The sequence below is a fragment of the Carettochelys insculpta genome, chromosome 16 (genome assembly GCF_033958435.1).
Source record: "Carettochelys insculpta isolate YL-2023 chromosome 16, ASM3395843v1, whole genome shotgun sequence".
Lineage (NCBI taxonomy): Eukaryota > Metazoa > Chordata > Testudines > Carettochelyidae > Carettochelys > Carettochelys insculpta.
In genome coordinates, this window is record NC_134152.1 from 11,606,686 (window position 1) to 11,713,486 (window position 106,801).

The following is a 106,801-nucleotide window of genomic DNA, read 5'->3' on the forward strand; positions in this document are numbered from 1 at the left end:
TGGTGCAGCAACCAGAGAGTGCCGAGCCATCGACTCCAGCTTACCTTGCTGCTAACAGGGTGGTGGAGAGACATGGGCAAGGCTGGGCCTGATGGATCCTGGGTGGTTGCAGAGTCAATGCGATGTCAGTGATGGGCAAGCGGTTTGGGGGAGTCTGGTATGGCTGTGAGGATGGCAGCGCCCACAGAGGCTGCTTGCGACGTGCTGGTCCAGATTGCATGGCTTCCAGGCCCAGTCCTGCGCTCCTTGCATGCACGCGCCGCACCAGATCTGTGGGGCTCCAGGGACAGCCGTAGCCAGATGAAGAGTTGGTAGCTTTGGGTGGGACCCAGGGTGCGGCTGGGCTGCGAGATCGGCGCCTTCCTGGATGACATGGCGCTGCAGCAGCGTGTGGCCAGGTGCGGAGAGGCCAGGGGAAGGGGGACCTGGGGGCAATGAGAACTGATAGGGGGCAGTGTGGTGCAGTCGGGAGTCATGGGAGTGGATGGGGGAAAAGGGGACAGGGAGGGAGGATCTGGGGGGTGATGGTAGCCGATGAGAGGCAGAGGGTGGGGAGGAGGGTCCTGGGGAGGCGAGGTGGTCGTCACGGGGAGCTTTGGGGACATGTGGTGCCAGGGAGGTGCAAGAGGTAGTGGGACCTTACCCACGTTCTCCATGCCCCACTGCCTTGTGGGTTATCCTGGAAAGGAGCAAGGCTAAGGGAGTAAACCCTGACAGAAAATCCAGAGGGGAGTCCTAAGGCGGTTCTGTGCCAACTTCTGGCATTGACCCGACAACTGCTGCAGCTGAGCTGGTACCAGACGTAGAGGTTATCCTCTCCTTTGGGCTATATCAGTAAAGCCGAGAGGGGAACACTGGCGTCTGGGCAGCCCAGGGTCCCAATAATTGCCCAAGCTCGCACCTGGAGAGGTACTACAGCATCGCTAACAGCGTTGAACCAACACGGGAGGTAACAGATACCGGTTATAAGCTCTTGCTTGACTGGCGTAGAGAATGAGCGCCAGGGGTTGCCTCTGACGGTGGGAGAGATCGTTGCATCTCACTGGACAGTCACCACCTGCCTCAAGCTCGGCAGCCCCCAGCCAGTAGGGTACTGTCCCGCCACAGTTCACCTGCCTCACTGGGTGCATAAGACTTAAGGTTCCCAAACCTGACAAGTGACCTGAAAGCTGAGCACCAGGCAAACCAATAAGGAAATTAACAAGAAAAGGAAACCATCAAAGTTGTAAGCTTGCTTGCTGGAATGTGCAGATCATGCTGACAGGTCTGACTGAGGATCTTCAGGACATCAGCGACACCCAAAAGACGGCTGTCATCAATGAGGAACTGAAGAGGCTCCAAGTTGACATTGCTGCTCTGCAAGAGACACGTCTCGCAAATTCGGGATCTCTAAAAGGAAAAGGACTACACCTTTTTCTGGCAGGGTAAAGCCCGAGAAGAACCCAGGGAGCATGGTGTTGGCTTTGCCATCAGAAACACCCTTCTACAATTGGTTGATTTAGTCATGGGTGGATCAGAAAGACTCCTTCAGGTCATACTTCAAACTCGCGCCGGTCCTGTCCACCTGATCAGCACTTACGCCCCAACCCTGTACACCGCACCGGAAGTAAAAGACAAGTTTTATGACATGCTTAGTGCTGCCATAGCGCAAATACCTGCTTGAACAACTGTACATTCTGAGTGACTTCAATGTGAGAGTTGGAGCCAATTGTGAATCGTGGCCTTCCTGCTTAGGCCACTTTGGTGTGGGAAAAATGAATGAAAATGGTCAGCATCTTCTCGAACTCTGCGCGTACCACAATCTGTGCATCACAAACACATTTTTCCAAACCAAGCCACAGCACAGTGTCATGGAGACACCCACACTCAAAACACTGGCATCAACTAGACGTGGTCATCGCTAGACATGATAACCTCAAAAACGTCCTTCTGACACGCAGCTATCATAGTGCTGACTGCGATACAGATCGCTCGTTAGTTTGCTCCAAACTCAAGGTGATTCCCAAGAAGCTGCACCGCTCTAAACCAACTGGAAGGCCCCGTATCGATGCCAGGAAGACGGCTAACTCAGAGAGAGCTGAAAAGTTCAGAGCGACCCTTGAGGAGAATCTGTGCAGCAATCCTGGGGGTGCCGATGTGACATCCAGTTGGCAGCATCTGAGGGATACAATTTACAACACGGCCTTGTCAGTGTTTGGAAGAAGAGCTAGAAACACAAGTGACTGGTTCAAAGCTAACTCCGATGAGATGATTCCAGCCATCGAAAAAAAAGCGTGCTGCGCTCCTGGAGTACAAACATTCACCAAGCCAGAATACCCTGCAACCACTCAGAGCAGCCAGAAAAACAGTACAGCAGACAGTCAGGCTCTGCGCCAACAACTACTGGCTCGAGCTATGCAGCAGCATCCAGACCAGTGCTGACTTTGGTAACCTCAGGGGAATGTACGAGAGCATCAAGAAGGCATTAGGACCCACCCAGAACAAGATGGCACCTCTGAAATCCAAATCTGGTGTAGTCATCACTGACAAAGCCAAACAGATGGAGCGCTGGGTCGAGTACTACTCCGAGCTGTACTCACGCAAGAACATTGTGGTCGACTCAGCCCTCGATGCCGTCGAACTCCTACCAGTAATGGACGAACTGGACCAGGAACCAGCTGTGGATGAACTGAAGAAAGCCATCGACCACATTGCGGTAGGAAAGGCCCCGGGCCAGGATGGTAATCAAGTGTGCCACAGACACTCTCCTGGAACCCCCACATGAGCTACTGTGCCTGTGCTGGAGAGAGGGAGAGGTTCCACAGGACATGCGCGACGCTAACATCATAACCTTGTATAAGAACAAAGGAGACAGAAGCGACTGCAACAATTACCATGGAATCTCCCTCCTAAGCATCACTGGTAAACTGTTCGCTCGCGTCATCCTCGGCAGACTCCAGAAGATTGCTGAGAGGGTGTATCCTGAATCACAGTGCGAATTCCATGCAGAGAGATCTACCGTCAACCTGGTCTATTCTCTGAGACAGCTGCAGGTGAAATGCAGGGAGCAGAGGAAGCCACTCTATATTGCCTTCATCGACCTAACCAAGGCCTTCAATTTGGTCAGCAGGGATGGACTGTTCAAACTGCTCCACAAGATAGGATGTCTGCCACAGTTACTCAAGATGATCCAGTCTTTCCACGAAGACATGAGAGGACCCGTCCAATACGAAGACACATTATCGGATGCTTTCAGCATCAGGAGTGGTGTCAAACAAGGATGCGTCCTTGCTCCGACACTGTTTGGGATCTTCTTCGCACTCCTCCTTAAACACGCCTTTGGATCTTCAACAGAGGGCATCTTTTTGCACACAAGATCTGATGGGAAACTGTTTAATCTTGCAAGGCTGAAAGCTAAATCTAAGGTGTGGGAAGTCCTCATCAGAGACATGCTGTTCGCAGATGACGCTGCTGTCGTGTCACACACAGAAGATCAACTTCAGAAGCTGCTGGATCAGTTCTCCAAAGCATGCAAGGACTTTGGGCTCTCCATCAGCCTAAAGACGACAAATGTACTTGCTCAGGATGTTGCTGTTTCTCCATCAATCAGCATTGACAACTATACGCTGGAGGTCGTCCACGAGTTCGTTTAACTCAGGTCCACCATCACTGACACCCTGTCCTTGGAGACTGAGCTAAATAGGAGGATCGGTAAAGCAGCCACAACTCTGTCCAGACTCAGCAAGTGTGCAACAACAACGAGCTGTACACTCACACCAAAATGCAAGTCTACAGAGCCTGCATCCTCAGCACCCTCCTTTACGGCAGCGAGACTTGGACCCTGTGCGCCTGCCAGGAAAAGAGGCTGAACGTCTTCCACTTGCGCTGCCTCAGGCACATCCTTGGAATATCGTGGAAGGACAGAGTGTCCAACGCTACTGTCCTTGAGCAAGCTGGAATCCCAACTACGCACACCCTCCTCAAGCAGCAGCGGCTCCGCTGGCTTGGCCACATCCACAGGATGAATGATGGAAGGATCCCAAAAGACATCCTGCATGGCGAGCTACCCTCTGGCAAAAGACCTCCCGGACACCCCCAGCTGCGCTACAAAGATGTTTGCAAGAGAGACCTCAGGGAAGCAGACATCAAGCCAGACAGCTGGGAGGAGCTGGCAGACGATTGCAGCAGATGGAGGCAGGAACTATACAAGGGCCTTCAGAAGGGCGAGTTGAGGATCAGACAGCTAGCAAAGGAGAAGCGAGCCCACAGAAAGCACAGCAAGGACCTGCCAGACACCCATTACATATGCAACAGATGCAGCAAGGACTGTCACTCTCATGTGGGTCTTCACAGTCACAACCGACGCTGCAAATGAGGATGCCAAACGGAACTACGAAGGGTGCGATCCATAGTCTACGTAGACTGAAGGATGCTACTACTACTACTACTGCAGAGACCACTTTGGCCAAAGTAGTGCTTGGTGCCAGGCATGACCCTCTCAGTGCCGGGTCCGTTGATGGGGCGTGGGACAAGGTCGAGGTCACCAGTGCCACACTCTGGTCCAGGGTGGCAACATGGTGCTTCTTTGCCCCTGCAGCCAGGGCACCCAGCTCCTTGCTCTCCAACCAGTGCTGCCTCCACTCATGATCCTTCCCTGAGGCCGGTGCTGGCAGGAAAGATGGGGACAACTCGATAAGATCCTTTGCTGCCTCAAAAGTCTTCAGTGTTGAAAGCGCCAGGAAGTCTCCCACTGGGCTGGAGTCCCTGACAGAGCTTCGTCTCTTGCCTGACTCAAGACACGTGGGCTTGGCGCCTCATGGTGCCACGTTCCCCAATTGAGGGGGCACAGAGAGCCTGCCCTGCTAGACCTCCTCTTCTTCTGGGGCACTGGGGACTGAGGCGGTGCTGAGATTTGCCTGGTACCGGGGAGGCACGCAGGAGTCTGAACACTCTGTGTCACCAGTGCTGGGTCCTGAGACGCGACTCCACTTGCACTTGGCCTGGGATTTAAAGGCCTTGTAGATCTTGCAGGCCTTGGACAGGTGAGCCGCGTGCAGGCACTTAAGGCAAGCAGAGTGTGGGTCACCACAGGGCACGTGCTTCTGGCAGCTCCTACAGGCTGGGGACCAGGCACGTCCTGCCGCATGCACAAGCACACGGCTCAAGGACCATACTGGGTCTTCAACTAAACTACTCACGCTGATCAGGCACTTAACCGCTAAAGACAACTGAACACTCGGGGGTGGGGGGCAGAAGGAACTACGGGTGGAGAGCCAGCCGGGCCAATACACTAGCACCACGCTAGGGGGCTCCCCGATGGCTCAATGGACACTGCTAAGAGAAAAGTTTCTGAGGACATGGAATGGACACGGGTAAGGCTGACGTGGAATGGACACAGGTAAGCATGCAGAAAAAGGGTGCTGCAGTCAGGGCTCCTGCTAATTTTTACGTCCATGTGTGGAACAAATTTTGTTATGTGCACCTCGATGGCGCTGTGTGACATCACCTCCATATTCATTCTGCACATGGCCGACCTGTGGTGGGGGAGTGGAGAGAGTCGGAGCGTGAGAGGGGCTCAGGGTTAGAGGGATGAGGGCTCCAGCTGGGAGGTGCAGGTGAGCATGAGGCATCTGGAATGCAGGAGGGGCTCCAGGGCTTGGAATGTGGGCGTGAGCTCAGGGCAGGAGGCTGGGGCAGGCGTAGGGGCCTGACCAGATGTAAGGGCACAGGAAGGGGCTCAGGTTGGGATGTGGGTCCAGGAGGGAGCTAGGATGGTGGAGGGGGCTCTGGGTTGGGTGAACGGATGGGGGTGTGGGGTGCTTACCTGGGGCAGCTGTTTGGGGGGGGCGGGTCGAGGGACATGTGACTCCAGCTGCCCTATGCTTACATGCAGACACCACCCCTGCAGCTCCCATTGGCCATGATTCTCAGCCAATGGCAGCTGCAAGACCCAGCTCCTCAGTGCTCACTGTGGTGTGGCTCCAGCCATGGGGGGAAGAAGGGTTGGCCTGGAACATAAGGCCTTTCCAGCTGCAGTTCTGGGCCCCGGACTAAGCATCGGGGCCTCAGCATCCCTTAGCTGAGCATCAGGGGCTGCAGGCCCTACAGCTCCTGTCTTCATCAGGTCCTGTTGGGGCTGGAGGAGTGTGCCTGTCCCCTGCTGCAGCAGCTCCAAGACCCTCTACATTGGCCCCTGGCTAACTGGTCACTGCAGCCTCAATCCTGACTGAAGTCCAAAGAAGCCCCAAGCTGTGCTACCAAGCGCCGCTCCTCCTGCGAAGGGGCTGCCGCTCCACTCCAGCGCACTGTGACAGATCCCAGCCACGAGCCCCCCATGGCTGCAGAGAAACTCCTTCCCTGGTTACACAGGTTACCAGCCAGGACCAAAAAAGCACCTCAGAACACCAGACCTCCCCCGGCATCGAGTTCTTCCAGCCCCTAGGGCTGAACTCCTCCATGTGGGAGCTGAGGGGTGCGTGCTCTGGGGCCAGGAGCAGAGAAGGGTGGGGGAGATGGGTACATGCCACTAGACATGCAGAGATTCACACTAAAATTAATGTTGAACGTAAGTACTGAAGTGAGGGCTTCTGTGGGCAACCGTCAGCCCCTCACACAGGGAGTGAAACAACAGAGCCACCGGGCCCCTACAGAATCTCAAAAGGTGCCTGAGTTTTCAGAGCCTTCCCTTCCCAGGGCAGCAAGGTGCAGACAGGGGGAGGGGAATGTGGCCTACGACTTCACCAATGAACTGGAACCAGCTCCCTCCTGGAAACACTGATCCTTGTGTTCCAGAAGAGGTGAATTAGTGCTGCTTGACATCCACAATAAGGAACGTAGTTCTACCATTTTCTTAAAACCAGAGTAGTGCATATCAACACTGAACCACTAGAATGGTACCATTGTAACTATTCATACGCGATCAGAGAGCCAGTAAAGGACCACTAGGACATACTGATACCTATGCGGGGCTGAAATTGACATGCAGGATTACAAAAACACAGCAAGCAGCATGTGTATAATCCCCAGTGTGGCTGTGCACAACATAGGCCGATTACGTATGTTTTTGTGGGCTGGATCTTAAACATGTTATACTACCCTAGTAATAGTCAGCAGACATCAAAAGTCTTTATTGGCTGTGATTACGTCGCTCATAAGCAAACAAGATTTGTGAAAATCAAGTAAACACCTGGAAAAAATAGATTTTACTTGAAACTTAAAGTCTAATAAAAGAGGCCAGTTAATGTACACAACTACTAGAATTAACTAATATTCTCACCAGCCAGGAGACTATAGAGGTACTCATTGTCCAACATCCATAATGTGACGGTACACAGAAGTGATCTTTGCAAACAACTTCCTCGCTTGCACACCTCTACTTTTAACTAATAGCAATCTTACATACAGACTAGGCAGTGAATGAGTACGCTCAACAAAACTGTCAAAGTTCAGAAATAAACTTTTATTGCAAAAGAAGCAGGGTATATTAACCTACAAGCTAGAGAGTATTAAACCCACAACTAATACAGGTTATAAACTTACAAGCTATTTAATCTGATTCAAAGGAAAACAAAACCTCATGAATTATTAACCTGCAGATAGATTAATTAAAAGTAAAGAAAAACATAACAGTAATTATTGACCTTCACATTTCTGTTTTTACTCACTCTAGATAGGAACTGCTGGGGACATTTCACCTTCTTCTGTGAAACAGCATTGTCATGTTTTCCACAACAGCACGAGTACTGATTATAATGAACAGGCAAACTCCACGTAACTAAGAGAAGCGAGTGTCATTCCAGCCTTTTCATTTCTGATCACTCTGTGGGGGACAGTGCTTAATTTGGGAAAAACTTATGGAGGACAAGCAGTATCAAAGCCAGTGCAAAAACACAGTTGCAGTAGTTTGTCTGCCTCATACCTCTAGAAGCAGAGAAGAGACTCTAGGTCAGGCATGTCCAACCCGCAGCCCGTGGGCCACATGCAGCCTTGGACAGCTAGTAATGCAGCCCCACAAGATCGTAAACTTTTAACATTATTATGTGATTTATATACATTAACTATATTATATATTTTATATGCAGCCCAAGACCATTCCTCTTCACTCAATGTGGCTCAGGCAAGCCAAAAGGTTGGACACCCATGCTCTAGGTGGTGGTGTGAGCACAAAGCAGCACTGAGAAAGTTTTGCAGGAAAACGACTGCAGAATTCACTACAAGCCTTTCATAACAAGCTGCAAAATAACATGCGCAGTGTTTTATACACAGTGGCCAAGCCTGCATTTTCACAAGTGAAGTGATTAAATGCTAATGAAATGTGGCAGGCACTAACTGCTCTCTCCAACATGAATATATAAAAAAAAAATCAAGGCAGTTTAAAGGTGGCCCTGGGCCACTCCCACCTCTGCTGCTTTCTGTCAATGTAAAGCAGCCTACTTGTGTAGCCCAGGCCTATAAATCGGTTGCTAATCACCCATCAAGGCACACAAAGTAAATTCACAAACAAGACACGTTTAATACAGCGAACAGTGCCACACTCCTGCACATAGCTAACTGGCAACCTGGCAGGTCCCCAGAAGGGACCGTCAAATCCCATAATTTAGATTAAGCCGTTTCAGAGAGCGCTTGCTCTTAGCTTGGGAAGAAAACAAATTATGCAACAAAGCTCCAGAGCGCTATTTTCGCTCTCTCTGAAGTACTTTTCCTTGGCCTTGTTAGCAGTAAGCCTGAGCCGCATGCACATTTACGGCAGTTACCTCAAGGCAAAGCCATGTTACAGATAGATATTAATCTCTAAGCTAGGTCCCTTAGTGCTGCTATTTGGAGAGAACTGCTATCACACTGACCTGTTTTAAAGTTCCCAACTCGTTTGGGCATCTGCTCTCCCTCAGGCCACAAAAGCAGACAAGTCTGGCTACTTTTTGTTTGTTTAATAAATAAACTCCTTTAAGCTATTGTTCCCCATAGAGTTGATACAAGGTTTTTAAGAATTGTGCCTATAGTAAAAATGGTCATTTGGCCAATGCCAATCTTAGTAATTTCTCCCACACAATATGCAAAATAGTCATTTGTCGATCTCACATGAAAGTCAGCTGCTGAGCGTCTTCAGTTGTGCAGCTCCACGCTGGATACCTTACGAGCTAATGACATGGCCTGACCAGGTCTCGTGTTTTGTTCCAGGAGCTAGATGGGTAATGACCACGTCTACAGCCTGTAGCTTCTCGTTCTTGGGTGGAATCGAGCACACCTTGTAGGTGACTTCATCGCCGGCCACTGGAACATATTCTCCTTCAATGCTGTGAAGAGGAGAAAGAGATGAGGAGGACAGCTGGCAATGGAGGAATAAGCAGTTGCACTGCCTCCCCTATTGCTCTGCAGTGTTGTCCACTCATCACGCAGCAGCAGCAGCCTGCACTTTTCTTTCATGCTAAACACCTACCTATGGATGCCCAGGGCACAGCAGGCCCCTAGAACATAAGGGCCACACTAGGACAGACCAAAGGTCCATCCAGCCCAGTATCCTGTCTTCTGACACTGGCCAACATCCGATGCCCCAGAGCAGGGGTCTGCAACCAAAACAGCGAGGAGCCATTTTTTCAAATAGGGTTAAAAATCAACACGCCAAGAGCCGCAATGCATGCGAATGAGACAGCCCTTAATATGTAATGTCACACTGTACTGTCATAACCCATGCTTTAAGGACAGCGCACGCACACTGACTTGTACCAGTCAGTTATTTTGAAGTTACTTTCACCCCTGGACTAGAGAGCAAATGAAAAGGAAGAAAATTACAACTACCCCCAGCTCCCCTGCTGCTCTAAGCTGATTGTCCCCTCTCCCCTCTTCCAGAGCCAGGCACCCCCAGGTCACGCCCCCCTCCCGCTTTAAGCCAATGCCCCTCCTCTCCCTCCTGCTATATTCCAATGCCGGGACTCCCCGGAGCTACCACCACCATTGCCACAAGCTTCTGCCTCGAAGGGCTGGGGTGGAGGCGTGACCTGGGGGGGTGCACCGCGCTCCCATGGCTCCCAGCACTTTATTGCTCAGAGTTGTGTGCGGCTCAGATGCACCTACCCTGCTGCCCGCCCCCCAACTTGTTTCATGTCCCAGGGTCGCCAACCTGCTGCTGAAGCAGGGAGCCCGCTTGAGGCATCTCTGTGGCCAAGTGCTACCCGGGGGCTCTGGCCAGGGGGTGCAGTAGATAGCCACAGAGGAGTGAGCATCTGGCGCTGCAAATGACTCCTTAAAAAGCTGCAGGTTGACAATCACAACCCCAGAGGGAGTGAACAGAACAGGGAGTCACTGAGTGATCCCTCCTCTTTCACCTGTTCTCAGCCTCTGGCAAACAGATGCTGGGACGCCACTGATGGGCCTAACCTATGTGAATTTATCTAGCTCTTTTCTGAACCCTGTTAAAACCTTGGTCTTCACAGCCTCCGCTGGCCGACTGTGCGCTGGGTGAAGAAGAACCTCCTTGTTTGACTTAAACGTCCCACCCTTCATTTCATTTCACTGGGTGACCCCTAGTGCTTTTGTTAAGAGAACAAGTACGCTCATCCCTCGCTCTACGAGCACACCTGCTTCCCCACTTTGTGCTCACAGGCAAAAACTCGTAAGAGGGACACTAAATTCCCATTAAAATATACGTAAAAGTCTCTGACTGGTTCCAAGAGCTGGGCAAAGGAGCGGCCACAGGTGGCGCTGCTTTTGAAAGGTAAGTGAACCTTGGGTTGGGGGTTGGAGGGTTAAAGGCTGGGGACAGTTTGGGGCCATGATTGGGAGGGAGGGTTAAAACCTGGTGGCCGGTTGGGTCTGTGGGATGGGTGGAGGGGGTTCAGACTGCCGAAGGCTGGGTGTGTGGTCCGGCGGTGTCGGGCGGGTGTGCGTGTGTGCACGTGTGAGAGGCTGGCAGGGAGGGGAGGTGGGGGTCAGGCTGCCGCTGAGCGGGGGGAGGGCAGGTGGATCGGGCTGCCACAGAGGGGCATGGGTCAAACTGCTGTGGGTTGGGGCCGCATGGCTGGCGGGGGGGTCAGACTAGGGCAGGCTGGAGCCGGGGGAGAAGATTAACGAGGGAATTCACTTGTGGAGTGAACACAGGTAAGTACATGTCCCTCGTGTACTCGTTAGTACTCGTTTAACGAGGGAGGAGCGTAAATAACTTTTCCATGTTAACCTGCTGCTGTTTACGCTCTTTCTGGCAGTGCTCTGCTGCACCCCGCTCAAACTGGGGCTCCAGCTTCAGGACTCCATTTCCTGCTGTGCTTCTGCCAGGGGGCCCACAGGAGTCGATGCCCCTTGGCGACTGGCTCCTCTTGGGGAGCCACACAAGCAGCAGATGTTTTGCCACCTCACAGGGTGTCCAGCTCACAGCAGGGCAGCACTTATTCGTCAGCTGGAACGCAGGACAGGGGGCTCTTCAGCGTCAAGGGGGAAAGCAGGGCTTACACTGAGGTCCATGTTAGCACCCCGTACTCATGGGGCCTCGTCGGCACTGGGCAGCCAGGTTCTCAGTGCAGTGAGCTGGCCGGCCCTCCCTTTCCTGGGTTCAAACTGCAGTCGTGCTGGTCAGCGGCTGCTCATTGAAAGTTAATAGCTGGTCGCTGGCCTCCACTGTAGCCCCAAGAGCTATACTGACAAGTTGTGAACATTCACACCAATATTACAGCGACCTACCGCCTATGTGATTCACTGCCCTGCCCCAGGAAAGAAATTAACCCTACCAAGGTGAGAAACTGAGTCACAGCTGTCTGTCCACAAATACAGCTACTTCCCTCCACCTTCTCCCCACCTCAGCTTCCAAGGCACCATTTTTTGCAGAGGTGCCAGTCAGAGGGTCATGAGATCCTGAGAGGAAAGACATACGAAAGGTCTAATCCCAAACCAGATGAATCAATGCCTCCGTCATAATTGGACAGTCAGTCCATGACATCCCTAGAAGCTGCAATTAAAGGTTGCCTAACTCAAACGTGTACTTCTTACCTTAACTTGTGTGGCTTGTTTTAAGCACCATCTCAACTCCTGGATCTAGGGAGAATTCCCACATCCCTGTGATGATACTTACAACCGTAATGCCCATTTTGTCTGTGGAATAGACTGAACGCTGGCAGGAGTGCACAGGAAAGACTCGACTCTTCAGAGTGCTTTCTGCAACAGCCTCGAGTTTTGCAAAAAAAATTCTAAAGCTGAGCCCCGTGGGGCAATCAATCTTCAATGGCCACTAACACAACACCTGCCCTTTACCTTCGAGCTCTGAAGAACAGTCGTGTTAAGCTGAGCACACAGGCTCTCAGAGCACATGCATGCCAGCTGCACAGCCAGCTCATCAACTGGTGTATGCAACTGTAACAGTATAACCAATATGGTTTCTATAGCCGAGAGCTTGTCTGCAGCCAGACTGAAGAGCAGCAGCCATCCACTGTGAAGCTACAAGTCGCATATTCACATTCCATCTACATTCCAGCACAATAGTAGCAATATCAGGCTTTTAAGACGACGACCACATCCTAGTGCCACCCACTGTGAAACAGCTCACAAGATGGGTAAAGAAAACTTAACAGCATTTCATCTGGCAGGCAACGACTTATCAATGGCTGAGGTGGCACCACCATTCTCTGATGATTGTCTTCACTTTTCTACTGTTTTCTGTATATTCTCTGGCTGATTTGTAATTGCCCCTGTCTGCTGTATAATTAATTTTGTTAGATGTAAATCAGTTAAGCTGGTGGGTTATGATTGGTGAGGTAATTCTGTTATCATGGGCTATTATCGGTTAGTAAAACTGTGCTAAAATAATTGGTCAAAGTATAGCCAAGCAGGACTCAAGTTTCACTCCCTAAAAACTGGGGTCCAACAAGAAAAAGAGGGAGGAACAGAATATCAAAGGGGAGAAGGAGGAAGAGAATATCAAGGAGAGAAGAACAGAGCATCCAACAGGTGGGCAGAAGGAATACCTAAAGGACTCAGCCCCTAGGCCCCCCTAGGCCCTGAGGTGCAGCAACCAGCATCCAGAGAGTGACTTTGTCTGTCCCAACAGTGGAAGTCTGCCTGCCTGCCTTATCAGGACAGGTGAGCATGATACTGTGGGCTTAGCATGTGTTCTGCTTTGTTGGTAATTGTAAATAAATAGAGAATAAGAATATTACTGTGTAAGGCTTTTCAGTGGCACAGATCCTGCCTACCCGCAGGGAATTATACCCTGAGCCCTAGGAATTGGGTAAGGGTGGGAGTTTAAATTAACGGGGTCACGCCTTGAGCCCTATGGATTGGGTAAAGGTGTGTATGTCCCCGAATGTGGAAGGGATAAGGAATTTGTGCAGGTAACACAACCCAAGCCAAACCCCCCTGAAAAGAATGCATCTCCCACGTGCTCTGATGGCCCAGTATCAGGGCCAGGCCTACAGAGTGGTAAAGATGGAACGTGGAGATCTCTCTCGCTCACAGAACTCGAGATCACTGAGCCCAGGTCCTGCTGTGAGTGCAGGAGACTCTCTCCATCCCTCACTGATTTTTTTCTTTCTAATCTATTTGCCCCAGATCCCTCAGGGGCTCCCTTGAGGGCTGAACTCACAGCCCTGGGTTTACCAGGCCAGTGCTCAAACCACCGAGCTACCCCTCCCTGCTAGGTGACTGACCCTCCTCACTTTCACTGACTGCTCTAACTGTTGTGGGACCATCTCTCTCCTGTCCCCCCGAGCTGCCTGCCACTAACAATGCCAGCCTAGCAGGCAGCTGGGCTTTGCCCTTTGAAGGCTGTGAGGGCCAGGCGATGAATGTTTTCACAGCCAACTCTCAGCCGCACCTTTTCCAAACGTGTCTGTTGAAAACCAACAGCCACCGAGCAGCACGTCTTTCCCACAGGATCCCACTGCAGCCGGAGCAGCCGCAGCAGAGTCCAGCAGCGAGCAATGGGAACGGACCCTGAAGGCAGAAAAAGCTTTCCCAGGGGATCTCAGTAAATGCTTCCACAGTGATGTAATACCAGCTCCATTGCATTCACCCCCTCCCCCAACGTACACACACACGCTGAGCTAACGCCCCCACCCCCTCCACGGTTCCAGCCTGCTCCATCAGCTCCCCGCTGCATCAGGCTCTGGAGCAGAGCCGCAGTGCCCCGGCCCAGGGACCCTGGCCAATCTGGGGGCCCCACAGCAGCACGGGAACCTGGAGAGAAGTGGGGAAGCCACTAATGCTAGAAATGGGGTGCTGCCCCCTGCTCCTCCTTCCCTTGCCCCCACTCCCCAGGTCAGAAGCAGGAGCTGAGCCTTGGTAAGGGCGGCCCATGGAGCCTGAGGGAGCCCTGGATACTCCACCTGCCCTTGATGGGGGAGGACCCAAAGAGGAGCCCCCTCCCCAGCAGCCCATGTCCCCACCTTCCCCACAGCACGCCAGCCAGGGCAGGCGGAGAGCCCCTGTGTGGCTCTAGGGCTGGCCTGAGCAGTGAGCCACCTAAGCAACCTCCCCAGGACCAGGGAGGACCGGGGAGGGGGAGGGAGGGATAAGGTGCCTCCATGAGGCAGTACAGAGCGGGCTGGCAGGAGAGTGGCGCAATGTCACGGGTGTGACAGGTTTCAGGTGGGCTGCAGGTTTTTCCCTCAGGAGGGGACAATGGTGATGTGACCCCAGGGGGACAGGCAGCAATGCCAGGTCAGGCTCCCGAGGTGGGCCCAAGGGAAGAGGGCAGGGGATGTGGCGCAGCCCGAAGTAAGGGTAACAATACACCAGGGCTGCTACTCAGTTCTCAGCTGCTGCCTTCAAAGTAAGGCAGTTGCGACGCTCCAGGGGCCCAGCCAGTGCTTAGGTTGTGCCAGGGCAGGAAGCCTGAGGAGGGCCACTGGAGATTGGGAGTGGGGAGTCTGTGAGCACCCACAAGGACAGGAGAGGTGCCATGCCCACAAGGATCGGGAGTGCCAAAAGAGAAGTTACTCACCGTAGTAACGGTGGTTCTTCGAGATGTGTCCCCGTGGGTGCTCCACAATAGGTGACGGGCTTGCCCAGCGCCGCAGATCGGATCTTCCAAGCAGTTTCTGCCGGACGGCGCATGCGCCGGCGCGCGCCGCTCCCTTGCGCGCTCCTGGCCATGTGCGCGATCCGGTCCCCGCCAGTTCCTCGACCAACCGCCTCGGGTGCCCCTGCAAAACACTAACAGAGATCCGAAGCGGGGAGGATGGGCGGGAAGTGGAGCACCCACGGGGACACATCTCGAAGAACCACCGTTACTACGGTGAGTAACTTCTCTTTCTTCTTCGAGTGTCCCCGTGGGTGCTCCACAATAGGTGACTACCCAGCAGTAACCCAAGATAGGAGGTGGGTAATCGGATTATGTGCAGCTTGTCCCCGAGAGGACCGCTGCAGAGAGACGGGTATCCTCTTGGAATACCCTGTAAAGGGCGTAATGTTTGGCGAAGGTGTCGTAGGATGACCAGGTCGCCGCTCTGCAAATGTCTTTTAACGCAACGCCCTTGAAAAAGGCTGTTGATGCTGCCACCGCCCTGGTGGAATGAGCCCTGGGAGTGGCCGATAAAGGAGTCTTTCTGAGCTCGTAGCACATTTTTATGCAGGATACAATGTGCTTTGAGATTCTCTGCGATGAGAGACCTTCTCCTTTCGATTTGGGAGCGAGGGAGACTAGGAGTCTATCCGTTTTCCGGAAGGACTTGGTCCTGTCTACGTAGAAGGCTAGCGCCCTCCTCACGTCCAGGTGGTGTAGGTGCGCCTCTTCGTTGGAGTTATGAGGCTTTGGATAAAATGAGGGTAGAACAATAGGTTCGTTGATGTGAAACTCGGAGGAAACTTTGGGAACAAAGGCTGGATGCAGCCGTATGGTTACCGCCTCCTTGGAAAAAACAGTGCAGGGTGGCGTTGCCATGACTGCCGCGAGCTCGCTCACCCTACGAGCTGACGTAATTGCAAGAAGAAAGGTCGTCTTTATTGTAAGGAGGCGGAGGGGAACCGTGGCCAAGGGCTCGAACGGTGGTCCCGTGAGTGTGGTAAGCACCAGGTCCAAGTTCCACAAAGGTGGAATCGGTTTCCGAGGGGGGTAGAGGTTTACCAACCCTTTGAGGAACCTGGTAACCATAGGGTGGGCGAACACCGTGTGCCCTTCCTCCTCATGTCTGAACGCCGAGATGGCGGCGAGGTGGACCTTTAACGAGGATAGCGAGAGTCCTCCTCTCTTGAGGTCCAGTAAATACTGTAGAATGGTAGGTATAGGCACCGAAAGGGGGGCCAGTTGTTTGGTAGAACACCAGGCCGTAAAGCGAGTCCATTTTTGTTTGTAGGCCTTCCTAGTGGAAGTCCTCCTGCTACTTTCTAGGACTTGCTGTACTTCCACTGTGCATATGCTCTCTAGGGAGCTGAGCCATGGATTAGCCACGCTTGCAGTCGCAGGCTTTGGGGGTGCGGATGCACTATGGACCCCTGGGCTTGCGTGAGCAGATCCGGCGCCACCGGAAGAGGCATCGGTGGACGGTCCGACATGCGCAGGAGTAGGGGGAACCATTGTTGGCGATCCCACGTTGGGACTATCAGGATCATCCGGGCCCTTTCCCTCCTGGCTTTTTGCAAAACTTTGTGGATCAGCACTGTGGGAGGAAACGCGTAAAGCAGGGGGCCCCCCCACTGGATCGCGAACGCGTCCCCCAGGGACCCCCAGCCCAGTCCTGCTCTGGAGCAGAACCGTGGGCACTGCTTGTTGTGCTGAGTGGCAAACAGATCCATTTGGGGAAACCCCCATACGTGGAAAATCGGCCGTAGCAGATCGGGACGGATCTGCCACTCGTGTGTGAGCGCAAAACGCCTGCTCAGCTGGTCTGCCTTCACGTTGTGCGCACCTGGCAAGTATGAGGCTTTCAAGAGTATATCGTGGGCGATGCACCAGTTCCATAAGCGGATTGCTTCCGCGCATAAGGCACGGGATCGAGCTCCTCCTTGCCTGTTTATATAAAACATGGTGGAGGTATTGTCTGTACTGATCCCGACAACTTTGCCTTGTATGTGGTCTCGAAAGTGTTTGCAGGCGTTGAACACTGCTCTGAGCTCCAGTACATTGATGTGTAGTGACTGTTCCGTGGGTGACCACAGTCCTTGAGTCACCTCTTCGCCCATGTGCGCTCCCCACCCTATGAGGGAGGCATCTGTGGTGAGGAAAACCGAGATTTGCGGCTGATGGAAGGGTACCCCTGTTAGCAGGTTCCTGGGGTTTACCCACCATTGCAGGGATTTGCGCACCCCGGGTGTGCGCGACACCACCCTGTGAACGGTGTGTACTGCCGGTTTGTATACACTGGCCAGCCAGTGCTGCATGCTGCGCATGTGCAACCTGGCGTTTTGTACCACAAACGTCGCCGCTGCCATGTGGCCCAGCAGCTGCAAGCACGTCAAGACCGGCACCGTAGGGCTGAAGGTGATGACTTGCACGAGGGAACCGATGGCTCGAAAGCGAGCCTCTGGTAGGTATACTCTGGCCGTGATCGAGTTTATGCGAGCCCCTATGAACTCTATGTCCTGTGTGGGGTCTATTTTTGATTTTGCCAGATTGATAACCAGGCCAAGTGAGGAGAACGTGTCTGCTGTGACGCGTATCATGCGGAGAACCTCCCCCTTCGAGGCCCCTTTGAGCAGGCAGTCGTCCAGATACGGGAAAAATAAATACCCCCTGTCTGTGCAGGTAGGCTGACACCACTGCCAAGGTCTTGGTGAAGACTCTGGGGGCCGAGGAGAGGCCAAACGGTAGGACTTTGTATTGGAAGTGTTCGTTGCCTACCATGAAACGGAGAAATCGCCGGTGAGCCGGATGGATGGTTATGTGGAAGTACGCGTCTTGCAAATCGAGGGCTGCAAACCAATCTCCATCGTCCAGTGCTGTAAGGATGGAGGCAATCGTGATCATCCGAAAACGTTGTTTGCGCAGATACCTGTTGAGGCCGCGAAGGTGTAAGATGGGCCTCCAGCCTCCTGTCTTTTTCTCCGTTAGGAAATACCGGGAGTAAAACCCTTTTCCTTGCAGTTGCTCCGGCACCCTTTCCACCGCCCCTATGAGCACGAGATGGGGGCCACCTCCTGCCTGAGCCTGGCTACATGGGAGGCCTCCTGGAGGTGGGGCTTGGGCGGAGGTCGCGATGGTGGGAGCGACTGGAAGGGGATGGCGTACCCCATGGCTATGATCTCCAGCACCCATTTGTCTGTGGTGATCCTTTGCCACTGGTCGTAGAATGGTCGGAGGCGATGGTGAAATAGCCGCTTCGGATGACCTTGTGCGATGGTAGTGATGGCGCAGCCCTGGATCTGTATGTCAAACTTGTGGCCTGTGGCCCCGCCCCGAGGACGCACGGCCCTGTTGTGAGCGTCGCCTGGGAGTTCTGTACTGCTAGTGCTGCTGATGCCGCCCTTGCTCGTAACCCCTGTGATACTGGGGGCGCTGTTGCTGGTACTGGTACCGCCTTTGCTGAGGGTAGTACCTTTTCTTTGTGTATGGAGGGGTGTAAATCCCCAGGGTCCTGAGTGTGGCTCTTGAATCTTTACTGGAATGAAGGACCGAGTCAGTTGATTCAGCAAACAGCTTCTGCGAGTCGAAGGGAAGGTCAACTATCTGCCTGCAGATCTCTCGGTATACCCGAGGTCTGGAGCCAGGACTCTCGTCGCATCACCACTGCAGTTGCTGTGGAACGTGCTGCTGTGTCCGCAACGTCCAAAGCAATCTGAACTCCCATCCTCGCAGCCGCACAGCCTTCTTGCACTATGGCCTTGAGGACCGGCTATTTGTCCTCTGGAAGCGAGTCCATGAGGGAGGTTAACCTAGAATAGTTGTCAAAATTATGGTTCGCCAAGTGCGCTGCGTAATTTGCCATTCGCAACGTTAAAGTAGAGGAGGAGTAGACCTTTCTGCCGAACAGCTCTAGCTTCTTGGCATCTTTGTCCGTTCCCCCTGTTTTAAATTGAGATGTTTTTGATCTTTGTTGCGAGGACTCCACCACCAAGGAGTTTGGCTGTGGGTGGCTAAACAGGAACTCCATGCCTTTCGCCGGCACGAAGTATTTCTTATCCGCTCTCTTTTGGACCGGCGGAATAGTTGCAGGGGTCTGCCATATGGTAGTGGTCGACTCTAAGATCGCTTCATCAAGCGGTATTGCTACTCTGGAGGAGGCCGGAGGTCTCAAATTTTTGAGGAGCTTATGGTGTTTCTCTTGCACCTCTGCTGTCTGGATGCCTTGCGTGAAGGCCACCCTCTTAAACAGCTCCTGAAACTGTTTGAGATCGTCCGTAGGATGGACGTCCCCCAGGGCCATGGCCTCGTCCGGGGAGGAGAGTCAGGAACCGCTGGGGTACGTCTCTCTGGACCCTTCCGGTTCCTGCTGGTGCTGGTACACCCTCTCGCTGGAGGTTTGCGAGGGAAAAATCTCGGGGTTCCATGACCAGTCCCCCCTGAGATGCTTGAGTCTCTGTCCCCGATCGCGATTGCCCTCGGGGGTACGAGGTAGTGTGTGGGGATCTTTCCCTAGTAGATTGCCGATGGTGTCCGTGCCCCGCGTGGTAGGGACGACCATGGCAGTATAGGCACTGTTCCTGGGAAGGTGACCTCGACCATTCCCTTGGTGCGTACCCTCTGCGTCTGGGGGAGGGAGATCGTCGAGACACTGGAGAGAGCGATTTAGCATAATAGTCCAGCGGTTCAAATCCCAGGAAGGGTGAAGGAGGTGCCAGCCATGGTGAGGCTGGCTGTAAAAATGGAGAAGGCGGCTCCGGGTAGGCTAGGGGGGACCCCTGCCTTCTGGTTGGAGTCTGCAACATAAGCGGAGGGCTGTGAGAAAGCAGCTCCACAGCCCTGTCCGGAGAGGGGCTGCAGTGCCTCCTCTTGTGAGCAGCCTTCCCCCTCCCTGGAGGAGGTAACTCCGCCCCCTGATGGGCAGGGGATCCCGGCCCCGTCGGCACCGTGCTAGGCACGCTCGAAGGCGGTGCCGCACATGCGGTGTCCTTCTGCGCCTGCAGGCTACGTGCCTGCGCGCCCTGCACCGCCGGTTCCCTGGGGGTTGGTGCCGCTGTCTGCGGTGCCGCCAGTACCGGCGTTTGCTTAGCCGCCGCCCTGCCTGCGGTGCAGGGCGGCTGGCTGATTATCGGAGGCTGAGCCGTTTCCACGTGGCTCTCCGTGCCGCCGCCGATCAGCTGTTGCTGCGGCTGGGGGCTGCTTGCTCCTCCCGTCCCGCTCACTGTTGCTGCCGGCAGGGATCGGGCTGGGGAGACTTTCCTCCGTTTTTGCGCTGATGGAGTGAGGGAGGCAGCTTTCCTTTTATGGGCCCCGGAGGGTCCCTCCTGCTGCAGCCGCTCCGGCACGTCTGGCTGGAGGGCCTTGTCAAGAAGCAGCATTTTGATCCGCATCTCCCTGTCCCTCCGTGCTCTGGTTGTTAATTTAGCGCAGAAGGCGCATTTCTGTGCCACATGGGACTCCCCCAGGCACCTTATGCATAGACTGTGCCCATCGGACACTGGCATCGCCTCTCGGCAGGACTCACATTTTTTAAAGCCTGAAGAGGACATTGTTGGTGAGTCTTTGAGTTTTTAAGTGGGTACTTAGCACCTTCTTTGTGCTGTTTTCACCCGTCCGAAGGCCTGCCTCAGCAGGGGGGCTGATGGCCGTAGCTCCTGGCCTCCGGCGCTTGTTACTGGGACTGGGCTGAGCTGTCCCTCTCGTAGCTTGTTTGTTGTTGGTTTTTTTTTTTACAAAATAACAACCGGCTAACTTATAGTAGCCTAAGTAACTGAAAAACTTCAAAGAAAAAAACAGATAAAGTCGATGAATACGCTATTTGGCCTTAGCCTAGTCGGATTCCGTCTGCAGCCGACGGCGGTTAAGAGGAACTGGCGGGGACCGGATCGCGCACATGGCCAGGAGCGCGCAAGGGAGCGGCGCGCGCCGGCGCATGCGCGGTCCGGCAGAAACTGCTTGGAAGATCCGATCTGCGGCGCCAGGCAAGCCCGTCACCTATTGTGGAGCACCCACGGGGACACTCGAAGAAGAAATACAAGTTCTCCCGGCATGGCACTTTCCCAGCCAGTGCTTCCCATGGCCCTTCCCAGCTCTGGCCTGGGCCCCCGGCCCCAGTAAATCTTAATTTGGCCCTGCTCGCACTAACCTTCTGACCATCAGACTTCACTTTACCCAGCTCCTGCCTCAGGGCGCTTGCAGTAGCCACCCCTTTTCCTGCCTGAGACTCAACCCCAGCCCAGCCAAGCAGCCACCACACCCTCTGCCAAGCTGTATATGCCCAGACCGTAAGGAGAAAGCCCCTCCATCAGTCACTAAGCACAGATGCCTGCTGGCTGGTGCCCCAGCATCGTCGGCACTTGTGGGCAGGGAGCTAAGTCAGCCCTTCTGGCTGGCAGGTACCTACGGGCACGTCTTCACACCAGGGCCAATCATCACCGCTGGGGCTGATCTTTCAGTGTTTGATTTACCTTGGCTGGGAGGGATGCGCTAAACTGAATGCACAAGGCACCCGTCGGCGCCAGCAGGGGAAGGGATGTCGACAGGGGCGCTGGCAGAGGAGAGGGCACAGCGGCTCATGCTAAGGTTCAGTGAGTCCAACTACATAATTAACATACTTGGAGCTGCTTATTTTACTTCAGACTGCCCCTTTAGTAACCACCTGGCCTAAGGCTGTGGCAATCAGCCAAATGTCAAGTGCGCCTGTACGTGCAGCGGCCTGAACACGTGTGTGAGCAGCCAGAAAAACCACACGGGAAAATGGAGAAAGTATTTGCAAAAACCCCACGTTACCTGCCCTCGGGCAGCACAGCACGTCACTGACCAGCTGCCTGTTCAGCCCTCCCTAAGCGCCAGGCACCACCAACTACTCTGCTAAGTCAGCCAGGAGGCAAAAGATGAACCTGAGGCAGTGCCCGGGCTAGTTCTACCAGCAGCAACAGTGACTCACCCTTGTGACCCCAGCCGGAGAGGATGGGTACAAGCAGCTGCCTGAAAGCCAAGCCCAGCGAGCCCTGGGTGGAAGGACTGGAAGTCCAGAAGAAATGGCTCCCGTCCAGTCTGCCATGCAGTGTTACCTCCCAAAGGCTTCCAGTGTGCTGGCTAAGACATGCTTACTGGGTACGTGGCAGCGTGCGCCCTCCTGGGAGCTCAGATACACGAGGTGGCCTGTCAACGCAGCACCACAGCACGACCACACTGCTAACTGGCACGAGGAAGCCACGATCCCAGCATGGAAGGGTTAACCTAAGCGTTGTGGGAAGAGGAAGAGCCGTCAGATGAGCTGATGCACTTTTGTGGCTACTCTTTGCCTAGGGGTATATCCAGAGCCCTCCTGTCCAGAGGATGAGGTAATCCCCGGCCATCCTTGTTGGGGTGGAGGCCCAATGACTAGCCTGTAGGCTGGACACAATGAAGAATGCCAGTTGCTTATGCGATGTAACAAAATCAGCAGCTGTGTGGTAACCCTACTGATAGGGTAGGGTATTATAACACTGTCTTGTGCATGTGCATGAAGAACACTCCTGAGGCCCATCAGCTCCAAAAAACCCACAGGATCCTTCTACCTCTGCTAACAGAGACTCCGCATTAGCTATTACTGACAACAAAACTCACTCTCTTTTTGCCCCTCCAGTGTCTGCCTAGAGATGTGCCAGAGCAGATCAAATGCCTTTCAGCGACTGGCCCTGGTGCACAGCCCCTAAACATACCCAACCCTCAGAATAAAACCAAACAGTGACCAGGAAGGCTCCACCACCTGCACACAGAACATAAAAGCAAGCAAGCTACAGCTATGCGCTCGTGGGAGCAACGGAGCAAGGAACAGCGATTCATTCTGTTCCACAGGGCTTCACACACACCCTGCCACAAGCAGGTTTTTTTAAAGGCAACAGCTAGAAAGAGCACACAGCCCAGACCACCTCCTTCACACTGACACACAACAGGAGTTGAGAGCATCTGTCGCCACTGCTTTACAAGCGCCAAGCCACACAGCTGCCACCCCCAAGCAGTGACGTCAGTTTGGCTGAGGAAGCTGCTACACAAATAGGTGTCAAATTCTGAGTTTAAAGATGTCTCCCGAATGCAGGTGACGTGGATTGTGCACGATGAGGTACCGAAAGGGGATGCTGGAAACTGCCTACGGCTGAAAGGCAGTGGGATTTATACGGTCTCCTGCTGTGCTGTGAACCCTGAACACAACAGTGACGTGCTTCATACACAAGCAGCAAAGCAAGCAGTCGAGCCTCTTGTGTTCTTGTCCAAGCAGAGTATAAACTAAACTAGAGCAACCTCAATGGTTTATTATACGTTGTACAGCGTTTGACTGGCTGTACAACCGAACCATAAGTACAGTTGCAGGTATGGAAATTAACAAGCAATCATGTAGCACCTTAGAGATTAACAAATGCATTAGGTCATGAGCTTTCATGGGTAAGACCCACTTCTTCAGATGACTGAGTAGGAAAAAAAAATAGAATCCAGGGTTTATACAGCAGAAAAGGAAGGGGGTTAAAAAAGGGGGTTACTGTCCCTAATTGGACCAGCTGATGAGGCAAAAAGTAGGGTTGCCCCATTCCCGTGACTATCAAAGGTGGAGACACTGCACTTGTAATGCATAAGACAGTGGAAACCCCTGTCAAGGCCAAGGTTAAAGGTGTCACATTTGCCAATGAATTCCAATTCAGATGTCTCCCTCTGTAATCTTGCGGTAAAATTCTCGTGTAGAAGAATGGCTATTTTTAAATCCATTATTGACTGTCCAGGCAGAATAAAGTGTTCCCCTGCAGGCTTGTGTGTGTTCCCAGTTCCTGATGTCAGATTTATGTCCATTCATCCTTTGGCACAGAGGCTGTCTGGTTCGTCCAACGCACATGGCAGAGGGGCACGTCTGGCACATGTGATATATGTGGGAAGATATAAGGGCAATTTCTCTACCTTTGACATTCACAGCAATGGGACACATTAACGTGCTTCACTCACTGGTTCTGCTAGTGACAGGCAGCCCTTTCTTATTCTCTCATCTCTTCCTTCCCTGCTATATACACCCTGGATTCAATTTTTCCCCCCCATTCCAGTCATGTGAAGAAGTGCATCTTACCTATGAAAGCTCACAACCAACTCAGTCTGTTAGTCTCTAAGGTGCTACATGTTGTTTGTGAAGCTACAGAAGAACACAGCTACCTCTGAGACCATACAGGTAAATAGCTGTTGAGATGACAAGAAAAAACAGGTGCACATTAGCAGGAACACCATGGCTTTTCATCATCATCCAGAACGCTATCTGCACCAACATGCGGCTAACATCAGAACTGCTCTTGACAGGGCTATGTCTACACTACAAAATAAATTCGGATGTATTAAAATCAATTTTATAACGCTGGTTTTTCTAAATTCCATTTTGAGTATCCTCACTTCCCACAGGCTCCCAACAAATTCGACACATTGCTTCCACACCGAAATCACCAAACACTGACTGTTGCAGCAGTGCCTTGTGGGAACCTATCCCACAGTTCCCTCAGCCTCGCATTCTGAGCCAGGAGCAGCAGCTCTGTCAGTTTCCCAGGTCCAGAAGCTTCTGGGGGACCAGGGAAACTGACAGCACAGCAGCCCTGGTCAATTTCCCAGCTGCCGCAGTACAGTAAACCCTCCATTTACTAGACTAATAGGGCTGTTGGTTCTTCCCCATAGTCCCTCAAATGTGAGAGTTTACTCCTCCTACCCACAGGCTCCCAAGCCCCAGTCTTACCCCAACTTCCCCCCAAAAAACCCTCCTGAAAACACCCTCCCCGCAAAAAAAACACTCCTGCCCCCAAAAAGGCCCTCTTAAAAAAATACCCCTGCAACTCAACGGCTCCAGTGGAAAAGCTGGTGGAGCCCGCTGGCTGGGGTGCCTGGCCGCAACTGGCCTATGGCTCCTGCAGGGTGGGTGCCTGCCACAGGTGTTTGACCCCACACGCGGCTCAAGCAGGCTGGTGGTGGGGTGCCTGGCCCCCACCACAGGAGTGCAGCAGCCTGGTCAGTTTTCCAGAGCTGGGAGCCAGGTGCAGTACGCACAGCTTTGTGGGACAGATAGGGGACACCTGTGGAGGCTAATAAATTCGATTTTAGGACATGGCGCTTCCACACTAGCCTTTAACCGAACTTCTAAATTCGAGCTTGATGCTGTACCTGTCAGGTAACTGCGGTTTTATAATCTCAAGATCAGTGCTCCTTAAAAATCAAGCCAATGATATTTTCCGTGAAGACAGTCACCTGGTAATATCATGCTAACTGCCTTAAACTGGAACTTCTCATAGTGTAGATGCAGCAGCCTATGTCTCACACATAGGCAATGAGTTATAGGGGCTCCAGGTGCTTGGGCACCATGAATATTCAAGCCTGGGGGCTCAGCTTCAGCAAGGTTACCTGCAACACAGCCTGCACATTGCAGGGATGAATTTGGGAGCAGCACAGTATTTGTGGTAGGGCAATTAAAAAAAAAAAGAAAAAAGAAAAGGCTTGTCATTAAAGCGAACTGAGTTGTTAGACTACCCCACAGCATTGTTGTGCACACCAGTCAAAAGTTAAGCAGTTTTGTGTTGGAGTTCACAGGCAGAGTTTGAGGGGCATCACAGAAACTGGGTGGAATGAGGATAATCACTGGGGTACAGTGATAGCAGGATACAAAATACACTGGAAGGACAGAACAGGTCCTGCTGGTTGGAAGAGCGGCACTGTGTGTGAAAGAGAGCATGGAATCAAGTGAAGTAAAAATCTTAAATGAACCAAACTGTACCACAGAATCTCTCTGAATAATAATGCCATGCTCTAATAATGACAGCATTGCCGTAGGCATGTATTAGGGACCACAGGACAAGGGCGGTAATATTGACTATGAAATCCAATGCCATGGAAGGGTGTACACCGTTCAGGAAGAACAGGGAGGGGAGAAAAGGAGGAGGAGTTGTGGTCTATGTGAGAGAGCAATATGATTGCTCAGAGCTCCAATATATGGAGGAAGAAAAGCCAGCTGAGTGTGTTTGCATTCAGTTTAGAAGGGAGATTTTAATCACCTGGACATTTCTTGGGAGACCAACAGAGAAGCACAGAGACAATCCAGGAACTTTTTGAAGAATGTTGGTGATAACACACTGTGGCCAATGGCTCAATGTATGGTTGGCAGTTGGTTTCAAGTGGAGTGCCTCACGGATCGATTTGAGGGCCAGTACTGTTCAACATCTTCCTTAATGACCTGTATGAGGGGATGGATTGCACCCTCAGCAAATTTGCAGATGATGCTAAGGTAGATGGTCAAGTAGATACATTGGAGGGTAGGGATACAGTCCAGAGTGACCTAGACGAACGGGAGGATTTGGGCAAACGACATCTGACAAGGACAAGTGCAAAGTCCTGCACTTGGGAGAGAAGAATCCCAAGCACTGTTACAGGCTGGGGACTGACTGGCTAAGTAGCAGCACAGCAAAAAAAGACCAGGGTATTAGCATGGATGAGAGGCTGGATATGAGTCAACAGTATGCCCTTGTAGGCAAGGCGGGGAACGGCATATTGGGGTGCATTAGAAGAATTATGTCCAGCAAATTTAGAGAAGTTATTATTCCCCTCTGCTCAGCCCTGGTGAACCCACATCTGGAATACTGCGTCCAGTTGTGGGGCCCCAAGTATAGAAAGGATGTGGATGCATTACATAGGGTTCAGCAGAGGGCAATGAAAACGATTAGGAGGATGGAGCACATGACCTATGAGAAGAGGCTGAGAGATTTGGGGTTTATTTAGTTTGTAGAAGAGAAGAATGAGGGGCGATTTGACAGCGGTCTTCAGCTTTCTGAAAGGGGACTCTGAGGAGGATGGAGAGAGGCTGTTCTCAATGGTGACAGACGGCAGAACAAGGAGCAGTGGCCTGAAATTACAGAGGGAGAGGTGTAGGTTGGATATTAGGAAAAACTGTTTCACCAGAAGAGTGGTGAAGGACTGGAATGCATCATCAAGAGAGAGGTGGTGGAATCTCCATCCCTAGAGGTTTTTAGGTCCCGGCTTGACATAGTCACAGCAGGGATAATTTAGTTGGGGTTGATCCTACTTTAGGCAGGGGGCTGGACTAGAAGATCTCCTGAGTTCCCTTTCAGCCCTAGAATTCTATGATTCTAAGAATTCCTGGTACAAGTGCTGAAGGAACCAACCAGGGACTGTGTGCACCTTGACCTACTGCTCACAAACAGGGAAGAACTAGCAGAAGAAACAGGAGTGGGTGGCAACCTAGGCTGCAGCAATCGTGAGATGGTAGATTTCAGGATTCTGACAAAAGGAAGAAAGGTGAGCAGTAAAATACAGAGCCTGGATTTCAGAAGAGCAGACTTCGACTCCCTGAGAGAATTGATGGGCAGGAGCCCCTGGAAGCTAATATGAAGGGGAAAGGAGTTCAGGAGAACTGGTAGTATTTTAAAGAACTCTTTTGGAAGGCACAGAACAAACCATCCTGATGCACAGTAAAAAAAAAAAAAAAAAAAAAAAAAAAAAAAAATATGGTAGGCAACCAGCTTGTCTTACAAAGGAAATCCTTGGTGAGCTTAAACTCAAAAAGGATGCATATAAGAAGTGGAAACTTAGATAGAGGACTTCTTGGCAGTCACTCAATGAGTAGGATGTCTTCATGTCACCCAATTCTGGAAACACACACCTTATCACAAAAGAGGAAAGAAGGTGTTAGCAGCTGTTGAGGGTTGGGAGCATTTTTTATGCTCTTTTCTTCTTCTCCACCTGTCTTCATCTGCACTGAGGCAGGACCTCTCAAATTACACCACCCTCACAGATTACTGTTCTCCACTGGGGACGGTCCTGGGCATGGTTCTCCCAAGTGTCGACACTGATGCTGCACTTTTTCACGTGTGTCTTCAGCATGTGCTTATATAGCTTCCGCTGGCCCCAAATGCTCCTCTGTCCCTTCTTCAACTCAGAAAACAGAGTCTGTTTTGGCAGGCGCTGATCAGACATCTGAACAATGTGACCAGTTGTAGATGAATGATAATGGCTTCAATGCTGGCCATACTCAACTCTTCCAGGATGCTAGTGTTCCTGCACCTATCCTCCCAACAGATATTTAGGATTCTCCTGAGGCAGTGTTGATGATATTGTTCAAGTGTCTTCCTACAGCAGCATTGGAACAACCACTCCTCAGTATACAAGGAGCTTTGTCGTGGGATAGTTGCTCCAGTTCTTGAAAACCGTTTGTCTGAGGTGGGCAAAGGCAGATCTTGCATGTCTCCAATGATGCCAGATTTCTACATCAATGTCAACTTTAGGAGATTGTGAAACTTTCCTGATGATTGGAAAAAGGCAAATGCAGCGGCCATCTTTAAAACAGGAAAGAAGGACAATCCAGGGAACTATACACCAGTCAGTCTTACCTCAGTCGCCAGAAACCTCATGAAGGGGATCCTCAAGGAATCCATTTTGAAGCACTTGAAAAAGGGGAAAGTGATCAAGAGCAGTCAACATGGATTCACCAAGGACAAGTCATGCCTGACCAACCTGATTAGCTTCTGTGATGAGGTAACTAGCTCTGTGGACATGGGGAAGACAATGGATGTGATATACCTTGACTTTAGCAAAGCTTTTGATACACTCTCCCACAACATTCTTGTCCATAAGTTAAGGAAATATGTATTGGATACACGGACTGTAAGATGGATAGAAAGCTAGCTAGATGGTCTGGCCTAGTGGGTAGTGATCAATGGCTCAATGTCTGGCTGGTGGTCAGTTTCAGGTGGGGGTACCCTAAGGATCAGTTCTAGGGCTGGCATTGTTCAACATATTTATTAATGACCTGGATGAGGGGATGGATTGCACTCTCAGCGAATTTGCAGATGACAGTAAGCTAGGGGGACAGACAGATAAATTGGAAGGTAGGGATAGGGTCCAGAGAGACCCAGGTAAATTGGAGGATTGGGCTAAAAGAAACCTGATGAAGTTCAACAAGGACAAGTGCAGAGTCCTGCACTTGGGAGAGAAGAATCCCAAGCATTGTTAGAGGCTGGGTGCTGACTGGCTAAGCAGCAGTGTAGCAGAAAAGGACCTGGGCATTATGGTGGATGAGAGGCTGGCTATGAGTCAACAGTGTGCCCTAGTAGGCAAGGCGGCGAACGGCATACTGGGGTACATTAGCAGAAGCATTTCCAGCAGCTCTAGAGAAGTTATTACTCCCCTGTATTTGGCACTGGCGAGGCCTCATCCGGAGTAGTATGTCCAGTTCTGCACCACCCCTGTACAGAAAGGATGTGGATGCATTGGAGGGGGTCCAACAGAGGGCAATGGAAATTATTAGAGGGCTGGAGCACATAACCTATGAGGAAAAACTGAGGGACTTGGGCTTATTTAGTTTGCAGAAGAGAAGAATGAGGGGTAATTTGGGAGCAGCCTACAGCTTTCTGAAAGGGGCTCTAAAGAGGACAGAGAAGCTGTTCTCAGTGGTAAAGGAAGGCAGAACAAGGAGCAATGGCCTGAAGTTACAGCAGGAGACGCGTAGGTTGGTTATTAGGAAAGGCTGTTTCACCAGAAGAGTGGTGAAGGATTGGAATGTATTACTTAGAGAGGTGGTAGAATCTCCATCCCTAGAGGTTTTTAAGTCCTGGCTTGACAAAATCCTGGCTGCGATGATTTATTTAGGGTTGATTGCATTCAGGCAGGTGGCTGGACTAGACAACCTTCCATCCCTAGGATTCTATACTAAGGTAGATTAGAGAGAGACTATAAACATTAAAAAAAACCCTCAATAATAATTGGAGACGTCAACTATCCTATAGTGACTGGTATATGTGTAACCTCAGGATGGGATGAAGTTTCTTGACACCTTAAGTGTCTGTTTCTTGGAGCAGCTGGTTCTAGAATCCACAAAAGGAGAGAGAATTCCTGATTTAGTCCTAAGTGGAGCACAGGATCTGGTCCAGGAAGTCAATATGGCTGGACCTCTTGGAATTAATTAATCAATCAAATTTAACAATTCTGTGGTAAAACACTGGAGCAGCCCAACACTACAGCTTTTAATTTCAGAAACTATTATAAAATGAGCAGGTTAGTTAAACAAAAATTAGAAGGTAAAGTGTCAAAAGTGAAATCCCTGCAAGCTGCATGGAAACTTTTCAAAACACACCATAAGAGGCTCCCCTTAAATGTATGTCCCAAATTTAAGATACATAGCAAAAGAACCAAAAAAACTGCCACTATGGCTTAACAACCAATTAAAAGAACCAGTGATAAGCGAAAAAAAAAAAAGAAGCAATGTTTAAAAAAAACAAACAGAAGTAAGGAAAAAATAATGGAGCATAATCTCCGTCAAATGATGTGTAAAAGTATAATTGGAAAGGCCAAAAACAATGTGAAGAACAGCTAGCCAAAAACTAACAGCCCTGGTCTGAGGGAGAAGAGTGAATAGGATTGGTACAGAGGTTGAACACTATTCTTCCCTTTACCACGTTATCTTTTCCATCCATCGCTAGGTCCCACACAGCTATTTGCCTTCTGTGTGCCCACACAGAGAACAAAAAGCTGGAATCATTCTAACCCATAAACCGTCAGTGTAATAAACCTGACTTGCTCTGACCCAAGCTCTTTCAAGCTAATTAACCCAATGAGCAAGGCGTTCAGTTGCTTTCTCTTTCCATGATTTTAGAATCAATTCATATTTTACCCATGAAATCCAAAGAACTAATTCTGCTCAGAACTGCCTTGGCACACTGGCTCCAGGGAAAATTCACTCGCCCTCAGACCATATTCCAAAGTGGAGATGCCTACAAACATTCCAACCAGTCTCCAGCCCATGTGATGAGCATTTCACAGTGAGTTGTTCTCAGACCTCTGGAACTATTGTTCAGTTGCAGAGAAACAGGAAATGTTCGATGATTATGTTGGCTGCATCAATTCTGTGCTTGTCTTCTAACCTTACACATAAGGAGCCTGAAGTTTATGAGAAAAACCTCACTCCACCCTAGAAAGGCTTTAAGTGCTTCCTCCCCCTCAGACTTCTCTGCCTCACATCTTCCTGTTGACATAAAACTACTTGATCAAACACAGGACAGCCCTTTCACACCAGTAAGAACAGCCAGGGCTGAGACAGACTTCATTTCTCACACACCAATTGAAACCTTTGCATTTGGCTTCCTATGGAATGGAGATTTTTCCCCTGCGTCCTCCTGCTGGGCGTCTTGGTGGATATGGCAATGTTAACTCTGTGTCTACAGTCCACAAAATGCTGCACAAAGAATTGCTCCTGCTTTGTGACATGGTTAAATGATATGTAGCTGTTAAAGATAAGTAACATCTAAACTGGATTAGGCTCTTCAGTGGTGAAAATACACACACACACACACACACACACACCCCATGGGAAAGAGGACATACCAGCAGTAGAGATGGGGAGGAAAAATGCACTGTGTGATGGCATCAAAGAGGAAGGATTAATTCAGAGGTTGTAGTGAAACCCCTCTGAGTTAGAGGAGAAAGCGACTAGCTTAGTTTTAGAAATCAAGAGAAATTTGAAGAGAGCAGATAAACTATACAAGGAAAATCAAAGTAATAGTTATTTTCTTTTTGCCAACACTTGCATTAAATGCAATGCAGACTACACACACACAATCTCGTGGCAGATCAGCTAGGAGGATAAAATGTATAGACCTCTTGTTCTTATGGCCTGATGAATATTTGAAAATAAGAATTTGTCAAAGCTACTTAAGAGATCTGAACACCAACTGCCTAATTTTAAGCTGAATTCTGTATCTAAATCTTGAGTGGGGGAGTTGCAAATCTCAGCCAAAAATACTAAAATTGAAAATGTTGTTCCTGAGTCAGGGCAGAACTGAGAGCACGTGTATTAAGTTTTATATTATTCAGCAACTCATTTCCCATCACAGTACCAATGTGATGATTCTGAGTATTGAGGAATGTCAGCACATATGAATCAAATGCGGGGCTCCGATTAGAAATTGTCTAAATATGGAATGTCTCTCTGTTGCTATTCTTATCAACAAGAACTAGTTAACTCTCCAGCGACAAAGACAAGGCCCTTTTAGGATAAGCACTCTCACTGTGATCGAAATATGTCAAAAGGAACAATCCCACATGGCAGACTTGCCCTATATTACTAGTTTCCATACTTCTATGATCTCTGTAGCCTGCATACTCTGTAACACTCATTTCATACTGCCACAACACTCATTTTTATTGAGTAGCAAGACATGACAGACCAGAAGAGTGATTCTGGTCAACCCCGATCAACCCCAAATGCCTTCATACAACTTCAGTCCCAAGGAAAAAAGCTCCAACCCTACAATCCACCAAAAAAAGGGATGACCTTAAAGGATCTATAAGCCAAGAAAAAAAAAGAGTTGCCCAATTTACCTTCCTTAATGGAGTTTGAGCCAATCACAGAAACAGAAACCTGGGGACTTTCAAGGGATTTCTGCCCTACCACCTAAGAAGCAGGCCCTGTACTTGGGGAAGAACAGAGCCCTCTGCTAAATTCTGTGAGCTACATTTCCAAAAAACCTACAACCAATACCACTGAATAAAGCCACAAACCCTGGAGAAGATCCACATAATACAAAGTGAAGCATTCTCCACAGACTTCTCTCACCCTCATGCCCAACTCTTGGTACTGCATCTCTAGTGAACAGAGTATCCATGTACTAATATTCAGCACCTACTAAGAGACTGGCCCTAGCTACCAAAGAGAACGCCTGTTCTGTGCCACCTTTGTTACAGTACCATTGAACTAGAAGCTGGAAACTGATTACCAATAGCAGAAAACTCATGAGAAGGACAGAACTTCCACAAGATTAACACCTAGACATTAGAATAAACTCTCTGCAAAACAAGATCCAGGCAGTCACGTTCTTAAGCAGCACACCAAGCAGGAAGATGATACCTGTACTCATCCATTTACACTGGCCACCTTCTAACTTCAAGGTGCAGTTTAAGCTGTCAGTTTTGGCCTATGAAAGCGCCAATGGTTTGCAGCCTGTCTGAGCAGAGTAGGCCTGTTAACCATTATGAGATACTGTTGGTGTTATTCTGTTCTTCCTCTCCATCGCTCACTGTCTGGCAACAATGGAAAGGTTCAAGCCCCCTTCAGTGGGAGGGGTTGCAACTGCTTTGGAGGATAGCCTCAGAATTCAACACAATCAACAAACTGGAGAATGGTCTGAGATAAATAGGATGAAGTTTAATACAGACAAATGCAAAGTACTCCACTTAGGAAGGAATGATCCATTTCACAAGCATAGAATAGGAAGCATCTGTCTAGGACTGAGTACTTCAGAAAGGGATCTAGAGGTCACAGTGCACCAAAAACTAAATATGAGTCAACAGTGTGATGCTGTTGCAAAAAAAGCAAACATGATTCTGGGATGCATTAACAGGAATGTCGTGAGCAATACATGAGAAGTCATTTTTCTGCTCTCCTCTACATTGATTAGGCCTCAGTTGAAGTACTGTGTCCAGTTCTGGGCACCATATTTCAAGAAAGATGTGGAAAACTGAAGAAGGTCCACAGAAAAGCAACTAGAATGATTAAAGGTCTAGAGAACATGAGCTATGAGGGAAGACTGAAAGAACTGGGCTTGTTTAGTTTAGAAAAAAGATGACAGGGGACATGACAGTGGTTTTCACATACCTAAAAGAGGGTTACAAACAGGAGGGAGAAAAATTCTTCTCTTTGACAAAGGACAGGTGAGAGAGGAGAAAGTAGGATACACCTACTTGTGGAAGGGAAAATCTTTGAATGAACTTGGACTGCATGGAGTGTGCTTTTCTATAAGGATCAGGCTGCTAAGGTGCATCAGTTGGCATCAGTGAGAGGCTCACGACACTCCAACAGGCTCACTAGAAACCAGTCAAATATTGTGAGCACCTATGCACCAACACTGGACACCAATGAGGATGTAAAGGAAGATTTCTACTTTCAACTGGAAACCATTTAATCAATCAGAGACCCCTAAAGATCAGATCATCCTTCTGGGGAATTTCAATGAACATGTTGGACAAGTCTCAGACCTGTGGAAAGGAACAATCAAGAAAGGAGGAGTTGGCAAAAGTAACAAATGGAATTCTGCTCTTGATCAAGTGTGCTGAACATGGAGTTATCACGAACAATCTTTTCCAACAAAAGGACAAGTTCAAAACATCTTGGAGACACCTGAAGTCAAAACACTGGCATCTTCTAGACTATATCATGGTTTGTGCCAGAGATAGCAGTGATCTACTTCTCACAAGAGCACTGACAAGTGCTGACGACTGCTAGACTGATCATCACCTCATTCAATCCACAGTGAAAATTAAGATCACCCCCCAAATGAGGCTGCAAAAAAGCCAGGTCAGGTACAAGCTGAAGGACCAAGATCTGAAGGACCCCATTAAGCGTGACCACATCCAAGCAATCTTAGAAGAAAAGCTTCCATCAGAGTTTCCGAAAGAAAGTGAGGCATACTGGAGCTACTTGAAAGCAGTACTTATCAGTGCCTGTAAGGAAACCATAAGTGACCAAACTAGAAAACATCAGGACTGGTTTGACAAGAATTATGCTGCATCAAGCAGCTCATCAATGAGAAGAAAATGGCATTCTGAGCTTGGCAGAACGATTTACTGTAACAAATAGAGAAGCCCATACCTATGTCAGGGCAGAAGTCCAATGTAAAACCAGAGAACTCAAAAACAAACTCTGGACTGGTAAAGTGTAAGAATGCCAAGCATTATACACTGTTTCTTCAGTATCATTAAGGCTGTCTATGGGACAGCTTGTTATGCCATGAATCCCCTTTGCTCTAAAGATGGAATCACACTTCTGAATGACAACAAAGCCATCCATTTTCACTGAAAGAATATTTTGAAGATCTACTTAACCAGAAATCTGTAGTTACAGATGAAGTCCTCGAGTGAATCCCCCCAGAATGAATCATTCAAGGTACAAACAGAAGTCAAATGGCGCTGCGTCATCGCCCCCAACCAAGGGTGCAGTTTTTATTGCCATCATTCTTTACCTAATTGCTGGGAAGATCCCAGCTAGCACTGCAACTGTTTATAGAATGGATGGAAAGCTGCTCAGGCTTTACTCAGGCTGAAAGCAAAGAGCAAGATTTTTCACTACATTTAGCATGGAACTTCAGTACACTCATCCCTCATTTAACAAGTCCTTTACCTATGAGTACTCGCTAAAACAAGGGACATACATACCTCCCTTTGTTCACAAAAGGACTGAACTTCCCCTGCTTACATGAGCTAGCCGCGGGGTCCCTGGCCAGCGGGGCGAGGAAACCCACAGCCCCAGCCCGGCCTGCTCCCAAGACCCACCCCAGCCCACTGCACTCCCTACCACGTACCTCTGGTGCAGCCCAGAGGAACAAGTTGCCACCTCCTCCACCAGAGCCACCACCAGGTTTAACCCTCCCTCCCACTCATGGCCCCAAACTGCCCCCAGACTTTAACACTCTCCAACCCCCCTCCGCCCCCGACCAAGGTTCACTCACCTTTCAAAAGCAGTGCCACATGCTTCACCAAGTTAGGAGCCCTAGGAACCAATCAGAGACTCCAACGTGTATTTAATGGTAATTTAGTGTCCTTACGAGCTTTCGCCTACGAACAGAACATAGGGAACCAATTGTGCTCGTGTAATGAGGGATGAGTGTATCTTGATGACAACACAATTTTTGCCCACTCCGAGAAAGATCTTCAAACTATCCTGACCATGTTTTCTGATGCTTACACGTCTTAATCTCACACTCAGCGTCATGAAGACCAAAATGCTCCATCAGCCCTCGCCAAATGAGATACCTCATTCTCTGTCTATTAAAATCAATGGAGAAGTACTGGAGAAGGTCCACCATTTCCTCTACCTTAGAAGTCATCTCTCATCATTGATGCAGAAATCCAACACCACCTGAGCTGTGCTGGTGCAGCCTTTGCTTGCTTATGGCATAGGATTTTTGAAGAGTACCTCGTTTGAACGCACAAGTTTCTTGTCTATCAAGCCATTGTTCTCCCAATGCTGTTGTAAAGATCCGGAACTTGCACAAAGAGAAGTTACTCACCGTAGTAACGGTGGTTCTTCGAGATGTGTCCCCGTGGGTGCTCCACATTAGGTGTCGGGCTCGCCCCGGCACCGCAGGTCGGATCTTCCAAGCAGCTTCTGCTGGACCGCGCATGCGCCAGTGCGCGCCGCTCCCTTGCGCACTCCCGGCCACGTGCGCGATCCAGTCCCTGCCAGTTCCTTGACCAACCGACACGGATGCTCCTGAAAAACACTCAACAGGGATCCTAAGCGGGGAGGATGGGCAGGAGGTGGAGCACCCACGGGGACACATCTCGAAGAACCACCGTTACTACGGTGAGTAACTTCTCTTTCTTCTTCGAGTGTCCCTGTGGGTGCTCCACGTTAGGTGAATAACCAGCAGTAACCCAAAATAGGAGGTGGGTAATCGGATCATGTGCAGCTTGTCCCCGAGAGGACCGCTGTCGAGAGACGGGTATCCTCTTGGAATACCCTGTGTAGGGCATAATGCTTGGCGAAGGTGTCATAGGATGACCATGTCGCCGCTCTGCAGATGTCTTTTAGCGCAATGCCCTTGAAAAAGGCTGTTGATGCCGCCACCGCCCTAGTGGAGTGAACCCTGGGCGTGGCCAGTAAAGGAGTCTTTTTGAGTTTGTAGCACATTTTTATGCAGGATACGATGTGCTTCGAGATTCTCTGCGAAGAGAGACCTTCTTCTTTTGATTTGGGAGCGAGACTAGGAGTCTATCCGTTTTCCGGAAGGACTTAGTCCTGTCTATATAGAAAGCCAGCGCCCTCCTCACATCCAGGAGGTGTAGGCGTGCCTCTTTGTTGGAGTTATGAGGCTTTGGATAACGAGGGTAAAACTATAGGTTCGTTAATACGAAACTCTGAAGAAACTTTGGGAACAAAGGCTGGATGCAGCCGTAAGGTTACCGCCTCCTTGGAAATTACTGTGCAGGGTGGCGTTGCCATGACTGCCGCAAGCTCGCTCACCCTGCAAGCTGACGTGATTGCAAGAAGGAAGGTCGTCTTTATCGTAAGGAGATGGAGGGAAACCGTGGCTAAGGGTTCAAACGGTGGTCCCGTTAGCGCATTAAGCGCCAGGTCCAAGCTCCACGAAGGTGGAAGCGGTTTCCGAGGGGGATACAGGTTGACCAGCCCTTTGAGGAACCTGGTAACTATGGGATGGGCAAACACCGTGTGCCCTTCCTCTTCATGTCTGAAAGCCGATATAGCGGCAAGGTGGACCCTTCAACGAGGATAGGGAGAGTCTGCCTCTCTTGAGGTCCAGTAAATACTCTAGTATTACAGGTATATGCGCAGCAAGGGGGGCTAATTGCGTGGTAGAACACCATGCAGTGAATCAAGTCCATTTTTGCTTATAGGGCTTCCTGGTGGAAGTCCTCCTGCTACTTTCTAGGACTTGTTGCACTCCCTCCGTACGCGTACTCTCTAGGGAGCTGAGCCATGGATTAACCATGCTTGCAGTCGCAGGCCTCGGGGGGTGCGGATGCACTATGGACCCCTGGGCTGCGTGACCAGATCCGGCACCACCGGGAGAGGCATCGGTGGACGGTCCGACATGCGCAGGAGTAAGGGGAACCATTGCTGTCGATCCCACGTTGGGACTACTAGGATCATTCGGGCTCTCTCTCTCCTGGCTTTCTGCAAGACTTTGTGGATAAGCACTGTGGGAGTAAAGGCGTAGAGCAGGCGGCCCCCCCACGAGATAACGAATGCGTCCCCCAGGGACCCCCCGTCCCAGTCCTGCCCTGGAGCCGTATTGTGGGCACTTTTTGTTGTGTTGAGTGGCAAACAGGTCTACCTGGGGAAAACCCCATGCGTGAAAAATCGGTCGTAGCAGATCGGAACGGATCTGCCACTCGTGTGAGAGTGTGAAGCGCCTGCTCAGCTGGTCTGCCTTCACATTGTGAGCGCCTGGTAAATACAAGGCTTTCAAGGTTATATTGTTGGCGATGCACCAGTTCCACAACCGGACTGCTTCCGCACATAAGGCACGGGACCGAGCTCCTCCTTGTCGGTTTATATAAAACATGGTGGAGGTATTGTCTGTACTGATCCCGACTACTTGCCTTGTATATGGTCTCGAAAGTGTTTGCAGGCGTTGAACACTGCTCTGAGCTCCAGTATATTTATGTGCAGTGACTGTTCCGTGGAGGACCACAGTCTTTGCGTCACCTTTTCGCCCATGTGTGCTCCCCACCCTATGTGGGAGGCATCGGTAGTGAGAAAAACAGATATTTGTGGTTGGTGAAAGGGCACCCCTGTTAGCATGTTCTTGGGGTTCACCCACCATTGCAGGGATCTGCGCACCTCTGTCGTGGGCAACACCACCCTGTGGACAGTGTGTGCTGCCGGTTTGTAGACGCTCGCCAGCCAGTGCTGCATGCTGCGCCTATGCAATCAGGCATTCTGTACCACAAACGTTGCTGCTGCCATGTGGCCCAGCAGCTGTAAGCACGTCAGAACCAGCACCGTAGGGCTGAAGGTGATGACTTGCACAAGGGAACCAATGGTGCGAAAGCGGGCATCTGGTAGATAAACCCTTGCTGTGATGGAATTTATACGTGCCCCTATGAACTCTATGTCCTGTGCGGGGTCTATTTTTGATTTTGCCAGATTGATGACCAGGCCCAGCAAAGAGAACGTGTCTGCTGTGACGCGTATCATGCGAAGTACCTCCTCCCTCGAGGCCCCTTTCAGTAGGCAGTCCGTTTTTTTTTTTTCTCCCAGATATGGGAATATAAACACCCCCTGTCTGTGCAGGTAGGCTGACACCACTGCCAAGGTCTTGGTGAAGACTCTAGGGGCCGAGGAGAGGCTGAACGACAGAACCTTGTACTGAAAATGTTCTTTGCCTACCATAACCCGGAGAAAACGCCTGTGAGCCGGGTGAATAGTTATGTGGAAATACGCGTCTTGTAAGTCGAGGGCTGTGAACCAATCTCCATCATCCAGTGCCGTAAGTATAGAGGTGACTGTGATCATCCGAAAGTGTTGCTTGTGCAAGTACCGGTTGAGGCCTCGAAGATCTAGGATGGGCCTCCAGCCTCCTGTCTTTTTCTCTGTGAGGAAGTATCTTGAGTAGAACCCTTTCCCTCGGAGTTGCTCCGGCACTCTTTCCACTGCCTTTATAAGCATAAGATGGCCTACCTCCTGCTTGAGTCTCGCTTCGTGGGGGGCGTCCTTTAGGTGGGGTCTGGGTGGAGGTCGTGGCGGTGGGTGTGACTGGAAGGGAATCGCGTAACCCGTGGCCATAATCTCCAGTACGCATTTGTCTGTGGTGATCTTTTGCCACTGGTCGTAGAATGGTCGGAGGCGATGGTGGAACAGTAGCTTCGGATGACATTGCGCGATGGTAGCGATAGTGCAGCCCTCGATCTGTGTGTCAAACTTGTGGCTTTTGGCCCTGCCCCGAGGACGCACAGCTCTGTTGAGAACGTCGCCTGGGAGTTCTGTACTGTTGGTGCTGTTGATGTCGCCCTTGCTTGTAGCCCCTGTGGTTGATACTGCAAACAGCTTCTGCGTGTCAAAGGGGAGATCAACGATCTTCGCCTGCATATCCCTCAGGATACCCGATGTCTGGAGCCAGGACTCCCTGCTCATGACCACTGCTGTAGCTGTTGAGCGTGCTGCTGTATCCGCTACGACTAGGGCGATCTGAACTCCCGTCCTCGAGGCCGCGTAGCCTTATTGCACGATAGCCTTGAGCACCGGCTTCTTGTCCTCTGGAAGCGAGTCCATGAGGGAGGTTAAGCTAGAGTAGTTGTCAAAATTCTGGTTCACTAGATGCGTTGCGTAATTCACCACTCTCAACAGTAGGGTGGAGGAGGAGTAGACCTTTCTGCCGAACAGCTCTAGTTTCTTGGCATCTTTGTTCGTTCCCCCTGTTTTGAACTGAGACGTTTTTGATCTCTGTTGAGACGATTCTACCACCAGAGAATTTGGTTGCGGGTGGCTGAATAGGAACTCCATGCCCTTCGCTGGCACGAAGTATTTCTTGTCTGCTCTCTTGTGGACAGGCAGAGTAGTTGCAGGGGTCTGCCATATCGTGGTGGCGGACTCCAAGATTGCTTCGTCAAGCGGTATGGCTATTTTAGAGGAAGCTGGAGGTCTCAGATTTTTAAGGAGCTTATGGTGCTTCTCTTGCACCTCTGCTGTTTGGATGAAGGTGAAGGCCACCCTTTTAAACAGCTCTTGGAACTGTTTGAGATCGTCCAGAGGATGGACGTCCCCCGGGGCTGTAGCCTCATCTGGGGAGGACAACGAGGAACCGCTAGGGTACACCTCTCTGGACCCCTCCGGGTCCTGTTGACGGTGGTACATCCGCTCGCTAGAAGCTTGCGAGGGAAAATCCCGGGGTTCCAGAACCAACTCCCCCTGAGATATATGAGTCTCTGTCCCCATTCACGATTGCCCTCGGGGATACGGAACTGTCTGTGGGGATCTGTCCCTGGTAGTATGCCTATGGTGTCTATGCCCTGCATGATAGGGGCAACCATGGCAACAAGGGCACTGCTCCTGGGATGGTGACCTGGACCACTCCCTTGGTGCATACCCCCTATGTCTGGAGGAGCGAGATCTTCTGGAGACCTGGGACGCTGGAGAGACCGATTTGTGATAGTACTCAAGTGGCTCGAAGCCCAAGAAGGGTGAAGGTGGTCCAAGCCATGGGGAGGCTGGCTGTAGAAATGGAGATGGGGGCTCCAGATAGGCTAGGGGTGACCTCTGCCTTCTCATTGGAGTCCGCAGCACGAGCGGAGGGCTCAGAGAAAGCAGCTCTGCAGCCCTGTATGGAGAGGGACTGCGGTGCCGTGTTTTCTGTGCTGCCTTTCCCCTCCCCTGCGGGGGTGGCTCCACCCCCTGACGCGTCAGGGATCTCGGCCCCATAGTCTGCACCGCGCTCGGCACGCTCCTCAGCGGTGCCGCATGGACAGTCTCCCCTGGTGCCTGCAGGCCGCGTGCCTGTGCGCTCTGCGCCGCCGGTTCCCCAGGGGTCGGTGCGGCTGTTTGCGGTGCCGCCGGTTCCAGCGCTTGCTTGGCCGCCGCCCTGCCCTCGGTGCGGGGCGGCTGTTTGATCATCGGAGGCTGAACCTCTGCCACGTGTGTCTCCGTGCCGCCACTGATCAGCTGTAGCTGCGGCTGGGGGCTGTGCGCTCCACCCGTCCCGCTCACTGTTGCTGCCGGCAGGGATCGGGTTGGGGAGATTTTCCTCCGTTTTTGCGCTGATGGGGTTAGGGACGCAGCTTTCCTTTTATGGGCCCCGGAGGGTCCCTCCTGCTGCGGCCGCTCCGGCACGTCTGGCTGGAGGGCCTTGTCGAACAGCAGCATTTTCAGCCACATTTCCCTGTCCTTCCTTGCTCTGGCTGTTAACTTGGCGCAGAAGGAACATTTCTGAGTGACATGGGATTCCCCCAAGCACCTTATGCACTGACTGTGCCCATCAGACGCTGGCTTTGCGGCACGACTCACACTTCTTGAATCCTGAAGAGGACATTGTGGTGAGTCTTTGAGTTGTTAATAGGGTACTTAGCACCTTCTCTGTGCTTGTTCCCCTCTCAGATAACGCCTACCGTGGCAGGAGGGCTAATGGCCCTAGGCTCCTGGCCTCCGGTGCTCCGCTTGTTACTAGGATTGGAAGCTTTGAATTCCTTTCCTTTCTTTGTTTTTTTTTTTTTTTTTTTTTTCTGAAAACAACAGCCGACTAACTTAATCTAAGACTGAAGAAACTTTAAAACAATTAAAAACGTTAAATACGCTAACTCTGGCCGTAGCCGGAGCGGATTCTGTCTTCAGCCGATGGCGGTTAAAGAGGAACTGGCGGGGACTGGATCGCGCACGTGGCCGGGAGCACGCAAGGGAGTGGTGCGCACCAGCGCATGTGCAGTCCAGCAGAAACTGCTTGGAAGATCCGACCTGCGGCGCCGGGGCGAGCCCGACACCTAACGTGGAGCACCCACGGGGACACTCGAAGAAGAACCTACAGATATCGCCTGAAAGCCTTTGAGACACATCACCAATGCAGCCTCTGCAAGATCTTGAAGATCAAACAAGAACACAGAAGCACCAACATTAGTGTTCTGGAAGAGACAAAGGCAGTATCGCGGAAATGATCAAGCATCAGCTACTCCACTGGACTGGTCGTGTTGTCCAGACCATCTCCTCCAAAACAGGTCCTGTTATCTCAGCTGAAAGAAGGATACCGCAATGTAGCGGTACGGAAGGAAGCGTTATGACTTACTGATGGATAAATTAAAGATGTGCTCTGAACGTTTCAGTTTACCAGTAGAAGTAACTCACCTGATCAGCATGTTGGAAACAGACGACCCTGGAGCCCTGGGCTAGACAAAGCCACAGCCTGCCTGTGGTACTTTAGAACTAGTAATGGACTCAAATCAGAACAATGCAATCTACATTTTCCATATGCCAAGATTCATGTGGGCTAGCAGTTCACATAACAAGAGGTCAGAATGGGGACTACTGATCAGAGCTATCTCCTTTTAAAATGCTACATGGGCAGGGCGGTGCAGAAAAGCCCTCTGTTTCCTTTTGCCACTTGAAGTTACTTGAGATATTCAAATTACAAAATCCAACCTATGACTCAGCTAAAGCATTTCATTGAGCAGAGAAACAGGAATGAGAGACAGGAGTCCAGAACAGGTTATGAAAATCTAAAGGTATGTTTGGTCCTTTTCTGGGTATGTTCAGACAGCACAGCAACTCCATAGCTGAACATGAACAGATTTCATTAGTAGTTCACAGCAATAGACCATACATAGCCATTCACAGCACTTGTTTTGTATAAAGCATCGCTTCAATTCACTGCTGAGCCCTCCTTAGTTGCTTCCATGGTAGTTCTGAGTGCTCAAGCATTCTTGGGGAATCAAGACAAACTCCTGGTAATATAAATGTTTCAAACTTGAAAAGCAGTGAGAAGGACCAAGGCCAGGCTAGGTGCTGTAGGAGGAACCACACCACTGTTTAAGCCTGGTACGTCTATCAGTTAAGGAATAAGGTCAAACTGACCTAGTCTAGATTTTAAACTGGCAGATTCCGATGAGCAACAACATACTGCATTTCAAGGCAATTCCAGAGCGGTGAGTTTTCCTTGGTGCTGAACCTTAGATTCTTTTGCAGAAATATTTACTTTCAATTCCATCCCTCAGCTCAGAACTAGACACCTTCCATTACTACTTCTCATGTCTCCAATGCACAATTTTATATCTCACTCCACAGGTACAAGAGTGGCCCAAAGAGTGTTAAGACAAGATGCTGGCCTTGAAACTCACCTGACAGCAAGTCAGAGGCAGCAAAGTTTGACAAGGAGGATCCCTATATTCCTGCCAAACAGCCTGGAAGGGGAACAAAGGCCATGTCTAATTTCCTTCATCCAACCGGAGTGTGGCATAGGCATGTCTAGGCATAAAAGGAAGATGTGACCCAACATAAATCTCTTGCCTCTCAGTAATCTCTGTCACACACGCACAAGTACGTGGCCTGAAATGGAAATGGCGTCCAGGGCATCCCCATTTACAAACTGATTCTGGTTAATCAAGCAGCCTTAGTTACTGACATAACAAACCTAGTTCTTCCAGAATTCGTGTCCCAATACGCTAGGAAACTACAGCAAACCAGAGATCTCTGCAAGGTCTGTTCATGAGGCAGAGGGATGGTGTGGATTAGAGGGATACAGTGGGGAGTGCAAACAGGGGACCAGTTCTGAGAACTAGGCTCACTGACATTGCAGTTAGTATGTTCCAGCTTAAGGGACAGCGTGACGGTCTCTACAATGTAATGTTTCTCCTTAGAGCCAAGGTCTAAAACTGCGAAAAGCCAATAAGCAGGGCCCATCACTCTCTCATTCCATGAAATCAGCTGCTCCAACAATGGTGTTCTCTGAAGCAGGTATTGGTTTATTCACTTCCTAAGGCTCTCGGCTCAGTTAGCCTCCAGTCACATCTCTGTAGTCCGGTGAGCATAGGGCGAAGCCTGTTCTGCACTGAACAGGGCTGGGGAATAAACAAGCCTTCACTGAAGGCCCCTTACCAAATGCACTGAGAAACCAGAAGGGCAGGATGCCTGCCTACAGCTCACTAGAGCACTAGTAACCATCACTATGGGCATATGCTGCAGTGTTTGCCTCAGACTACCCAGTCTCTCATCTTGTCCTCTTCCACGCACCTCCCTGGCTATTATGTTCTGCACCAGCAGGTTGATTTGGGAAAATGCTTGACAGCTCTGCAGGGATCTCGTCTACTACTACCGACTACCACCCAGAAGTGTCAAAGCCTACAGACCGTCATCCATCAGGAACTGCACCCAGTATTTCTGGGATGGAGAGGTGGAAAATAAAGAATAAATTGGTCATAGGAGGAGTCACGTTTCAATAACAGCCAAGAAGCTTCCATTAAATTCCTGGCTATGAAACCAGAACCAAGGAAATGGGATATTCCCAAGGACAAAACACTTCCTGTAATCACTGCTGCTATAACAACACCGTTACCATGGTGATAGTGGTTCATTTTCAAAAACTGCTTTGTGGTTAAGAAAAGAGAAGGAATTAGAAAAACCTGCCAGGGAAGCTTCATACCCACCAGCAAGTAGTTTTTTCAAGGCCAACTCTAAAGGACAAAGTGCAGGAAAACCACACAGCGGGCCATAATGTCTTCCTGTACATAAAGTATAAAGTCTTTGTTTAATTATTTTTCATATGATAACAAAAAGCATTTCCACTATCTCCAGAAAGCTCTTCAATGCATACACCTTTTCTTATGCAGAAGGCCAGAAATAGTAGAAACTGCAGTTTTGTGGATCAGCCTTCAGTTTGGTTACACATTAACCAATGCCGAGAGTCAGAATTTGAGAAACACTTCCAAATGGAAATTCTCCCCCACTCCCACCTGCCGTGCACATCCACTACTACAAAGTTCCCCCAGGGCCTGAATAATACCTGCCCCAGCTGAACAGATTGCAGGATCAGGGCCTGACTGCCTATGCAGGAGAAAGAGTGTAACTGAATGTACATGTGCTATCAAAGCAAAAACAAACTGAACCATGGAACTCCTCCCCTCTGATTTCTTTCACCTCCAGAGAACTTAGGCCTTACTTGTTACAATGGTAGTTAAAACAGAAAGAAGAATAGTTATGAGTCATATTTACACTGAAGTGTAACTGGGCTTTTCCTACAGCTGTGGGAGTAAATAAAAGATCAGACAATCTTCCTCAAGTTACTCAAAACAAAACCCCAACCATTACACAGCATTTCTTTACATTAAAATCAGGGCTTCTAGTTTGACATTTGAAGTAATGTTCATCTGTCATGCGAGGAAGTCACGTTAACACTTGGGCTGTGGCCTTTCAGAGGGGCTATGGTAATGTAGCAATTCGGGATATGCTAATGAGGTGCTGCTATGAATATGCAGCACCTCATTAGCATAATGGCAGCTACATGCGCTTCAAAACTGCTAGTTTTGAAATACAGCCGACCACGTAGCCGGTGGCCTTTCAAAATGACCCCTGATTTCCAAAGCCCCTTATTACCATCTGGTTTTTGGAATAAGGGGATTTCAAAATCAGGGGTCCCTTTTGAAAGGCCCCCTGGCTACTTCAGGGGGTGCATTTCAAAACGTGCGAAGCTGTTATTATGCTAATGAGTGCTGCATATTCACGGCAGCGCACCATCAGCATATCCTGAAGCGCCACATTACCATAGCGCCTCTGAAAAGAAGGGCTATTGTGGCCACAGCCTCATTGTTTGGAGCTTCCCTGTTACAGGCATGAGCTAAATCCAATGGTATCCCTTGCTGGTGAGTGCAAACACAGCAAGTCAGTTTCGTTCCAAAATGTCTGCGATGCAAACCTGGCCACCCCACCCCTACTCAAAGAATGAGCCTCTATAAACACAGGTCATAGATTAAAGTAATACTACATAATCGAGTCCTACCGAGCCATTATGGATTACACAATATTCCCAAAATGAGCAATTCCCATTAACAAAGAATGGAGTTTCTAATTCTCAAGGCAAGATGCTGAAAAGCAAAGCCTTATTAAATCATCATTCAACTGGTGTCAGAAGCAAGAGACTGTGATACTTCCATTCACTTTCAACCACAAAAGCTACTTCCACCTACCCAAGCCACTCTTTAGGATATTAAAGAACACAGAGTTGGCTGAAATCTTCAGCACTTTGATAATTGCTCATATTAACAGGGAGGGAAATGTCAACTACTTTAAAAACCGCACATCTGAAACTCAGTATTTAAACTAAAGGCCCAATTCTGTTATTAATATCAATGGAATAACTCCCACCGACTTCACTGAGAGAAGAGTTGGGCTCTACACATATACAGCCTTCCAGCCCTACTCAAACCTGTTAACCTGCTTATGAGACTGTACGTGGAAGGAAAATAAGGTGATTCTGCGTTCGGCTATGATGCATGCAGAACAGCTGGACACTAGTAATAACTGGCTCAACAAACAAAAAAAGAGCCAATTCTGGCATTATGCGGTACCACAGTAATGAGAGGCAGTGCGATTCAACAGATAAAACACTAGTCTATGATTCACAAGACCCATGTTCAATCCAGCATTGCCAATGGCTTGCCTGTTTCCCTCCCACTCTCAGTCTGACTTGCCTATTTAGGCTGCAAGCTTTTCAGGCTCATCCCTTCCAATGCAGTTATTCAGAGCCAAACTGAGCCTGAATCTCACTTGAGACCTCTAGGCAGGACAGTCCCTACCTATCCGCACAACATGTTTGTGTCACCACACAATCTGAGGTACCAAACTGCAAAGGAGGGGCAGCCCCCAACCCCTTGCCTGCGGGCTCTTCCCAGCCCCCACTCCTCAGGCAGCATTGGAGAACTCAAAAGGAGCAACGGGCAGCCGCACAGCAGGCAGCCAGACAGAACTGGCTATTTCCCCCTCCAATTGCTACTTCCCTCTGGCCAGCTGCGCTGCTCCCCTCTGCCCCACACTTGTTGACACGCACACCTCCTGTTGGCTCCCCTGCGGCTGCCAGTGAGCCTCCCTCCTTTGCCTTGCTCCTGCCTCTCTGAGCTTCTAGCTCTCACCCCCGCGAAGGAGCCATTCTGCCCACAGGAGAAGGAATGGCAGAGCTGGGGTGTGGAGGGCACCAGCATTGAAAGGGACAGCCTTGCCTGTAGGCACTACTGTGATACAAATAAACACAGCCATCAGTGGGGCTTGAACATGCAGATCCTCAAGACCGGGGACAGTGCAGAGAATAGTCCCAGCAGTAAAATACCTCACCCAGAGCCACTTGTTTTCAAGAGCATATGCATTGTCTGCAACTCTGGCAGAGTAAGGAGGTGGACAAAGCACACGGCCACTCTGGACATACACTATCAAAAAAGTGAATATTTATTGAGAAGTGCATTTACTTCAACATCTCCAGCACCCCATCACTGAAAGAGGAGTCGGGGGGCAGAGCCAGAGTAAATGAATGCCCTTAAGTAAACAAAAAAATACAGAGGATCAACACAAGGACACGAAGTACAAAGTCTAGCTCCCTGTGTGTGAGCAAACTGAATCAATATGGAAAGAACGTGAAGAGAAGAATTTTTTCACTTGATTCCATACCAACACTAGGAGTCTTGGATACAAGCAAAAGGAACCAGTAATTCTCACTGGCAAGAAGAAATTTCTTGCAACCCAAGGTTACTAAAACCTGGTGAGATGATTCCAACATAAACGGAATGCTAAAATCACTGGTTATAACATGGTCGGGAAGGACGAAGCGGGTAAGAGAGATGGGCAGGAGAGGAGCATGCTACATTAAAGACTACAACCTGTGTTAGAATGATTGATAATTAAGAACACAGGGCCTTGAATTAACTGCAGACAAAAATAACCCAGAAGGGGGCTACTGTTGGAGTTGTTACATGTCACCAAATCAAGCCAGAGAACTGGACAAATTTCTCCTCAGGCACCCAAGTAAAATGTGATACCGAAAACAGGGGCATTGCTGGGAACTTCAATGTGTGCCATATGCTGGGGTGGGGAGCAGGGTCTCATGAAGCCAGTAGGAAACATCATTTGGAGTTTCTAAAAATAATGGATGACAATTGTTAAAACACAAAAGGTCCTGCACCCAAGTTAGCTCCATTTTGGATATCATTATGACAAATGCAGATAAAGTAACTCCGGGACTGAAAGTGAATGTGATCTGAATATATCTAATGGAGAAAAACACAAGATTGTCCCAATCAGTAATACATCAGTTAATGCTTCAAAAGGGTTAATTTGCCAAAGCTGAGGAAAATTACGAGAGCTACACAAGCACAAGCACTTGGGCTCCATGCCAAACAAACTGAATGAAATGTAAAGGCAGGTGATATTACGAAAGGTCTGGCTACATGATCTATCAGCCCTTCTCTCCTAAAGAGCTATGACTATCATTCTGCTCAATAACCAGCTTATCCTTCTACCTTCTGTAACTTTAGGCTATTTGTCTGCCCTGAGGTCAAAGGATGCACAGTACAGACCCTTCCACTTTAATTCCCTGAGGAACAGGGTGAGGAGGGTGCCAATCAGCTCTAGATTACAATATCCCTCTCTTCAACTTAGAAGACTTACTCAGAAATGTGTACAAAGATGTCTGGCCCTCCATCCACAGGTGTAATGAAGCCATGGCCTTTGGAACGACAGAAGCATTTACAGACTCCTTTATAGACAGGACCTTCAGAGGCTCGCACAGTCCTGCACAGGGAAAGGGACACAGATAAGGAGCTGACAATGAGAAGTTACCTGTGGGCTTCTGCAGCCCCAGAGCTAGGGAACATTATCCCAACAGAATAAAACAGTCCTGCGTTTCAGTCACACACAATTAACACGTCTCTCTGTGCAAAGTATTTGTCCATATGGCATCATCTGATACACACCTCTCTAGCACCCCAATGGCCTTCACAAATACATCAAAATCAATACAGATTATGCTGCTGCTGCTGCACAGCAGCTAACACCTTTGAACACGTTTTAGGATCACATTCAAGTACAGATTTTCTGGAAGTGGCTATTCACACAGAGCTGTCCTGTCCCAGGCTTCCCTTGGGATATTTATATAATGGAGCCAAGAGCCAATGAAGTCTACTTATAAGGACTCCTAGTGACTTTAATGGACTATGGACCAGGCCCTTAATTGCTGTGGAGAACATTCACCCATCAAAAGAAGACAATCTGATGTTTCCCTGATTATCACCAGACTTGCAACAGCTGTCTGCTGAATAGGGATGATATGAGGTGTACTGATCATGAAAAAAATTTACTTAAGTGAATTGGGATAAAATGCTCATGAAAATTTAGTCATTTTTTCCCCTCTCAACTATGCTTATAGGAATACCCAGGCAATCACACTACCTGTCTAAATACCTTGCAGATTCACCAAGTTGTAATGAAGTTCATTCCATTTCCACTGACTGGGCTTGTAACTGCTTTCCCATAGTTGCTTGCTAACATTGCCTTGACAATATTTAACTTCGCCTTGATACCAATGTTTTTTTTTTTTTTCTTCTCCACGTGTGACTCTCTAGAACAGCTTTAAAAAAAAAAGCCTCCTGCTTCCATAAAGACCTCATTCCAGGATTGGTGTCTAATGGGTGAATTCAGCTTTGCTGTTTAATAGTTGGAGTCATGCTTGTGCCAAGGAATAGAAAGCGTGAGGTAATATCCCCCACCAAACCAGTAAGGGCCTGATCCAAAGTTAAGTGACGTCAAAGAAAAGACTACCATTGACTTCAGTGGGCTTTGGATCACAGCCTTGCTGTGCAGATTTACTCTAATTCAGGACCACATCATGTGTTCAGCCAAAGTGACTAGATTTTCAACTCTTCAGGGGAAGACACTCCTTCAATTGTTTCACCATTATTTCTTGATCCACCTTGTCTTGATAGAATCCTCAAGTATTTGCATTAAATGGGTGGGTCATGGAAGGAGAAGAATCAGGACAAGGCAAACTAAACTGGAAGATCAGGGCCTTAACTAATTAAAAACAACCACAGTCACACGCACACAGACACATGCACATAAACATCTTGTATGGCAGCTTCAAGCAACCCACAAACCAGCATCCAGCCAAACCCAACAGGGATGAGGTGATACCAGGAAAGACAGTATATACTTGAATAACTCTCAGGCTTGAGTTTTGTGCAAATTTATAGAACGCTATTAAAAGACGTCCCATTAAATGGCAACAGGAGTCTTTCGCTCCTCCCATGCTGTCACCTAATACTCACGCTGAAAACGTCCTAGTCCGTCGGGTTGGAAGGGGACTGGGGATAAGGTAACCACGCATGGGAGATGGAGAGCGATCTCTTGTTCTGCGGTTTTCGGGCAAGTGGAGAGAACGTGGAGACACTGGAGAAGAGGGGGGCTGTTCAGAAGCTGAAGATGTGGGCTCAGAAGACATTCCTGATCCCTGAGGACTATCTGGAGGGAAGGAAAATTGTGATTTGGTAAAAGGTTTTGATTTTTTCAGTAAAGATCATCGTTTTCCAGGTTCTATTAAGTTGTCAAAGTGGAGACACTTCCCTGCATCCAGACATTAATTCTCCCAGGTGAACTGCCAGGTGCAGAATCATGTCACGTACATTTGATTGTCTAGCTTTCATGAACTGCATCAGAAAATTCCCACAGAAAAGTTCCAAAGGCAAGCTGTTGGTTCACCAATTCGCTGCCCTATTTCCAGCATGGCTAACCTCACCTAATGACAATTTACCCATATAGAAACCTTGCAAAATTCAAAAGCATTCCTAGGTTCCTGCTTAAGGTATCTGTGTTTGATAAAACAGAATTGAAGTCTGCATTCCTTACAGGCCCACAGGCAGAGAATCTGGAATTCAGCCTAAATCCTTATCCAGAGTCAAAGACCAGCCCTGACTCCACTCAGGAGGAGAATAACAACAAAGAGAAAGCCGTGTTAGCTATATGCTATCAAAACAAAAAAGCAGTCCAGTAGAGAAGTGGAATTTCTGCAGTGAGCAGAGGGGCTGGAGAACTATAAAATACTTGGCCTCTTTCTTCTTCCCATTTACTTTGGGACTTCAAGGGAATTTCTTCAGGTATATTAAAAAATGCTCATTTCATGACCTGGGGGTCTGAAAGCTGTGTTTGTCCACAGAACACACACAGCCCAGGTAGTGGCTACGAAAGTCTTACTCAGGAGAACTCAGCCCACAGCAGGAGGCACCATTGCTAAGGAAAAGGTAAGTAAAGCCAGGTCTGTACTCAGATTGCTTTGCTGTTACATAATCCCAGCATAGCACGAATAGTTCAGACAAAGACCACGCCAGCAAAACTGCCCTTTTGACAATAGAGTTTATTCTATGCGCAACTGACTACAGCAAATAAACTATTCCAATACGCGTGCACTTCTTTGCTACAAGTGAAGCTACACTGCACAGCTGTCTTGGTCAGAGGTCACAAACTAATCATATCCACGAGTTGGGGCTATCCTGTGCTGGGAAACATATGCAGTGCATAACTGTGATGAGTCTCCCAGCCAGTCACGTTCTGGTTGTTCTTGCCAAAGCTCTGTTTCATGGGTTTCTAGGGTCCCCAAGCACTGCACCCCGTTCACAGGCAGGAGTGACTCTCACTCAGCTGGTAGAATGAGTTTATTAGTCAACATAAGCACTGCATGGCACAGATGTGTCAGTACAGCAGGCAGAGACAGTCATTCCAACCAATCTCGGGGAGAGGAGCCTGAGGGGTGCCCCATCTGGAGTACAGCCTCCCTCAGTCCAGGCTGGCCGCCTTCCCTCTCCCTACCCCTGCTTCCCACTGAGGCCTCAAAACCCAGCTCAGCTCCTCCCTGCTCTTTGTTCAGGGACAGAGGGGTTACCTGCCAGCTTAGGTTACAGCCCCAGGGGGTCATCCTTAGCAGCTGAGCTGCTCTGCCTGTCACACACACATCCACCCTCTCTCTCTCACACTCACTCACACATACACACACACTCCATCACACTGTGCCAAAAGGCATTGAAGTGGTAAGAAGGTATCGCCCTCTCTGCCTTCTTTGAGATCACCCAGCAGTTCCATAGCAACTTTCTATCCCTGCCACTTGGGCTGGGTTCAGACCAGTGACTGAGATGCCTCATTACAATTAGCCATTCTTGCCCTCGCCTAGTTTGAAGAGCAGTAACAGAGAAAAAAAGGTCTTTTCCTTTCCTTACCCCAATCTCAAGTTCTGTGCTTATAGCAGCACAAACAGTCAACAACTTGCAGGTCTGAGATACTGTCTGTCTGTCTCTCACACACACAGCCTCATTCAAAGGCATGGGAGTGGTGGTGTAGAACACAAAAGCCAGATAAAAAATAAAACCATCTTACTCAAAGGCCTCATCAAGGACACAAGGGAAAAAGAGCTTCCCAAAGTGCTTTTGCCTGGTTTAGGCCAATTACAATCAGATACCTTCTTGCTGGGGCTATAGTAGAAGGTTATAATTTGCATGTTTCTCCTGAGTGCAACAGCTATTGATTGGCTTTATATGGCAGGTCAGAAGGATTCTGGTTTAATTGTTTTAAAGGTAATAGCATCATTTTTAAAAAATTCAATCCATAAAAAACTGCTTTGGCTGCTGGTACATGGAGAAGAAACTCAACTGACAACATTACCTCCTAAGGGTTAAGCTTCTGTTGTCTATTACTTTTGTGTCTATCTTGACCAGTAAGTCAAAAGGATACAACAGCACTTTCAAGGGCTGAGTCTGTCTCACATACACACAGCCAACCACCCAGCCACTCAGGAATGTGATCAAGGGCTTATCTATGCATAGAAGTTGTACTGCTCTGTTGGTATATTAAATGGTACAATGCCCCCACTAAGGGCTCAGTTGTATCAGAATAAAAATGCCTACTCCAATGTGGCTGTACTGGCACATCTGTGAATAAAGGGTCATAAGCTAAACTTGTAGTCCACAAGTTGTAGCAATGCAACAAGACCAAAAACCTACTCACACTAGACAAAAGAAACTCATCTCACAACCGCGCTTAGCCACCCACACACCATTCCCATGAATTATGAAGCACATCCTTAGGTGACAGTTGAAAGAGTCACATTCGTGCTGTCAATACAACAATTCCATTCCCATTAGTGCCTTATTAAAATTGCTAAGCATAAAATTAAAGAAGCATCTTTAGAATGAAGAACAGGAAGGGTGAAAAACTTTTTTGGTTTAACGAGTTGAACAGCAAGAGGGTAAGGTAGAGAGATGGGCATTGTATTTCCTTGGCAAGGGCCTGAAATTTTCACACTACATTCATAAAATCACAGGGTTAGAGATGTCAGGAGGTCATCAAGTCTAACCCCCTGCTCAAAACAGGACCAATCCCAACTAAAGCATCCCAATCAAGGCTTTGTCAAGCAGCATTTAAAAACCTCTACAGATGGAGATTCTACCATTTTTCTAGGTGATCTATCTCAGTGCTTCACCACCCTCCTGGTGCAATAGTTTTTTCTACTACCCCACCTAGACCTCCCCCAGTATAACTTGCTTCTTGTTCTGTCACCTGGCACCACTGAAAAACCACCTCTCTCCATCCTCTCTGTAATCCCCCTTCAGGTAGTTGAAGGCTGCTATCAAATCCCCACTACTCCTGCCTTCTGTAGGCCAAATAAACCCAAATCCCTCGGCCTCTCCTCATAAGTCAATTGTTAAGGGCATCTGTGGAGATACTTATTTTAGATTATTTGGACACGCATGATTTCTCAGGGTATGTCTGTACCTACAGAGTGCCAATACTGCTGTGACAGTGCAACGTATACGGTGAAGACACTTCATGCTGACAAGCAAGAGCCCTCCATCGGGCATAAAAAAATCATGGTGATGATGTGGTGAAGATGCTCTGCATCAGCATAAAAGACAAGCAAGAGCTCTTCGTAGGCATCACACACATCTCTGGCAGCATCCTAAGCTCTGTGGGCAGGAGAGTTTCACACTGTGCACATAAACACTTATGCAGATATACTGTATGGTGCTCAGGGGGATGGAATATTCCTATGCCCACACAACTAAGTTTTGCCAGCAAAGGCTGTAGTGTAGACACAGCTCAGTGACACTGTCCAGAGTCCACACTGATGTAACTGGGCTCAAAAATTGAAAGGTATTGGGACAACAGTGCCAAAGCCATAGGATTTTCCAATTTTTTCCCAGCCATTGCTGAGCAAGCCTTGGCTAAGAAAGCAGAGACCCTTGAAACAGAGTCAGGCAAGACACAGCCCACAGGCCAGATCCAACCCCACAAGTCTTTGAATCCAGCCCCTGGCTCTCCCTGCTAGGACACTCTGGCAGGGGAAGCCCCAGGCTACTCAAAGCAACTGGCTTCTCCATGGGCTCCTCTGTGCATGACACATGGGCAGGCAATTTGCACACTGCCCCCACCTCCCAGCTAAATCTCTCCACTTCCATTGGCTACTTCTGGCCAATGGGAGCTGAGAGATTATGCAGGGGATGTGGGTAGCCTTTGGGAACCAGCCAATGGGAGCTGAGAGACTGTGCTGTGGGGCAGACACAGCTCACAAAGACACATGCATTGCACTGAGAGGCACATAGAACAGCCTACTGCTTTGTGTGGACTGGGGCTACAGCAGGCAGGAGGCCTGACTGAGGGGCTGCTGGTTGGGAGCCACCTCAGAAAGTGCCTCCCAGTCACAGGACCCCATCCCTTCCATACCCCAACTTCCTGCCCAACTCACCACCCCACCAGCCCCAGGTAACCACCCAAACCCTCTGTACCCCCGCACCTCTCCTACATCCCTCCCCCAGGCCAGAATCCTCTGCTGCACCCACACCCCCTTCCGAACCTTGCACCCCAATCCCCTCCCCAAGCTCCCTTCTGCACTCAACCTCTGTCCCAGACCCGCCCCCTACACTTACCGAAATCTTGCAGCAGCCCCCACTCAAAAATTATTGCCCGCCCCTGCCCTAAAAGGTTTCCATTTATTTTCTTTGCTCTGAAGGGATGAGCATCCCCTATAGCAGTAGAGACCTGGGGTGTTTAAAATCCCACCTAAAACCAGGACAAATCAGAGGGGACCCGAGGTGTCGTACCAGCAGGAATTCACTGACAAAGAAACAAGGCTTCACCAGGTTATACACATTTGAATCCACTTGTCAGGTGACACAGAGAGGTTCTTTGCTTCTATTTGTAACAAACAAGCAAGGCCCAAGGTTCTGGGCTTTCCCTTTGCCCGGCAGAGGGAGGAGAAGCAGTTATCTGTTTTAGTTGACCTGCAGAAATGTTTACACACAAGGAAGGCTATAAAGATTTACCAGTGAGCTGGCGCACGTGATGCTATTGCTGGGCCCTTTGCTTTGTTGCCATAAAATAAAATGTGATCAATGTCCAAATAAGGGATCTGTAATGTATGTGTAACCCTTTGCTCAATTCCCCAGTGGCCAAAGCAGACATATTCAGGGGCACAAGATGACCCCCTGGTTTGGGCAGACAAACCCTCCAACCCTGCCCCTTCCAACAGAGGCTCCTTCCCTTCTTGCCCTACAGAGACTTCACACCCACACCGGGGCCACTGCTGGCCCCTGCCCAGCTCCCTTCCTACCCGGGCCCAATGGTTGCTGGCTCTTGCCTCTTCCAAAAGACAGTGCGCCTAGCCCAGGACAGCATGGCCCCAGCCCACCCTGGCTAGCTCTGGAGCTCCCGAGAGCCAGCAGGCAGCACAGCTGCAGCCTCCCCGGACCTGGAGTTCTGCAAGTTGCAGGATGCTCCCTGCCTCCCCAGACCAGGCCTGGCCTGCTGGTCAGACCCCTCACCAGGAAGTGCTGAATGCGGGGCAGCCAGAGTCCTGCACTTGGGCCGGAAGAATCCCAAGCATTGCTACAGGCTGGGGTCCGACTGGCTCGGTAGTAGTTCTGCAGAAAAGGACCTGGGAGTTGTAGCGGACAAGAAGCTGGACATGAGTCAGCAGTGTGCCGTTGTAGCCAAGAAGGCTAATGGCATATTAGGTTGCATCAAGAGGAGCGTTGCCAGTAGATCCAGATCAGCGATTGTTCCTCTTTATTCGGATTTGGTGAGGCCGCACCTGGAGTACTGTGTCCAGTTCTGGGCCCCAATTATAGGAAGGATGTGGATACACTGGAGAGGGTCCAGCGGAGGGCGACCAAAATAATTAGGGGGTTGGAGCATATGACCAATGAAGAAAGGTTGAGAGAATTGGGACAGTTGGGACTGTTTAGTCTGCAGAAGAGAAGACTGAGGAGGGACTTGATAACAGCCTTCAACTTACTGAAGGGAGGTTGCAAAGAGGCTGGAGAGAGGCTGTTCACAGTGGTCACGGATGGCAGAACACAGAACAATGGTCTCAAGTTACAGTTGGAAAGGTCCAGATTGAACATTAGGGAAAAACGTTTTTTACTAGGAGGGTGGTGAAGCATTGGAATGGTCTACCCGGGGAAGTAGTGGAGTCTCCATCCCCGGAGGTGTTTAAGTCTCGCCTCAACAAAGCCCTGGCAGGGCTGATCTGATGGGTTTGGTCCTGCTTAGAGCAGGGGGTTGGACTTGATGGCTTTTTTAGGTCTCTTCCAGCTCTATTGTTCTAAGATTCTATGACAGTGGCCCCAGTGGCAGGAAAACAGGTAGTGCAGCCTCCAGCCTGCCTGCCCTGGCCTCAGTCCTCAAACAGCAGGCTCTGGGAGGGGCCAGATGGACTCCAGTGGAACATGGGTGGGGCCAGGACATACTGCCTGTCTCTGCCCACAAGGGGCAACAGGTCTGCAGAAATGGTGGTGGTGCCCAGAACACCCAGAGCTCACACTGCTCCTCCCAGCTCCATCCTCCCCACCTGCCTAAGGCCCTGGGAGGGAGTTGGGTGCAGGAGAGGTGAGGTGTGGGCTCTGCGTGTGGGACAGGGACTGGGGGTGGATGCTCTGGGACACAGCCTGGCTATTAGATGCAGCCTCTGTGGTGGGGCCAGTGTGGAGGTGCAGAAGGGGGTGAGAGGTAGCCTGGGGGCTGGAGGAGATCACAGAACCATAGGGTTGGAAGGGAGCTCAGGAGCTCACTGAGATGCATGGGAGGCAGGAGGGAGTTTCGGGAGGGAAGGGGCATGTAGCCATGTTCCCTGCAAGCCGTGCACTTGTGCAGCCATTCAGGAGAGATTCAGATGCCATCCTGCTGATCAGTAGAGTGCTCCCATGCCCCGCTAGGTTTGTGGTGTCTACGGGGGCTGGGGAAGGGGGTGAAGGGGGCATGTTCAGACCTGTGCCTTGGTGCACAAAGAATTTATTCCGCACATGGATGGAAAAGGGTAGCGGGAACATTGGCTTGCAGGCTCTGGAAGGCTGTTGGAGGGGGTTGAAGTGGGCGAGGTGCTTACTTCAGGCACCCCTCCTCTCCCAGCAACAGCTTCTAGGTGGGGTGGGGGGCACGAGTTTGCACAGGCTGCTCCCACAGGCACCTCCCCTGCAGATTCCCATTGGCTGCTGGGGCATGCAGGGCAGGGGCAACACACAGAGACATGTCCCCTCCCAGAAGGCCACAGGGGTTAAGGACCTGAGTTAAGGTCCTGAGCAACGCTGGGTACATATGCTAGTGCTGTATAAAGCCTGGTGCCCCTGTGTCATGAGATTAGATTTAGAGGGATGCTGTCAAACACCACATTTGTAACGCTGACTAATTTTTTAAAACCTCATTTACTGACAGATATGTCCTGAGTTTACTTCTTTTTAAAAATCTTTTCTCATGGATTTTCCTGATCCTCTCTCGATGTTCACATGAATGTTTTCAACAAGGGAGAAAATGACTAATAAGATGAATTGGACTCTACACAAATATCTTTTCCATCCTCGGCTCCCTGCAGCCATCTGGCAAAGAGGGTCCACTTAGGAGCACCTCTGCTCCCTCACTCTCCCCAGCCCCCGAATAAACTGCTCTACCCCCAACGTGGAGTCAATCCATCCAAAGACTCTTATCCCACTCAACACGACCTGAAAAATTTCCACTCGTCCAAGGCAACCAGGTTTCTCCAGTTTCAACTGTACTCTGAGATGCCCGATGGCCATTCAAAGCTTTGCTTCATTCCATGTTCTCATCCCTTGAGAGACTCAGCACCTTTTCCCAAGCCACAGCAAAGTCAAGTACTTATAAAACAAACACTATGAAATAAGGAGAAGCTTTTAGACAAATTTAGTAATATGCTAGTTGCATATGAGTAAACTTTCCCAGAGTCCTACACATCAGTTAACACAAAAGTCCAGAACAGCTGCACTGTGCTTTTGATGCGCTATTACTACACACAAAAAACTACGACACAAATACCACACTCTAATCTCTAATTAAACAAGCCTTGGGAAAAGAGACCATTTGTGTTTAGCCCACTTGTTACAATTATTCAACGTTAAACAAAAAAGTTGACATTGCCAAATTATGTGACAACTACATTCAAAACCTGATTATAAAATTGGCAGATACAGTAGTTGCAAGGCAAACTTTTAACTATACTCTTAAGCAAAGATTTTTCTACCCTCCTGTTAGCTAAAACCCTTCATGGACCACAGCAAACCAAAGATGCCAATACACAGCAAGGAGCTGTCTGCAGGAAGATCGAATCAGGCATAAGCACAATCTAAAAGGTGTGTTCTTAAATTAGGAGGCACTTTTTTCTCCTCCCCTCCCCAATATCAGTGTATTCTGTGGGTACGCCTAGTGGGGACATGCAAAAAATCAAACTGTCAGGGCTTGACAGTTGACTCCTGTTCTCCTAATTATTGCCCTGAGCAAAAGGAGGTCAACAGGAGAGTTTCTGACCTCCCTCTGTGAGGACGGCCAGAGAAGTCAATCCTAGATATGTTGATTCCAATTGTGTAGCTAGCATTGACTTTCAGGTCTAGTGTAGACCTGGTCTTAGTTGGTTTTACAGAATTAAGCTAAACCTTAGCATGAAATAAGAGAATCTAAATACTAACTTTCAATGGTTAGCCATCATTTATAAATATACATTTTATTAAACTAATGCAAGTTTGTGTATGGCCTAGGCCACAGTAACTTATGCTGTCCCATGTTTTTCCCCTCATTTACGGTATTTCCTCCACCCCAACCACTGTTCCCTCTAACATTTTCCATCCTTGGGTGGGTTACCTTATGTTTTGGGCAGGCTGAATTCTCTTATATGCAATACCAATACAACCAAAATCCTAAACATGTATGAATCCCAAATCTATTTTAAAACAGTTCTCAGGTATAGAAGATGAACAAATATTTAAACAAGGGGTAATTAACTAGGAGAAATATTTAAGGTGTTAGTTAATATGCTACCAAATAGAAAGAAAATTAACACTACCATGGGAGTACATATATTTTGTCATGCTTTCTAACAGCTCATGGTAGTAAACACATCAAAAGGAGCCATACTGAAAATAGCTATATAAACAAATCAAAGATACAGCTATTAAGTTAAAGCAGAAAAATAAACAGCAGAGCTCCAATTTAACCATCTATTCCCATAGACTGGGGTGAACAAACTTTACATTGGGCCCCACTTTTTGTCCCTGCAATTAGCAGCTTCCTCCTCTTTCCCACCCCCCCGACCCCTGGAAGCAAGCACTGGTCTCCCTCAGCAATTGTAGCAGCGGAGGCCACCGGGCCAAGGGGGCAGGCAGTGGTATATCAGCTGTCTGAATGCCATTTTCTCATCTGAAAACCTTGGGGTTTATTTTTATTTAATTCAAGGAAGAGAGACCAACAAACAGTTTTATAAGTTCTCTTTATCGATTGGACCCACGTGATCATTTCTCTGACCCTGGCACTAAACAGAAAGAGGTTAATAGTAACTGTGCTAGTTTTGTAAACTGCCTTACTGCCTCCTGTAAGGGATGCTCAACAGCAATGAATTTTGAACAAAATACGTTTCTCTCTCTTTATGTAAAACTCAAAGGCTTCGAAAAAAGCCCAGCCCAGGGAGTCTCAAGGAATTAAGTCTGAACACGACTTACTTCTCCTGCTGGCCCTGCCTGGGGGGAGCAGGGAGTGAGCAGCTGGCGGGGCAGACCTTGTCTAGCCTGGGAGCCAAGCTGTCTAGCCTGCATACAGTGTGAACCCTTCTTACTTCCCTAATCTCCTTGTCCCCCAGCCTCTCCTGATAGCAGCTGCGAGAAGTGCCTTTTACAAAGCGTGGGGCAGGCTGTGTGCAGGGGGAAGTTTGGCTGAGCTCACCTGAACAGTGGCTGCTCACTTCCCTGCAGAAGGGTCATTAATAAAGCTGTTGTCCTGCAGCAAAGTCCCACCCTCATCCCAGGACAGACAATCAGAATGAGCTGCTGCCTTGGCCAGTGCGGGGAGGGAAAGGCCAGGAGACAGCCCTCCACAGAGGTCAGCATAACAGGAGCAGAGTGGCCACGGGAAAGGCAATGGAGGCTGCAGGGGAGGCCCAATCACAATGAGCCACCGCTTACAAAATTTCACACACACACAAACACACACACACACACACACTTTGCACTCTGCTGACAGAGACTACTAAAGCTTCAGAATCTATACTAAAGTTGCTCACAAAAAAAGCAGCATCTGCCAAAACACTAGCATACTATGTACTTCCGCAGTTCACCAAACCATCTCTGTTGCATGCATCTCAGCTGCATGCAAAGCTCAGCTTTAAGATGCTAAACAATTATATGAGTCAACTAGAAATAGTCATGCTCCCATCAAAACTATCAATACAACTCTGATACCGAAAGAGGAGTAAAAGGCAGTCACTGGAAGGTATACAATTTAAGAGATCACTACTCAATACCTCAAACATAGAAAATAGCGAAACTAAACAAAGCAACCCAGAGAGCACACAAAACTCCAAACAAACAAGCACTAAAATAGATAGGGGAGTAAACAAATGGTGGGTTATGTGTATTTTGATCAAGCTTTTAGGACTCACTCACTGTGCAAATACAACAGAGCTTGGCAGAAACGACAAGGTTTTCCTCGTTACACACCGTGTTTCACCAACTTAAAAAAATAAGAGAAGGTTCACTCAACTTTTACGTGCCCCATCTTAACACCTGGCTTTGGAGTTTGCATTCTGGCTTTGAAAAGCTTGCAAATAAGGTTTTTGTCCTACAAAGCTAAATGCCAAACCTAATGCTTGTTACTCACAAGTCACTGAAGTACACTGAAGAACCACAACTACACTAACAAACAAAATCTGGCTTTAATGGTTTTCAATACCTGTCCCCAAACAAAGTCTAAAACCTAACAGAAAACACCTGTCTGGAATCCAAGTGATTTCCACTGAAGTTTTAGAAATTGTTTGGGAAGAGGCATCTCTCCTGGCCAGTGCCACTACAGCCCCAGAGCTAGGGCTCAGACATGAAAGACTGAAAACATCATAGCCTGGATTCCTTTTAAAACAAACCAACCACAGTTACATGAGTTATTCTCCAGCCAGAACTCGTCTCTCCCCTCCCAGCCCCCACAGCCCAGCTGGGACTCAAAGGGAATCCGACTCCCCTCTGCTTGCCATCCCAGTGCAGCTAGAGCTGGAACTTCCAGCCTCCTCCAGCTCCAGGCAGCCCAGCTGGGCTGTAACAGCATCCGACTCTCCTCTGCTTGTCCTGCAGCACACACAGGACTTTCAAGTACCTCCCTGCCCCCAAGCAGCTCAGCTAGGGCTGAACTGGAGTCCAATGCTCCTCTGCCTGCCGGCTGCTGCTGCACCAGGGACTTTCCCTGACTGACTCAAGCAGCACAGCTGGGGATTGGGATGTCCCAAACTTGGTCCCCTTAGTCACTGATCCTCATCCACCCTTTATTCCACACCCTGCCCAGCCATGCGTGGCTCCACTAGTTAGATGTATGGCCCTTCATTTCCTTCTGCCTCCACATGCAAGTATGAACTCTACAGGGAACTAGGCCCCAGGCCCAAGTCGTAGCTCACCCTCCTCTGCACATCCGGATGGCCAAGTAATCCCATAAAGAACACTTCCCTTCAAGGCCTGCATTCCCTGGGGTCCACTTCTGCCTTGTGGCTAAGCACCCTTGATTCCCAGCAAAGCCAATGGGAGTGGAGGAGGGCACGGAGCACAGCTCAGGAGGTGCTGAACCAGACAACTGGCCAGCCTGCTGGTGCGTCTACCGCCATGCCTTGCTTTTCCCAGGACCCAACTAGATGATCATCAGTTGCACCCAAACAGCAGCTGAACTAAGAATAGACTCCCAGTCCCTCCAGAGGGCTCCCCGCTCCCGCTCTAACGACTTTCGTGCCACAGCTGGAAATGGAACACCACGGTTGCTCCAAACTTGCTAGGCTCACATTTTTGCAGATTCTGGGGGTCTACGATGCAAGTGCCAGCAGAAAGCAGGAGCTTCCCTCCCTTACTTAAAATGGCTACTGTGTCCCACTGCACCCAATGCAATGGAAGCCAAACACTGCCCTCTGTCAAAGGGACTGCTGCAGGGTGGGCTGGTTCAATCACCAAAAAAAAAATCAGTTATTTAAATCAAGTTTCCCATTGACACTTCTTCACATTTCTTCAAACAACAGTGCAAATCTGATCACTAAAACATGTCAATTTACAGCTCAGTACAGCATTTTATGACAGGGTTTCTTAAACTATTTGAGACCACACAACACCAAACAATAATATTTTTGATGCAGAACACCTATGAAAATTTTCTTCAAAAAAAAATCGTCAAAGGAAAAAAACAAGAAAGAAATCAAAGTGATATATACAGCAAACCCAAATTAAAGTAATTTTATCAGGTATCATAGCAATGAAAAAGTAACATCATACCTGGGTTTAATAACAGAAAAGACAAACAGTAAACCCCCCAAAATGCATGATTTCAAGTTGCACTTAACTTGTGTTAACACAAGTTAACTGCAACTTGAAGCTGGTCTGTGGCTGTCTGCCCGCCTGGCCCCCCTACTTGGGGAAAGCCAGGCGGACAGACAGTCGCGTTGCCGCAGCTTCTCCCCGGTTTCCACCAGCTGAGAGAAGCCACACTGACACAGTTGTTTGCCTGGTATGGCTTCTCCCAACTGCGAGATGCAGGTGGATGTGGAGTAAAGAAAGGGGCATGTAACCTGTGTGCCTCCCACTCAAAAATGCCCATCAGTCACCACTTCTTGACTGCCACTCTTCCAGATATTACCTTTTTTCAGCTACAGCTCAATCATTAAGCCAAAAGAGTCAAAGGATGGGACCCTTAAGTTAGCCCTATTGTTACGTTAGGCCAGGTCAAAGATATTTAAAGGTGACCTGCAAAAAGGGTGGAAAGGTTATATGTTTTTGCCACTAGTTGCTTCTGTATGACATGTCGAAAGAGACGGGAAAGTTGGTGGAAAGCAGCTTCTGCCTATTTCTTTTGCATCTGACCTGGAAGACTGAACTAGTGAAATGACACCATCACTTGAGTTAAGAGTGAAAGCTGTACTAGAGAGGAAGAAAAATATACATATATTTTAACCAACCTGTTCAAATCTGTTAACATCTATTCAACTTCAAAGACTAAAATACACATTGGACAACGGAAACCTCTCAAAGGTCCAACCAAGTTCAGTTATACTGTGGGAGCGCACAATACATATGTTATCGCACACTCCAACAGTCCTCTGGGGGGCACCCAAACATTGCTAAAGATAAAAAGCAAAGGGGGAGGATTGAAATGTTCCCAAAGTTTCTATATGTCATAATGGAAAGGGGACGAAAGTCCAAGAATGGCTTTAATTATTTGCTGAGCAACTTTCACAGTTACTTCTGCACAGAAGTCCTAGTTCATTGCTTCATTACATGCTACCATACTGGCAAGCTAACAGGCAGTCCTACCATCAAGTTCTGAGCAATGCTTAATCAGGAGAAATTCAGGACTCCTGACAGCAGCAGCTCCTAGAAACTAGAGCCTGACAAACTAATCTCTGAAGATCATGGAAATAGCTCAGTTTGGAGCTCCCACTTATGCAGGACACAGGCATATGATACAACTAAGACTTCAATTCAGCACATGCGGACAGAGTCCTGTGCCTATATAATACTATAAGGAAGTCAACAGGGCTCTACAAAGAGTAGGGGGCAGGCCATATGGTTTCAGTTGCAGGAGTGGGGGCCAGTATCATTTCATCTTTTCCTCTCTCTCAAGCCTGCTCAATCACTACTGCTAACACATTCACACTGACCATTGCAGAAGTCTTACATTCAAGGGCTCCAGACACAAAGGTCAAGGAATACAGTTCAGAAAGGAGCTGGATGGCATCTGTCACACCACTCCATTAAAGCTCCAAAACACAGTTTTAGTAAGTTACCAAATGCCAAACTTCACAACCGACTTGAAACCCTGGGCTCTTACAATTGTATGTTATCAACAGTATCAGATGTAAGCAGCTACAGAGATATCAAGACTCATTAGAACACAATTTAAGTATTGGTCTACACTGACAAAGAATTATATCGACATAGCTATGTCGGTCTGGGATGCGAAAAAATTACATCTCAGACTGATGTCATGCAGCTATGCCGCCATAATCCCAACTGCAAATGTAGCTATGACAACTTTATAGTACTTTCTATTTCAATGGTTAACACCACTGAGGGAGGTGCAGACTACAACTACATCACAGGGCTATCCTATGCCACTGTATTCCCCTTAAGTGTAGGCATACCCTAACTTCCCTCCCCAGCCAAGGTCTTCAATAAAAAAACTAGATTGTATTAAAAAGTATAGATTTATATTAGTAAATACTTATGAAAAACAAATAAGTATTGGCTTGGTAAAAGACAGGTTCAGAAAGACTAATCCTACGAGGACCTTTTCCTTGCAACTGTTCCAGCAAGAAATATGGTGGGATAACCTGATTCCCTCAAAGGTGCTGAAAAGTAACCACAGGCTACCAAAATTTTCACCCTGTTCCACATTTCTCCCTTCAATAATGCATCCATCATCTCACATTAGTCATTCTATAAATCAACCTAAGTATCTGAGTTTTTAATAATCAAGGGCACCATTTTCAGGGGAGCGGAAGGGGACAGCCATGTGTACCTGGACACTGCTTGCTCTTCTTCTTGTTCCCATGTCAGGGAGCAAGGGGAAATATGCGGCTTGCGTACATTCCACTCACTCCTGACCAGCAAGGAAAGGGGGCAGAGGAGTAATTCACAAAATCTGTGTGTTTCTCTTCACTCGCCATAGTCAGGGGATGGGAATGAAGAGCAGGTAGCATCCGGGTACACATGGTTGCTGCCCCCACCCAACCTCTACCTTCCTAAAATGACACTTTTCCTAATAACCTGAGTCTAATCCAACATTCAGACTCTCTAAAACCAATTCATCTAAACTGTGTGACTGAGACATGAGCAATCTGCTACTCCATCAATTAGTGAGTCACAAAAACCCAGTTATCTATACTCTTAGTAAATGACAAAGTCTCCATTTCTGTATAGAAAACGGAGGAGGGAGTAGAATTCTCAGCCTCTGGGAGGAAGGAAAAAGGTGAAAGAAAGGCCTTTGCCCTGTCAAACTCTCCCTAGCCCCAGAAAATTGATTAGCCCCTAAACAATCTTTTCAAGACCATGGTAGATATTCTACCACAACAAATATTAAAACAATACTTCACATGCATAATATTTAGTGTCTAGCCACACATCACCTCTAACCAAAAACAAATGTGACCACCCCACGAATCTACTTAACCTGCACTAACTGCTCAACTTCTCAGACTTATTTAAATTCCAGTACCATCAGTTCTTCCATACACCCTTTCCAAGCAGAGGGAGAGGTGGGATACCTGAGTTTTAATAGCCATACCAATATACTTGCACCATTGCAAGGTCTCCCATGTAGCCACCCTATGTCAAGTAAAGAGCACTCTCCTGTCAGCAATAATAGCGTCCCTTCAATGAGGGGTGGTAGCTCTGCTGACAGGAGAAGCTCTTCAGCTGACATAGCACTGGGCACATTGCAACTTATACGGGAGAATTTTATGATACTCAAGAAAATGGAATATACACACCCCAGGGCAACATAAATTTTGCTGAGATAAGCTCTAGTATAGATATGGCCTTTGGGATCTGCTCCTCCTCCTACCACACCACAGAAGAACTCCAGTAGCAGGAGATGGGCAGCACTGTATCCTTGACCAGTAGCGCTTAGCTTCTTCCACTCCAGCTCCTGTGAAGGATTCTCCCCTTGGAGTGCTTCTAAAAATTAGGATAGATAAGAGAAGAACTTTCCTAGTATCGACACCCATTTAACCTTCTGGGGCACACAAGGTTCAGGTTGTCTCTCTGGTAAATCACGCCCTAATAATCAGACTAAGTGAACTTTAAACTGCTGATTGATTTAACCTACTGCAGATACCTTATGTAGAATGGAACAGCGCTCCTAAACCATCAAACTGAAAGCCTGCAGAGTACGTACCACCAAAACAAAAATTATGAAACTAGATCAGTAGTTGCACTAGTCAGGAGAGAAGAGCAGGATTAATGTACTTCAATTTTTAAACCAATTCAGGGCTCTCCAGTAATTTTTATAGTAAACAAGGCAAAAAAAAAAAAAAACTAGATTAAGCAATGCTAATTGGATTTTATAATTACTACACTCAATCTAGCTACTGTAACCCCAATGGCATTTCACCCTAAACTGTAATCAAACACCTGACAGTTTAGCAAATGCCAAGCAATCCGAGCACAAAAGAACCATATTAAAACTGTAAGTTTCAAAAACTCTTAAAACTAACTGAAAAACTAACCACATATGAGAGCACCATAAACTAGCAGATGAAGTTGGGGGCGGGGGGGAAAGAGAGAGAGAGAGGGAAATTGCTGACTTGTAATGCTGAACCTGACAATGCCTCAGGGCACTGGTCTCTGTAAGTCGTTGGATCTCCAGGCATCAGTGTCCCCAGATATCTAACTACCGCACAGTGACGTGGGGATTAGCTAGCATTTGTACAGCACTTGGGAGACAGAACCCTGTTTAGAACTAGAGAGTTGTCAACACGCTAATGGTACTTGGCTTTGTGTGTCTTTTCAGGAAAGCCACAATTCTTTTCTCAAGTATCGGAGGGGTAGCCGTATTAGTCTGGATCTGTAACAGCAACGAAGGGTCCTGTGGCACCATACAGACTAACAGAAAAGTTTTGAGCATGAGCTTTTGTGAGCACAGACTCACTTCATCAGATGCTGGTCTTGGAAATCTGCAGGGCCAGGTATAAATAAGCCAGAGCAAGGGTGGGGATAACAAGGTTAGCTCAGTCAGCAACGGTGAGGCTTACTCCCAGCAGTTGATCTGAAGGTGTGAATACCAAGGGAGGGGAAGCTGCTTCTGTATTTAGCCAGCCATTCGCAGTCTTTGTTTAAGCCAGAGCTGAGGGCATCGAGTTTGCAGATGAATTGTAGCTCAGAAATTTCTCTTTGGAGTCTGGTCCTGAAATTTCTTTGCTGGAGGATAGCTACTTTTAAGTCTGCTACTGTGTTGGCCTGGGAGATTGAAGTGCTCTCTTACAGATTTTTGTATATTGCCATTTCTGATGTCTGATTTGTGTGTGTTCCCAGATCAACTGCTGGGAGTAAGCCTCACCCTTGTTGACTGAGCTAACCTTGTTATCCCCACCCTTGCTCTGGCTTATTTATACCTGGCCCTGCAGATTTCCAAGATCAGCATCTGATGAAGTGAGTCTGTGCTCACGAAAGCTCATGCTCAAAACTTTTCTGTTAGTCTATAAGGTGCCACAAGACCCTTCGTTGCTGTTACAATTCTTGTCTCATTACTCTCCAAGAGTATGAAACATTATTTCAGCCTGATCCCAAACCGGCTGCCAATCAGATTAAGAGAGAATCCCTTCGCTGTGCCAGCACACAACTGCATCAATTGAAGGTATACATCTCTCCCTTGCAATCCTGCTGTTAGAGTCAGAAGTAACAAAGATCTGTCCTTTCTCCCTCCTGATCAGCTCCAGTGCCCACCCCCTGTTGATACCCAGGGCTTTGCAAAGCAATAGCAAAGTGAAACAGAACCAGGTCTTGTCAATTTCACTCTGTCCTACACTGGATGGGGGACACAACACTACAGCAATCCAGCCACAGCTTAGACATGATAGATCAACCCATGCACTCTCCCATCAACTCTGGTACTCCACAAGGATGAGACGAGCAGCCAGAGTCAGCGGGAGAGCAGCCCTCACTCACCACGCTGCGCGGATGACACAGCAGTAAGTACATTGAATTCAGCTATGCAAAGATGCATAGGTTAGATTTGCTGGGGGTAGCGGCAGGGGATAATGTAGACGAGGTGCTAGACTCAACACTGCTCAGGGATTCACATTCAGCTTTGCCTCACAACCAGAAGGACTAGCTATGACTGCATTTCCAAGCTCTGAACCTGACACACTTCTAACAGTGACCAACACAAAAGCACTTGCACATCATTTCAAGTTAATGGCTTATTCAAATTTATCACAAAACGTTTAGAAGCTCACGCAAAACTTGCCAGTTAATTTAACTAAGATATATAGAACATTCAAGTGCCACAAAACAGTTTGCTCTTCAAATGTATACATGACCTACTATCTATATTAGAGATTATATTACTTTACCTCCTGTCCAATTAGATCCCTTCCCATCGAGGCCTTGCCAGCCCAAGTAATACTACAGCAAGTTGGTTCTGTAAATAAATTCTGTTTTCCTGCACTGACTAAAATAAAAACGGAAACATGGCATAAGCAAGACCTGTGGCTGCAGCAACGAATATACACTAAACTCTTTCATATCTGGCAGCCCTGGGACCAGGAGGGTGCTGGATATTCAAATATTCTGGATAATAAAGATGTACCTAGCAACATATAACATTAAAGGAAAACAAGATTAGATATTAAGAAACAAACAAAAATGTATGCAGAGTACTTTATTTACCAACAACAGTAGTATTGTACATGGCAAACTTCTACTGTATTTATCTGTATTTACTTTCACTATACCAGACTTACAGAAACGTAACTAAAATTTGCTTACGGTTAAAATGCTGCTTGTTTGAGAGTTCCAGGTGATAGAATGCCTGATATGAAAGAGTTTACAGTACATGAAGGAGGCTTTGAGGGTCCAAACCCCTTTCCTCACTCACTTTCCTGACTCTCGCAAGGACCACATCTCACCAAGCAATGGTGGCCGTGCATACAGACTAATGAAATTCCAGCAGTGCTAGAAAATTCTCTTTGCAGGACTCTGTTCTAATTATGTCACATGTCTCCACAGACGGGTAACACCCTGGCAGACATCGCCCTGCTGAGGGTAAGGAAGGAACCCAGGGCATGACTTCTACAAGTCTGTGGCTTTCGCCCTGCTCCACATGCAGCCCACTTATGTTCTGCTTTAGCTCCTGCACAAGTGATTGATGAATGGTACAGACTAGTGTCCTGCAGTGGGGAGGGGACAAAGCAGCACTCCAATGGAATCTGCCACAGAACATTTCCCTCTCCATGGAAACACAGCCAGCGCCTCACTCATCCATGCGCCCTCGGCCCTACTCTCCACAAGCCACGGCCGCTTATCCAGCATCTCATCCCCTGCTTCCTGCTCTGTGGAAGATGGGTGCTCAGACTGGCTATATACCCTATATCTGCCAGCAGTGGAGAACAGTTCCTGATTGCCGGACAAGCTTGGCAACCCCGGAGGGGAAATACCTAACTCAATCCCTTTACTTACAATTTCATGCTGCAGGTAGATCCTCCATGTACTGCCTGCGTGTCCTCTGGAGGACAGGGAGTGGAGGTGGGATCACTGCCCAGGATAGCATCTGGCAGGTCTTTGCTGAAACACCTGAGCATCAGTTCACTTCATGGGCCTTATAATCAGCTTGTTTAAGTTCTTTAATCTTTTCTCCACACTGCAGCCCGTCCTGCTCCTACCTCTGTTCACAGAAGGATCCAGAAATGTGCCCATACATGTTCCAGTTCCTCCAGCTCACACTCAGCTGGCACCATACACCGTCCTCTCCCCAGACACTGATCAGATTCAACAGCTCTGCAGCAGTCCACGTGCAGGGGAGGGGCATTTGGTGCAAGGGCCAGGCACAGGCACAGGCACAGGCACCTGGGAAGATTCCATCAGAGCGCTGCATGCTGGGCCGGCTCCTGTGAGGGTCCCAGGCTCAGGTGGCATACAAGGCTGGTCCTGCGTGGGTTACCTCATTCATGGCACCAAATGCCTCAACAGCCATGCGGCGGAAGCCAAACAGGTACTGCCTTCTTCAATGAACTCACATGGAAGAGCCAGCCAGCAGGAAACGGAATTTAAATTTTCAAGGAGGCAGGGAGGTGGCTTGTCACTTGGCCGTAGGGAAGCGGAGTTCAAACTGCTGACCAGAGCAGCTGGTTGGAAATCGTGGGCCACGTCCTAGAGGCCGGATCAGTGACAAAATGCCTCGAGGTGTCTACGCTGAATGTCTGGCCACAACAGAGGGAGGGGAATAGGAAAGAGCCCCTTGTGGAACTGTAGATTTTTGTTGATGAAAGTGGCCATTTTTCCCAACAAAGTCACAGGGCAACATGCATGCTCATGCAGTTTTGTCGCCAAAAGGCACTTTTCCTCCAAAAAACCTAGCAGTGTAAATGAGGCGTAAGATGCAGACATTTTCAGAGCACTTTCCTCCCACCAGCAGGTCCCCTCCCCCAGGCAGAGTCTAGGTGAACACCAAATGCCCAATATTCAAATAATGGTTAACATATCATATCATAACATTAATTCCCCTATGATTGTTACATTAACGCAGAGTGGAAATTGGGCTAGTTTCCTAATGTTGCATTCTAACGCAGCTGGTGTCATATATCCCTGCAAGAGGTCCAGAAATACCAATAGTTATTAAACAGGAATTTGTCATTGCAGTTTATCCAGATTCATTTTTATTCAGTCCCATGGTCCTAAGTATCCCACATCAGCACAGGGTTCACTCATGACAACAAATGGGATGTGGTGTGGCAGGAAAAGTTTCCCCCACTTCCACTGTGGTTTTGCAACATCTCTTCACCTGCTTTTTTCCCCCCCTCTTCCCCGCCACGGAAATTCAGATCTTGTCTGATCTGTTTTTGCTAGAACAATCTTAGGGTGAATGAAGAACTAGGAGAATTATGACATCAGTGAAACCTTTAAAGTGAAACTCGATTAACAAAGATGAGAAGTGATTTTTTTTCAGGCTATTTAGACCCTGCCCCCTTAATTAGGCTCCTAGAAATCTCACACTGAGTCATCAATAAATGCTACAGCAAAAACATTTCTGGGGATGAGGGAGAGGCACAAGTACAACTTTTATATGTTCCATATAATTTTCATAAATATGGAAACACACACACACACACACACCACACTTTGCTGATCACATTTAAGTGATATGTGGGACCTAAGGCAGGCCCCTCTATACTAGAATGAATTTCATCAGTAGCAAATTACTTAACATGCGACTTTTCATACTGCTGATAAAAAAAAAGACAAAGTTGTCCTTTAAAGAAATACAGGTACTGCGTATGCTTGTTTATGAAGAGTCACATCACTGCCCTTCTGCCAGAACAGTAGAGTACTTCCTCATTCACAGAAAGCAGACAGCATGTAGTGAGAACCAATGCTGCAAAGCAGTGAGTCCTCAACCATGTCTGAGAAAGAACCATGGGGTGAAAGTTCTGTCTTGCCTCCTTTAATGTCATTCTTGGTGGAATAAATCACATATCAAACACCACAAATCTCACGTACAGATCATGGAAATGAAAAAGGGCCTTGAGAGAAAATCAAAGCCATCACCCAGCTAGGAGAGTCACCTTAAACCAATGGAACTTACAGACCTGAACAAGAAAACAATTTAAAATTACTACAGCATCTACCTCAACTCTTAATTATCATCTGTGGGACTCAGGACATTCCTGCCATTGAGTAATAAAAAGAAAAGAAATTAAGTAAGAACAGTTTAGAAGGCTGAGGAAATGAAGGTAACTTGTCAGCCCCCAGAGGGCTGCCTTGCACAGGAAGACAGAATTAGACATATTATAAGCAAGAAAACAACTCTTCTGAAACTTTTTAGGAGACTGGCCTTACCTTGCACTAAAACAGAGGAGATAATAATTACTTGGATGAACTCATTAGCTATACTAGTACAGGTTAACAGTAATTAATCAGGCACTGAGGAAAAAAATACTTCTCTCTCTTGGCCATAGAGGGCAAGACAAGAGGCAGTGGGTTCAAACTACAGCATAGCAGATTTAGATTAAATTTCAGAGAAACACCCTAACTGCAAGAACAATACAGCAAAGTACCTAGCAAAGTCATGGAAGCTCCTTCACTGAAGGGTATCTTGTCCTCCCTTGCTCTAGAAAAACACCCATCACATCTAGTTCCCTTTTTCTTACACAAACCGATCAACTTCCTGGCACCTAACAGATCAGAGGCAGTCTGCACACAGCCCAACACCTCTTGTTTCACCCTCATGGAAGGGCCATGGCCAGTTTTCTTGCTAGAATTCTCTTCCTGATGACATAACCAATGAAAACGGGGTGAATTCCGGCCTCCAATTCAGACCCTGTTCCCCATCTTTTTGATGAGTAGCAGATGCTGGATTAATCCTCAGCTTTTGTGACTGAAATCTAGAAGACCTACAGATCTAGATTTCCACAGTAAAAACCCATTAGCTACCTCTGAAAGTTACTACCCACAGGATTTTGCCAGTTTTAAACGGGTTTCCATTACTTTCCTATGGGTAATCTGTCAGGAGATTATTCCTGATATTTCATTTAGGATGAAATTTCACTCATTAGCTTGCTGCTTTTGTAACATCTTTCATTATGAAGGACTCCAAATCTCTTACCAAACTATATTATATGTAGCTCTAATCCATGCACCAGCATGATTACTTTCCCCCTCTTTCCTAAAAGAGGCTTATACTTCTAAATATCGTGCACTGCCATGTCTCCACTTTCCCCTACCCACACAAATTAGTAGCATTTCATCAATATATCCATGTTTAGTTCTTTTCAGGGTGGATTGATTTAAATCACCAAGAAAAACAAATCACTGATTTAAAAAGTTTTCCACTGATACCCTGCGGGTAGAAAGGAACTTGGAGGCCAGGAAGAAACGCAAAGAGGAATGTACAACGACAGTGGACCCCTGGTTCGAGTAGTGAGGGCAAGGTGGTCGACTGGTTATCTAAGGTGTTTGTACACCAATTCCAGAAGCCTGGGTAACAAGCAGGAGGAATTAGAAGCCCTGGCCCAGTCCAAGAACTATGACTTGATTGGGATAACAGAGACTTGGTGGGATGACTCACATGACCGGAGCACTGTCATGAAAGGGTATAAACTGTTCAGGAAGAACAGGCAAGGGAGAAAAGGAGGAGGAGTTGCACTGAATGTAAGAGAGCACTATGCCTGGAACTCCAGTATATAGAGGGAGAAAAGCCTGTTGAGAATCTATGGGTCAAGCTTAGTGGTGTAGGCAGCACTGGAGACATGGTGGTTGGTGTCTGCTACTGGCCGCCAAATCAGGATGATGAGGTAGATGAGGCTTTTTTTGGACAGCTGAGAGAAGTTTCCAGATCACGGGCTCTCGTTATCATGGGTGACTTTAATTACCCTGATATCTGTTGCGAGACCAATATGGCAGTACACAAGCAGACCAGGAAATTTCTGGAGAATGTTGGGGATCACTTCTTGGTACAAGTGCTGAAGGACCTGACCAGAGGTCATGCGCGGCTCGACCTGCTGCTTACAAACAGGGAGGAACTAATAGGGAAAGTAGAGGTGGGTGACAACCTGAGAAACAGTGATCATGAGACGGTAGACTTCAGGATCCTGACCAAAGGAAGGAAAGAGCAGCAAATTACACACCTTGGACTTCAGAAAAGCAAATTTTGACTCCTTCAGGAATCTGATGGGTACAATCCCCTGGGATGTTACCATGAAGGGAAAAGGAGTCCAGGAAAACTGGCAGTATTTTAAGGAAGCCCTGTTGAAGGCACAGAAAGAAACCGTCCCAATGCACAGCAAGAGAAGTAAATATGGTAGGAGACCAGACTGGCTTAATGGGGAAATCCTTGGAAAACTTAGGCACTAAAAGGGAGCTTACAAAAAGTGGAAACTTGGACAGATGTCTAGGGAGGGATATAAATGTATAGCTCAAGAATGTAGGGCAGTCATCAGGAAGGGGAAAGCACAACTGGAATTGCGACTCGCGAGGAATGTGAAGGATAACAAGAAAAGTTTCTTCAGGCATGTTAGCAAGAAGAAGGTGATCAGAGAGGGCGTGGGGCCCCTACTGAATGAGGGAGGTAACCCAGTGATAGATGATGTAGGGAAAGCTGAAGTACTTAATGCTTTCTTTGCCTCTGTCTTCACGGACAAGGACAGCTCCTGGACTAATGCGATAAGTGATGCATTGTGGGATGAAGGTGGACAGCCTTTGGTGGGGAAAGAACAGGTTAGGAGCTATCTAAAAAAGCTAAATGAACATAAATCCATGGGCCCGGACCCAATTCATCCTAGGGTTCTGAGGCAGTTGGCGTATGTCGTTGACGAACCCTTGGTCGTTATCTTTGAAAAGTCGTGGAGATTGGGAGAGATCCCGGATGATTGGAAAAAGGCAAATGTGGTGCTCATCTTTAAAAAAGGGAAGAAGGATGATCCAGGGAACTATAGGCGAGTCAGTCTTACATCAGTCCCTGGAAAAATCATGGAGAGGCTCCTCAAGGAAGTCATTTTGAGGCACTTGGAGGAGGGGAAAGTGATCAGGAATAGTCAGCATGGATTCATGAAGGGCAAGTCATGCCTGACCAATCTGATCAGTTTCTACGATGAGATAACCAGCTCTGTGGATAGGGGAAAAATCAATGGATGTGATTTATCTGGACTTCAGCAAAGCTTTTGATACGGTCTCCCACAATATTCTTCTCAGCAAGTTCAAGGACTGTGGATTGGGTAAATGGATGGTAAGATGGATAGGAAGCTGGCTAGAAGGTCAGGCCCGGCGGGTAGTGATCAATGGCTCGATGTCAGGATGGCTGTCGGTTTCTAGTGGAGTGCCCCAAGGTTCAGTTCTGTTCTGTTCAACACATTTACCAATGACCTGGATGAGGGGTTGGATTGCACCCTCAGCAAGTTTTCGGATGACACTAAGCTAAGGGAAGAGGTAGATATGCTGGAGGGTAGGGACAGGGTCCAGAGTGACTTAAACAAATTGGAAGACTGGGCTGCAAGAAATCTGATGAGGTTCAATAAGGACAAGTGCAGAGTCCTGCACTGGGGCCTGAAGAATCCCAAGCATTGTTACAGGCTGGGGTCCGACTGGCTCAGTAGTAGTTCTGCAGAAAAGGACCTGGGAGTTGTAGTGGACAAGAAGCTGGACATGAGTCAACAGTGTGCCGTTGTAGCCAAGAAGGCTAATGGCATATTAGGTTGCATCAAGAAGAGCATTGCCAGTAGATCCAAAAGAAGTGATTGTTCTTCTTTATTCGGCTTTGGTGAGGTCGCATCTGGAGTAGTGTGTCCAGTTCTGGGCCCCCATTTATAGGAAGGATGTGGATACACTGGAGAGGGTCCAGCGGAGGGTGACCAAAATAATTTGGGGGCTGGAGCATATGACCAATGAAGAAAGGTTGAGAGAATTGGGACAGTTGGGACTGTTTAGTCTGCAGAAGAGAAGACTGACGGGAGGCTTGATAACAGCCTTCAACTTACTGAAGGGAGGTTGCAAAGAGGCTGTTCACAGTGGTCACGGATGGCAGAACACGGAAGAATGTTGCGGTTGGGAAGGTCCAGGTTGAACATTAGGAAACACTTTTTCACTAGGAGGGTGGTGAAGCATTGGAATGGTCTACCCAGGGAAGCAGTGGAGTCTCCATCCCTGGAGGTGTTTAAGTCTCAGCTCGACAAAGCCCTGGCTGGGCTGATCTGATGGGTTTGGTTTTGACAGGAAGGATGGACAAGACCACCACTTGTGCTCCAAATTCTTTGACCCTTCTTCCCAGCGCCACGTAATCCACAGTAACCCGCTCAAGGTCATTCTGGGCCGTATCGCTAGTTCCCACATGCAGAAGTAGGAAGGGGTAGTATTCCGACGGCTTGAGCAGTTTTGTAAGGCTCTTAGTCACATCCTGAATTTGAGCTCCCAGTAAACAGCACACCTCATGAGATTGCAGGTCTGGTCGGCAGATGGATGGTTCAGTCCCTCTTAGGAGGGAGTCCCCTACCACTACCACCCGCATTATTAGGATACATACTGGTGAGTGCAAGAATGATGGTAGCGAGATTCAAAGTAAAACTGTTCAACATCTCCATCATTCAGATGTATGCACCCACGTCAAACAGTACAAAGGAAGAGACTGAGATATTCTATAAAGACCTGACAAAGACGCTGGAGAAGATTCCAAAGAGAGCTGTGTTGATCATTGGAAGAGATTGGAATGTGAAGGTTGGAACAGATAAGAAAGGTTGGGAGAGAGTTATGGGAAAGTTTGGATATGGAGAAAGAAACAAATGAGATAAGAAACTACTAGAGTTTGCTACAGAGTACGAGATGGTGATCTACAAACAAGAGACTCCAAGAAAAGGACTCTAAGAAGTGGACATGGCAGTCAAACGACGGGAAGTCCAAGAACATAACAGATATAATTTTGATAAGAAGATGGGTATCATCAGTACAGCAGTGCCCAACTTTCCAAGGAGCGGATATAGAACTCAGACCATAGTCTAGTGATAACAAACATTAAGATAAACTGTGTCTTACACTATCTTTTGAGTTTTGTGTAAATAGGGGATTTACCGTACTGTAGACCCCCACCTTATACAATTTCAAATTGCACGATTCTTGGAATAATGCAAGTCGAAATAAACAAGCCCTTCTGCACTGCTGATGCCTGCAGCACTCATCCTCGTGCCTGGTTTCTGAGTCCCCACAGCTTGGGGGAGCTGGGAAACTAACCAGCGCAGCTGCGCCCAACAGTTTCCTGGCTCTTGGGGTGGCAGCCAGCCAGGAGACAGGGCAACAGCTCTGGTCAGTTTCCTGGCTCCCCACCACTCACAGGAGCCAGGAAACTGACCAGCACTGCTGCGCCTGGTTCTGGGCTCCCTGCCGCTTATGGGAGCAGGGAGCCAGGTGCTGCCAGGACCAGGGGACCCGAAGGCGGCAGGGCCCTTACCAGACTTACCTCCCAACTTACTCAAAACTTCACTTATGCTTCGCTGCCCAGGAATGCGACCTACGCATGAGTTGGGGGTCTACTGTACTGAAGTGCCCAGAAGTGAGTACAGACTGAAAGGGAGACATCATCTCTTTCAAACACGCCTGTCTACAGGTGTTCAACTGCAGGTTAAAATGTAAGGCAAGGGTGGGGAACCCCTGACCTGGGCCAGCTTGTCTGGATCCAGACCTCAAGGCTCATGGCTCCCCTCAATAGCATCTGGCCCATGATGGGCTTTGGGGTGCAGAGCCATGGGCAAGCAGAGGGCTGGACCCAGACTGTAGGCTCTGCTGGGAGCAGCAAGCAGCGTGGCATGGTGCCACTGCCACTCACTCCTGTTCCTCCAGCCAGGGAGGGAAAGTAGTGTCCTCAACAGCATTGTCCAGAGATTTAATTCTGCTGCTCTGATTAGCTAGAATTCCAACCAACCAGCAGCAAAGAATGGTGCCTGACATTCCCGGGAACGGGAAGCCATGTGCTTCTGGCAGGTAAGCAGGTAAGTGCACCTCCATTGCCCAGACTCTGTGCTCCTTGACCGTTCCTGCACCCAATCCCATCCACCTCCACTCCCACTCTCACCCCGCTCCTGCCCCTGGTTCCAGACCCCTCCCTCGCAGGCCACACAACCCACATACTCCACCCCCCACCCAAACTCCTTCCCCTCCCTCCCAGACCCCTCCTACCTACCCTGACCCCTTCCTTCCAGATCCCACACCCCAAACCCTCCTGCACCCTTCCTCCCACTTAGACCCACACTCCCAGGCTGCTGTTGCTCCCCCACACCCACAGCCTGCTCCTGTATCCCTCTCCCACAGCCCACTCCTGTACCACACTCCAGCCTAAATCACCAGCATAGTCCTGGCACCTCCACTTTTGCCCAGACTACCTGTCGCCAGGCTGCTCTTGCACCGTTCCTCCCACCCAAACCCCCAATTCCCAGCCAACCCTTGCACTGTCCCTCCTACTCAGACCCCATAGTCTTGGCCCCCCTACTGCCAGGGACCATGAGTGAGGGTGGGGTTTGTTTTTTGTTTTCGTTTTTTTTTGGGTTCTCACCTTGTGTGAGCCCAACCCAAAAAAAGGCTCACCAGTCTTGATCTAGGACCTGGTCTACATAAGAAGGAAAAATATCAAATTTTAGATAGAGATATGCAAACCCAGTTATGAGAACCATGTAGCTGACTTATCTAAAATCAGTTTATCACAGTCCACACAGCAGAATGTCAACTTTCCTTATTCCTTGCAACTGCCAGGAGTACCAGAGTCAGCATCCGCACCCAGTACACTAAATTGAACCTGGGAAGATCAACCACCAGCATAGCAATCTTCTCGTAAGCAGAGACGATCCCCTGGTGTCACACACAAGGGCCTGATCCAACACCCAGCCAAAGATTCCAACTGACTTCAACTGGTACTGGACGCTCGGAGTACATGTGAACTTCTCAGATTCTTTTTGCCGAGCAACATACCTCACAAAAGCATTTATGGCTACACCTGCGAAGTACAGAGACCACGCCTACTTCCACACTTGTAGAAACAAACAAGCAGTCTTGTGGCACTTTCAAGACTAACAACATTATTTGTTATTAATTTTGTGGTAAGACCTATAGGACTGCTTGCTTTTTGTGAAGCTACAACCTAATAATACAACAGCCCCTCTGAGACTGCCACATCTGTACATCTCCTAGCACAAACAAGGCCACAATTTTGATCACATCCTCTTGGTGCTAGTATAAATAACTAAATGTTACAAGCCAAAAGTCCTCGGTCAAATTTTATACAGCAGAACCCTGAGATATGTGAACTCAAGGGCTATGTCTACACTAGCCCACCCTTCGAAAAGGGGATGCTAATGAGACACCTCAGGATATGCTAATGATTGCTGCAATGAATACGCAGCGCCTCATTAGCATATTGGCAGCCGCAGCACTTCGAAAGTGCCATTTTCAATCACATGCGGCTCATCTAAACAGAGTCCTTTTCAAAAGGACCCTGAACGCTTTGAAATCCCCGTATTCCTATTTGGTTATAGGAATAAGGGGATTTTGACATCTGTGGGGTCCTTTCAAAAAGGATTTTCATTGCAGTGCCTCATTAGCATCCCCCTTTCAGGAGGGGAAAGGGGGCTAGTGCAGACATAGCCAAGTTGTGCAAATCTTGGGTTAACACAACTCTGAGTGGCAGGGAGCTGGCACCTGGCTCAGGGCTGCTTGACACTCAGGGGAGCCAGGAAACTGAACAGTGCAGCGGCCGATACTGGTCAGTTTCCCTGCTCCTGTCAGTGCCTCCAGCAGAGAGCCTGACTCATGGGTTCTGCCACTGACAGAAGCGAGGAAACCACTCCTGTCAGAAGCAGCAGGTTGACATGCCTCATCCCTGATGGGGTGGCAGCCTCCCCACTCCTGGCAGGGGCAGCAAGAGTCAGGCAAATGTCCCTGATAGGAGCAGCTTCACAGCTTCTGTCAGGGGCAGAAGCCTGACTCTCGGCTGCCACCACTGACAGGAGTGAGGAAAATGACCACCACAGGAGCGCTGGACTTCCAGGGATCCAGGCTTCCAGCTCCATGCCCCTCACAGGACAGCACTGGTGAGTTTCCTGGCTCCCGCAAGTAACAAAAAATTCACCTTATGCAGGATTGTGCAGGAAAATGACTGCCGCGTAAGTCTGGGTCTACTGTACAGCAAATACCATATAGGTTTACAAAGTACAGCACTACTCTACTTGGCAAATAAAATACTCTGCATACATTTTTGTTTGTTTCTTAATACAGTAGACCCCCGACTAATGCATAGCCTGTGTTCCTGGACAATCACACATAGGTCAAATTTCACATAAGTCAGAACCAGGTGGGGGAGGGACCCTGCCGCCTTCAGGTCCCCCATCCTGGATGCGCCTGGCTCTCTGCTCCCGTGAGTGGTGAGGAGCCCAGAGCCAGGCACAGCAGCACTGGTCAGCTTCCTGGCTCCCAGGAGTGGTAGGGAGCCAGGAACCACGTGGCAGTCTAGCTCCTGGGTCCCCACCACTCGTGATTTTGACTTATTTTACTGCAAGAAATGTGTAAGTCAAAATCATGTAAATCAGAGGTCTACCACATTTATCTGTATTTACTTTCACTATACTATACTTATGGAAAACATAACTAAAATTAACTTATGGTTAAAATGACGACTATTTGAGAACTCTGGATGATAGAATGCCAGATATGAAAGCGTTTACTTAAATGGCAGGAAAACAAGAAATATTGATATCTGCCAAATAGAAGAATACAAAACTAATCAGATTTAAGCAAAAACAGACAAAGAAAAATCTCTCAAACAATGAGTGTCCAGAGTGTCATTTTAAACAGCCTCAATTTAAACAACTGTTCACTCTCTCTTTTTAAAGAGATTGTATCTGGCCCTAAATAAAGTTTTGCAACAACGTTCTTTAGTATTAAGTTTGTAAATTCCTGTAGAAATATTGCAGTGGGAGAGGAAAAAAAGCCAACATCCACAAATTTTGTAGCAGCAGAACCCAAAAGTGAAACTTGGGGCACTTGATCTGTTTTAACTGTTGCATGCTAAGAAAAGTGTGTATGGACGGCATAAAGGTCCAAGTAACCATGCAGAGCTTTTTCCAGCTTTAATCATCAAAAGTGCTACTTAATACAAGAAGGTGTTACTGTTTGAAAAACCCAAGTGTCCACCAAAGATTTTGGGTACTTTTTCCCCCTGTCTATCCTACTAAGTTCAGAATAATATAAGCAAAGGGGCTTTTTTTTTCCTTTCTACATGAAAAGGTTGTCTTCTACGCACTTTTCATTGACTGCCAACATTTATTACCGAAAACATGTTCCTTTCCATGGAATAATTATATAGTGAAAAGCTGTGCATTTCAGAAAGGCTTGCAGGTCTTGAAATGAATTCCTTCTTGTTAAAACAAAAAAGCAGTAAAGCAGCACTTTAAAGACTAACAAAATAATTTATTAATCCCATAAAAGCTCATCTAATAAATTATGTTGTTAGTCTTTAAAGTACTACTTTACTGCTTTCTCGTTTTGATAGTATACACACTAGCATGGCTTTCTCTGTTACTAATCTTCCTGTTAAACAAAATTCCTGAGCCTCACTGTGATTCACCTACAGGAGCAAGGTCAGGTCCAAACTTGTCCCCCACAATCTCAGGAGGCATTTAAAAGTCCAGTCACCAACTGCTCTACTTATAGACTCTGTACAAGTGCAAATCTACTGGAGTACACTCGCAAAACTGAAAGGAAAGGCCATTTTCAAACCTTCTGTACTGACTGCCCAACCAATTTAGCAGGGGCAGCCTTTGCTAAGCAAAAGCTCCGGCCTTTGCCCTGTTCTATCACTGCCTCCAACGCATTTCAGCAGTTAAAGGCGGGGCTCCATCTGTCTGCCCCAAAAGCCCTTACTGATCGCTTTCAGAGGCTGTAGGTATGGGAACAGAGGGCTCGGCTGTATGCCAGGGGAGGCCACGTGAAAGACGCCTTTCAGAAAAGAACAGAGGAGGGTGGAGAGAAGCGAGCTCCGTGAGGCTGACTAGAAGCGCACGAGCATCAGCCATCATCGTAGAGAGGCGAGCGGCCAGCGCTCTCCTTCCAGCCACTCTGTCGCAGGGCTCCCCACCCCCGCGCTGGCAAAGGGGCTGCCCGGCTCCGGAACGCCCCGGAGAGGCGCAGCGCTGCCCGCGCTCCGCACTTGGGAGTAAGTTGCCGAGCCATTGTTACGGCCGGATGCGGGCTCCGGCGGGCGCACACCGGTTGCGCAGCCCCTAGCGGACTGCTCGGCTAAGCCAGCCGCGATTGCAGCGCTTCCCCCACCCGGGCCCCCCAGCGGCAGCGCCCCCTGGCTCGCACCCTCGCAGCCCCCAATCTCCCCTCGCGGAACGAGGCCGCGCTCCCCGACACGTGGCTTTGGGGGCTGCGCGGCTCACTCACCTCCCGGGAAAACTTCACCCTCGCCGCGCTCCTGCTACTGCAGCTCCCAGAGCTCCGCGGGCCGGGACAGCTGCTCGCGCGGCGCGGCGCGGCGCCCCCTGCCTCCAGGCAGAGCTGGGCGGGGCCCGGCGCGAAGGCGCCCGGCCAGTAGAGGGCTGTGCCGGGGATGTCTGGGCGGGTTTTGCTGCGCACCCCACAGCGCTGCTGCCGGCCGCGGGTGCGGGACTCGCCGGAGTTTGGCCGGTGGAAACCGGCTGCTCGCGGACACGCTCCCGCGGGGCGGGGGCTGAGCCCCGCCCCGCCCGATTTCCCCAGGCCGGGAAATTTAAATGAACAAACATTAAACAGGCCTGAAAATGAGTGACGTGACCCGCCCCGCTTTGTCCGCTCGAAGGCCGCGGGAGCCCCCAGGGCTGGGGCTGGCACAGCTTGGAAACAACCGCCCGGAGCACACCCGCGGACGGGGGGGCTTGGGGGAGTTCCGGACTCCCCAGGCTCTTAGGGCGACGCCGCTGCAGCACAGCCCGGGATGGGGGTTGCCGAGGACCCCACGTTGCTACGGAGGGGGCGGGGTCTGGGGCGGGCGGTGCCGGTGGGAGGGCACTGCGTTCGGGGTGAGAGGACGGCTGGGGGAAGGGGTGGTGACCAGGGCAGGGTGCTGCGGCGCAAGGTCCGGGAGGCGGGATGAGTATGGTAGCCCGGGAGAGGGATGGAGGAGAAGGTGCGGTGCGGGAAGGAGGCTCCCCAGCCCCCTGGCTGTCCATGGGGCGTGCTGGGCGGCAGTGTCTGAGGGCTTAGCACGTGGTCCTTGCCCCCCGCAAAATCTCTCAGCTCCCATTGGCCAGTTTCCCACACTGCCTCTGCCCCGGAAAAATCTTCCAGAAATTGGCCAATGGGAGCTGAGAGATTTTGCTGGAGGTGGGAGTGGCACCCCTCCCCCACAACTGCCGGGGGAGGCCATGGGTCAGATTAAAAGGCGCCACAGAGGGTACCTCGCCTGAAATGGCAGAGACTCCTCAAAGTAGCTATAGTAAATCTGCCCCCCTTGAAAGAGGAGAGCTAAGCTGAAGGAACAATTTCTGCCTTGACTTAACACTGTCTCTACCCGGGCTTAATTTGGCTTCACACCAGCCACCTCTGCACTGCACTTCCCCGGTAGCAAATAACTGCCAAACCTTTGTTCACATCCCTGATTAACAACAGTTTTACTGACAATAAGCTCCTGTGTGGACAGCAATTTATCGTCAGGAGACACTCGTCCACTGACAAAGGTAAAAATCCCTCTCCTGGGGTGGGATTGTATTTTGTCAGCCAACAAAACAACAAAGAGCAGCTCCAAGGCACACCTTACAGCAGGGTGTCATAGCTTGAGGAGGGCCCACCTTGGTCCACTCACCAGCACAGCACCAAAAGATGCCCTCATTCAGAGCAAATCTGCCCTGGAACACCAGCCATCCTTAAGAAGTGTTGCTGTGCTGACCCTACTGGTGAAGACAGGGCTGAATTTTGTCAGCCCTGTGCTGCCTCTTGGGTTGAACCCCTTGTGTCAGCATGGCTTCCTCTGGGCCTGAGCAGTACTCAGCCCCAGCCCTGCTCCTATCCCACCCTTTCCCCCCTGAAGTCCTCGCGCCAGTCCCCTCATCTCTTCCCATTCTTCTGTAAGCATGTTTCTCCTGCTTCCCAGCACCTTCTGCACTCCATGGAACAGCTGAATGCAATAGGGTGTAGGCACTGGGAGGGAAGGGTAAGAGTAAATTGGCTGGGCTGCTAGGGAGCAGGAGGTGCTGAGGGGAAGGAAAGGGGTGTTTGTCTCACAGTACGTGCTAAGCACCTGCTAATTTTTTTTTCTATGGGTACTCAAGCCCCTGAAGCATCCAAAGAGCTGGCACCTGTGAGCGTAGGTAGCACTATGGTGGTGCAGCTGCAGCTATGCTGCTGTAATTTAGCACAGACCCAAGCCTGGTTCATATTATAGTAAACTTTCTTAGCCAGCAGCCTCTGGACCAGAAAGTTATCGGATATTCAAGTATTCTGGATAATAGGGAGGTATACCTAGCAATGCACAACATTGCACAACAAAAAAAACCAATATTAGACATTAAGACACAAACATGTATGCAGAGTATAGTCAATGCAGCATCAGTGTAGACATTTTGTTGCTGATGTAAGGAATGTGCCAGCAGGAGCTCAGTACTTCTGAAGGATTCAGGGAATGTGTCCTTTAGAGATTATTTACATGAAAATACAAAGGTGTGCGTATGTAATGCCTTGTAAACAAAGCCTGATGGGTAGTAGGTGAAGCAATGAAGTTTCATCTATTGTAAACAACATGTTGTTGTAAAATCACAATTTATGCTATCGCCCAGTGTAAGAATTGTGGAGTCTTACCAATGCTTCTACTGTGTGGCCTCTGCTATCTTCAGCTGGTGCATATTTAATTGCTGATATTACCGAACAGAAGACAAGCTGCAGATCACTAATTCTAAGAAATGGAAGAAAACAACATTCTTCTATAACATTCAAAAAGCCCTACATTCCCTGTTGAACCTATCAGAGACCACTTACTTGAGGTGCCATCTCAGGTCATCTCTGTACCAATGTGTTGAAATTTTGGTTAATGTGAACACCAGTCCTGCAAATGATCAGACACATACTGACCTTTAAGACTGTTCTATTATTTGCAATGATACTTACTTGCCTGAATAAAGTGAAGCACATACTTACGTGTTTGCAAGGTCTTGGTCAAGGTATGCATCTGCAATACACAAAGGTTAAATGGTTCTAGGATAAGGTTCCAGAACCACTGTAGGACCAGAATGTCATCCTGTACCAAAAATTTCAGAAAAACAAAATGAGCCAAATTCATCCCCACATAACTCCAGTAACCTGTAGGGAGTTACACAGGGGAAGATTTGTCCCAGTGAAACAAAAACAAAATTTGCTGTTTTTTCACTCTACACAAGTATTAATAACTTGGCATCTTTCTAAGTATATTTTATGTGCAGAGTCTCATAAAAGACAAATAAAACATGCCAGACAAAATAAAGCAGTTTTTATCTTAGGAACAGCCAGAACATAGAAATCATCTCAGCTCAGGCATGACTGAGTACATTTGGTGGGTAGAGAACAACATAATATTGAATTAATGCTTCAATTTAATGACAGAAAAACTTGGTGTCATTGGAAAACATATAAAAAGGAAAGTTTAGACTGACTAGCAGTAAAGACATCCCAAAGAAATAGAAAATGTATTAGGAAATAACCCTTTACTGGCAGGGGAATGGGCTAAATAATCTAACTAAGCTTTTCGGTCTGCATTCCATGAAGAGAAATTTAGCTGTGGTTCAAGTTACACATCACCCCTATGGGTCACATAGTGGGCACCTTGACAGCAGTAAGGAGTGTTTTAACAAGGTGGGCAGGTGCTGCATGGTGGTCAAATGCCCTTTAGGGAGATTGAAAGTAAGAGGGAGATGTCTCTCTGGCAGCTTAGACCTCACTGAGGACAATTTTCCCATTGTTGTCTCTGCATGTTGACTTTGCATAATTTGCGTGCATCTAAGGGGGAATTGGTTGCTCAGAGCAATGCACTGAGACACAGTAGTTGGCTCCAGAGTTTAAGCAGCTGGATACCAGAGCTGTCAGAGAAACTCAAAGGGTGTGAACGTCAGGAAGTTGCTTCCAAGCTGTGTCCCACCTGTCCCCACTTTTAAACACAACTCATAGGACCATGCCTTTAAAGCCTGAACTGCAGATTCAACAATCTCACAGCTGCACAGTACATAAAAGTATGGAACGTTAGTAACAATGTGCCTTCATTCATTGAAAACAATGCACTGACATGCAATCAAGCAACCCTCAGAGTTGGTGGGGGAGGTGCTAGCAAAGGGTTATCAAAAGTGGGAGAAGAGAAAATGAGAACTCCCAGAGGAGGAAAGGGAATGTGAGGCCACAGTGCAAAGGGAGTTGTTGGAACAGAATTATGAATTGCTGTACCAGGGATTGAACCAGTATTGGTTCACTGTGCTGCTTGACTAAACATTTCAGAATCTCACAGTATTCTTCCATGACCCTGATCATGCATTCCATGCACTGCCTGGGAAGAACAGGTTATCCTTGCAGTTTTGCAGCTCCCTGTTCAACCATTGCTCCCCACATCTGCACTCACTCTCTGATAGATTTGGCCTTTTGAGAAACAAATCCTCCCTGTTTTTTCTAGGTCATTTTCTCATCTGCACAGAAGGGCAGCCAGGGTCTCTGTTCAGCACAATGCATAAAAATGTGACTTATCAAGCATCATATCCTGCATTGTAACACTTCACTTACAAGCCCTTTTCTAACGTTCCCCCTCCCTTTCCTGCTGACCCATACAAGGGACACATGTTGGCAAGACCCACAAATACAAAGAGTGAGGGGTGGCTGGCAGCTATGAAGATAGACTAAAGAAATGCCAACAAGAACACAGGTCTGTAGTGGGGTAGCCTCTCCACCCCACAACCTGGAAGAGGAGGAACCCTTCTGGCAGCCATTTTGCCTGGAGCCTGGCCCTCCCAATCACTAAGGAAGTCAGGAGGTGGGGCCGGGACTATAAAAGCTCAGGCTGAGGGCTCAGTTGGGGCTGAGTTTCTAGAGGAGACAGATAATGGTTCTGTGTGCTCTACCTAGCAGCCTGAGGACTGGCTGAGGGAGGCCAAGGTCTGGGTTGAGCTACCTGGGCCCTTGCTAATCCTGACACCCTAGGGACCCCAGCAAAACCTGCTGCCTGAAGAAGAGCAGCTGGACCTGGAGGACTAACCAGAGTATCTGCCACAGCCTGTCTCCTGAGGCAGTGGAATGGATGGGCTGTGCAGGCCTGGACTGGGCCACCTGGACCCCAGCCAGACCTAGAACCCTGTGAGCTCTGAAACATGTGTTGGACTCTGGGTATGTGCTGGTAGTGGAGAGACTGGGAGTGACCCAGGGGATAGAGAGAGCTGTTAAAGGAGCTTGGGTCGGCATCTTATGGTCCAGATTTCCTGCTGCCCTGCGCCGCAGCCAGTGCTGTAGTGAACAGGGCCCGTGGGCCTGGATGTGGTGGAGTGGGTGGGGCCATGTGCCCCTGCCCCCACTTGCTGGGTGGCAGTCTTCCCCCCTCTCCGCCAGCATGGGTGGAGTGTCTGTTGTGTGCTGCCCTGCCCTGTGCCAGCAACAGGGGCGCTCCTGAATTGTCTGTGTGCTGCCTGGTCCTGAACCACGGCCTGTCCCACCTTGTACCAGGGCCTGGACTCTCTCCAGCATTTGCTGCCCCTCCCTGAGGTAGGGCCAGGGGTGCCAAAGAATGTGGACTTGCTGCTCCCCTGACTGGAGCTAATTTTCCCCAGTCCCTGCCTGGAGGAAGGGAGGGGGGTTTTAACTGTTGCCCCTCACCCACCTGAGGCAAGGTGGGAACCTCCCCGAACCAGTGACTTGGGGGTTCTTTGGCACTCATGGCAGTGAGGTGGAACAGCTGCCCGCTGACCTGGAAGGGGAGAAGCCCTTCCGGGAGCCCAAACTGGCTACAAGTCTAATTATGCCCCATTTCTCCACAGATGGGTAACACCCTGGCAGACATCCTGCTGCTCAGGCTAAGCAAGAGAACCAGGGCATGACTGCTCCAGGCTTGTAGCTTTTGCCCTGCAACATATACAGCCCACCTCTGTTCTGCTTTGGTGCTTTCAGAAGTGATTTGCCAGACTAGAGCCTTACGGTGGGGGAGGGGACAAAGCTGCACTGTCATGGGTTTGGAGGCAGAAAAATTTGCAAGTCCCTCTCTGAAAGTTTCAGTAGCTTCTCACAGCAGCAGTACCTTCAGCTCACACAGGGCTACATGTAGCTCACAGAAACACAGCATGCCCTCCTCTTTCCCATGCCTCCAGTCCTGCACCCCACAAGCCACAGCCGCTTACCCTGCTTCTCAGTCCCTAAAAAGCCACTGCTCAGACTTGTGTGGCAGGGTCCATACCACTCCTGGGCTCCAGACCTGTTTGTTCCACAGTCCCACAGTATGGGGCCTGCATGCCCTTGGCAGGGTTCAGGCTTCAGCAGGTAGGGGCCCCCTGGTGTGACCCAGGCTGAGTAACCAGTCCCTCTCAGCCTCTGGCAGAACCCTGACATTACTGGGGCAGGGAGTCCCAAACACTCCCTGCTGTTGGTGTTCTACTTCATTACTTCTCTCCAACCTCCTCTGCACCTTCTGCGCCTTGGCGGGGGAAGGTTTTTGAAAGGCTCATGGCAGCCTTAAGTGGGACTGGTTGACCCTAACTGATTTACAGCAGCCTTTCCCATCCTGCTTCCACTCTGCCTGTGGTGGCACCTTGATTAGCCAGGGCTGTTTCTGGTTTTTCATGCTGCCTCTCTCCTTTTGTAAACTATCCCTCTGGCCTGACCCCGTCATACTTGCTATGTCTGTCAACAGTGGAGTACAGCTCCTGGCTTCCACCACCCTCAGCAATCCTAGGGGGAGACCCTGGTCCTCATCTACCTCAACCTCTTCATCTGCTAACTCATTGTTCATCTTAGGTCCTCTGTGCTCTGCCTCCATGCCTTCCCCAGGGTTCTTGGTGGTGGAGGTGGAGTAACCACTGAGGATAGCATTGTGCTCCTCACAGAAAAGGCAGGTCTTGGTGGAGTACTGAAGTGGTCGATTTGCTTCATGGTCCTTATGACAGGCTTGTCCAAGTTCTTTAATCTTCACTCTGCAGCGCAGCAGGTCCTATTCATACCCCTTTTCACACAAAGATTGAGAAATGCACCTGTTTATGTCCTCTGTGTCATTCAGAGGTGGCACTGAACAGACATCTGTCCCCATGCACTGATTAGATTCAACAGCTCTGCAGCAGTCCAAGCAAGGGAGGGTTTGGTGCAATGGCCAGGCTGGGACACTGGGGAAGATGCCATGTTACCACTGCACACTAAGCCAGCACACAGGGAATGGGGAGAGGGGAGTTTCCAGGTATCCAGGCAAAAGGAAACGGGATTACATTTTTGCAGGGCTTGCAAAGGGTGCGTAGCTAGTCACCTAGCTGTTGGGCAGAGGACCTCAAACTCCTGCCCAGAATGGCTGACTGGGAAATGTGGGTCACTTCCTGGAGGCCCAAGTCAGTAACAAAACTTGACAATGTATGGAGGGGAAAAAAACAGTCCCTTATAGAGCTGGAGGTTTCCTGTCAATGAACATGGCCATTTTTTCCTGACAAAAGTTGTGTTGCAGTGTGTACCCTCCTTTCTTGACAAAACTTGCCAGTGCAAGACCAAGCTTTAGGGATGGGGCATGTTATTTCCCAAGAACACATATTCAGTAGCACAGCCCCATGTACAGCAATGAGGAACTTTTAATTCATTTGCAATATGCAAATAGTGGAATGATTTCAGGTGCATTTCCATTACTTGGACTGGGGGAATTGTGGAAAAAATGCTCCTATGCAGGGACCTAGCACTTAAGGTCACTTAAATCCTCTAAATAGTTCTTAAGTAGCAGGTAGTATCTGTATCTGTGCTTTATGCAGGGGTAGATTTCACCCTTCATTGCTAAATGCCACCATTCTTGATGCAAATCAGTAATAGCACAGTACAGGGTCACCGTATGCCTCTTTCATATGAACGCTCAGGCATATGTTCCACATCCGTTAAAAGCTGTTTACCACATAACCAAAAGGAGAGAGCCATAGTCACCATATTTTATAATCATTTTTTTAAGATAAAGAGCTGATAAATCGCTGTGTGCCCACATTATCTTAGTCACCTGTTATTTGAATCACGCTTTAGTTTAATCCCACTCAGTTTACATAAGTGTAGGAAGTGAATAGCCCTCTGCTCTTCATTGATGAGTTATAGCAGCAATATCAAGGAAAACATGGAAACATTAATTATAATTTCATTTGCCTGTAACACACTGTGATGAAGGGGTGTGTGAGAGGATTTTATTCTCTTGGTTAGCTTGCATGTGTTTCCTACTATCCTGTAGTAACACCAAGTGAGTGACTCAGTTTCCCTAGGCACAGCATCAATGCATAGTTGGTGATGGGAGTTTCTGTGTGATGACTTCTCGCACAATGGGCCTCCCTGTTCTTTGTAACCTAGGCTACCAGGTGACCCCTTTCTTCTCCAGGAAACAAGACAAAAGAGGGAGGAGGGGCCTGGCTGATTTGAGTTGGAGCTGGGCAGTTGAGTGCAGAGTCTTGGCTGACTTGAGGTTGGGGAAGGAGGGTCAGGGCCCCTTTCTGGGTTCTGTCTTGCCAAGATGGATTGTACTCACTGCTTATGGTTTCTGTGCTGACAAATCTGTTCTATGCTGTGTCCCTGTCAACTAATAAACCTTCTGTTCTGCCTGCTGAATGAGAGTCACTTCTGACTGGATGGTGGGCAGGGCCTGGTGACCCACCTCATTCCGTGACCCATAGTTTTGGATAGGTTAGGATGTGTGGCCCAGTACAATAAAGAAAATGCTAATTGTGGATGCAATAAGCTTTGCATATTCATCCTTCCTATGCCAGTGCAGGTGCATGAGGCCATAACTAGCTTCTTCTATTTCTCTTTGTCATTTGTCCCAGCTCGCATCTCGTCCATAGAGCTGAAATGAACTGTTCTGCCCTCCATCCTGAGGGGTTGTTTAAGATTTTGATTGGGTGCCCTCATTTCCTCACATCCATTGGCTTCTGCTTGGTACTTACATGTGGAAATCCACGTACTAGTATTTGGAATACACAACCCAGATATGTCCAGTGCTTACTTCTGATTTTTGAGTAGTAGAGGTGTTGGTTGGTAATTTTTTTGGGTCTCTTTGTTGGTGATGAACTCTTCCCATTCAATGCTCAGGATTGTTTGTGAACACTTATTCTGAAGGTGCCTAGTTCTCTAGCTAACATGTTGGCATATCCCCAGCTCTCATGACCATATGTTAGCACTGAGATTATGTTCAAATTGAAAAATTCTAAGTTTTGTTCTGGTGCTGTGTATCTTTAACCTCCCACTGTTGTTGAATGTAGTGAATGGTTTAGATGTCTTTCCTGTCCTTGATGTCACTTTCGGTTTCTGTTAGTAAGTATGGTGCTGCCTACGTTCTGTTTTCTTAATGAAAGTTGCAGATCTGATTGACCTGACATGAACATTGGTCTGATAGTACAGGCTGTAACAAGAAGCTGGAAACAGCAAAGCAGCAGGAGATGAGCAAATCATAGCAGAAGTGCTAAAAGCACTTAATGCCAGCACCCCGATGAAACTGTCAGAGGTGTTAATGGAGTCTGGGAAAAGGAGATTTCTCCTGACAACAGAAACATACCATCATTGCCAAAATATTCAAAAGGATGCGTTTGCTGATTGTAACAACTGGAGAGGAACTACATTACTCTGTGTTGTAGGGGAAGGCTTCTGCAGTGTGGTAGCAGGCAGGGTGAAAGACGCAGTGGATGCAAAGCTTTAAAAAGAAGTCTGAATTCAGGCCAAAGAGGCCCAGTGTAGAGTTCATATTCACAGTAAGGTCCAGCATGGAAGAATGTACAGAATGGCAGGCTCCTGTCTGATTTCACTGACTTTCAAAAAGCATTTGACCATCTGCACAGCCATATGTTGTGCAAATTCTTCAGCCCTATAGAATTCTATCTAAAGTTGTCAATGTGATTAAGCCCACGTATAGAGATGCAAAGTGCTCTTTAAGGGCGAAGAACCACACAACAGAGTGGATCAAAGTGGACACTGGCATAAAACTGTGCTGCATTTTCTTTCTGCTGTGGTTTGGCATTACCATAAACTGGATAATGAGTAGTAACAGAGAGAGAGCCGTGCTAGTCTATATACTATCAAAACAAAAAACCAGTCCAGTAGCACTTTAAAGACTAACAAAATAATTTGTTAGGTGATGAGCTTTCATGGGACAGACCCACTTCTTCAGACCTTAGCCATACCAGAACAGACTCAATATTTAAGGCACAGAGAACCAAAAATAGTAATAAAGGTTGACAAATCAGAAAAATATTATCAAGGTGAGCAAATCAGAGAGCAGAGGGGTTGGGGGAGACAAGAATTAGATTAAACCAACAGAGAGAGAGCTGTGCTAGTCTATATACTATCAAAACAAAAAAGCAGTCAAGTAGCACTTTAAAGACACTCATAATGCATGTGACGGAAAAGCAAGTTGTGAAGATGGTCGCAGTTTCTCCTCATGTACCTTAGCTGCATTCTGACAGCTGACTGAGGTAGCTTGATTTGCAGCTGGAGTTCTGTATCTATATAGCTGACACTGTGGCATCATGAAGTAAATGCCTGTGTATTAACAGTGGAGGAGATTTGTTATGTGATGAGTCAGGAAAGGGTATAAGAACACCGGCTTGGCAGAGAGTCTGTGAGAATGCTGGTTTGTGCAAACAGGCAAGTGACCTATAACCCTGTCCTGATGGAAATATTTTTTTATTTACTCCCTTTACTATTAGCTGATCAGTACTATGTTCTGGGTGTTATATTTCTTGATTGTACAACAGGGGAAAGGGATTGTGAAGAAAAATTCATTGTTTTGTTTCAAAACGCAGCACAGCGAAGATTGTTGTACAGTCCTGTTACTGAGGTTAACATGGAAGAAAGCTCCTACTTAGCCAGTTTGGCTTAGTACCATGACAGCAGCTGTTTAATATCACACTTGACACTTGATCTGTTGTAGGGGGACAACCATGATGACTTGATGGGTGTGTTCTGTCTTTAATAGGACCCTACAATTCTGAGACCCTATGTTCTAAAACGGAATCTGGAAGGACACTCCTTGAATGAACAATTAAACCACAATTCAGAAAAATGTTTTAACACATGCTAAAGTACTTTGCTGAATCAGTTGGCATTCATTCATGACAATGTGTGATATATCTTGACATTAGAAAAGCTTTTGATCTGGTCTCCCATAGTATTCCTTCTGACAAAGAAGTATGGCCTGGTTAAATGGACTATACTATGGGTAGAAATCTGGCTAGATTATCAGTCTCAACGAGTAATGAAAACTGGCTCAATGTCTAGTTAGTAGCTGGTATTAAGCAGAGAACCTCAGGGGTCAGTCTGGGGTTGGTTTTGTTCAAAATCCTCATTAATGATCTGGATGATAGGCGGGATGGCACTCTCAGCAAGTTCACAGATGACATTAAGCTTTGAGGGGGGAGAAATAGATGCACACAGGAGGGTAGGAATGGGGTCCAGAGTGACCTAGACAAATTGGAGGATTGGGCCAAAAGAAATCTGATGAGGTTCAGCAGGGACAAGTGCAGAGTACTAAATATAAGAATCCATTGTTCTGCTGCGGACTGGGGACCAGCTAGCCAGGCAGCAGTTGTGCAGAAAGGACCCAGGTCCACATTGAAAGAGAAGCTGAATATGAGTCAGCAGTGTACCTAAGTTTCCAAGAAGGCCAACTGCACATTGGGGTTCATTAGGGGCATTGCCAGCAGATCAAGCAAAGTAATTATTCCCCTCTGTTTGTCACTGATGAGGCCACATCTGGAGTATTGTGTCCAGTTTTGGGCCCTTCTCTACAGAAAGGATGTGGATCAAAAGGAGTAAGTCCAGCTGAGGGCAACAAAAATTATTAGGGGGCTGGGAAATGGCTGATGAGGAGATGCTGAGGGAATTGGGCTTATTTACTTTACAGAAGAGAAGAGTGACAGGGTTTTGATATCAGCCTTCAGCTTCCTGAAGGGGGATGGGGGGTTCCAAGGAGGATGGAAGCAGGCTGTCTCAGTGGTGGCAGGTAACAGAACAAGAAACAGTGGTCTCAAATTGCAGTGGAGAAGATCTAGGTTTGATTATAGGAAAAACTATAGCACTAGGAGGGTGGTGAAGCAATGGAATTGGTTGCTGTTAGGACCTCCTTCCCCTCTCCATACTTCGATTGAAGAAAGTGGGGTCCCACAGAGACTGGCGACACCTTGCCTATTCTCAGATTTTACCTTAAAGCTTCCCATGGTCCCAGATTTCCTGGCCCTGGGGGTAGTTCACTGCATCACTGATTGAGAAAAGACCCCCCCCACACCTCCAGAAGTTACTCTGATGGCTTCCTGTGGGGGTGCCCCAAGCTCTTCATTCCTCTTCAGGAGACAGCTTGGACCTGTAATTCAGAAGCTGACCATATGGTCTAAGGCACAGACTTGTCTTAGGACACAGAAATCAGATCAGTTGCTTACGACAAGGATTTATTTACAAAACAAGAGAAAACTAAATCATGGGGTTGCATACAAAGATATTTCCCTGGGCTTCATCTTAAAAAAGTTACAGAGGGAAACTCTCAAGACAAACAACACTACAAAAGAAAAGAAAAAAAACAGAGCAGCCAACAAGAAAGCAAGGTAACAAGCCACATTCCATCTAAATTTAAAATAACTAGAAACCTGAGTGTGTCTAATTATACATTTCCCTTGTACTTACACCTCTATGGCTGATTTTTGCTATGGTCAGGATGGTTCTGATTTTTCATTCCAATTGCCTGGGAGACATTTCCCTCTCTGTCTTTCTTTCTGCTTTTGGCAGAGACAAAAGCCCAGGGAGCTAAAACTGTTTAAAGAGAATTACTTCATTCCCATTAGCTCACCTGGGATTCAAGTTACCTTAGGAAGATTAACCTCTTCCCTGCACTCATTCATGGCAGTAGAATGGAATGATTTAGTTGGTGTTGCCTCTGCTTAGTCCTCTTCTGGCTTGAAAACAAGCTATGTTAGCACAAGCACATCTATACAGCTGTATTTGTCTTCACTGGGGAGGGTGTCTAGTTAAAGCAATGCAGTTTCTGCATCTAAAAAGTTGGAGCTTAAATTAAACATGTGCAACTTCTGTGCTTAGGCAAGCCTGGGGGTGCCCTGCATAGCTGCAAGGTAGGGAACACACCCAACATAAAAGAAACAATCAGGTGAACAGCATGTGACTGCAGATGGACAGATGTGGAGGAGTTTTAAAAAAAACATAGCATGCCTTAGGAATACTGACAACAATTCATTGTGCTAGATAGTTACCAGTAATGAAATAACTGGGGCTGGCATCATCCAGGGTAAATAGCATCAACTCAAATGCAATGGATTGCCTGGAAGTTCTGATGTAATTCTGCTATTATCTTGGAGATTACTGCTCAATAAAAAGCATCCCATGAAGGCTTAGGAAATAACGTACACCCTACTAGCAAGAACAGAAAGACCTATCATTTGTGTGAGCTGACCCTTTCAAACTGAGATGAAATCTTGGTGACATCTCAAATCTGGACTATGGTACAACAGATAGAAGCAGGAAATGTGCAGACTTTATCTTTTAGTTTATGCTGGCTTCGTTTGGAGAATGAAGAATGTTTAGCTCCACAGAGCACACATTCCTCTGTGAGCTAATCAGTCATTATAAACCTGTGGGAGGCAGGGCAGTATTGTTGCTGTTTTATAGACTGAAAAATGAAGGCACAGCAAGGTTAAGGGCAATCTGAAGCAATTTCAACTATATGCAAAACGAAGAAACATTTAGGCCAGGGGTCTGTAACCGAAATAGCAAGAAGAGCCATTTTTTCAAATTCAGTTACAAAGTCAATACAGTAAACCTTTGAGTTAAGGGACTGATGGGGGGAAAGGGTGCCTGTTAATGCCGAAAGTCCATTATATTTGAATGATTGTACTGCATGATGATGCACTGACCTTCCCAGCCCCTGTCCTCTGCCAACCCTTCCCTTTCCCATTCTTCCCCTCACACCTCCAGCTCCCTCTCACAATCACCTGGAGAGGGGCTGAGTGATGGCCCAGCTCCTTCCACCTCCTCCAGCTCTCAGCGCTGTGGCTCCTCCAGCCCCCCGCTCAGAGCTGCCCTCGCAAAGGTGAAGCGTGGTCGCCTCCAGCGGGCAGCAGCCCCCGGCACCATGGCTGCTGCTCAGCCCCATTGCAGACAGCGGCAGCTGGGCGCTGACATGCTCCATGCACACAGGGCTGGGGGAGGACAGCTCCTGCTCCCCACTGCAGCCCCCCCAGCTCCTCTGGCCCCGATGGCCCCAGCCGCTGCAGTGGCCTCTCCAGCCCTGGTGGTGACTCTGATGAGTTTCCAGCATTTATTTTAAGAACAGCACACACAATGATTTGGGCCGGTTAGAAAGTTAAGCTACCCCCATCGCCAGGCTTTACCCGCCCTAAATCTGCCCCCCGTCCTCAAGCTTTAACCCCCACCCTGCAAACCTCTTCATCCCCACCCCCCAGGCTTAACCCCTCTAAAACCCAAACCTATTCCTCACTGCCAGGATTTTTTACCTGCCAGAGATGAGGAGCTCCTCCTCCATGGCCGCCACCTCTCCCTGCTGCCCCTGCTACCTCCTTCTCAGTGCAACGCCAACAGGGCAGGCTCGGCTGCCCTTCTCCCTAGCTCTCCTGCAGCCTTGGCGTTCCCATGTGTGCAGTGCGTGGGTGGCTCCCTACCCTGCCAGCTTCCTCTTACAGGGCTCCCTGTCACTGCTGACTCCACTTGCGGCTCTGGAAGCTGCTGCCGCTTAAACAATAAAGCAAAATTTCTTCTAACTGCAGGCTTTGTTTAAGTGGCAGCAGCTCCTGCAAATGGAGTCAGCAGCAGCAGTCCTCGGAGCTGCAAGTGGCTCCTTAAAGAGCCGCAAGTTGCTGACCCCTGACTTAGGCTGTGTCTATGCTCCTGGAAAGATCAACCTGGTCTTTCAGAGTTTCATTTTGCATGCCAGGTAGAGACACAAAAATCCTACTGTCTGGGGTCAGCAGTCGAGAGTTTCTCCCGTTGCGTTGATGGCCAGGTAAGTCAATGGCAGATAAGTTGATTCTAGCTATTCAATTGCCATAGCTAGAATTGTGTATCTGCAATCAACTTACCTGCCTAATGCAGATCAAGCCTTAGTCTTGTGCACCCTGTATTTGAAGTTATCAGGAGCTGCAAAAACAAACTAATTCTGCACAGCCCTGAAGATTTCCTTGACTGATTTCTGGGCTTAGAGCCTGTTTCTAGTGGTGATAAAAATAAAGGATTGACATTAAAAGATGCTCCTGCTGACCAATGTTCCCTTTAATCTTTTCCATCCATGAGAGGCTTCTTCCCATCCCTGGGCAGAACACACTGTTATATGCACTGAGATGAGTGAATGTGCACCACCAGTAGAAACACAAAACCCAGCTGGGGCACTCTGTGAATCAGCCAGGCAGCATCTGAATCTCCCCGAGTGGCTGCACAAGTGCACAACTCACTGGGGACACTGCTGCTGACTCACGTGCTCTTGCACAGGGTGCATGGATGGAAATGCTCTATAGCACCAAGGACGTGTTCCTGATCCCACTGAAGTCAATGGAAAGAGGACTGGACCAAAGGCAGAGCTGGAGCCAAAAGCCAAAATGAGGTCATGCATTACAAAAAGAGCGAGTAGAAATGAATAGAGGGTCTCAGTTCAACGTCAACCCCACTGGCATGTTTGGGAGTTGTGACCCCATATTTCTTTACTGGCCCCCCATGGAACTTTACAAATTCTGCTTCAGTCCCATCCAGCCGATAGCCAAGCGTTTGTTTTGTAACTATGGCACACAAGCGTGGTCATAGGTCGGGGTGGCCAAGATGGAGCCCTTGGCTGAATCGGGCCCACCGTGCCTTTTCATCCGGCTTGCAGCCCACCCCGTGGCAGGCAGCAGCAGCACCACTTAAAGCAGCTGGCTGCTCCTCGTTACTCTCTGCACTGCAGAAGGGGGAAAGCTTAGCGTGCTGCCCCCACCCCAGCACACCTTCTCAGCTCCTATTGACCAGACACCGGCCAATGGGAGCTGTGAGATTTTTCTGGGGGTGAGGTAATGTGTGAAGCACTCTCCACCCAGCACAGAGAGCCACGTGGCGCAGCCAGTGGGCTGGGGCTGCTGGCAGGCAGGGGAGCCTGCTTGAGAGAGCTGCTGGCTGGGAATTGCTTAGGTAGGTGCCTCCTGGCCAGAGTCTGCCTCTGGCACTGCACTTCAACTCCCTCCCAGATCCTGCACCCCCTACTACACCCCTCCCCCAGGCCAGAATCCTCTCCTGAACCCTTACCACCTCCTGGATCCTGCTCCCCTATACTGTGCCTCAGGTGCAACCCCCTCCTTCACCCGAACATCCTCTCAGACTCTACACACTCTTCTTCACTCCAGCCTCCTACCCGGAGCTCCGTTCCGTACCCAACCTCCATCCCAAACCCTGCACCTCCTCCATAGAAACCTCCATTGAGGGGCATTGTAGGACAGTTTCTGAAAGGCAGGAAGAGCTGCTGCTTGCTAACACAGTGTCTGCACTGACATGGCCTCAACCTCACTACGCTGACCTATGCACTAGGCCTCTCCTGATGGTGTAGCTATTAGAGCAGTGTAGTGGGCAAGTTACATTGGTGGGCGCTACATTTTACTGTGGACATTTAGATTGGTGTAAGTTGCCTTATATCCTCTTAACTCTGTAGCACAGGCCAGGCTGAGGGAACACATGGCACTACAGGCCCAGCTGCGCATGTTACAATGGCAGGGCGCGAGGGGAGGTTTTTTTATTTTGGGTTTGTTTTCATTCTTTTTTACCATCTGCTTGAAGTGCTCTGGTTTGGTTGGCTTCACCAGAGCCTTACCCCAAACCTCCAGGGTGCTTGGCAGGAGATGGGGGGCTTCCCAGGGGTTAGCACACAAGAGGGAGCCAGCTACAAACCTCTGCTATCTTGTGTTGTCATCAGAGAAGTTGTGTGATGCTGTCCTCCTCTGAGCTGGGGGACAGCAAGGGAGGGGGAGTGTTAGTAGGGTGACCATCCATTCCCTTTTTCCCCTGGGACTGTCCCTCATTTAAGCAGTCTCACAGACACCCCACCTTTCTAAAGAAAACAGGCTAACTGTCCCGTATTTTGTGGGGCGCCCGTTCTCCAGCACTGGTGTCTCGAGGCAGCAGCCCCCACAGAGGCAGCTCCCACTGCCAGTGAGCTCTGCCATGGGGTGGCCTCTTCATTCCCTGGCACTCTCCTGCTGGGAGGTGGTGGAACCCCCATCCTCCACTCCCCTTATCAGGAGGCTGCAGAGCCCCCATCCTGATGCCTCAGTGTGGGACAGCTGCCCCCATCACTGAGGAGCCCTGACATGGAACGGCAGCCCCACATCCCTGGAGGTGTGTTCCGTATTTGCCATAGGGCAATGTGCTCACCCTAAGTATCAGGCTCTTTGTCTTTACTTGGAGTTAGAATCTGGACTGGAAATTCCTCAGCCTGGGGAGTTTCTGGCGCGATCTCTTGTCGAAGTTGTTAAAATCTCCATAAATATATTCCTGGCACATACAGAGATGAGGACCGGAGAGTCAGTCATGGGGACTGGAGTGCACACACTCACTCTCTCTCTGCGCTGACTCACATGGCTGTCTGTGAGCCCTGTGTACAAAGGAAGAAAGCTCCCTGCTAAGAGTTAACAGGACCCAGCAAAATGCAGCTGATCACAGAGTGGGAAAAGTGATGGTTAGACAGATATCTGGGGCCTTCTGTGTTGTGTTAGTTATTTAACTTGTGTTACACTGATTCTGCTGGTTAATGTCGCACAGCACTCCCAAGACAGGCCGCGTTGACATGCTGAGCACATATCAATCTGCAGATAGCTGGGAAAGAGGGAAATTAAAAGGAAGTGAAATATCTTTGGCTTCTGTATGGCTCTGACCCCTGTGACTGGTTCAGGGCACAGGCCCTTTATTATAGGATATATAAATAAACAAATACACGTGAAAAGATGGTGCTCCAGAGGCCCTTATACACTTACAACACAGAAAGGCCTATTTTTTTTTTCTCCTCTGAATTTCCCGTGAAAGCCACCGGCCATATCCCGTGAGCATTCAGGGGCCTCTTTCTGATGAAACAGCACAGAAGGGTTGTGAGGGCAGGTGGAAAGGGCGGAGGGACTGTTGCAACATTGTAGCCATGGGCAGATCCCTGCATTTCACAATATGTGGATCCAGCAATTAAAGCATTAATAATCTACAAGTTCTGCACAAGAGTTGCTGCTTTCCTAATGGACAGAGGCACCTGGCAACAAACAAATGATGATACCGTGACACAACTAGTCTATGTCTACACTTAGGAAAAACTTTGAAAGAACCACGCTAGTGGCCAAATCGGAGAATACTAATGAGGCGCTCAAATGAATATTCAGCACCTCATTAGCATACTGCCAACTGCAGCACTTTGAAAGTGCCGCATTTTGCTCGTGTGCAGCTCGTCTACATGGGGGGTCCTTTTCAAAAGGCCCTTGCAAACATCAAAATCCCCTTATTCCTGTCAGCTGATGGCTATTTGCAGGATCCTTTCAAAAAGGACCCCCATGTAGACAAACTGAGCGTGAAGCTGCCAGCAGCATGCTAATGAGGCCTTGAATATTGGATATTCATTTCAGGGCCTCATTAGTATTCTCAGATTTGGCCATTAGCATGGCCATTTCGAAGTTTTTCCTAAGTGGAAACACAGCCCAAATGTTTTAGTTCCCTTTCACTTAGGGACAGAGCTGTGCAGAGCAGCCCCAGAGTTACATAATACAATTGCTTTTCTCTCCATTTATTTTACTTTCAAAGGAACACCCATCACCACAGCAGAGCTCTTAGAGAAAGGGGGACTGGCTTCTAATTAACCTGCTCTCTGGACTCTGACCCTTCGTGCAGGAACAGATTTTCTCAACAAATTTGCTCAGTGGAGGCCTTGTGATTTTGTTATGCACAAGTGCTGGGGATTTTGTCTGTCAACAGCAGCTGAAGGAGAAGCAGAAGTATCTTTGGCTTCTATATGGCTCCGACCCCTGTGACTGGTTCAGGACACAGGCCCTTTATTGTAGGATATTTAAATAAACAAATACACCTGCAAAGATGGTGCTCAAGAGGCCCTTATACACTTATGGCACAGAAAGGCTTATTTCTGTTCGTGAGAGCCTCATATAAACCAGTAAAAAAGTAGATCAGATATTGGAATTAATTATGTTGCTAATGTTCTATTTATGATTCCAAATCTGGTAGAATCAGGTCTTGTCTAACAAGCCTCTAACCAGCATGTTAATGGCAATAAAATAACAGAGGGAAGGCCAATGGAAGCGTTCCATTCCCCCTAACTCAAGTGATTATGTGCTCTCATTGGGGACAGGCTTTGGTCACTGCCGTGGGAAATGCTGGAGTGTGAACTCTCAGTTTTATTCATGGAAAACATGGTTTTCAGGGACATCTCTGATGAAAGCTCTTCTGTCAGAATGATACTGTTTGGAAATAGACCCACTGAAGCAGGGACATGGGGTGTGCTCTCTAACACAAATAAATGAGAATCACAAAGCTACTAAAAGAGAGGTTCGCTTGCAGTTGTGTGTGTTCTTTGTCTGCTCTGTTCTTGTGTTCCTAGGGGCTCTGGAGTTAGGACAAACAGAGGTGGGGGTGGGGCACCACTGAAGAACACAGGGATTAACTATAAATAAAATAAAAAGGCTTCATAGCCCCTCCAGGCAGGGACCATCACACACTGGATCTGGGCAGTGCTTGGCACTATAGGCCCCTCTTCTCAGCCTCTTGCTTGTGGGTCTGGGCAGCACAAGGGGACTCTGATCTTGCCTGGCCCTGGCCCTGTGCAATGTGGGCACCATCAAACATGGCTGCAAGGCCTGGCTGGTTAAGAAACCAGAACCGATTACAGGGGAGACTATCCAACGGCTTCTGTCTGCTGGGGACAGGGCAGGGGCGGCAGGAGGTCAGGACTCATCCTCCCCCTAAGACAGACCTGCTGGAGCTAGACCTGGAGTGGGTATCTCTGTTCCCCTCGCCACTCAAACGTCTGGGAGGGGAAAGGTGTCCTATCATAGGGGTCAAAATAAGGCTGGCCTCCCCAGAAGCCTCGTGGGAAGGGTTAAAGAGGACCTCTGAGAGCTTTATGGAGATGTGCAGGGGGGTCGGCACTCCATCCCCAGACACAGTAACAAGTTGTTCTAGGGGCCTGGGCTGTGTAAGTACGATGCCCACTGCAGATCTCACCCAATTGCCTTAACCCACTTGTGGAATAATTAAAAATGAGAACTCCCCAGAGGTGCCCTCCCCACCATCAGGGTTCAGCTGCGAAACATCCTGGGAGGAGGGGATGAGATCCAGTGTTAAAACATGTTTCTGGCTGTAGATGAGTTCAGCTGCTCCATTTGCCCACTCACTATTGTCATCCCCTTCCTCTCCCACATCCACCACGTCTTCCCTGCTGTTGCCAAAGGCTGCCTAAGGACTCTTTTTGGGGGGTGTCCCCAGACTCTTTTGGGACAGTAGTTGGGTTCCCACTAGAATTCCATGCAGCTGCTCATAGAAACAGCATGTTTGTGTAATGACCAAGAATGTCTGTTTCCCTTTTCTTCTGGTGCACCTGCTTGAGCTCCTTTATTTTCACAGAGCATTGTTGGGCATCCCTGGTATATCTTTTTTCCGCCATGCCCTCTGAGATCTTGGCATAGATGTCTGCATTTCTTTTGCTGCTTTGCAGTTCTGTCAGCACAGCTTCACACATTCCCACCAGCTAGCAATAAGGTAATGGATCTCCTTCATGTACCATGCATTCATCTGAGACCCTGGAAATTCATGGCCAGATGAGCTGCTGAGATGTGCTGCCTGCTCTGCTCACCAGGAAATGAAATTCAAACTTTCCCGGGTTTCCTGCACAGCTGGAGAATAGTGGAGCTGAAAGTGGTGGCCAGAGTGGTCACATTGGGGCAGTGTGGGACACCTCCAGGAGGCCAAGAATGTTGAATTCCACAAAGCTCCATCTGCGCTACTCTAAAGTCGACCATGCAAGGTCAAATTCAGCATTACTCCTCATGAAAAGCAGGAGCACCAAAATCAACCTTAGAAGCCCATAAAGTCAGTGGAATGGACTCTGTAGTGTGGACTGATTGCTTAGAAAATTGACCTAAGGCAACTAAGTTTGACCTAATCTTTTAGTGTAGACCAGACTTAAATAGTCACAAGAAGCCTGGAATATCAAGTCCTAAATAACTTTATGGTTCTTGAACAATGTGGGGGAGAGGGTGGACGTAGGACCCTGGATTTTTAGTTCAGTGGTTCTGGTAAATAAGTGGAATCCGAAGAAAATTCAGTAAAAGAATTATGAACTATCAGCACCAGGAAAACATTACCCTAGACCACAACTTGTCAAAAACAGCATATTACCTAAACGACCTGGGATTCCAAAGCTACATAAGCATCCAACAACAATGACCTTACTTCATCAAAAAGGCCAACATTTTCGAACCTGAATTATTAACATTAGTCAGCTAAATCCCTCATATTTAGACATCTAAGTAGAAGTGGCCTGATTTTCAGAGGAGCTGCATATAGCTGAATGGAGAGAGGAAATACTTTCTCTTGTATGGAAAAAAATATGAGATGAAAACTTTGTTTTAAAATTTTCATGGGAAATTTCTAAACCAACCAAAAGTCTGTTTAGGATACACATTTTCATTATTGCCAAACTTAATTATTCAATTCAAAAATGACTTTTGTTTGGTTTCAAAATTTCTGACACAATTTTTTTTTTAAATTACATTTTCCCCAGGGGAAAAAAATTGCTTTTGACAAACCCTACTTTTCAGTGGAAACATTTTTGTAGTCAACAAATTTCAACTATCTAAGCTGTGGAACACCTCTGTGGCTGATAAACACTTCTAAATAACTGCCACATACTTAAAAGCTGCCCAATATCAGATTTGACATTTGAAAGTTTTAGCCTCTCTTCACTCTTTACCTTGTGGATGAAAATGATTCATTGCTTTAAACTATGTACATTTCTGGACTGCACAACTGGGTAGATTCTGTGAAGGATTTTGTTGATTGACAGTTAATTGATAAGGCAATTATTCCTCTGTATCTTGTCGACTGTACAGAATTTGGCAGAGTTCTGCTCATTTGTAATTCTGATAATTAGCATGCAAAATCACCTGTTAGCAACTAGTATTTCAGGGTAGCAAAACTGAATACAGGCAAGCCGGCGGCTTCTGAAGGTGTAAACTGGAGAAGTTTGCATTTATTTATTGTGAAACTGAATAAGAGCCTGTGAATCAGTTCAAACTGTGTATGGAAACACATCATAATTGAGGTAGAGCATGATCCAAAAGCCAAAGAAAGTCAATAGAATGATTCCTGTTGACGTTGGTGAATTTTGTACCTAACTCTTTAAAAAAAGTTTAGTTAACTTGAGACCTGTTGCACTTAGGGTGACTTCCCGTAAGTACATAAGTGTAATGTTGCATTGTACATTGTTAATTTGCATCATATGTTTTTGTTTTTTCCCTTTATGTGTTTGTTTTCGATATTTCGACATCACAATTTGGTATTTCTGAGGCTGTGTACTGCACTAACAACATGCACAAGTCACTTTGATGAACACTGCCTCTAGTAATGCAAAAGCCACACAAGCAGCTGCCTTCTACTTCCACTGTGCTGCAGCACTGTGCAGATGAGGCAGTCTCTAGGGGGAATCTACATTTCAGGTTGCAATGTTCTTTAGGAGGTCCCTTGACAAAATGATCTTCATAAACCATCCTGTGGAAAATCAGCTCTAATTGAAAGAGCATAGGCCAGTATCAACTGGATTTGCAGTGTTATAGCCATGTTAGTTCCAGGATTTTAGGGCGACAAGGTGGATAAGTAATATCTTTACTGGACAGTCTTCACAACTTAATTTATTAAGAGCATTCTTCTCACCCACCTTTTATCTCTAATGTCCTGGGACCAGTATGGCTAGAACAAGATTGCATTTTTCCACCTGAAATGGGAAATACACAACACAAAAAGGAAGGAAGTCAAACTTAACAGCAACATCAACTGCTGGAGTGAACACAAGATAAAAACACCATCCCGGGAGGACTCAATGTATGATCCTCTGTCCACTGTGTTCAACTCCAGATATTCTGAATAACCTGCAAGGACGACTTTGGAAAAATGAACAACCATCTCCTCCACCTCACATACTCCATAAGGGAAGGCCTCATAAAGAACTCATCACATACTCCTGGCCACAGGAGTGAAAAAATCAGGAAATCTACCTGGTGATCATGCACAGAAGTTGGTCCAGTAAAATGTACTGCCACCCTGGCTTATAATGCCTGGGTGCAGTACTCAGTATTGTGGTGCTCACGAGGTGCTGGGCACAATGGAGGGAGGGAAGTGTAAAAGAGGCATTTATGCCTCTTAAACTCTGGTGGGAGACTTCCTGGTCCCCATTGTATTTTGTTTAGTACAGCTGCAAGACTCCTTTGACTGGTAACTATGCTGGTCAGCTAGAGACCAAGAGGGTGGTATGCTAGATGGGAAATATCCAAGCAGAGCAACTCTCAGCTGCATCTCCTTCATCCTGGACATAATCCCAAACCACCTGGTATCTTGGGGTGGGGATGGACGACATGTGAAAGGTGTGACTGAAGAGCCAGTTGTGTCAGCCGTGTAATCGTACTTTGAAGATTCTCTCAGTTCTCTGCTCTTACTGGGTAAGTGGCAAATTTTGACAGCCCTGTGTGAACAGGTGCTTTGAACAGCACTGAGCAAAGCAGGCAGTGCAGCTGAAAGGACACCTCACAGACCACTACTTTTTCCTAAGTGGGGGACCTGTTGAACCGTGTTAGCTGAATGATGGGATCAAAGGAGGCTAATGCCGCCAAGCACTTACCATATGGGCGGCTGGATATGCTGGATCATCTCCAACACAGATGCCCAAGAGTTAAGACTTTCTACCAGTGCTGTACTGGGGTCCTCTCTCCCCTGAGTCAATGGGAAAAAGGTAATACATTGACTCTTCCCCAGGGAGTATCCCTCCAGTGTCCCTGGGTGATGAGCAAGCCCAGAGCATGTATACGTCCAGTCACCTTCTGCTCTTTGCTAGACGGGTGATGAACTAAGCCCTGTGCCTAGCTCGCCTAAGCAAATACATACTCATATTACTCTTCCCTTCTCCCTGCCCCTGCAGCCATTGACATCTTAAAGTGGCAACAAAAACCTCTGCCAATCTGAATATTGTTTTATTTTCTCTAGCACTCACTGTTCCCCACAGAAAAAAAACTATTCCAGGAGTAGCAACTGCAACTGTAATAAGCAGTGTCTTTCCTATGCAATGTGAACTGGATATATATGTCTAGCCTGGCAAGTTTAACCATTCATAAAATGCTGCCAAATATTCTGCAAAGGATTATTTTCAGGTAGTTGTTTTTGCAAACCATAGGCACTTCCCCTGATTGAATACCTGACGTTGGCTTTAAACTAGGCTTGTCGGGGGACAGAGACACAAGCCCTGAGGTAAGTGGGGAAGGAGGAGGGAACAACAAAGTAGGATTCCTGGGTGAAGAGGAGAAAGTGGACTAATCAGCCACTTCTCTAAGGTGGTTGTACACGAATGCAAGAAGCCTGGGAAACAAACAGGAGGAATTAGAGGCCCTGGCACAGTCAAAGAAGTATGAGGTGGTTGGAATAACAGAGACTTGGTGGGATGATTCGCATAACTAGATCGCGGTCATGGAAGGGTATAAATTATTTAGGAAGCACAAATGGGAGGAAAGGAGGAGGAGTTGTGCTCTATGTGAGGGAGCCATATGATTGCTCAGAGCTCCAGAATAAGGAGGGAGAAAAGCCAGTTGAGTGCCTTTAGGTTAAGCTTAGAGGCGGAAGCAACAGAGGTGACGTTGTAGTTGATGTCGGCTATAGACCACCAGATCAGGGAGATGA

The 106,801-nt window shown here is 48.4% G+C and overlaps 1 protein-coding gene across 1 annotated transcript; it reads right to left on the reverse strand.

Moving 5' to 3' along the window:
- Positions 1-7,417: 7,417 nt before the first annotated feature.
- On the reverse strand, positions 7,418-82,618 carry CARHSP1 (calcium regulated heat stable protein 1). The gene is made up of 4 exons (XM_075010989.1): positions 82,109-82,618; positions 50,258-50,450; positions 48,603-48,725; positions 7,418-9,272 (listed from the first exon to the last, which is right to left on the reverse strand). Exons 2-4 carry the CDS (start codon positions 50,428-50,430, stop codon positions 9,110-9,112), a joined length of 459 nt encoding a protein of 152 aa, XP_074867090.1. The 5' UTR covers positions 50,431-50,450; positions 82,109-82,618; the 3' UTR covers positions 7,418-9,109.
- Between the last annotated feature and the right edge of the window lie 24,183 nt (positions 82,619-106,801).

Coding starts and splice junctions, on each gene's coding strand:
- CARHSP1 (XM_075010989.1), bottom strand. CDS start 50,430: ATGTCTTCTGAGCCCACATCTTCAGCTTCTGAACAGCCCCCCTCTTCT. Junction 48,726..50,257: donor CGGACTAGGACGTTTTCAGC/GTGAGTATTAGG, acceptor TTCCCTGTGCAG/GACTGTGCGAGCCTCTGAAG. Junction 9,273..48,602: donor ATCTTTGTACACATTTCTGA/GTAAGTCTTCTA, acceptor TCCTCTTCACAG/CATTGAAGGAGAATATGTTC.